Below are 102,889 nucleotides of genomic sequence, written 5' to 3' on the forward strand. Positions count from 1 at the left end.
GAAGTGGTGTGATATGGAAAAATAATAATTTGCAAAAACGCAAATATACTTGAGCGTTTGGTTAATTTTTTGCAGTGTAGTATTGGTCTGAAGAGCATGGCCATGGAAGTTTAGGGATAGATTTGTAATTCAGAGAGAGAAAAAAAACACCACATTATGTGCCGTGCATGCATTATTAGAGGATTTAACCAAACCGATCATTCTAAAAGTGATCCAATGAGACTGATGGCAACTTTACTCAAAATGTCAACACATTTCAGGTGTTCAAAGAATACGAACTGGAACACAGACTATTTGACTTTGAGAATGCTTTAAGGGCCCACAAAGTCATAGGTTAAGAGGATTGTTATTGCTCTAAGCATGCAATCGGGAGGAGCAGTGGACGGCCCAGGAGTAGGCGAGTTGGAATTCCAGCCGTGGCAAATACCAGTGACATGGTTCTGCGCCCCACCACCCTCACCAACATGAACCCTCACTCGCGTGGTGAAGTATAGTCAAATAAACCCCACAAGTGGCGATGGTGTGGGGAGGGTTTCCATTCAGAAGTGGATTGACAAAAGGGCTGTAAGTTAATGTCACCGTTATTTGAATGGTCGAATCGAGTGAAATGCTGCACTGCCGTGCTGCAAATGTCAAGACCGGGATATGAGGACACTTGAGAATGTTTGAGCCGCTGACGTTTGCGAGCGCTAAAACTCACGAGAGACACGAGCTGCTGGTACAATCTATTTATTTGTTAAAAACATTTAAAACACACCATTTCTTGAACAAACTACTGTGGACCTGTACAATAAGCCTTCAAAATCAGGCTAAAAAATCCGTCTGGTGGAGTCCGCCAGACACGAACTGACAGCTACGTTACACAGTGCCACCGAGCACCATTCGAGGCTTGCGTTTGTAAATCAATCGGCATATTCACAGAAAGATGCAATCGTGAAACGTATAATTTCAACGTACACAATCGACGTAGGTGTATGTACACACACAGTAAAAAGACATGTTTTTTTTTCTTCTTCAAAATTAAAGTAACTGCATTGTTTAGACAATGCGTTGTGGTCGAAGGTTTCAAACTGGCTCGAGCCAGTGTGACCTTGGTGATTTCGTTGAGTTTCTTTTTGCTTATTTCACCTTTTTTTTTCAAAAGGCCCTCTCGGTACAAACATGCACGGGCACGTGGGTGCGAACACAATCCAATGCAGAAAAAAACAAAAAGCACCCTCACCGATGTGTGGAGGTGCACCCAGACTGGCACGATATCCTTATCGGTGTTGATAGTGTCATAGTATAAAGCGTTCCGTTTATTTAGTTCTACGTTAATCCATGTGAGTGCGATGTCTGGCCCCACGACACAACAACCTTCATTAGATATGTTCGTGTGGTGTATTCTGTGCCACAGACTTATTTCTATAACATGCGAAGCGACTACAATCGGCAAATCAAGTGCACCATATTGGAATATAAAACAAAAATAACGAACCAAAACTTAGCAAGCAATGTTTTTGTTTTAAGTAAAGTGTAATGACTTACTGTGTTGCGTTTCTAAGCCGACTGTCCCATTGTAAGTACCAGTCAATGAGCACCTTTAAAATTGGTTAATTTCAGCTTTAAGACCATTTCCTAGGAACAGTGGGCAAGCACCCATTTCGTGGAGTCTAAATACAAAAAAACGTACAGCTTGTAATCTTTTTTCGATTTAAAGCTTTCGTGACTGCAGGAATTCATCTTATTGGTTCCTTCTTTTATTTTATTATTTCCCTTCTACGTGACTTTACCGAAAGAACCAAGAAGCTTGTAATCTGTTCACCTTCTGCAGGTCTACCTCTAATTTACTTTTTCAAAGCTACTGTGAAAAAAATCATCTTGGTTCATTTGGACGTAATTAACATTTGCATCGTCGAGTAACATTTCATCTTTTACCATGTTCCGAGATGGATTTTACGTTATGGGCACATAATAATGAATTATAACTTGTGATTAGTCACTTATATTAATGGTAAATTCATGGTAAATTAGTGGACACTCAGAGTCAGTTTTCCTTTGGGATTTTTCTTTCATTAATCTTTTGCTGTTCGTATTTTTTTTTACCCTTTCAGTACTATGTAAAAATCGGATTCTTTATTCATACTGGAGGAATCCAATGAGCTTTAAAGCTCTTCTTCACAGATGTGTAACAAATTAAAACCCTGACTGCCTAACTCACAGTCGCACTTTAAAAGAATCAAGGTTTTGTTATCAAGTATATTTCATATCATTAATACATTATTAAAATTGAATTTCTGTGAGAAATGTAAATTGTATTGATTTTCAGAGGAGTCAATATATCTTTTATTCCAAATATTGCAGTCTGTATTTTGTAGAAACTATAACCAAGGACCAACCTCTTGAAATACAAATTTAACAAAAAAACGAAAACATGAAATATTTTTTTTATACATTTTCAAAATAAAACAATGGAATTAAAAAAATCCAGTGCAATCGTTAAAACTAAATAGTCTAAACGCCCTTAAAACGTACACACATATGTAACAAATAAAAACAAGGCACAGTAACAAATGATGAAACGTTTAGGGAAAAAAAAACCCCATGTTTTGCGTATCACGTTACTTAAGTAAATTGCACCTTTTAAAATAAGATGGTTCAAGTTTTTTTCTGTCTCTTTTACAACTTGTATTTTAAAAGTCAACAAAAAAAAGATGACACGAACTAAAGCTGTTAATTATGCTTATTTGATTTGTGCAAAAAGCCACTTGTTAGCAAGTCACCTTTTTTATGGACAGATTACTTCTCATCTTTTTGTTGTTGTTGATTTGACGCCTTCAAAATAATAAGTTATTTCTTCATGATACCATATATGCAGTATCCCCATAGCCAATAATTTGTCTACATTCTCTCACACCTGGCGGGAGAGAAGAAGAAGATAAAACACCCAATTCCAACAAATCCCTTCCCATGCCGTTCCGGCAATGATGTCGACGATTCCCTCACGTTCATTTTTTTGCCGTAAAATGAAAAGCGGCCCGCTGTTACACTGTATAGTTGTGCAATCTCAATGGCGACAATCCTGCCGCATGATGATGATATAGCGAACGAAGTCGGCCGACGTTTCTCCTCGGAGATGTCGTTTGCTTGCAGGTGCGCGTTGTGCAGTGTTCTCTGTGCCTCTGTGTTTTTGCTTTAGAGCATTGCGAAACAGAAGCAGCATTTCAGTGCATTTCTACACATAATATTTTTTTTTCCTGTTTAAAAACAAAAAAAACCAGCTGTACTTCTTCAGCACTGGGTGATGTTGACAAAACAGAAGCACAGTCATGTGAATATTACAGTCTTACGTGCAACTTGTGGTCTTGAGTGATTACGCAAAGCGCAGGTTTTAACACCTGAAAAAAAAGCAGTGAGGTAGAACTTAAAAACCTCTGTAATGGCCACTCACGATGCAGCTGAGGAGACTATTATTGTAATCCCGTGGTCGACAACTTGGCAGATGTTACATATACACAGATAGGCAGCGCTTGAAGTCCTCAGTTAAACAAGATGGAGACGGGCAAGTGGTTATTACGTTGACAGTGTGAGGACAACAATAATCGATTCTCCAAGAACGAATGCCACTCGCGCATTTTGGTTGGGCCATTTTTCTTTTTTAAATCTCAGCATCTCCTCGGGGTGTGCGCACCAGCCACCTCAGCTGATGAGCTTTGGTAGGCAGGTCCTCTGTGGGTACATGAGGCCCTCCACGTCCTCCGAGTGGATGATCTTGATGCGGGGCCGGTTTGGTGAGAGCGTCTCGGGGAAGAGCTTGGTCACGATCTCAGTCTGCACGTACGAGGCCACGGGCAGGTACTTGACGGTGACCGTCTTCTCTGTGAGGGCCGGCGCCGGCATTGGCGTGGCAGCCGCCGTGGGGTTCACGGGTCGCCGGCGCAGCCAGGGGTGCTTGAGGGCCTGGCTGGGCGTCAGGCGCGTGGCTGGGTCCCAGTCCAGACACTTCTTGAGGAAGTCTATGAAGAGGTGGTCATCGCAGCCTGCAGGGGCAATGGGAAACAAAGCGGTGTTAGATTTGTTGACGGAATCGTCGACAGTGATGTACGTCAACGAAGCGTTATTTTATCTTCAAGCGTGACGGCAGGTTATGGCTAACGGCTAACTCACTAACAAGTCTGAATGAAGACGCGGACTATAATAATTTAGCATTGTTATTCGAGACTGCAATGCACTGATGAGGAAGACAAAAACAAGTGATTGGCTGTATGTGTATATAAAATATTTACTGAGTTTCACTGATTATCTTCCATGATAATATTGTGGGGAAGGGGAGAGAATTAGTCAGATTTGATTAGGGAGAGAGGATATATATATGACTGCTTTGGTCGGCAGGACTAACAGTAATACTCGATTAAACATTGCGCAGGCAGTCGTCGACTAGACGCAACGCTCTGGCTAAAATAAAAACTGCTGACTGAATGAACACGAGGGACGAGCAAGGGCGCAGGGAAGGGCAGAGAGGCGCGCTGGTCTCATTGATTGGTCGTGCTTCTCACATGGCAGTGTTTACGTGCGTGCGGCCCTGACAGCACACGCGCCCGAGCCCCCGTTTAATAGCGCACCGATCGTCATGCCATAACATTTTCATGGATTTGTAATGAGATACATTTGTAAACAAGTGGCAGATTGTACAACTTAATAGATTTTTTTTAAATAAAACACGTTCCTGGCAGACATTCAACAAACAGTGCATATAAACGCGTACAATTTACAAGCATAAGTGTATATGCTTGTACATTTTACGAGTGAGATTTGTTTACGATCATTACCATTCTATTTGACATGTTTTATCTTTTCACAAAAACAATACGTGCTGGATTTCATGACTATATTCACTTGCTTGGAAAATTCAACTTGGGTTTCAACAAAACGTATTTCACTACTGTTCAGCAAATTATGTGTAAAATAATTTGTATGCATTTCAAGCTTTACACCTGAAAAATACATTGTACACGAAGTTATTGTAGTACCGTGTACATAGTCATGTAAATATGTATGGGGAGGCCTTTATCCAGCAATAAAATGACAAAGGGATATTTAAAAAAATTATACATTAAGTGTAACGATTGCAGGGTTTGGGTGAATTGCAATACATGCGGCAAACGTGTACTTGAATAACCATTCTCAAAGGACCTTACTCATATGTTAGACAGTTGCACATGTCCGGCAGTTGAAACAGACATGAATATATAAAAACGTGGAAACCTCAGAAAATGTCATTGGTGATACAATTACGACTTTCTTTATAATTGGAGAACACTGTAATTGCGCTAATAATAGTGACGTGCGACAATAATAATAGCTGAGACGCATCTGGCTATTATTTCCACACAGCCATGCCTCCTCACGACTCTCAATGGGCTCCAAGATGAGGCTAATTAAACAATTATTGGTCTCCAGCATTTCAAAACTGTACACATCCCTCCTTGACGCCATTGAAGCGTCTGCACATTTTAGAGGAGTCTGCTGAATTCTGTGAGCGGAGCACATTCTGTTCCGAAAAGTCTACCTCTTCTGAATACCAATCATTTCAAATGGCAGATGCGTGTCCAAGGCTGGCATTTAATGAGCAATTCAAAACATTCGTGTCGTGAATTTCAATCGCCCCGGCAGGTGTAGTGACAAACAGCGCTTATGCTTCTTCTTGGTTCTTTCGGTAAAGTCACGTAGGATGGAAATAATAAAATAATAAAAATAAAACACAATAAAATACAATTCTCACGACGTTTCGGCCACAACGCAAGCAGCCGTCCTCAGGTGAAGAACAGGGCTGTCGGAAAGACAGCGTCTGAATGAAACACCACCAAGCTTGGCAGCGTATATTTAAGCTGGGTTAGAGGAGGAGGGCACCTTGACAAAGGAATTTGCATATCATATGATATCATTCAGACGCTGTCTTTCCGACAGACCTGTTCTTCACCTGAGGACGGCTGCTTGCATTGTGGCCGAAACGTCGTGAGAATTGTATTTTATAATGTTTTATTTTAATTATTTTATTATTTCCCTTCTACGTGACTTTACTGAAAGAACCAAGAAGATTAATCCCTGCAGTCACGAAAGCTTTAAATCGAAGCGCTTATGCTTATTAAGCCCATGCTGCCAAGTTGCCAGCTGAAATCAATCTACGTATACGCACTTCGTAAAATCAGAGGCATCTGTGCGTCATTCCTGAAAACACATTATCTCAAAATGAGTTAAAGGGCGACCTTTTTAGTTTTTTGTAGTTATTATCAGAGAACACACTGTTCGGTATGGAGTCAGGGGCAATGCATGGTTCGAATTTGTGATATCCATCTCGGGGCGATGTATCTATCGCTTCGGCTCACATCAAAGAGAAACACCTCATTGCAAGATATCGCAACAACTGCAAGAGGGCAGTTATCTTGAGATAAACACTGCGAGATTAACGTCGGCCTTGTCAGCCTCACATGTGTGAGTTTGTTTCATGGGAGCCTAAAATTGAGCGCAACTGCATTGCAGGGCTGAACGAATCACTTACACCCAAATATTCTGGTCTGCGTGGCTTCAGTTACCGACTTCATAACACATTATGATGTATAACTGGAAGTCAGTCATGTCGAAATGGGCACGTTTTCCTTCGCGAATTTACAAAAGGTAATTTCTTTATACGGAGCCGTGGAGAGAATCCGTTCATTCGCGAGAATTGGGCCTGCGTCAATCACATTTGCGATGCATTTTAAAGATACTCTGCAGCTTACACCACACCGCAGAATCGTGTTAGTGGTGGCTTCATGCGTATTCATTCAGAATGTGAAGTGAACTCGCTTTGATCCTGTTTTTTTACTGTAAAATAACTTTGCCAGGGGGGGAGCAGATGACTGAAATCCACAGAGACAGGGGCGTTGGCAATTCCTACATGGAGACCTCGCTGTCAGAAATGCTCTGTGCTCAGCACACAGAAAAAAATAGGACACGGGGTGATGTCATGTACAGAGAGAACTAGGAATATTTAATTGTTTATTGTAGAGATAGTGATACTACTAATTTACAACCATCTGTTATAATACACTACTGGGCTAAGGCTTCTTCATGCCTGGTTAGTTCGGTTGTTTGACCATACTTCACCACGCTGGTCAGTGCGTATTGGTGAAGGATTGGACGTGTACATGCTTCTGATATCACCTCGCCACTGACGCTAACAGTGGTGAAAGATTAAAACGCAGGTCTCTGGATTGACAGCGCAATGTGCTAACCATTATGCCACTGCTCCACACTATGCCCCTTGTTTATCAATGAAAGCCTCATTGGGTCTTAAAACTCTTTTTTTATTCCATTCACGAGTTAGTTGGACTATTGGTGAAAATTAGAATACCTAGAAACCCATGCATTCAAGGAAACAACCCTCAAAAAGTCACACAGATGGATTAAATCAATTGCTGTGTTTAAATGTCCTGGCCACCTCACAGGCCAATTTTTTTTATATTTCATGTTATGGAATAAAAATTCTCCAAATCAAAAACCTGGCAATAAATCGCAAGATCAAACCTCCGCTAAAGCAGAGGGCATGTTACGTATTTTTGGAGACACAGTCTTCGTATGTGTGCGTTACTTCGACGTTACTCGACGTTTAATCACGTGTATTCGTGTGTGTGTGTACGTATCGATATCTATGGAACCTTTTTGCCAGTATCAAAATGATGGGGAAAAAAATGAGAATAGGCTTTCACCTTTCTGGAAATAAAACAGGCGTTTCGATGTTCAAACGCCCAATAGATACCTATTGCGAGGTATCAGGTATGCATTAACCACACAAACTTGTGGCAAAACATACAAACAAGTGTGCTCTGATTATACTATATGCATTGGTTTTGAAACCGATTGGCCTACACCAGCGACAGTGTGTATCAAGTTTGTCAACGTCAGCATTAGGAAGACAGGCAACTTGGGTGTTGCATGGCGGTGGTCCCACCAGCATCTCATCCGTCACACCAGTCATAATACACGCTGACGACCAACACCTGCCCCACCAGACTACACGGCCAGACAGGACATCTTCTTGGTTCTTTCGGTAAAGTCACGTAGAAGGGAAGTAATAAAATAATAAAAACATAAAAAATAATTGTTATTTTTATTATTTTATCATTTCCCTTCTACGTGACTTTACCGAAAAAACCAAGAAGATGAATCCCTGCAGTCACGAAAGCTTTAAATCGAAATCAGACAGGACATCTTTAATATGCATGTATATGCTGCCCACACATTATTGTGGGACTGCCCGTATACTGAAACACTACAGATCTTTAACGCGCTGTAAATAAAATATCATATAAAAGAAATGTGAGTGCGTCCTGAACTATAATGTTTGCTGTGGAATCTTGGCCAAAACGACATGAAGCATTGATCGAAATCTGCTCACAACACAAATGTAATTCCTCAAGAGAATAAAACATCGCCTCACATATCACAAGTGACATGACGATTAAAGACACGACGATAGGAGGTAGATTAAGAGAAGCATCTGAGTGCTAACTGACACGTAAGAAGCCAAACTAAGTTGATACGGGCATTGGGTGAGAAAGGGTTCAGATCAGATTTTTCATGAAGTATTTTGAAAAAGATTAAGAGGGGCAAGGGAATTGAGGGCAACCAAAATTAATGTGGCTGGACTGTCAGGCAGAACCTTAAGAAAATTGCGGTGAGATTGGACCAAAGAAGGAAGCACTGCAAGAGACTGGAACAAGATGGACGAAGCTGACAAAGAGCCCGACCCCAGCTAATGGCAATTCAGGGAAGTAGGAGATTAGCGCGTTGTATGCCTGCGTGCCCATACAATGCAATATGATTCTCGCACTGCACGCGAAGAAAACGCACAGATACATTCTGCTTGCATTCTGCATGTTGGGAATATTGGGTAGAAGACGATTAAAATAAAATAACTTTATCGGTACCGAGGCTCCCACAAGGCCATGCGGCAGGTGCGCGCTGCACAGTTTGGCGCCAGCTATCTTACAGCGTGGTCGTGTCGCTAGCCCTGCAACTTGCGGACGTCTCGGAACAGTAAAGGGTTAACATCATTTCACCGCGCTTCGCACGCTAAGAGATGCGCGCGACCTCACCCTTGAGGGCCGTGGTCCAGTCGCGGCTGGAGGGGGGGCCGCGCATCTTCCCGCGCCGCGTGCGCCCCCCGTTGAGCACGACGGAGCCGCCGGGCAGCGTGGTGATGGTGCAGTAGCGCGGGTGGCCCAGCGAGCTGAAGAACTGGCGTGCGCGCTTGCTCTGCTCGAGGAGGCGCGCCGGCGGGGAGCCGGCCAGCTCCATGGCGCAGGCCAGCTGGTCGCCCTCGTCCTCGCCGGGCAGCAGCGGGCTGCCCGTCAGCAGCTCGGCCAGGATGCAGCCCAGGCTCCACATGTCGATGGGCAGGCCGTAGCGGCCGCCCAGCACCACCTCGGGTGCACGGTAGAAGCGCGACTGGATGTAGGTGTACACCCGCTGGTGCTCGTAGCAGCTGGAGCCGAAGTCGATCACCTGCGGGGCAGGGGGGGGGGGGGGGGTTCCGTCGCACGCACGCACGCACGCACACGAAAATCCGATTAGCTCGTTTATCAAATTCATATTTATTAAAAAATTGTGCTCGTCTTGCAAAACACTCGCAGACCAAGTTATTTGCAATCCATGGTTTTACTGTTATAGAAATGTTTTCAGATCCTATAGGTATCGTGGATCATGCGGGTAATAGGGTCACGGGTAATAGGGTCGTGGATAACCGAAGTTCTCCTGCCATAGCAATGGGCGGGCAAAGGTTTGACCTGATTTTGTCATTGTGAATGTCAAATACAAGCGTTGTGTCTGGCAGCTGTGTGTGTGTGTACACAAGCTTCACTTGCTGTGGGAATTAGCGTTTGTTAACTTTCCCACCATGCCTCCGCGGTTGGCTACGTACGGTGCAAAAGAAGTTCAACGTACATATACGCATGCATGGGCTGCGGTGGTTAATAACGAGCAAAGCTCGGATGTCTCAACGTTTAAGTGATCGATTATCCGTCCGCTGATTTGTCGGTCAGATGGCTCGAGAGTAGTCGTGGAGGGAAAAATCTTCGCCTCTGTTCCCGTGTGTGCCACTGGATGGGAGGCAATGGGTGTGGCTTGATGATGTCATCACGATAATCAGCTGATGATGTCATCACGATAATCAGCTGATGATGTCATCACGATAATCAGCTGTGCCAAGGTGTGTGTGCCTTGTAGGGGGTTTCCCACATTTGGCGGGCAGTATGTGGTCCTGAGTACAAGCAAAGAATTCTGCACCACTTCTGAAAAAGAAACTGCGTGATAAACCTCACGAAAGGCCTCATGCAGTTCTGAGCCCTTGCTTTTGGCTCGCACGTTGTTTTGTCGGTGTTGTTAAATTTCTAGAAGCTCCCACAGGACCCAGCTGTTGAGAGCAGCAAAAACTTTTAAATAAAGAATACGGCGGAGTGGGATTAAGTCACCTGCACAGGCTTGCAGGTGACTCAATGTTGGCTGAAGGAGGGTTTGAAACACACCCCCACGAGACAACTTGGCACAGAAGAGATTGGCAGCGTCATAAAAAAATGGGAAACACGGTTAACAACTGATGAATCACGAGAAGCTGACGTACATCGTCTGCATTTCTAACCACCGCAAAAAAAACACTCTTTCAACACACCTGCATTAATAACAGCTGGATGTGCACGGTGAATACGGAAATGTGAGGATGTCAAGAACTCTCAAAGATTGCGTATTCCTCGGTTTGTCCAGCTGTACAATTGAAATACTAAAATCACACCTAATGCACCTAACAATATAAAAAAAATTCGATTTAAAGCTTTCGTGACTGCAGGGATTCATCTTCTTGGTTCTTTCGGTAAAGTGACGTAGAATGGAAATAATAAAATAATTAAAATAAAACAATAAAATAATTCTCACGACGTTTCGGCCACAACGCAAGCAGCCGTCCTCAGGTGAAGAACAGATCTGTCGAGAAGACAGGTGAAGAACAGGTCTGTCGAGAAGACAGACTCTGTCTTCTCGACAGACCTGTTTTTCACCTGAGGACGGCTGCTTGCGTTGTGGCCGAAACGTCGTGAGAATTATTTTATTATGTTTTATTTTTATTATTTTATTATTTCCATTCTACGTGACTTTACTGAAAGAACCAAGAAAATATTAAAAATATGCATGTCCATGTAAATTTCGGTTAGATAGTTCAGTGCTTGCTAATGCTGATAGAAGATTTCTAAGGTGTACAGCAGCATTAAGCACTTAATGTCTTGTATTACAAAAACAGCCATTACATGTTTTGTTAGAAGATTTTGATGAATAATTCATTTCATTACAGCCCTTTGCCAATCCACTTCTGGATGTAGGCCTCTCTGTGCCATGTCGGTCACAGGGGTTATTTTCACCATATTTCACCGCTGTGTCGGTGTGGGTGGGTGAAGTGGTTGGGGCAGCCAAAGACTCGTTCAGTTATCAATGTTGGCTGTGGCAGGTCACGAGGTTCATAGCTGAGTGCGATAACTAGTGCTCAACACTCCAGCCCTTGATCTGATTAAGCAGAGATTTATTCCTCAATGCATGTGACACATACTACAGGTGATTCAATAACCCAATGAGCAACATGATTTTCCGTTTCTGTTGCTAAAGCCGCTTGGCAATAATCTCAACATCCATGCTTTCAAAAGCCGTAATTTGTGGTCAGTGGTGTTCTTGTTTGTACGGTTAGAGAATAAAGCTAGTTGAAAAATGTGTTGTAGTATCGTCAAATGACCTTGAAAATGCTATTTGGAGACACACCATGTTTATCCGAGATGACCAGAAAAGACCCCAGTAACGTAGGACTTGTATGAATTATAAGAGAATCTATTGAAGTGCACAGTTTCCACTGACGGTACATTATTATTTCGGCAGTAAAGGTGTAAACGTACTAATGAATCATGAGCATCGTTGCAATCTCCCAAGATGGAAAACACATGAATGACTCCTGGGTCCCAAGACACTTATTTCATCCGCGGCTCATACAGATGACGTAAGAGGGTTAAGGAAAATTTGCAATTATTCTGTAATGTGACCTGGGCTCGCGTGACACCCGACTAATTTTCGGCATTCAACCCCGCAGGCAACGCTGACGTAGCTCACGATTAGTCATTTCACCTGGGATGTCAATACGACGGAATAAGAGGCAAGGAAATTTTTTTCAGATGGCCAAAGGTAATTTGAATATTACACCATCCCATGATATTTTCTTCGGAATTGGCCCAGTCATCGGTTGTGGTGTCTGTAAAGTTTCATCTATGATGCACACTAATATAAATACACTTAAATATATGATCCGGTGAAATGTACTTGATTCTATATAATCAAAATTGTATTGAATTGAATTAATTTTTCACATCTCATAAAAACTGCTTTTTGATCTAGAATTGAATAACAATACTCATTTCTTGACTTAAAGCTTTCGTGACTCATATTCTTTGGGTTTTTCGGTAAAGTCACGTACGACGTTTCGATCCCAACACAAGCGGTCGTCATCATTTTCCTGATGACGATCACTTGTGTTGCGATTATTTTTGTTATTTCTTTGAACCTATCTACGTGACTTTACCGAAAGACCCAAAGAATAATAATCATTTCCACGTCAATGTCTTTCCAAAGCCTCAGGACTCCTTTTAAGGAGAATTCTGTTTTGGATACTTGGTCACGTTCCTACTAGTTTTGCATGGCACCATCATAGACCACCCTAATGCATTTGTGTGAGATTAATGCTTTTGCCAAGAACATCTGGTAGCCCAGCAGCATTTGTATAACAAGCCTGACTTGGCTGATGAGCTCCAGAGTGTTTAAACCAGTCGAGTTTGCTTGCTTGAACAAATGCTGTTGAATAATATTGGTCTAAAAAGCCAAGAGGTCGATGGACGAAAAAGTTTTTTTTTGTTTAATTATAGGCATTGATTTGAAAAAATTCCAACACGTGGTGTTGGTACTGGTGGCTTAGACAGCACCGCTGAGATTTTGGCTATCAGGCCCTGCGTCTCCGTACGTGTGCGTGTGTCTCACGTGGGGAGCGGTAGTGCAGCGGTTAGCATGCTGCAGTATGAAACTGGCGACCGGCGATCGATTCCCGCTCACGTTCAACACCAGTGACGATTATCTGTACCTGTCCTGGGCCTCCCCTAGGTCGACTCAGCCTCAAATAAGTACCCGGTTGCGGTGTGCAGTAAATATCGCGACTGGGGACACAAAGGCGGTCGGGCGTGGTGCTAGCCACCCACCCCCCGTTGTGTGCCGTACCGGCCTTCACAGATGCCACTCGCTAACAGTGCTTGCCCCTACAGTCTGTTAAGGCTATATGGCTGACGTTTGTCTTTTGTACGTCTCACTCTCCATCTCAGGGAGCTTCGTAATGCCCGAGCACCGCACGCGCCGCACCTTGATGCCACTGCGTCCCTGCTGGCGGAGCAGGATGTTCTCGGGCTTGAGGTCGCAGTGGATGATGCGATTCTTGTGCAACGCGTTGAGGCAGAGCAGGATGGAGTGCGCAAACTTGCGCACCACCTGCAGGCTGAAGCCTTGGAACTTGTTCTTCTTGATGAGCTCGTAGAGGTTCATGCTGAGCAGCTCGAAGGTCATGCAGATGTGGTTGCGGAAGTTGAAACTCTCGAGCATGTGGATGACGTTCATGGTGTTCTCCTTGTCCTGCTTCTTGAGGTGCTCCAGGATGCGGATCTCCTCGGCCGCCTGCCGGTGGAAGCGCTTCTCGTTGCGCACCATCTTGAGCGCCACGTACTGGTGCGTCCGGTGGTCGTAGGCCTTCACCACCTGGCCGAAGCTGCCCTTGCCGATGACGCGCAGCACCTCGTAGCGGTAGGCCACGTGGTCGTGCGGCACGTGGATGTACGAGCCCTGCTCGTCGTCGAAGCCGTTGTTGTTGACGCCGCTCAGCGTCGCCTGCCGCTTCTTGGCGCTGGGCCCCACGAAGTACACCTCGTGGTAGTTGAAGATTTCGTGGTGCTCGAACATGCTCAGCCTGTGCATGTACTTGCGCATCGCCTGCTCGGGCGACATGGCCGTCGAGTGGGGCTTCGGGGAGCCGTCGTCCGGACGCGGGGACCCGGGCACCGCGTCGTGCTGCGTGGCGGCCGCCGCCGCCGCCGCGCGCAGGCAGCTGCCGAGCGCGGGCCGCTCCATCTGGAGGCTCTTGAGGCCATTGGCGAGGCTGCCGAGGTCGGAGGCGAGCAGGCCGCGCTTGGCATGCGCGTCCTCGTACAGCGGCTGGATGTGCACCGGCCGCGGCATGCCGGAGAACATGTGATCCGTGAGCCTCGCGTTGTTGTTGTTGCGGCCAACCTGCGGGGAGGTCGAGAGAGGGATTGGGAGAGGAAAGGACGATTTAAATCGAGCCCTGTAGCTGTCCATTTAGACGGTTTAATTTATTTAAAACTAAACTACAAGATGCCCCAGATGTCTTGTGACCCCCATTTAATTCTCTAAAACTTTAGATTTTTTTAAAGTAAGATGTATTTAACGCAGAAATGAACATGCAATGGGAAAATATGTTACGGGTCACATCTTTGCCCGTTCTTTCATCATCATCATCATCAGCCATGGTCAATCCACTGCTGGATGAAGGCTTCCAAGCCACCACACCTCTTGATCAAGCGATGCAGTAGCCAACTTGGCACCCGTGCGTGAGCTGATTTCATTGGTCCATCTCCTCGGCGGATTTACATTGGATGTATTCTATTAATTCTGGATGGCACTGTAACGATATTAAACATCGGCCTCTATCCCGTTTTATCTTGCCTAGGGTGCCACTCAAAATGTAAGTTTCCTATTATGAAGGTCACTGCTTCCTCGATGTATTCATTTGCCTTTGAAACTGAACCACTGCAAGTTCAGTGACAATCCCTCAATTTTTACTGGCTGTTCGATCGAGTTGAAAAGTGCATTACAGTCATTATATACATACGTATAGTGTACGCATGGATGCAGAGAGGAATAGAGGATTCCTGAGCAACCCGCATATATTAACATATTATATTGACATTTTTGCTCCAAGGAAACTGACACTTCCATTTCCCATACGCACATTGAGTGGTACCATAATCTTGCCTAAAAACATAGTTTCTCCACTGAGACTTGCCCATCTTTAGGAACATGAAAAATCTATCTGTGCATCATCCGACAAAGCCATGTCCATGTTGTCGGATGACAATAGGGCGGCTACCGGGCCCTCTGGTTTCGTAAACACGTACACCTCCTGAAGGTGTGTTGAGTAAACAATAATATGCGCACGCACACACACACACAATATCAGCTGAGCCCTAAGAGAGAAACCTGAGCACGTGTTATTTTGTTTAATATTGTGTCACGTACAGTTTGTACTTTGCCTCGTAGGCAAAGCACAAAGAGTGACAGGAGAGTCGTGCTCTTCAAGCTTCACTGCCTGTTACGTGTTGCAACGGAGGATGGGGGGGGGCAGTGGTGGAGCAGTCAACGCACTGCACTATGAATCCGGCCACCCGAGTTTGATTCCCAGCCATGGTTAACATCAGTGGTTGGTGGTCTTGGGAAGCCCTCTCAGCAACCCCCACCCCTTCACCAATCCTACTGATGTATGGTCAGAACAACCCCATAATCAATACGGTGTGGACAGGCCTCAAACAGCGGTGGGATGACAGCGCTGTAAATTATCATATATCGTAAATACATCGAAAATCCAGGGACTTTGCCGATACAGTAACATCTATTTTAAATAACGACATTTTAAAAACTAAATAATGAGCAAAACCTCGGACAGGGCAAACCGGCTTGGGTATGACCTGAGTCATGAGACCGGTTTGTGGCTGAAGAAATATAAAATAACCAAGCAAGAAGATGCCTGCCTATTGTCTGAAACTTGAAAATGAAAACGACCCGCAGACATGACCGATGGGCAGACGTGACAGCCATGAGCAAGCCTGCGTCATCCTGAATCTGAAAACATTCGAGGTGTACACTCTTACAAGTGAGTTAGGCGTCACGAGGTGGTGCCGTCTTATTTCTGTGTTGGCGCAGTACGGATAATTACATACATTGTGGCAGGCAGGGCATCAACTGGTTGTATGTTGTCTCAGCTCAACGTACTACATGTTGGACTTCTTTCGCACCATACGTGGCCAACCGTGCTAATCGGAGCTCAAAGGTCTGACATTGACATTGGAGTTATATTAAATACGCAAACAAAACAATCCACATTGATATTTCACAACTACAGTATATGAACTACGAGTTAAGTCAGAGGCGAATACTTTGATACTATTTTACAAGGCCCATATGTTATGGGACTGCACATAAAATGTTACGTACATTTTGTTTTTCATTTTCCTTCTACAGGCATACTATCCTATATAATGAGCAGTAAAATAATATCATACATTCGTCATTACCTGTCACATTTTCACAACTGGGATATCGGTTTAAATTAAACTCTTAAGACCTACTCTTCGATATGAGCAGTAAAATAATATCAACCACCTATCATTACCTGTCACATTTTAAAAACTGTGGAATAATTATTGAATAATAATGTATTAAGAGCATAACATTCATGTACGCAGTCATAATATAACATAAAAAATTGAGGTTAGATCGGGTAAATAGAAATGTGTCGTTTACGCGATCTGACCCAAAAAACGTTATTATGGATAATATCGTACGTTTAAATATAATATGGCAGATAGTCGACAAAAAAAACTGTAAGTGGGACTTACCCTCATTCTTTGGTTAGCCATGGGTACGCTCCAATTCCGAACTTGTGTTTTGAGCTAAAGAGCATCTCTCGTCAATATATAAGGCGCGTGGCATACTCCCTGAGCATTTTACGCCCCTTGTGATGAACTTCCTTTTCGAAATAGCATGTAATTGGTAAGCCGGGTCACACAATAGCTCATTGGTCACAATGAGTAGCCAATCGTGTCTTGTTGCCGGCAGTGGTATGCAAGTCTGCAAATTACGCAACGCATAGAAGACATACGTGCTGTGGACCGCTCTAACTGGTCTTTCTTCTTAAAGTTTCCACTTAGTGTGCAACAGAGAGAAGTGGCGTCTGCCCTGTCAATAAACGCATCACGATTGCCAAAGGTTCATCACAGAATTAGAAGCATTAAATGTGAAACGTTGATGAGGCTGCGCCACATTTTCATTCAATGTGCTTAAGTATAACTGACTGAAGTATGCAACGGATCAAGTTGACATTCGGACACTGTTGTCTCGTAAGGGTCTTCCTTTTACCATCGGCTGAAAATTGCATCTAAAATCAGCCAGTGGGCACGACACTTTGATGCGTCTTGCTGGGGTGTCCAGTCTTGGGTATAATTATTTATCGTTGCGTGAATGAAACTTTTAAAATACCATCGCAATACTTGCCGAGTGCCTTTTTTTTGCACATCAAAGCAGCACGATGCCCCTTTTTGAAACAACAGTGGCCATGGCTCACGGAGACGAGAGACAGAGGAGCGGCGTTATTGTGTTCACACTCTGCAGCTGTCAACGGGGGCCTCCTGTATGGCAGGCAAGCTTCAGTTTTCGCTCGAGAATGACTTACGGCAGAATGAGCCTCGCCAGTGAGCATATGCCCAATTGAGTTTATGTTCGTGAGTTGTGGCAATACTGAGCAGATCTGTCTTAAATTCATCGATGCCCAGGTCTTGACTTACAGGAGCGATGGATACACATATTTAGAAAGTATACGAGGACCAAGGTAATTTGACCTAGGTCACATGTCTCAATGACCTGGATTTGGATTAACTGGAACACAAGGATTAGCCTCCTGCTGTTCATCAATGAGTGCCAAGGGATCTGTCGTGTTCGCGTTGCAGTCAGGTCCCGGCTTAAAGGTGAATGACATTGCCCCTTGCAGAGAAGTGTTCCCAAGTGCGTAACTGCTCTCATTCTGGCCGAAAGGGGCGAGTGTTCTGGAAGGGGTAAGAGTAATCCTCATGTGCCACGGAGGTTCTTCATATTAAGTATTCGCTTCTAACAGCCAATATGGTCAGGTTCAACACACGGGCAAAAGCACATACGAGGTTGCAATCGTGCCATTGCAGCATGCCATGCCTAGGTGAACTAATTATGGGTTGTTGGCGAGGCTTACGGGTAAAGCATATATAAGCATGACTGCATTATGTCGTCACGTATAAAGTTCTGCTTATATATTTACTTTTCCCCATAATGATATATTCCCCATAATGATATACAACAATGCAGAATGGGTTTGTATAGAATATTGCTTTGTGTGTCGATTATAAAAAAAAAACTCAACACATTCGTCAACACGTTCGCGTTTAATAGGGAAGCACATGAAGTGCTCTCTCCAATCAAATATGGTAACCAAGGAGCTTTTGTTTAACAAGCTAGACTCTTGAACAAAACCCATAGGCCCAAAGTGGTCCCGAGTTTGCTAGCTTAATTAAATGCTGCTGGATGATATTAGTCTCGAAAGGCAGTAGGCCAATCGACTAAAACATATTATTGCATCTATGTGTGGGGAGAGAAGGTGTTGTCTGTGCTTTTACCCATAATGCTCCACAAAAACACAAAGATTATCTCACACATGGCATGCTACAATGACATCATTGCAACCTCTACTTTCAAAGAGCATCATTATTGCCCTATAAATAATGCATAGCTTAAAAGGCAACCTTTTGTCTGTTGTTAGATTTTAATAAACATTCATGATTTATTCATCCCATTTATTATTAATTTTATCTTAAGGTGCCATTGTTGGGTTAGGGTCAGTGATGGTGAAACCGGATCTGTAGGCTTCAGCTCACAGATGTCCACAAGTGATAAAAGGTCTGGGAGGGGTGATCGCCGATTGCAAATATGGGGAGAGAGCTTTGGGCATTAACAGCTGCTAAGGTGAAAAACCAGATTGTCCGTGACCCACTTTTGCTGAGTACATAAGGCACAGCGTTGCCATTGTCCATATTGTTATGTGCACAGTGCGCTTGACAAACACAGAGTGGGTGGCATTGAATAAAAGAAAGTGGGTGCGGTGTTTGTGCCTGTGAATGGACAGAATATTAAATATGACTCCTCCTGAAGAAATATTGTCAACTCAGGGCCAAGACAAGAGCGGCCACCTGGTCTCTTGTGCACGACTGACAATAAGCAAATTGGCACACGATGGCACGGGGCTCAGTCAAATTGTGTGTGCTGCTGAACGAACGTGCGTGCGTGTGTGTATCTTTCCAGTGCTAGAAAGCCCGTATCAACCGTACACATGAGAGAGAGAGAGTGTGTGTGTCTTTCCCATGCAGCAAAGCTAGGGTTGCCGCTTTTTTTTGTTCCACAAACACGCCTTAAGATTATATTTTTCAGTCAGCCTAGGTCTACTGGAATAAGGTTCAACACAATACAAATGTCTGCACCGGCCTGTATGGGTTTCAGCGAGTGTGGCCGGGAACTGGAATCTGTGTCAAAACCCAGACAGGGGTGGCAACCATATATATGCAAATCCAATATCTCCTGTATATCTTGCTTCACTAGAAATTACGATAATTGCAGTAATTTTTTTTTCTGGGAACCCTCATGGCATTGGCCCATAAATGAAATTAATATAAACATCTTGAACATACGCCCTTGCTTATTTTGCGAACGATCACATTGACTCTACCAAAAACAAATAAATAACCAATCTTCAAAGGCGATTTCAGGAGCCGGATAACCGCATTCTTCCCGGTAGCTTGCCGTGTGCGAGCGTCAAGGGACCGATAAGCGAGGCTTTCCGTATTAGCCGACTCGCACGTTACGTGGGGTGAAGTGGTGAAGTGGAGGAGTGGCGGGCTCCGGTCGTTGGGGCTGTAATTTGCATGAACCCGCCATTATCGGCCCATCAGCAGTCACATCCTCTCACGGCCAGTTGGGCCCAGCACGTGACCTGAGTGACACTTCTCTGGCCAGTAGCTGCTGCTGCGGCGTCTCTTGATACCAACTCTCGCGGAAATACCCCATCCGCCTCTTTATGGCAGGAGAGAGAGATGGTTCTTGGCATGGACTGTTTCCATTTGGTTTTTTTTTTTGCAAAAAGAATGTGTGCGAAAAATGTAGAGGCCCTTTTTTTCGTTTATGTATTGACTCCAACAGATGGTTGTCATTTTAGTTTCAAATCGCAGTTGCTGAGCGCAGGCCCAAAATTATCCTAAACGCCAAGCAGCCGGCAACGAACAGCACTATTGAAGGTCTAACCGCATCTCAGATTAGCACGGTTGGATATGTACGGTGCGAAAGAAGTTCAACATACGTACATAGGTAATATATGAGAGGAAAAGAAAGCATGCATACGTACACAATTCCTGCATTTTATTATACTGTAATTAATTTAAAAAAATTGTCATGATAATAAAGGCGATGAAGCATTGAGATCAGCCGATATGCAATTAGCTTTTATTACTTTGCAGAATTGTGAGATATGGTGGCCGCTGGGGGAGAAGCCTTCATCTAGCAGTGGACTAGCCAAGGCTCAAGATGGTGATTACGCATAATAGAGTGGTTAAAATTAGTACAACTATTTAAAACTATTTTTTTATATTACCAGGTAAGGCCCACTGAGCTTTATAGCTCTCTGTCAGAAGCGACATGGCCACAAATGAGAGCCCAACAAAGTGGCTTATCATACGGAAATGTATCGCAGCCAAATACTCTAAACGCATGTTGGTTCTAAATATGGAGGGAACATCTGGAGAAGTCGGGGGGAAAATCCACGCGACCACGGGGAGAGAGACATGCAAACTCCAAATAAACAGGCGTCAGGGTCAGGATCGAACCCGTAACCTTCTGCATACCAGGCGAGGTATTTAACTTCTCGCCACCAATAGCCTCCCAACTAATTGAAACATTTAACTTTGGAATGCATTTATTGAATTTTTTTATCTGTCGAAAAAAAGCCAATTATGGTAAAGCTGTGATAATTGTTTTTTTTACCCTTCTATCTGGCAACAAAACTGACACCTTTTTTTACAAGGAGTCATGTTTGCATAGACCACAATACCTGCAGCCATAATGCAAACAAAAAACAACTCCTTGTAAAAAAGGTGTCAGTTTTGTTACCAGATAGAAGGGTAAAAAAACAATTATCATATTTTCTTTACTGGCAAATGAGGTTCCAATGGTATGGTAAAGCTAGTAAACAATTTGAAGCAAAAAATATATCTCGGGCACGTGACAACAACGGTGGTGAATCTGTAATTATTGAGTCTGCCCCTGCAACGTGGCTGGGCCACTAGGGGGCTGACGGGGCTTTGTTGTTAAGGGATGTGGCAGTGCTGCAGTTTGGCTGCCGCTTGTGGCTGCGTTTTTTACTCTCCCATCAACGACCACAGGTCCAAGTACAGTGAAGTATCTAGCGCAGGGAACTTGCCGATCAGTAAGTTTAGTAGAACCCTTATTGCCCACAACTATTATATTAAACATGCCCCCTATTCTTATTATCCGCGGTTATCCGAATTTTCTTTGTTCGCCCCCCCCCACCCCCCCACATACATAAGTGAAGTAAATTTGTGGAGAGACCGGTGGGATTCGAGGATTGGCGATGTTTGTCCACCAAATCGCAATGAATAAGGGGAGTTGTGCTGTGAACACACGTACTATTCTTATACCACACAGATGCTCCCACCAAGTCTGCTGCTATATTTATGCCTTGCAAGCTTTACGAGAATTAGGGCAAGCGGACTGTGTTCAGTAGATTAAGACACGGCTGGAACATATGGACACTTCCCTGGCAGAGCCTTCTATAGGAACAACACTGCTGGTTACTTTTTAAACTGTGATATAGAATAGTTCTGTATGTATAGTCTGGGGAGACAACATCAATTTATTTTACACACTTGGGACTTTATCTGGCCTTGCGCTTGCAAGGATAGTGTTGCCCTCGGCTAATATGTTGCGAGTTAGCAGAGGTGGGACAAAGTCATTGTTATGCAAGTCCAAGTCGAGTCGCAAGTCATCAAATTCATGACTCGAGTCTGACTCGAGTCCAAGTCACATGACTCGAGTCCACACCTCTGCGAGTTAGTAGCTGGCACATTGCATATATACACAATGTTGTGATCAAATAGTGTGTGGGAATTGGGACGGTGCTTTGTAAGAAACACAGGGAAATCCTGTTTGTAGTGTTTCATCGGGTGTTTTAGTAAATATATATTGTGCAGCTAATGAAACGTTTGCGTGCTTTGCAGCTGATGGTTATCTTGTTTTATGCAATTTTGGAAATCGTTGCGTAAATATTTTTTTTCCCGTGGGACGTCGGAGGACCAACCCCCGATAGTGACACAATTCAATGCATTCGTCGTCCCACAGTGCCAACTGGCCGGCACTGTCAACCCACGGACCACAGCAAGTTTCAAGTTGCATTCATTTGGTATAGCCCTGTGAACCATGCGGCTCTTAAGTCGGGTGCAACCGCAACAAACAAAATATGAACGGAGAACGTCTGAAAGCGACGACGCGCAACAGAAACATCCTGGATAATTCTAGATTTGAAGCTTTCGTGACTGCAAGGATTCATATTCTTAGGTTTTTTTCGGTAAAGTCACGTAGGTAAAAAATTAAAATTAATAAACGTAAAATAAAAATCACGACGTTTCGGAGGCAACACAAGCCTCCGTCTTCAGGTGGAACCGTCACAGCACGATAGCTGTATCAAGTGAGAGAAATTCCAAGAAAACAGTCCTTGTATATATACTGGTTGAGGGTGGGAGGGGCCAAGGTAGGCCCTGAATATTATTTCTTGATAAACCAGCAAATTTTCCCAAAAAAACTCAACAGCAACTGAAGCGAAACGACCGAAGCCAATGTGGTAGCCTGACCGAAGCCAGGCGACCACTCCTGAAGCCACTCGCCGTGCTCACGAAGCCGCACCATGAACATGTAAACGTTCAAAATCAACTAAACCACCATACGAAAAAAAACAATGCATAATTAAAATAGTACTTGAGGATTGCTTGCTTACGATGTGCCGTTTCACAGTCATCCCTTGCCAAAAAAGCCTGCATGAGTTGACGCCGCCTTCTTAAATGTGAAATATTGTTTTATAGACCGCATGGGATGACCGTAGGATATAAATACCCATCAGCGGGGCACGTCCTGGATACAGTCATGCGGATGAGTCCGTGCTTTTATAATTGCGCGCAACGCGTGGATCTGCAACAGGACATCCTGCCGTCCATTCCTTCCGAATAGCTCAGTGAATAAACGGCCCTGACCTGCTTTTTGAGGGCCGATGAAAACGCGCGCACACACACACAATGCCACTGCCACTGCATTGACGGTGACTAAGGGCGACACAAGGACGAGACAATGGAGGGCAAGAGGGCAGGGCAGGGTATGTGTAGTCGTAGTAGCAGCACGATGCGTCGCCTCTTGTTAATGCAACCAAAGCTGAGCATATTGCAACCACGTTGCTCAAGGGATTTGCTTTTTTTTTGTATCAAGTGCCGTAAATTCCACACGCGCTTTGCTTTAAAGACTTGCGGTGGGGGGGGGTGTTTTGGCTTTGACGGACACGTGGGGTGGGGGGCTCGTTGAGGAACGGGGGGCTCCAGGAATGTCTGGGTTTGTCGCTACGCTCACCCCTTTGTCCTTATGGGCAGGATACTGGGATACGGAACTGAGGATCTGACACGCGCACACACACGATTGCACATTACTACTAGGACATGTTGGAAAAATAAATAACCACCCCCCACTGGGAGGAACTGCTTCCGGGGATGGGCGCACGATAATAGCGGCATTTATTAGATTTCGCTTCCTCTCCAAAGTGAGATGAGTGAGATAGCAGTGCCAGGCTGCTGCAAATAATACACACTGCCAAATAAGTAGCAAGCGTATTCGCGCTTGCTCACCACAGTGTCGTGGTGTGCAGTACCTGGACCATATTATCATAGCAACATACTGCTTTGAGGGTTGCCATATGGGCACCCCAAGGGTACTGACTTCTATTACACGGGTTTGGTTCGAGACGTTTGGGGTTTTGGTTCTCCCCCTCCCAGCTCGAGCCGGGAAATATTTTCGTGCTGGCAAGCATCGAGGAAGCACAACGCCGAACTGACCCAAAAAAAAGAACACCTAACAACACCCATTCGCCTGCAAATGCTTGCCATTCCATTTCGGTTGCAGAGAATGCCGCAGTCTTACACAACCAAACTAAGGCATGGTGAAAGACGCTTAACAAAGGAGCATTTACAAATTCGACCGAGAAGAAACAAATCAATATAATGCGACAATTGTCCAGAACCCTCTAAATTAAACACACCTTGTACGGCGTTCACGTTGCCGTATGCGTGTGCGATCCTGACAGGGACACACTTATCACGCTCAGATTCACATTCTTGCGAGATTACAACGGTGACGATGAATGGATGGATGGTGCTGGTGTTGTCAACGCAGGCGGAGGCACACATACTACACACAAGCGTGGACTTGTATGTAGATCTTGGCCATTATCAGTATTCCATAATGTGGTGACCCATGCTGCTGCATGGTGGCACAGTGGTATAACACAGTGGTATAACATAGTGGTATAACACAGTGGTATAACACAGTGGTATAACACCGCCTGGGTTTGATGCCCGACTCGGAAGCCCTTTGCGTGGAGTTTGTTCAGTTCTGCCACCAACTCTGCATGGGTTCCCTCCGGTTTATCGGGCTTCCTCCCATATAAAAAAACAAAGCCCCCAATGTAACTGGCATTGGTCAAACATCCCAACGACTCAATTAGGATTACACACATAGCAGCATCGCCCCCCGACTGTGAATAGCCCGCATCTCCGATGAGCATGGTTGGCTACGTACGGTGCGAAAGAAGTTCAACATACAGTGCAGCACATCCAATACTTGGCAGGACCCTCCTGAAAAATATAGTCTTGAGACTCGGTGGGACTTTGCTGGGTGACAAAAAGCAGAAGCTGTTGCTGGTGGCAGTGGTAGTGGTGGTGTGCGATGGTCTTCTCGACCTCAAATGAGTAACCCGGTGCACATTGCCACTGGGGAGACAAAGGCGGCCGGGCGTGGCGCTGGCCACCCACCCCCAACAGCCCTTGCCCCACCAGTCCTGTCAAAAGGTTATCCGGTGACATCGTTGTCTTGTGTGTGTGTGTTGACCCGCCAATATTTGATGTCTGTTCAGAACCCCCCTCTCCCCCCAAATAAAAGAGCTTCACAGCTCATCGGATTCCAAGATTCCGATGCCGGTGTGACGAATCTCCCCGGTGTGCCCCTTCCTTGCTTACCATGTAGCTGGAGAGCGGGGGCAGGTGTGCAGGCGATGGGTCTCCGTAGCGTCGGACAGGGCTGTCAGTGTCGACCCCGCTGTACATGCCGGTCCCCAGCGGGATGGACACGGGCAGGTCGAACAGCAGGCAGCTTTGCATTTGCAGATCTCGATTAGCTGGGAAGCTTCCACAATGCCGCCCGTCCCGACGCCCTCCCCCCCCTAGCAAGGAAATAATAATAACAACAACAACAATCAATGTTGCGGGTAGTTGAGAGTAGTGTGAGTTTGATATATCGCAAACCAAATAGCTCACGGGTGGGGCGGGCAAAATATAATGGGAAAACTTGATTGAAATGATTTTTTTTTTAAATAAGAAGAAGAAAGCAACTACTAACGGTGGTTGGAAGAGACGTGCCAACGTCTAAGCGCGAGACGCTAATGGCACTGGGCGCATGCCACTGCCGCTGATGCCGCTTTGCTGCGCAATCTGCCTCCGGCCGTCTCAATCGCAGCGCACGAGCTCAGTGATGAACGCAGCCGATGTCCTTCCTCTGCAAGCCCTCCTTCCCCAAGCTCGCGCAGGCTATGATGGGGGGGTGGGAGGGGGTGACGCGTCCCCAAGCAGGGAAGCACAGTGTTTGGTTGGCAGGGCACATGGGCAGGGTTAACTCCGAGGATGGATGTTGGAGGTGGTTTGGCGGTTAGGGGGGGGGGGTGTGTACGTGGGTTTTTGGGGCTGGGAGTCACGCACGCGTGATAAGGAGGAGGTGGAGTCTTAGCTCGGAGCACTGCAGAGAGCGAGAGGGAGGGATGGGGATGGCTGTGATGGTGTGCTGTGTGTGTGTGCGTGCGTGAGCTGGAGCATGTATGCACGGCGCTGGTTTTTTTGCCGTGGTAGTTGGATCATTGTAGGTGATTACACTGGTAACACGTGGTCACAGTGGAATGGACGGGTTCAGGCGAGGTTTTTTTGTTGCGTGTATCTTTTTTTCTCTGGTTGCAAAAGAATGCGTTTTAAGTTTGGTGCGCCTGTGACGAAAGGTCAGGGCGCAGACATCCTGCTTGGCATCGCTGAGTGTGGCTGAGGATGTCCATTTGTTAAGCCAAGAAGGAATGGATGAGAGGGTAGGGATGGGTGCAGGGAGCTGTTCCCCCAAGAGATGTCAGAACAGATGGTCAGAAGGTCAAGCAATGCAGCTTTCAATGGAATCAAGGTCACCACTTTGAATCTATTCCAAAGCAGACGTTGACGGTGATGTGGACGTCTGAATAGACACGATGTTACATAATGCAAGTGTATGTGTCTAAATACATTTATATAAGAGGGGGTGTCAGCATTATAAAGTGTGCAGGCGAACTCACTCTATGTTATTGAACAAAAATAACTCGCTGCCCTCCTTGATCAGCCAGCACTGGCCAGCATGGTGAAGTATGGTCAAACCGAGATGGCATGTGGAGTCCTTCACCCTGCAGTGGATTTGGCAGAGGGCTGAAAATGAATAGAAACTGTTCAAGAGGCCCCATAATATAAAATATTGGCCAGCTTAAAAAGCAGCAATGCTCAGACATCAAGCCTGAAAACAAATACCATAAAATGTTTCCATGTACACGTATAGGCATACGGTGAGCATTACACATCAGCATCGTGAATGTGGCAGTGACTTGTGAAGGCCTTCGTCCAGCAGGAGATTGACCATGGCTGACGATGAGAAAGATAAAGAGAATCAATCCGTGCATGTTGTGTTTCATCTTGTCCCTATGAAGGAGCAGTTCGGTAACGGGAGTGGATTGAATCAGCGCAAGCCCCATCAGGGGATTGCAGTGAGGGTTGGCAGGACTCCGAACGCTGTGCTCAGCACAATCTTCCCTTTCGGTGCACAGCATCACACTGTGCCGGCCGGGGAAAATGGATTGTCCATTCTGCAGCGTGCCGTACTGTATGTGTTAACCCTCTACTCGGCGAGCTCACGGTTCTATTATTTAAGTCTCCAGGCACAGAATCAAGGGGCTCTTGCCACGGCGTTCAAATTGTGCCGCCTCTACACAATGTCGACCAAAACAAGAACTGTACAGCGACCTTGGTGTCTTGTTTATGTTTTTATTTTGTATATCAGTGGCATGTATTTATATACATTTCAAATGAGGCCTGAAAACTATGGGTACATTAACACTGGTTATTAATCATAATTGTATTGTGATTTATAGATGTAGCTATAGTCTAAATTGGATTTGTGCTATCACATGTCTTTGTGACCTGCACTGAACGTGTTTATTTGGAGTATTTTTTTTTATTTTACTGGTCACATCCAACACTACATTGCACATATAATATCAGAATATCTATTTAAACTGGAGGAATCCGATGAGATGTGAAGCTCTTTTTTCACATGCCCAGTATGGGCGGGTCAGCAAATATCATCAGCCAGGTCATTCCACTGCTGGATGAAGGCCTCCACAAGCTGCCACCACCTGGACACGTTCCTGCAACGAAATCATCCACCTAGCATCTGCACGTAGAGCGATTTCATTGCTCCATCGGACGTGTTCCATTTCTTGGCACTTTTATTGATGAAAAATCTTGGCTAATGAACCTCATGTCGCACCCAACCTATTTTACAGTTCTTATGTCAGGATTAATTGAGTAAGCACAATGTGATTTGAGATGACAACGTTGACATTCGTTCAAGTTGGAAATGGGAATACAAAAACAAACACAATCAAATGTTATATTTACCTTGAGGCTTTACAGTCGTTGTTATTTGTCATTCATTTTAAAGGTTGGAAACACACGTACGTCCATTGATTTACACAGAATATACTGTGTGCGATAGAGTCGTAAATACACAGTGCCTATAAATGTATGAAGACAACGGATGTGCCGTGCACTTAGCCTGCAATATATAATGCATGGTGTGTGCATACATTACTCATCTCATGTCCTTCATGTTCTTTTATTGCAGAAATAACAGATGAATCTCAACGTGCTAGTCGGCATTAGTCGGGGGACCCTTTAGAATGCAAAATTAAAGCTGAGCGACACTAATTTCTCATTCCCCCAAATAGAATATAAACAGTTACGTAGTACCATAGGGTTATTAGAAAATTAACTATATTAATTAATATTGCACGTTTACACCGAGTTCTTACTTTGGGCATTTTTTTAACATGATAATAAATTTGAAGAGTGGTCAAACTTACAAGTTTTTTAGATTGTTTTTACAGCTGCAGAAAATCATCTTTAATTTCATCTTCTGCCCAAATATGCCACTGTGTACTTGTACAAGTTAAAGAGAAAACACAGCCGGGTTCACAAAGCAGGGGTGCTGTGCTGCATACCACATTACGTTTGTGGTGTCATCCCTAGCTGCATTATACAATTGAATCTAAAAGTAACATTGGATAGACTCATATATGCGCTTACCATTGACTGTAGGGTGAATAATGGAACATTTGCTTAGATTTGGCAGGAAAATAAAATTTCCCACATTTACCAGAATCGGCATAAACAAAATATATATTTTTAGATCTGGCTTGTTTGCAGCGTTATTTATAGAGCGAAAAAGTGTTTCGCCAACTGACAACGACATCCATTTTTTAATATTTCTACCAAGAGGGACTGAAGGCTACGTTACTTGAGGCGTCTGATGAGTGAACTCTCCTTCTCAAATGCTGTCGAAGGCCCGTTGGAGAATGACGTGGAGATTCATGTGAAAGTGTCATGTGCGACGTCTCATTTCAATGGCACTGTACATCCACCTCCACATCATGTGTGCTGGCACAGCAAGTAGCGCAGGAGGCTCAAAAGAAGCATGCGCTAACAAAATATGAACACTCATGGTTTGCAAAATCATCAACTGACACTTGGCCATATATGCTATCAGTGACCTACATGAAACAAACTACATTGGTATGAAAAGCCAAGCGGACAATGTTTACTATAATATATATCTTATGTATATATATTCACACACGGAATTTGAGTTTGGAATTTTTAGCCAAAAATTAGCCACAACACAAAGAGTTTGTGTACAATACTGCCTCGTGCCTTGAACAGGACCCCGTTGTGGAGATAAAGTGTCCTTGCCAATGATAAATCGTAACCCAGCAGTATATGTTGAACAAGAGGGACTTTTAACAAGCTGGACTCTGGCTGATTAGATTCAAAACTGTTGAACCCGGTTCATGCGTTTCGGTTGCTTATACAAAGCTGCTGGATAATATTGGGCTGGAAATCCAATAGGCGGATGGACGAAACAATACAAGTTTCAGCTTTCAAAGTTCTTATTGTTTAACCAGGTGATATTGCAAGATACCAGGATAGTCTTATTTACAAGAGCGACCTGGGTCACGAAAATGACACCGACCAATGTTTTATTTCTATATCAGGAGAAACGAGAGTTCTGCTGATACTGTGACGGTATATGTTTTTACACGGATAAAGATTAGTAATTATATCTGCGTTGTGGTGTGTGTGTTTTTAACACGTGGGAATCACACAAGGTGGGTGTTGGGAGGTGTTCAATGGAATTAAATTAAGGACAAAACGTGTGATTTTTGTCATGGATCCAAATGCTGCAGGGTATAATTTTATGAGCTTGGTAATGTGGGAAGGGTGCTGAGTTTACAGGCAGTGCGCGCTTGTAAAATGTTACCCTGTAGCACGTGCACCAGTTGAGTGATCCTTTTTGGCAAGTGTGTGCCATAAACGCAAGGAGCGAAGGGACTATCCTGTGTAAGTGTAGAGACCCTTGCGTGCTGAAGGTCATAACCACATAGCCAAAACACAGCGGCCCTTCAGTAACAATGCATCGATTCACGTAAAACAATCTTTTTCTGCTCACAATACATGCATCGTGTGTTGTTGTTGTTATTATTATTGTGCTTGCTTACCAAGGTACACCCTCACTGAGTCTCCTGACTCTTTTTTTATCTGCAAACAGCAGCAAACGCCTCCTTGCTCGGCCATTTAGTAAGTTAGTTTTGTAATTTAATGATAAAAACAACCTATAAACAACGTTCCTAAACAGCCCACGTACAGTTAACGCCACGTGCATGAGTTTTAGCTAAGCATGATGTAAACATTTTCCCAATTTTCAACGATACAAGTTAGTGAATTGACGGTGCATTTTTATAGTCAACTTTCAGCGAATGTACAACAAACACATGCCATGATTACTGTAGTATTTGGCTGAGCAGCACGTTTTTTTAAATTGAAAATAGAATGTTATAATCATCCTATTGAAGTATATCTTGTAAAGGTCTGTAATGTCCTGCCTACAATGCCGTTGGGTGGGAAGGGCCTTAACGTGAGGGAGATCCGAGGGTTTTTTTTATTTTTCCTACTTTTCCACCTTCACCAGACATCTTGTGGGAGTGCTCACACTTTAGTCCACCACACGTGACCTGCCGATGAATGCACGAGTGGTGTGTACCTATTGATCCTGCTGAGTGGATATGAATTGCGGGATTCAACTGCCACAACGCCGCAAGATCGAATCGGCAACCTCTGAATTGCAAGTCCAGTTTGCAGATCATTTACACCATGGGACGGTATTTAAGAGCGAACTTTCATTAATGCTACCACTTCCTCTTGTTTCATGATGTGACATCATTAAGTCACTCTACATCATGGTGGGAATGGGCGAAGATGTACCGACGGTAAAATGTAGACTGGTAATTGCGAATTGCATGAGCCAAGTGAATAAATTAGCAGTGTTTGTCAGCCTATTTCCACCTCTACTTTCTCTCAGAGCCTGGTTATGGAGAAGAAAAATGTGTTACAAGTGAATTTTGAAAGCAGGTACACGCAGTACCTTATTAAACCTCGCACAATTAACTTCCAATACTGCGAAGGAATAGCATGTGCCTGTAAAGGGAGATGGAATGATGATCCAGTTCGTGTTCAGATGCTTGGTGATTGCATCGCAGGATCGTGAGTGTTGGCAGCGACTTGGGGAGGCGTTCATCCAGCAGTGGATCGACTGGTTACTTATCATAATGCGTTCCATACACACCAGTATCATATACGCCTATATGTTCAAGTGTAATAGTTTTCATTGCTTCTACATACTATTAACATTCCCTCCCTTTGTTAATGCTACCCCCTGCCCCCTCCCTTGAAACCCCCCCGCCCACCTCCTACGCATTTTCCATGAATATGCTAAATTCCTCTTGATATGCACATTCTTTTGTTAAGGCGCTCTTCTTACACCCCCAACTCAGCTTATATATAAGCTCCTAGCTTGGCAGTGTCTCATTCTTCACATGAAGACGGCTGCTTGCGTTGTAGCCGAAACGTCGTGAGAATTATTTTATTATGTTTTTATTTTTATCATTTTATTACTTCCCTTCTACGTGACTTTACCGAAAAAACCAAGAAGACAAGTGTAATAGCTTTTGCAATTTTGTAATGTAGAGCTGCGAGTTACTAATGGGACAGTAAACAGGTTACAATTCGCCCCTACAGCGATTCGAATCGTCACGATTCAGGGTCTTTGAAAGTTGTCATCTCCACTGAAGACGAAGCATGGACATTTCTCAGACATTTTACTCCTAACATATAATTTCTTGCTCGTTTTTGTTTCTCCATTCGCAGAAATTAAAACATGTGTGCATATGCGTGTCCATATGCACAGATAATAAATAACATATCCTCAAATCCACAATTTTATGCATGTAATGTGAATGTAATCATTTATTTTAATCAACGAAACCAATCTTGAGAATGTCCCCGATGTGATGGTATTAGATTGGACGACGGTGTGGTGAGTCTAGATAGGTAGATACTGCCCTCTAGTGGTAGGGTACCGGCAAAACCACCAAATTGAGAATTTCACAAATTCTCAAATATGAACCTGTTCTGGGACCCGATGTCAGGAACCCACTATGACCAGCTTGGTGAAGTATGGTCAAACCCCAAGGACAAACACCCTTGTGATAAGCAGATTGTCAGAAATCCGCTGTTGGATGCCCAGCATAAGTGCTGTAAACTATTGTTAAATTAAACGTATTAATCGTTTGCTCCACTTGCTCTCAAGAGTAATCTACATTTTCAGCAAACCAGCATGGCGCACACAATTTTTGGCACTCCCATCTCATTTTCAAGGTGCAGATGTGCATCTGGTGCTCCAAGTCTCTAATAAGTTGCCTCCAGTTTTTGTAAGGCAATAGAGATGTTGCTGAATATATGTGCCAAATAAACATCCATCCACTAGTCAGTTGTAAGCCTCTTGAGATAGATGCTTGTGAAAATGTGGACTGCCAGTGATGCAGCTCATGGGGATGTAAATAAGAGTAATTGCCAGCAAGTGTGAGAAAAGAGGTTCAAGCTGCGTGTGTTGAACTTCTTTATAACGGTGTGGGAGGACACAAAAATAAGCACAAACAGTTAAAAAGAAATGAGTTTTCAATCTACGTTTAAAAGTGCACAGCTCCGGTGGTTTCTTAATTATTGAAAGAGCGCAATATAGGAAGAGCGTGCCAGACGTGCACAGAAGCGCATCTGAAAGCGCACGATGCAGTGACTGTCTGTTAGATGGTTAGCCAAAAGCCGCTGCGAGGATGAGGGAAATGGATAAAATAATCCATGTCATTCAATATGAATTTGGACAAATGCCAGTTCTATCAATTGAGGTGTATGATGGAAACAAATTAGAGGGCTTTTTCTAGGAATGCCCCCATTAGGTCTCAAAGCTATTACAGGAGGGCCCTGAATTGGAATGTTTAGCTAATTTCATATTATGAGGGTCTGAAACCTCAAGTTATCCAAAGTTAACACTCAAAAAGGTTCCCAGAGATGGGCTGGAGAAAGAATGCATTCGCTGTACCGCCATCTCCTGGCCATCTGGCAGTACAGTGAGTTAATGATGACGTCACCCTGCTGCTGCTCTATATAAGAACGGGAGACACAGCAGAGCCTCACCATTCTGGCGAATTGCCCGATGATGCTGGATGCAATTACCAGCGAAACGTCGTACTCAAATTGTAAATGTTGTGGTTTCACGCTTCAACACACCCGTGGGCTAAAGCAGTGAACTATTTGTCTTTTGTCAACGTGACACTTTTTTACTGATTGGCCGTGTCGGGTGGTGGAGGGTTACGACACATTTATAAATAACGCGATCTAAACCCAAAAAACGTTATGAATAATATTGGTCGCGAAAGCCTACGTGTTAAACTGAGTGGGTTTATCCGTTTTGCAAATCTGTGTAATTCTCTTGACTCTCGCCTCCAAAGCACTAGATTGTATGTGCCAACAAGCTTGCCCTAGAATACGAAGAAAGTGAAGTATTCCCAAGTATGTTGGTATTAAAAGGTTGAGTATTACATGGTACGTATTGCATAACTGAAACACAAAAACTCAAACACATCGTTGGTTTAAATAAGCCTTTAATTTACTGAAATTAGCATATTAATGTTACATGTCCATCAAAAATAAGTTAACAAATACCTACAAATGAACTTTTAATGCAAAACATCATTAACCTTTATAAAAAATCAAGTGTTAGCCAAATTAGTCTAAATTAAATGTGAATCGTTAATCAAATGTTACGTTTAAATCAATACATAATTCCCTAACCACAACATGTGTATATATACAATCAATCAGTAGATTAATTTGACCAGATTAAATGAATATTTTAAACAATCCAAAAGCTATTATAGCACTCCAAATATATATTTTTTTATCACTTCTAATGCAATTTTAAACACAATTATGAAAATGTTGCCATCTGCTCTGTTTAAAAGTGCTCCATATTAGCTTTGGAAATTGTAATACTATTTCAAGATCCATACTCAATTGCTTTAAGTAAAATGTACACACCAATACTGTATTGTTCGATATAAAATCCAGTGGGAATTGATCGATTTCAGCATCACCATATTATAAATCATTCTGAATCAAATTTATAACTGTAAACTATCCTGCTTATATTGTGGCTGTATTCAAATTGACCATTTAAAATTAGGATCAATAATGCTGCATCGCATAAAGGTGGCGTGTTTCAAACTTGATGTTGGAAAACCAAACCAGGTCGACGATAAGCCTCCCTGGGTCTGTAAGACCTCGAAAGTTACACAATAAATGTGAGCGTATTGTTAAAGAGTTTGAATGGCATATTATAACAGTTTAAACGCCTTGGTAATTGCTCTTTAAAACACATTCCAGTATCGCATTCTATTTCACAGGTAAAACTTGTTTAGATGTACATGTATGTGCTTACAACCTGTGTTTGGACATCACATCGGCAGCTTTGCTCAACTCATCGCACAGAGGACACACAATTAAATTACGTGAATGCTCGATTTCCTTTTCGGCTAAATCTGTATTCAACAATCATAAAGTAATGTCCTCTCAGCTACTAATAAGCTGAGTGGATAATAAAACAGCTAATGTGTTGTGTGGAGCTATGTTAACCAGACCCACGTGTAGCACACATTTGCGCAGACTGCATTCAGCGCTCCAAACTCACTGCATTAACGGCACATACACATCGATGTGCCCGTACCCTCAAACGGAGCTCGGTTGAATGTCCCACCTGCAGTGGAACACTGAGAGATCAACCGGCCTCAACTCGGGATACGTTGCCTTCCAAGGTGACATCTCCTTCAGCTTGAAAGCGACTCCCATAAACTGCCGTCATGAATACCAGCTTTAAGTCAGTCGAAAGCAACAACGTAATGTGTTCGGCTCAAATTTGTATACCACATGAAAGTAAAGTTCTTTTCAATTATGAATTAACCATTGTCAAGTTTAAACAGTATAGAAGCAGATCTTGGCCGTGTTTCCACATACGTTTTTTGTTTTATTCCACGAGTCTACTGGCTTTCAAAATGAACATTATCCAACGGAATTTGGTCGGATAATAAACCTCTTGACTTGGTTTGGATGTTCTAGGTCTCATCAGCAGTCCAGCGTGTTAAACAAATTCTGCTGGGTTACTAAATTTTATTGTAAAGAGAACTCCAGCTAAACGATGGGGCCCTGTACAACAATAAATACCAATATTGATTACAAATGCATGCGTGGTTATGGAGCATTATGGTTAGAAGCATATATCAGCAGATCTCCGTTATGTCTACACATTCAGCATATTTCTTTAGTCCAAATAAGATGGAATCGTGACTTTTTGTAATGTACGAGACACGGCAAATACTGTGGTCTTAATCCAATATACAATACAGTATTAGGAAAAAAATACTTGTGTCGCTGATGCATTTCCATGAAGTGTGTTTTAATATTGACAGTTACCTCTGATCACGATACTATGGACTGACCCATGTATTCGACAAATGCAATGTGCACTCAAAATCATGTCCCTTGTTTTTTTTTAACAGAACGTGGCTCAATAGCTCCGAGTCAAACAACTGATATAAAAAAAAACGCCAACAATACATTCTAAACAAAAGTTACCAATGCAGTCATAACTCCATCTGTATTTAACTGTCAACCCTAGTGCAAACATCAGCTGTATACAGAGTTAGGGTCAGACCTCCAAGTCATTATTCCACAGGCTATTCAGCACAGTATATATTCAAAACCGTACTGCTTTCTTTTTAACAAAGCAATCGACACAAACCCACAGGAGCAGTCATTTATCCAACACCTTTTTGATATGGTTTTTTTTACTACTATATGAATGAAAAATATTTTTTTCAAATTTTCCCGACTTCTGAATAACTTTACACGCCATAAGAAACCAACTTTTACAAGTCACAGACTTGTAATATCAGTATGGATAAGTTAAATGCCTTATCCATATTTCTGACGACTACAATGCAATCTGGTCTCTTTATGTAAACTTCCGCACACCATGATGGTCATGCAGTTTGCTTGACCCTACTTCACACTGGTCAGTGAGGCTTGTTGAAGGGGGCTGCCTAGGTCTGGTTGAGATATCGCTTGCCCACTGATGTTAGCCATGGACGGGAATCGAACTAGGGTCGAGAGGCTGATAGTGCAGTGCGCTGATGACTGTGCCCCCCTCGTTCCACCCCAATTACTTTAATTATACATAATTAAAATATGCTGGCCTTGGGTTTTGATGGATCATTATAGTAATGCATGGACAGCCACGCATTACATAATACAAGCAAAAGCTAATGGTGTGAAACGAAATACTAACACACCCAACTAACTTGATAGCCTTCTGAAATCTCGCAAGTCTAAAGTGATCGCTGTAATACTACATCCATTCAAATATGATTTGCACTGCTTGTTAGGCACAATGTTGTATTTGTGGTATAGGTTAATAAAAAAAATCCTATGTACGTGGAGTTAACAAAAAGGTTTGCTTAACCCCCCCCCCTCCCCCAGAAATATAAATTACACAAACAATGACAGTTAATTTTTACCTCCAGTGTGCAAGTTGGCTCAAAATGTTTTTCAGTTGCCAATAAACGAAATGTGCTTATCAATCACTGATAAAACCTTGTTACTTTCCTTCGGACATGCTGTAAAATAAAACTAAACAATGCTGCTGCTCACAATGTGTCATTTGTTTGGCTGTCGGGGCAATGGAGGGTCTTAACGACACAAACCTAGCCAGATAATCACGTGGCTCATCTAAAAAAAATCAACGATGATTCAGAATATTAGCCATAAAAGCCATGTGTTCAATTAACATCGAGATTGCTGATATTCAATGTCAGAGTTAATCGTTTGGGCAGATTATTTGGCAGCAGCCCGAGTAACACTTAACTATAGTTACTTTTAAAGATGCATGCAATCGCCAGCTTTACACATGTAAACATCCCCCCACCCACTCCTTCTTTTGTAAAGGCATCAAGGGATGATGCTGCTGCTGCGACACACTCGCAACAAATTGTATCGGTGATTTGTAACAATACTGCGTTCAATATTATACAGCAGTGGCAGGATTAAATGTTAGTAACGGCAGTTGCAAAAAATGTCTCCAAAGTAAAAATAAGAGTTCTGAAGTTAACAAAAAATATTATAGCCTATTGCACAGATCGGTTTCCATAGCAGTATACAAGTATGACCACACTGTTCCAGTATTGTATAGAACGAGTATTATTAAATGACTACATTGATAAGCCTACAATCGGGAGCTGCACTCTGCATATACGGTGGCTGAAGATTCAACGGAACTGTTAAATAGCTTGACGACTTGTGCATCTACACACGTGCACCATCACAATGATCATTTTCATACAACTAAAAGGCTGGCCACATGTACATAACCGTAGCCTTTTTTAACTTAGCAGTAGTTAAACATTGTCATATTTTACATGTTTTGTTTTCATTACAATTGTTATCAATAGGTAAGTAACAATACACTGTTATTTATTTAAGAAAACTATATGCCCATGTTAGAATAAGTTAACAGAGCAAATATTTTACACAACTGCACAGAAGACATGAGAAACAATTAAACAGCCTAACATACAAACACAATCAACACTTGAATTGCACGGTGTAACATCGAATCGCTGGCGAGCTGAGCGTTACATGTCTAATATTGATAATTAGACATGAGGCAATTCTCCCCGGGGAAAGTATTTCAAAAGTCAAGATGCAGGGGCATAATTTTAATTCAAGAGTCAATATCGTTTATGACCGCCTCATTGGCAATTTCATATCTTAAATGCAGTTGTGCCTACTCCATTAGCCTAAATGGACAATCTGTCTATAATTTGCATATGACTTGCATACATTATCAATCAATTTTCATGCGCATGATTTAGCATATATCGTAACTGCAAGAATCGATTTTAGCGATTAATCGTGGCACGTCAAAAAAAATAAACGTCACTAACAACTTCACCCAGCGGAGGGCGCCACACTAAAGATGATAAAGACTTGCATCCGTTGCGTATGGTTCACGAAATAAATGTACAACCCAAATAAACGGGAGGGGGTCTAGCCCACCTTACCTCAAACATTTGTGAAAACCTGTTTCACTTCAGCCGACTGCATTGAAAACCTCCTACGGACAATCGATTAAGCAAGAATTATTTACTACTACGAACACAGATTACCGTACATGGGTTACACTCCAAGCCAGCACACAAATGGATATGGGATTGTATATGTAAATCAGACGGGGGGGGGGGGGGTGAAAAATGTCGTCTTTGCCCCAGAGAAGAAACCATTACCACCATGACGTGGTAAATCTTTGGTGGTACCGAGAACTTTATATGGTCAATAAAGGTGAAACATTTTTATAACCCATTTAAATTACTAAGTTAACACATACATCAACTTTATTGGCCATATACAACAATAAACTGTACCCGTGATGTTTGCCTCCTCTGGCGGTAGGTATTACCCATGTAGATGATGGTGGTATGGACTTGTGATATGGACTTTGCCTATTCAATAATAAGAGGGTGTTGTCATTGCAGTATCATGTTATATAATTTACCACCGTTCAATGTGCATTCATGACTGAAGCAGCGCAACGACTCAAAAGTCAATTCCATCTACGCATGTTTGTAAGAATCCTCAAGTTAGACGGACACTCCAACACGCTTGCTTCTGAGATGTTGAAGAAAACCGAGCTGATCTTTCGACACCACTTCGTCCGATGTGCTGGGAAGCGGGAGCTCATAGCTAACAGATTAAGCGTGTGAGATCACGATTCTTCCTGTCTATGCGAATGCGAGCGTGGGAACATCGTCATGCGTTGAAAGCAATGTGAGCACGCGTGGTCCCTCTCTCTCAAAGTGCGGGTAGTGCCAAGACAAGGAATGTGGCGATCACTCCAAGCAAAGCACACGGCATTGCGGTCAGTCTGGGCGAGCTGGAGTACGATCCCTTCTCGTCGCAGTACCGCCCTTTCCAGCCGGTGTAGCACTGACACATGAAGCCTGCCTGCAGCTTCAGCACGTCGGCACGCGACATCCTTCCCGAGACGGTGAACCCTGTTCATTGGCGCACAGTCGCACAGCAACACGTTTCAGAGGTTAACATGATAAAGCACAATGTCACAATTACCGAATGTGAAATTGTACATGTTGCTTTGCATCTATTATTTATTTACATATCTAGCATGCTTGAAATACAACGAGGTACCTCTCAAAAGGTTAAATAGAAAGGAGCTGCACTTTGTAACTGGAAAACGCAGCTGCAAAACTGTCCTGCGCTTGTACGGTGACAGATTTGTTACATGCTTCACCACACTCAACGTAAATGTTATGAAAGTAGTGATACGTAGTGTTGTGGAATGCCTTAGAAGTGACACCACAAGCATTTCACTCAATGTCTCGATATGATCTAACTCAACCGGTGACTGCACTCCCATCGGCAATGCAGAGACGTGAGAGGTTCACTCTGTGCCTCGCCAACAACATAAACCTTCGTGACCAGACTGATCAAATTTCAGCTCGAAGGGATATTCTTAGACATGACTCTGCTCGGGCTTGGGTCTGGCTCACGTATAAGCCAAGCTCATGCTTAACTTGAACCATGATTGAGCCACCACTAACTTATGCCACTTTGGAAGCAACAGAGCGGCTCAAGCCTGAGCTAGGCCACATTCGATTAGCACAGTCAGCTACGTACAGTGTGAAAGAAGTTCAACACTCGTACATACATTAAGAGGCCAAGCCAGGTGCGAGCCGAGACTAAGAAGTATTTGACTTCTAGATTTGAAGCTTTCGTGACTGCAAGGATTCATCGGTAAAAACTTTACCGAAAAAACTAAGAGTAAGTATTTGACTGCTATAAATGTCCACGTTATAAGCCACTTCGTTGAGCTATAATTTGTGGTCGTCAGGTCGCTTCTGAAAAAAAGCGATGAAGCTCACTGGATTCAACCTGGTAAAATAAAAAAAGCTTCTCGTTTTATAAGAATGTACGGCCTTAAATGATAATGTCGGAGGCCGGCTGGCGAGCGTACCTTTTTGAGGCGGGCGGTTGCGCTGGATGCTGAAGCTGTTGGGGTTGAGGTGTAGGTAGGCGTCTGACTCGTTGGAGATGCGCTTGCATCGGCCCTGCGAGCCGCACAGTGCTCGGCTGCACCACGTGGCAGCTGCCGTCACGTTCACCGTGTACAGCCCCACCGTGGACGTGATGTACTCCTGCAGCTGCGTGCAGCGTGTCTGAAAGGAACACAGCAAAACTAAAACGTTAGCCGCGTGGTTCAGTTGCCGCACCATCAGCTGGGATTGTTACTCAAGGCTCTCCCCCTTCATAGTTTGCAGGTATCTGAAGAAAAACTTGGAGAAAGGTAGAGCTTCGAAGTCAAACAATTGATAAGCACATCTTGGTTCTCCAAACTCTTCTTTGCATGTTTTAGGATAACACTGGTGTCTTTCAATAAAGCAGTTACTTAGGAAATGTAATAACATAAAAAGCCCAAACAAGATTTTATACTTTCGATTTAAAGCTTTCGTGACTGCAGGGATTCATCTTCTTGGTTCTTTCGGTAAAGTCACGTAGAAGGGAAATCTAACTTAAAATCTAACTTATTTTTTACAATTCCTTTACGTATTCCAGTTTTGCTCTCAATTGAAATAGTATTTCAAAGTACAGCTGGCACCCACCTTTGACTGCGAGTACCTCTTGTCACCCCACAACACAACTCCTGCAGCCCCCATAGCTGCACTCTCCCCAATGCTCTGGATTAGATCCACCTGCACATGGAAACATGAACACAATGGAACGTACATCGTCAGCATGGAATTTAATTAATGCTGCCCATGTAATGTTATTTATTATTGGGGTTTTTTTTTTACTCAGGAAAGCATCACCAAGTGTCAGGACTCTTTTTCAGGAGGGTCCTGCAAGTTTTTCACAGCAGGGGGGCGATGTTGCATTGTGTAATCCAAATTGAGTATTTTGTGGGAAATTCTTCAGCATTGGGATTAGCACAGTTGGCTATGTACATTTTAACATACATACAATACAAGTTACAATGTATCGTGCGAGAGGGAAACTGAAAAACCCAGAAGAAACCCAAGCCAAAGAGGGGAATCGTATACAAACTCCACACAGAACGTCGCCCGAGTCAGGAATTGGAAGTAGTAGCTTCTGGCTGTGAGGCAGAAGTGTAACTACTATGCCACCCTGCCAGTAAGTATGGCATTGACTTCATGCTGCCAATTCAGTGCTTTAGCCAGATTGTTCAACTGGTGACACGCAGGCCAGCGACACCAGAATCATAAACTTTATTTAGAGTGGAAGAACCCGATGGGCTACGAAGCTCTTTTTCACAGATGCCCAATAGACGCATCGGGATATCGATGAGAGATACATTTCAGTAAGATGTGAGAGGGATTAACTAGGGACATGAGAGACCTGAGGTTGAGAAGTATAGATTAGTGGTCATATGTACAAACACCATGATGTCATGTGATGGCTTAACGTCTGAATATGTGCCTCATGATGTTACAAGGTCTACCAGCACACTCATTATTGTGGCCTGTCAGAAAATATAGTTGACGGACTCTGCTTTAGGCAGTGCAACAGTTTGAATAAAGTCTGTTGTAAGAGTTTATTCATGATCAGATTAAAAGTTGATTAATCTTAAGTAATGTCAAATTAGGTCAATATTATAATGCAAGTAAACCATAAAAACTTTGTCTTACACTGCAATGAAGCAGAATTTTTTTCTAAACAATGTGTTTATTCTAGATTTGAAGCTTTCGTGACTGCAAGGATTCATATTCTTAGGTTTTATCGGTAAAGTCACGTAGGTAAAAAATTAAAATTAATAAAAGTAAAATAAAATAAAAATCACGTTTCGGAGGCAACACAAGCTTCCGTCTTCAGGTGGAACCGTCACAACCCGACAGCTGTATCAAGTAAATGAGAGATTACAGGAGATACCACTCCGTATACACTGAAAACATAAATTATAATTAATTGTAATAAGGCAGTAAGACTATGATATGTACTTAACAAAGGTAAAACAATGTGCTAGACTATAACATTTCCAATACATCCGTCAACACATATTTCTGACTGTCAAATTACCTCCGACTTATAGTCCACCATCGAGTTGTTATCGGAGTTGATGTAAACCAACTGCGAGTACACGTAGATGGGAAGGGAGTTGTACGGATCCGGCCTGGTGGAGACCCGCATGGCCTCCATCACGCGGTAGCGCACAAACTTGCGCCCGTTGGCGGTGGACTCGAGCGCTTTGGGCATGTAGATGGAGGGGAAGAGCGCCGTGCTGGCATTCCACAGCCAGTCCAGCTCGTTGTTGCGCGACAGCTCCACGTCGGGACACACGCCCGTGTACTTGTCCTCGCTGTCCTTGTAGTCGTGGTTGTAGCAGTCCGGGAAGAGGTAGAAACCCCACAGCACTTCGGGCCGCAGGTTCTTGCCCAGCTGTAGGGTCTCCACCATGAACTGCTGGGCCGCCGTCTCGAACTCCCACTGCGCCTGCTGGGTAATCATGACGTCCGTCCAATTGGGGTGCTTGAGGCGCACGAGGTCACGTGACCTCTGCCGGTACACGTCCTTCTTGTCCCAGTTGCGCAGCCACTGAGGCCGCCACATCTCCCAGTCGATGATGGCCAAGCGGCCCGTCTGGTCCATGGGGATGTACTTCTCGATGTCGACGAGGGCCTTGTCCAGGTGCTGCGTGATGCTGGTGTTCTGCGGGAGCCCGCCAAAGATGGTTTCCCCGTCGTCCGTGATGTAGGGGTAGATGCCGAGCCGGTCGGGGTAGAAGATGGTGACGTTTTGTCCGTAGAATCCCTCGTTTGGGGTCGAGTACATGTCGAACATGCTGAGGTCGAGGTCTACGCTGAAGCGCGACTTGCACTGCTCCGAGGGGATATTCCAGATGACCAGGAAGGGTCTGTCGTAGAGCAGGGGAGGGCTCGTGTGCACTCTCTCTTGAGCCATCACCTAGAGTTGCCACAAGTCAAAGCCGGTTTAGAGCACAACGCACAAATAAAAAAACTCCTTTACCGCAATATTACGTAAGGAGCCCACAGCTTGTAAGCCATTTAAGGTTCTGACTGTAAAGGCAAAGAATATGTGCAAGTGGACACATCTTAATATGGGGAATGAAGCAGTGATTTTCCTATGCCTTTTAATACTTCAACACTTGTTGAGCACATACATCAAAATCTAATTAAGTATTACTTAATGAGCACGTGCAGCGGATTAGTTAACTACAAGTGGAATATTCTATTGGAATCATGGAATTTATAACATCCTAATTAAAAACGAATGCACATATCACAATACCACCGAGCGAGAAAGGAATTCAATATTAATTATAATACAGTTCCTCGCTTCCTCACCGTAACTGCCAACAAAAGGCAGAGGGTGGCCAGCAGAGTCATGTGACCCCGACAAGGACGCAGAGCTTCCATGGCCATGCAGATGGGCACGCGGCGTTTCAATCGCGGAGTCCTGAGCATCCTGCCGACACCTTTCCCATCACTGGCTGCAGCGAACAAGTCCAGGAGCAAAGTGGCATGTGAGTAGCGAAGTCAAGGGCATGTAGCCGATATGTTATTGGCACGTTTCCAAGACTGTGTGTGCGCATGTGCGTGTGTGCGCGTGTGCGTGTGTAGGCTTGTGTGTGTATGCATGGGTGGTGGTGCCATTGCGCAGTGCTAAGGCGTAATGCCCGACAAACACCGTGACCTACAGTTCGATTCCCAGCGATGGCTAACATCAGTAGTGTAATCCAAACCGGTCCTGGGCCTCCCTAAGCTTGACTCAATCTTAATTGTATACCCAGTGCAGGACTGGGCAGAAAGAGGCAGCCAGGCTTCATGTTCACCACACCACCATCTCGTGCACCACGCTACCCTTCATAGATGCTCACAAACAGCACTTTGTTCAGTATATACGGCGGATAGTCTGTTCAGTATATACGGCGGATCTTTATCTTTGTTTAGTCTGCATATGTTTTTGAAAGCAAGATAAACATAAGCTCTATGTAACTTAGTAGGCTGAGAATCACCCATCTGTATTACACAAATAAGAATATCACATTTTATTTACACTTGAAAATGGGGGAGGGGGGTGACTTAATCTAGCAGTGAATTGGCAAAGGGCAGTAAATTATCATAATTAATAAAGAGGACGTCATTTATATATATATGGTATAGATAGTGTATTTTAAAAGCATCCCAATGTATTATATACATGTCCTATGTATTAAAATGTTGCTACTTAAAATATCAGCACTGAAAATTTAAGGCAGCATGCAGGGCTGTATCTTCTGGTTACAAGTGAAAAACTAATTAGATCTGTCAATCTCGCGTATTATAAACAGTGTGCACATTATTTTTTATTCTGCTGAATCACCGTACCACAATGATCAGAAACCTTACCGATGTCGGCCTTTTTCCACCGACAGGAAACCTAGGCACGCATTAATATTTTAAAGTGAAGCATTTTTTTTTAGGAATTGAAAGTACTTGTTCTTTATTTGTGGTTTAAAACATTGCTTAGCTAACAAACGTGTGTTAAGAGTGCCCATATGTTTGATATTCACTCACAAATCTTGACAATAGAAGCAGTTACTCAAAAGATGTAAATACCCGTGGCACTCAATAGCTTTGAACGCCAAGTGTGGTGCGTTGAAACAACACTTAACCCAATGAACTACGAATACAGAAAATGCACATTTCTAATGTTTCAAGACGATTCACCATCGCTGCGTTGATGTTTTACGTTGCATCGTGTCCTCTATTGCACATCACCAGGAAAAGAAAAAACCTTCCCCCACTGATAGAAAACACAATTGAAAACGGAACACAGTCTATAAATCATGAAAGACACAACGTATCAGTTATCTAAAAATGACACTATCTATTGGAACAATCTGCTACAATATAGGAAACATCTTTTATAGCTGGCAATGGAGAAAAATTAACAAGACGTTGTCAACAGGAAAACCTACGGGTTTGCAGACTGCTAACATCCCTGACAGCCACCCTTCCCATTTCCTGGCGCCTTCAAACCAACACGACTGGGCCTGGGTGGCTGTAACATATCTGCACCGTGTATCACAGCCGTATGACCACCGCTTACTGATCACAGTCGTTCATAATGCTGCATTGTATGATAACAGCCACAAATAAAAAGCAACGGATCTGGCATTTGTGTTAAACAACCCGCAATGCTAGCGATCTCGTAAATAACCCAAATATAAGTAGGCTAGAGCCTGGACAGAGCTTGGATGGGTGATAAGTAAGCAGGTGTAATAGACACTGAGCATTAGGGGGCAGTGCAGTAACATCCATTGCTGTTCTGCACTCCAACAATTTTCACTGACCACTGTGGTAAGGAATGAACAAATATCCCAAGGTATGGCGAGGCCTTCATCCAATCCGGGCTGAACATATACATGTCATGTTAAAATCCCCTTGTGATAAGTATGCTTATGTATCCATGACCGCTAGAAATCCATGCCGGGTTGGTTTTTGAAGCAGGCTTTCTGCCCTATGATAGTGCTACTGGGCCAACTGACACAAAGTATGCTTGGGTAAGCAGGTCCACCAGGAGAGAACCTTCACAAGATACCGAACACGTTCACTTGCACTTACCTCGAAGCCAATCATGAGTATACAGAGCCAACATGGACGCAGGATACACATATCAATGGTGTCCCACGCTTAGACTAACCTTTGGGTAAAAATACGGCTAAAATAAAACAATGCGTGTTATCTTGGGATATCCGAATATAACCGAGGCAGATAGTGAAAATGGTTAAGATCGCTTCCTGAGCATCAGCAAAGGGTGCAGGGGGGTCAATCAAACGGACCTGCGCCGTGTTGCCAATCCGGACATAACAGGACTGTTCCTGGGCCGCCAAGTCTCATTCATGGTGGTAGTGGAAACGTATCGTGAAAGTAAAACCAGTACTTAATTCTAGATTTGAAGCTTTCGTGACTGCAATGATTCATATTCTTAGGTTTTTTCGGTAAAGTCACGTAGGTAAAAACATTAAAAAGTAAAATAAAATAAAAATAAAAATAAAAATCACGACGGTACCACCTGAAGACGGAAGCTTGTGTTGCCTCCGAAACGTCGTGATTTTTATTTTTATTTTATTTTACTTTTTAATGTTTTTACCTACGTGACTTTACCGAAAAAACCTAAGAATATAAAACCAGCACGTTTCCCCGCACGAGAGTAGCATGCAGCCAAGGTTGGATCCGAACATACGATTCCTGAAGCCAGTAGCAAACCATTAATCTAACCTCCAACATTTTCTATACGGTATATATAAAACTTGCAGCTCGTTTGTCAATCCACTGCTGGATGGCACCCCGCACACCGTGGTCAGTGGTGGGGGTTGTTAAGTTACACTTCACCGCACTAGTCAGTGCAGTGTTGGTGAAGGAGGGGGAATCAAGACTGGGTCATGTATCACTCGCTACCAACATCAACCGTGGCTGGAAATCGAACTCATGTGGCCGAGTTCATAACTCAATGTAGTAACCAGTTTGTATAGCATGACCTTTTCATTTGATTGAGCTCAAGATATTTCAGTAATAACCAAATATCTTGGAAATAATCCAAATACACTGTATAGTATTCATACTGGCAAAATCCCCTAAAGTAATGCACTCATTCATACTTAAGCAGTGAAAAGGAACATTTTTTTGCGTATTAACGCTAAGAATTATTTCACTCGAAGGAACAGTCAGGTTTTTCATGCACAATAAAGAGGTGCACTGTGCAAAAATTCTTGAGGCATGTGCTTTGTCTTAGTTATATTGTAGAGCCAAGTAAAAAAAAAGTTACATGAAAAACGATTACATTGCACGGAGAAGTCTGCTCACCACGCTACTTTAAATGTATAAAAGCCACCGAGGTGCAGTTTAATGCCATCGACTCCTACAACTTAGCAGACATTAAATACGCTTTCTGCTGATTGTAAACAGGTGGAAAGTGTTCAAGTTGGAGCCACCTGCAATCCAGCCATTTAAAAAACAAAAATCCAAAACCTTGAACACGATCGCCATCCTTCCAAGTGTAGTGTAATCACTCGCACACCCTAGCCAGATGTTATGGTTGGGAACCAGATGTTATGGTTGGGAATCAGATGTTATGGTTGGGAACGTGCACTCTTTGCTAAAACATCTACCAACCTCACCACAATTGTTTAACAGATCCGACTGTTAATAAGGCTCTGTATGTCAAAACCAATTCAGATTTTTTTTTGTCAAGACAAATACTGCATTCAAATACTATATTGAAATTAATACAAATACTATATTGAAATCTCTATGTATTTACACGAGGAATTACAACATTCTGTTTAAACATATACTTTTTTATACGCTTGTATTTAACTCACTGTTGTTGTTGTCGTTGTATCCTCAAATCTTGTAACTCAATTTTAACCCAATTCCCAATGTGGTATCGACTGCAAACTTGGTATACTTATGTCATACTGATGACAATACTATATTCTATCATGAAACATAAAAAAATGTACATTTTTAAACATTATTTTTTGTATGTTATGTTTAGGCTTGGGTCTAATTGCCCACGGCCCCTTACGTTATGGCAAGTTTTGGGGCCACTTCCTGGAATCGTGGAGTTCTTCCATTACTAGCACATTTCATAAAAGCGTGTTTAAAAAAAAGTAGTTTTAAATATTACTTATTAAGCGAGTGAGCACATGTTATGAACAACAAACTTGGACTTTGAAAAACCGGTAGGTACAGTTCAGTTGCTACACATACACTTACATGCATGCCTGGGGACAGAAATTAAGCATCCACTGAAACACAAGCTGGCAATAATAATGTGACAATGGAATACGATTTAACCAGCTTTGCATAATGTGTGCCAATGACCAAATCACCACAATGCCGCCCAGACTCTTCACATCTCAGAAGCTAAAGCAGGGTACACGAGCCTGGATAGTGCTTCTATGGGCAACCACATTAAGTCAGAGGTTGCTGGAGGTTGCTGCGGGGCTATGTTGTCAGCAGAGGGCAGTAGAGGAACATTCATTGTTGAGTTGTACCAATCTTCAACATCTACGTTCCCACCGCTGACCAGAGCGATGGTGTGCGGTCAAATAAACCCCACCACCCTTATGATGATTTCGGGAAGGGGCCCTCGACCAGCAAGATACATTGACAAAAATTACTGCACACATGCACGTGAAGAATATGCATTCTTTACGTTATAAATGAGACCAGAGAATAGGTTTTCCCCTCTTTTCTGGCAACAAAACAGGTGTTAAGATGTCACAACACCAAACTGAAATCTTTACAAGGAATCATGTCTGCATTAACCACAATACTTTTGGTCAGAATGCAAACAAAAAACACACTGATAAAATATGCATTGTCCTTGAAACGGATTGGTCCACACCAGAGACAGCTTTCTTTTGAGCCGAGTCTCAAGTGGTGTTAGACCAGAGGACGCCATGCGGAACTGCACAGTGTAAAAGAGTGGAAATGGAGAATACAGTAACTAAAATATTTAGAATAACACATTTTTAGCCAGATTAACATGCATTTTGTTCAAGCAAATGTGTGAACTGGGGTTAAGCGAAGCGATAACCCATGGGCTTGAGCGCCCACTGAGATAAATCGGCATTTTTCACATTCCGTTCTATGAGGGTGCAACCTGCGATATTGAAAAAAATACCTATAATTCCCAAACACATTTTTCGATGCATGTATTGTCAGCATAATAATACAGTTACATTTTTCCGAATGACTACCTGTCAAAAAGAACATTAAATGAAGCGTACAACTAAAATTGTGTTTTCCAGTTAATTAAATAAACAACGATTCAAGCTGCCTAGACTTGTACATCACCACAAACATAACTACCATGAATGGGGTGCATTGCAGTTTGCATTTAATACCAGAAAAATGATGAGTCAAAGGTCGGCGTTAGAAATACTGCAAAAATGTGAACAGTCCCTTTAAGATGAGCACACAAGCACACCGTGCATCTCATTATATAAGATGTATACATTGGGGGCGAGGGGAAGCTGGGTGTTGGTGGCTATGCACGCCGGTAATCATGCACTGTGGAGATGAGTGTTGTTGGATTACACAAGTGTTGTGAAACTCCCTTCCCGTGTACGTCAAGGTGTCGTAACCATGGCTTAACATAAGGCGGTACAGCATAATACAGACAAATCTCCATCTGGTTCACCTGTGTGGGATAGAGTTTTGTTCACCCTAAGTGACTTTACCAAATAAACCTAAGAGTATGAATCCTTGCAGTCACGAAAGCTTCAAATCTATAATTAATGTATGGTTATCAATTGTATTTAAATGTAATTTTGTTCGACTATGTTTTCTTAAAAATGAAATGATCCACAGCAAGTTCGCTAAACAACTTTGAGATACCTGTAGGAGGGACACCTGGAAAACACAGGAGCGGTACATCCGGGGCAGTCATTGAAGTCAGATCAGGACTCAAGATGAAAGAAAGAGGTGGGTGAGAGCAGATTGAAGTACTTTGGGAAGACTGAACTTAATAATAAAAGGCAACATTCCAAAGTGCCAAAACAAGAACGTTTTGTTGAACAGTGTATGTTACCAGCGAGGATGTATAGATTATAAACATGGTCACGAATGAACGATAGCTGAAAAGTAGACAAAGAAGCACGAAGGTCCATGTTTTACTTTTTGGAAAGTGAACGTTATCATCGCTTTTTTTTTAAAAGTGGGAAGTGTTCTACAATATAGCAATTCTCTATTGAAACAGAACATCATATACACGGATAATAATTTTCAAACATGTGTATTTTATCATATCAGAAGTAACGCAAACCACACGATTGGTATTGTACTTTGAAACTAAAGACTGCCAAGTCATTTGGGCCTAAACTGATATGCACTGTAAGTGATTTGGTAATGTTTCCTTTAATCAATGAATTCCAGATTTTCAGGTCAAATGGAGTAAACAACATAAAGTCATTTATTTGTATTCATCAGCTGACCACTTTGACGTCTAATTTGTCACTTGTGCATCGAGTACTTAATTCCAAGAAGCAAAACCCTCGACTACTGCTGCTCTGTTCAAGCGACTTTGTGAACAGGGGTTCAGCAGAGAGCACCAATAGTACCAGTCCCTGCTTAGATAGCTTAGTATTTTGCACATCTGCAATGTGCGCCAGTACTTTTAGCAATACCCAGGAATACCCTGTTCTAGATTTGAAGTTTTCGTGACTGCAAGGATCCATACTTTTTGTTTTTTTCGGTAAGGTCATGTAGGTAAAAAATAAAATAAATTAAAATGAAAACAACTAAATTAAATCACGACGTTTCGGAAGCAACACAAGCCTCCGTCTTCAGGTGGAACCACCACAGCAAAATTACTATTTATTCACTACAGTAATTTTGCTGTGGCGGTTCCACCTGAAGACGGAGGCTTGTGTTGCTTCTGCAACGTCGTGATTTAATTTAGTTGTTTTCATTTTAATTAATTTTATTTTTTACCACGTGACTTTACCGAAAAAAACAAAAATACCCTGTTCTTTAGCAATACCCACTGCTGTGTGGGCTTTTAGCAGGACTAGGTAATGCGAAGGACACACATGCTACTCAACAGGCACAGCAAAAGCTGAGATACGCAACAGATGCTGGCCGTTTTAACGCATCTTAAACCGCAGCTCATGCTTACGTCAACCCCATCCTGCCAAACACCTAAAGTGTAAGCAGCTGAGGATTAATTGAAGTTACTGTCAGGGCTAACCCTACAATGACTCCACATGAACTCACAACACTATTCACTGCCTGACATAGTGGTGTGGGAAATGTTTCACACGCCAGAAGCACATTGCTTGTTCATTCACCATTTGGATATGGCTCTTTTGCTTGAATTAAAAAAACCTCGCTCGCATTTGGCTGCAGTCACCCGCAGTGTTTTGGAGTAATACGTGAATGTGTATTGATGAGCATGAAAATTTATAATAATTTTAGTATGTCTGGTATTCGCGCCATGCCAAAAGTCCAAGGCTATCATGAAGGTGATGTTTCACATTCTGCTGTAGTTCCACGGGAAGAGTGATGTTGCTATGTGTAATGTCAATTTTGTCATGTGGGCAATTTTTGAAAAATGGTAAATTTAGACCATGACCTTGGCACACAATGGCCTACTCATTTCGAATGACATCGGCGGATCTTTAACATCCACTGAGAAGCAAACAGCGCATTTTTTACGGTTAATACATCCGCAGTAATAACTGATAACCGCAGTATTGTATCGTCTCTTTAGAGGGATCTTCATACATGTACAATTTATGGGGTTTTTTTTACTAATTTCTTTATAACTGCTTTTTGTGTTTAGTTTGTTGCCCTTTCCCCCATACCTCCCCACTGAGCACGGTTGGCTACGTACGGTGCAAAAGAAGTTCCACATACATACAAACATGCAAATGTTAAAGCTTGCCATACCATTGCATTCTTGAACATATTTTGACAAATTGAATTTCCCCACTATATTTTGAGTGTTGGTTTATGAAAGCATGGCAATGCATGGGAAAAAAAGTTAGGTATAAGTACCCATAGACTAGTTCAGAGGTAGCCAACCTGTAACAGACCAAGAGACACAAATTACCCATGAGTTCTGCAAAGAGCAAAATGTACGATATATATAATATATAAGTGTATATATTGATTTGAAGCTTTCGTGACTGCAGAAATTCATACTCTTTGGTTCATTCGGTAAAATCACGTACATAACTTTACCGAAAGAACCAAAGAGTATAAGTGTATACATATATTGATTTAAAGCTTTCGTGACTGCAGGGATTAATATTCTTGGTTCTTTCGGTAAAGTCACATGGTTATTGTGGAGGGGTGCAGCATGTGGAGTTCACGACCTTGTGCGTTCGTATAAATTTCCACGCAGGTATGGATATTAATGAAGGGGGGGGGGGGACTCTTTTGCAGTGACGTCACGCACGGATGTAGCGATGTGCTGCTTACATTTATTTTTCACCGTCACTTTCTGTAAAGAAACGTCATATTTGAAGCGACTTTGCCTAATAAATTATTTAATTCAGCTCGACCTTCCTCTGCGCTAGTGTAAAAATCCACCCACTCATAAATATTAATGAGGCGGGGGTGGGTCTCATGTGGAGTGACGTCACGTGGGGGGTAGGCCTCATGAGTGACGTCACGTGTGGGACACACACGTTCTTGGCTTATTATAGTATATTATTCAGTGCCAACACTGTTACAGCAATTGCACTCCATTGACAAATGACACATCATTAATCCCCATCTCAGCAGATGATTGCACTGGAGTTTATGTAACCGAGGATTGATTTTTAAATCAATATGGTAAAATGTCAGCACCGTCAGACAAATTGTAAGGTTCAAAACCACGTAATTCCACTATGAATAAGACTTCTGTTAAGTTATGCAACATTTAATTAGTTTTTTTACTGCCAAGAAACTCTGATAACAAAGCTTAATGAGGCACAATCATCTCTATATGTTGGCGCACTGATAGCCCAATTGAAATAATTTCATTGATCTCAAGTATGCAGCTCGGACTGCGCTTGAATGGCTATGTATTACATTTGGCGAACTTAACCATCACACAGCAGGCCGTCTTAGAATTACGTAGACAATGGAGTTGTCTTTGGTACAATTCCTAAATGAGCCATTGAAAAATCATGAAACTATCACAAAAATATAAACCAAAACTAGGGCAAATGAACTAATTGGAAGCATATGCTACTGATAATTATTTAACAGTGGCACCCCACTATGCAGTGGCATGCTAACTGAACTGCGTAGAAAAGGTTTACATTGGTTCCCATTCAATGTGTCTTTACTCTTTACAATATAAGTTGATTTATGTCTTTTTTTATATTTGTATACAAGCCACCATTAGATGTAGGCCTCTCCATTCCTTTTGGACATCGGGTTTGTTTGACCATACCTCACTATGCTGGTCAGTACAGGTTGGTGATGGTGGTGAACCCAGCACTCATTCAGATATCACTCACTGTGTGGCTGGGAATTCAAAGCAGGCGACTGGGTTCTTAGTACCGCACATAAATAGAATGCAGCATGTACAATTTACTTGCCATGGTTTCATAACCTTGATGTATAAATTACATTTTGAATCAATTCCCGTTTACAACAAAAGCTGTTCACTTTTAAAACTCTGCCGAAAAAAAACATAGCCATTTCATAAAACACTGCTATATGCAAGCACAAGTTAACACCTTGGATTCACACAGTTGCTCCAAACATGTATTTATCAAAATATGCAACTACGAAGTACAACAATTCATGCAGAAATGGTGACAACCCCAACTATGACTCAACTGACACTAGATCCCATATTTTCTATAATTCCAGACATCTAAATTAATAGAAACATTTTATACATTGCCCCTATGCAGGAATCCTGCAATGGCGTAATAGTTAGCACACTGAACTTGGAATTAAGAGGTCACCGGTACAATCTCCTGAAATGGCAGTTGAATTAACGAGCAAGTTTCTAGAGTCAGCCCAACTCTGTCCATCCAATATTATAAATGCGAACACCACAATGAGTCAATTGGCAAGTCGTCTTGTGGTGGGATACATTGTGGGTACGCCCACCTCTTCCAAGACATCTGGCCAGTACAGAAAAGTAGGCCAAATATCCTCTCGAGGGGTTTTTTAGAGGCCCTTCCACCACCAGTGGCATGAGCAAGTCGTTGCGAGGCTGCTCTTTACTATTTATGCAACAACACGTAATTTAGTTTTCCTCTTAATTGTATGCAGATAAGCCTTTGAAATCCTATCAGTGGCTGCTCATATTTCTCCAAGTAATTTTGTAAATGATGAGAAACATAAAAAAAAAATATTTATTGTGCATATAATGGCACATTTATTCTTTAAAAAGCTGACATTCATTTCCTTGCATCTCTAGGTATTTTGTTGAAATCCCATCATCCTATGGTGGTCCTTGCAACATTAAAATAACATGTGGTCTTGTTTATTAAAACAACAATAATTAAAACCATATGCCTCCAGAGCAGGGTGCTCTCATTTTTATTTCTATTTTGATCAAATAGAAGTGTATTTTGTTTACATGAGTCTTGGCATAGCGTCTAACTGTATCAAACAGCATGCACACCATTTACTTATAAAAACTATTTGACCGTAATTAAAATGCACATGGGATTAACGGTTTGGATTAAAATAAATGACGACAAAATTCTGCAATAATCAACGATTTTTGGGTTTAGATCGCGTTATTTATAAATGTGTCGTAACCCTCCACCACCCGACACGGCCAATCAGTAAAAAAGTGTCACGTTGACAAAAGACAAATAGTTCACTGCTTTAGCCCACCGGTGTGTTCAAGCGTGAAACCACAACATTTACAATTTGAGTACGACGTTTCGCTGGTAATTGCATCCAGCATCATCGGGCAATTCGCCAGAATGGTGAGGCTCTGCTGTGTCTCCCGTTCTTATATAGAGCAGCAGCAGGGTGACGTCATCATTAACTCATTAACTCATCAGGTGCAAAGATTTGAGGGGGGGTTATTGTAATTATATACTTGATTAGTAATAAGGCTATTGTTACGATGCGAGTTGTAGATTAGTAATCATTTGGAATGTGTTCTATTGTGATTATGCTACATTAATAATCAGTTAGTGCTTGTTTCCCTTATAAGGAATTGTAATGCATCTTATTTAATAATACGCTTCCAGGCCGCACTAAGCCTGTAGCTGTCTGAGCGATTAAAGTTATTTCTGTTTCTCTCAATCTCAATGGATTCTCTAATTAGTCTTTGCCAGTAGTAACTAGTTTTACACAACACTTCAACGTTGTCAAAATCAATTGAGTGTCCCTGTTGGCAAGCATGTTCTGCCACTGCCGACAGTTGTGTTTGCGATAGTTTAATATTTCTCTGGTGTTCTTTTAGTCTTACACTAACGTTACGCCCTGTCTAAATTATCAACAGAAGGTGTATATATTGGATTAATTGTGTATGTGGCAGATGCTATATTGGACAGACAGGGCGTAACGTTAGTGTAAGACTAAAAGAACACCAGAGAAATATTAAACTATCGCAAACACAACTGTCGGCAGTGGCAGAACATGCTTTCCAACAGGGACACTCAATTGATTTTGACAACGTTGAAGTGTTGTGTAAAACTAGTTACTACTGGCAAAGACTAATTAGAGAATCCATTGAGATTGAGAGAAACAGAAATAACTTTAATCGCTCAGACAGCTACAGGCTTAGTGCGGCCTGGAAGCGTATTATTAAATAAGATGCATTACAATTCCTTATAAGGGAAACAAGCACTAACTGATTATTAATGTAGCATAATCACAATAGAACACATTCCAAATGATTACTAATCTACAACTCGCATCGTAACAATAGCCTTATTACTAATCAAGTATATAATTACAATAACCCCCCCCTCAAATCTTTGCACCTGATGAGTTAATGAGTTAATGATGACGTCACCCTGCTGCTGCTCTATATAAGAACGGGAGACACAGCAGAGCCTCACCATTCTGGCGAATTGCCCGATGATGCTGGATGCAATTACCAGCGAAACGTCGTACTCAAATTGTAAATGTTGTGGTTTCACGCTTCAACACACCGGTGGGCTAAAGCAGTGAACTATTTGTCTTTTGTCAACGTGACACGTTTTTTACTGATTGGCCGTGTCGGGTGGTGGAGGGTTACGACACATTTATAAATAACGCGATCTAAACCCAAAAATCGTTGATTATGAACAATATTGGTCGCGAAAGCCTACGTGTTAAAATTCTGCAATTCATAGTCAAGCATTTTAAATAGTAAAAAAAAAATTACTTCTCAAACAATACACTTCGCTTTGCATTGCACAGATTCAAAGTAAAAATGTAAAGCACCCTTTGAACCAGTGACCAACAAAAGGGCATTTTTTGTTAAAAAAAGATAAAGGATCCACTGTATGAAACGGACGACAATTTGAAGTGTCCCCCATCTCACATGGCTTCCTAGGTTAACGGACCCCTCATTTCCTCCACCCATTAGGAAGCGGCATGAGGTCAGATGCGTGTGATCTAACCATGCAAAAACCCTGAGAAGGCTACTGGTCCCCAGGGCTCAGCCAAGGGGTACAGTTTACCCACACATGTGAGTGACTCACCGTGGGGAGATTCAAACCACCAGTGACTCGGTGGAAGGAAATCAGCTGTTGTAATGACAAGGGGCATTTGGTGGGGATACTAATGAAATTATGTAGAATACCGAGTGCAGGCACTGATATTAAATACGACACAATAATTTTTGTCGAAGCGTGACAACTGGGACTCGAAAGCCCTTCATTTTTGGACTCGCACAGTCTATGCAAAGGTTCTATATTAATCATTTAAATGTTCCCTTTATAAAGGCAGTAATACATTAATATTGAAATTTACTAGCCTTACCATTACATATAGTCAATGTAGTTTATATTGCCCAGAGTTGTGTTGCTTTAGGGAATATATTTAACGATTGTAACGCGAATTATACAACGTAAAGAGACGTGAATATACGCGTAATAAAAAAATGCTAGCGTGTATTAATGCAAATTAAACAAAGTGTGTGATACATTGAAATGCATGTTAAATGTGTGATATTGGAAAAACGATTTGAAACACTGTACTCACGGTAACATTATTCTGTTGCACTGTTTTAATGAGGCACAGATGGAGACTGCGAGATTCACGCCCTTTTCCTTTCCAGTCGACTGCTGAGAATTCTGTTCGGTATAAAGGAAGAGGAGGGACATACGGATGTGCTTGAGGAACAACGCACGCAAGAATGGCACTGCTCATGGACAGGGGGAAGTATAACAAGGGTCTATCGGTAGCCTGCAGGCAGTTTCTATTGGTGGACACACCCAAATAAGTGGCGGGTATTTATGTTAATTCTTTAGCACACAGTGGTTGAAAACAAACACTTCCGTGTCTGATTTGACGATTATATTAATTTAAAACGAATTTTTTTTGGAAAGTTACACAAACATATGGCAAATAAATAATTGACCTTTGTCCATCTACTTTTTAGTTCCACATAACATGCATTTCAAAATGTATTCATAGGCATGTAATGATTCATGGATTGCATTCTATTAATAATCTCAACATACGTGCATCCAATAGTAAGTCAGAATAAATTATTAAATATGATTTAGAATTATAATCATTTACATCTGTGTGTTAATCCACTGCTGGATAAGTCAGCATAAATTATTAAATATGATTTTGAATTCTAGATTTGAAGCTTTCGTGACTGCAAGGATTCATACTCTTAGGTTTTTTCCGGTAAAGTCACGTAGGTAAAAAATAAATTATAAAAATAATAGAAATAATAATAGAAATAAAATAAAAAATCACGACGTTTCGGAGGCAACACACGTCTCCGTCACCTACGTGACTTTACCGAAAAAACCTAAGAGTATGATTTTGAATTATAATAATTTACATATGTGTGTTAATCCACTGCTGGATGATAACCATCTCACACATTTTTGGCCATGAGTCTTGTTTAACTGTATACTTCACGCTGGTTCAGATGTCACTCGGACATCAAGTGGCCATGGCTGGGAATCAAACTCGGTTTGCCAGGCTTATAGCGCAGTACACAAACACAATGATTGCATCATGATAAGGCTAGAAAAGGTATTTTAAAAACATTAATATATTGGTGACAGCTATATTGGTAAGCATATGGTGCTGATAAACATTGTTAAGTACACACAATGCTCTAATCATAAATAAACATAAATAAACTATTTCTAGAATGGGAAAGCAAATTAATAGCACACATTGTATGGCGTTCAAATCGTTTTGAACGGCCTCAAATGCAATCTCACAACAATATACGGTAACTCGATAACACACATCACATTCCAACATAATACAATAATTTGATGAATTTACATTGCGTATATGTGCGCACTACACCCTGGTCACATTTGTACAAATGCCGTGAAATAGCAACACCTAATCAATCCGCAAGTCATTACATTCGCCATTATTTTTATGAAGCACATTTGCAGTCATAAACGTTTAGCTCTGATAAGAGCATAAAATACAGAAGTAACACGCACATCCGTTTACTTTACTTCTTGTACCAATGTCCGCTGCTTGCATCTTTGTGAACATGACACATCCATGTGACGAAAAGCAATTCCTATAGGCTCACTGATCGTTACACATACGTTTACAGTGTGGGGACACACGAAGAAAAAATGACGTTTCATTGGTGTGCTAAACCTTTTATTGGCCTGGAGTAAAAGGGCGTAAACGTGGAATAATGGGATTTCTATAGCAACGTTCCATTGCTCTGTATAACTGCTGGAATATGAAACCTGGAAAATTTGGCTGGAAAGTAACTATGTCAACCTGGTTGGTTTATTTCGTGACAAAACACACTTCTTGGGCGCGTTTTCTTCGCATATTGTAATAGCAAGCAGCACTGGTTCATGCAATATTGAATGCAGATATGTATTCCCTTCCCAACACGACTTGGTATATATGGTATTTGTGAATGAACACACTAACAAGTATACGCTTACATAAACGTGAAACAGAGAACCCATCTGTTTTGAAGTACGATAGGCCTATGATAACATGTAGCAAATGGTCACTGATATATAAATTCAATTATACGGCCCTTTCAATTCATTCAAATAAACTTATGTCGTGTCCTTTCTCTCTCGCTCCACTGACTATTCAACGCACGTACACCTTGCCAAGCAGAAACACTTACAATAACATGGCGCCATTCCCCATGGCAAACAGCGTCTTTTGGAATTTAAGAAATAAAATGTATATGCCCGAGGCTTGGTAAAACAATAACACAGGTGGCTAGCAGGTGAATACACAAGGGCCTACTCTTCGTGGATTTAATGCACAAAGCCTCATTTGCATGACGTAACAAACGAATGCACAGATAACCAACTCTTACAATGCGTGAACTATATACATGCTGCACATATTATAAAAATGTTGTTTATTCAAACTACGTTATATGACGCAAGAGTACATTTTGTGTATCAAAAAAACCACCCAAGACATACATGAGTCACTCTGGTTAGATGGCACCGATTAGGAACAGTTTATTTAAAGAGGCTGTTTTACTCACAAAACAATTATGAACAAGCAGTATTTTAGTTTATCTACGTAATTGCCCAATTAAGGTCTATAATGAGACTTTAAGCCAATTAAATTCAGGACCACTTTCTTACTCAAAAGATCAGCAAAGTGTTACTTATTTACCAACACCGCCCTTGGTAATATGGACTGCTGCTCATAAAAAATCGCCACCTCAGAAAATCTGATGGCTTTTTGAAGTCCAATGACAGCTCAGTGACCCCAGATTTATGTTGATACCACCAACACCATCTCCTGATGTTGTACCCAAAGACGTATATATACTGGATGTGTACAGATGTATCACTCCATTTCACACAGATAACTTTGGCAAAGCACACTCCAATGAACGCAATAAGTGGGAACTATTGAAATTGTTATAAACTTCATAAAATGTTGTAAAATGAATATTACTAGTTTGGTTTAGAATAGCGTTTCTTGCCATACTATTCGTGAACTCCGTTTGGCTCCATGAGCCATATGTAGTTGTTTATGTTGAAACCTAAGCGTGTTCTTGGCCCCCAAATGAAGGTGTCTTGCCCCAGTGTTCTTCCTTGTGTTTTTATTAAGACATCTAAAACATTGTAAACCCCCTGCAAGGGCCTGAATATACATAATAGGCTATGTTTCCAGTGTCCCCGAGGTTATTTTCCGATAGAATCAGAAAATCCTGCATAACTGAGAGGGTTGAGTCTTTTTTTATGAAACAGATCAGTTAAACCGAAAATAGATGACTTGGTGTTGGCCAACATGCAAGACCAAGCAGTTGCCTTCGCGAAGACAGGTAACATTACATGTGTACGTAGCTTCCATTTTTCGCACTGCGATAACATAGCATACTGCTAGAGATACATTTAGTGGGTCTAAGAGAAGCAAATAGATTCAGAGTTTGTTTACTTTATTGCCCGTGTAGAAAATGGTTTGTAGCAGCGACTTCTGTTCCGCTACTTACAAAGCAAGTGCTTTGTTGAGGCACGTGAACCATCTGCCCAAACAAAAAAACCTTAACAAATAATTCACCCAGTTCCAACCAAAGGAAAATTAACTATGAAGGTGGCATCATATCTCCCAATCGTACATTCCACGTGTCATTTATCATGTTCGTAAGAGGTGTAAATATTTGGCCATTAAGCCAAAGACCATTCTACTGCAAATGCCACAAATCGTGACTACGTACATCACAGCAACTGTCTTAAGCAATAAATAAACCCCTTGAGCATGGCATGTCACAGCAGCCCACACGTTAGCAGCACATGTGCTCAAAGCCAATTGCCTGATGGCTAAATGGTGCTAAAAGAGTTATCGGCGTGCCAAGGTCAGAGTTGCTCCATGTAAGGCACTTGCAGGACACCAAAGCCCAAGAGCTCGGACCACAAGAACGGCAAGAGTGGATTCCATGGCTGACCGAGCAGTAGCGTCAAGGGAGGGAAGCGGTATTTTTATCCTCTGCCTGCATGTGACCGTCGTGACATTTTTAGGTTTGTGTTTGCACTTCAATTTAGTTGCACTCAGTAGCCAATGGCTTGACCGATACTGGGATACAATGCTAATTGCAAGCATCAGTATACCATACATGTCACAGTAAGGCAATGTGAAACACAGAGATTATGACTTCTCGACCTGACCACATTCATAGAAAATAGAGCCGATAAGTGGCATGAGGAAGGAGGCATGATAAATTTGTCCGATTGCACTGCTTTTGTATATAAAATAACTATGTTAACGATATTTATACTCTTTGGGTTCTTTCCGTAAAGTCACGTAGGTAGAAAAATAATAATAGATCACGACGTTTCGATCACAACACAAACAACCGTCTTCACTCCCACCTGAAGACATCTTCACTCCCACCTGAAGACATCTTCACTCCCACCTGAAGACGGTTGCTTGTGTGGCGATCGAAACGTCGTGATCTATTGTTATTAAATCCTTTATATTAAGTTCACTTGCTTGCTTGCGCGCTTACGACCGTGCAAATCTTTCGGTCGTTTTTAAACCCACTTCCCGTGATCCAATCGAGCTGACATTTTGCACACAGACTCGTTGTGCGTGACAATTTCTTTTCGTGAAAAAAAATTCCAAAATTTTACACTTTTTAGGTAAAATTTTTTTATATTTAATTACCAATTGCTTGATGGTGGCAGGCAATCATCTGACCCATAGGTGGCAGCCATCTCAAGCCAGAGGACGAGAGGACTCTAGCCGCCCGTTTCAAAGACCAATGTGGGCTGGGTTGTGGCCCATTGAACACGCATATAAAGGATTTATAGTGAAAAACTTTGTTTTTACGGGTTAATTTTTTTTTCTACCGACGTGACTTTACCGAAAAAACCAAAGAGTATGGATTCCTGCAGTCACGAAAGTTTCAAATCAAGGTTAACGATATTGTTTACACGTGTATTCTATACTTGACCACTTTAGGGTATACGTGTTATCATTGACCAATGAGCAATACTACCTTTATCATAAGTTTGACCCTTTGGTATGCATAGTTTTTATGTTTTCATACTGTTAACCTTTGGAGGTATAATGATTATTGATGGGTTCGCCTATTACTCAAAATATCCATAACTTAACATGCTTGAGGTCCACAAATTTCTGCATATAGACGTTAATTCAGCACAGGGTGAATTAGCATCTTTTGATTGAGAATGAAAAATCAAGGAATTACTGAAATGGATAAAAAATGTTAACTCGATATTCAAAAAAACTGACATTGTACAAATGTGATGATTTTACACCAATGTAACAATGGGAAAAGGCCATTGCAGTACCAATGTTTAAACCAATGACCAAAAGATCATGGCCCAAGGCCATGTGTTTGAATGTCGATTCCATTGGGCCACCCATCTAGTCTGCACAGCCTGGACGCCCCCCCACCCCAAATCAGAGGTCGCAAACGGGTTTTGATTCCTTACACGTACCTGTACCCGGCCGCACCAGGGTCGCAAATGGGTACCCGTACCCGTACCCGTTCCCTACCCGTACCCATACCCTACCCGAAATGAGTGACAAACGGTTACTCACCAGTGACTCACGGCCTACCTGTGCCCATACCCGGCCGCACCAGGGTCGCAAACGGCTACCCGTACCCGGCCGGGTACGGGTAGCCGGGTATCGGGTAGGGTATGGGTATCGGGTACCCGGTTGCGACCTCTGCCCTAAATCCTCTGACAATGCCACATCGATTCCAGGAATGGAATCATGAAAATTGCCAAACTCTTGTGGAAGGTAAAGCCCTCATTATTAAATTATTTAGCCCCCAGTGTGCCAACGAAATGCAGTTATTGCTCACATTGGCATTTGGGGAGATTGTTTATAAAGGTTTCTATTACATGTAAAAGTCCCCTTTTCAAAACTACAATTTCAGCAAAAAACTATTCTCAGGATATCTTTAATGAATAATTAAGATATTCTCAGGAGTTATTTTGGAGGATGCAGGTGAGAGTAGCCAAAAAATATAACATCCGCATTGTATGCCCACAAAAGCATTGTATTCTTTAAGACACCAGCTGGTTGGTATATTTTTAATGACCGAGAAAAACAATCCATATACCATACAAGGCCAACAAATACATATGCACTCGGTTTAATGACTCAGATTACATGGCAACTGCTTATTACTTAGTCTCTTCACAGGGAAGCTTATTTTCCATCAGGATCAGTTCAATAATTATGCCTATGAGAATGAAAGAGATCACCTCTGGGGACACAGTGGTCTTGTTCAGTGTCATATTTCTTGATCAAAGCATTTTGACCAAAATGTCAAACTCGTTTCCTTCCTGGTGTTATTCCAGCATCCCCATATTGTTCACAAAACTGCTGATCATGACCAGTACCGACGTGTTAACTCACGCACCATGCTATGTATCGCAAATGGGCACAAACTATTGCATACGTGATAAATGGCTTGTATTAAATCTGTTTTATTTAGAAACGTGAGTAAATGTATTACACATTGTAAAATTTCTAACTTCACAATTAACAAATACCAGGCCTTTTTACTGAACCGCATTGTTATCTTTCTAGCTTTCGATGTTCGGCAATCAACAATTACAATGCACATTATTTAATGAAGATTGTTAACATTTAAAAAGTTTACCTTTAATACAGTATAAAAGCAATCCCTTAAATATTAGCAAAATGCCCATTCTGCGTTGATTACACATTTCATGTGTTTACAATGTTATCGCATTTAAATGTATATACAACACCGTATTCCAAGTAAACTATGTTCCTGTATAGCTTTGAACACAACATTGAATCAGCACTTTGAAGTGCACAACATACACTTTAATTTATACAATAACAGGATGTTAAAAGCCTCTTTTTTTACATCTTGGTAAAATAATAAAAGGCAAATTACACAGGAAAGCAGGAACTATAGTTCTAACAATCCTGAGAATGTTGTAGTTTTTTGTTTTATTCAAACTATTTTTAAAGATATGTTTTGGTAGTTTCAAGTTGTTTTTTATTCCAACCACCCACATTGACCAAAAACACCACAAATCACTTCAATGTGTACCATCAATGTTGCTCTTGGGACTATCTGAACAAATACAATACACTATTAAAATGAATCTTAATATTATAATAATAAAACGACTCTTATTATGGTCACCACTTCATATTAATACTCACTTATGTAAGTGTAATATCCATTTTAGCTTGCAACATGCCAAAAATGTATCAGCACATCACATGTAAAGAGGCATTCAGTGGCCCACGCTTGAATTAATCATAAGGTCAGGAGTGATTCGGACCACTCTTGGATTAAGAGAACATAATAATGGTTCATATATCCATGTAATAAGCTAAGTGGATACTGCCCTCGGGCAAATGAAGGGCAATTGCCTCAATGAAGGGTTGTTGCTCAGAAAAAATGGACAAGAATGCCAAGCCATTACAAGTCTTGCAATGATTTTTGTTATGAAATCTGCAAGTGAAAATTGTATATTTTTTTATATATATAGATATTGTATGCAGTCTTGTATTGACCCGATATACTCTAGATTCCAACACGGTGTTAATCATAGAAGTAAAAAAATATGAAACACTTCCATTTGTAAATTGTGGATAATATAATTATTGAAATTTGGCACTAACAGTGTCACAATGGGCATTTGTTGTGAACAAAGTCACGGATACTCTCCCTCCAAAATTGCACAAGTAATGCTGATACACCCAAATTGCATTACAGTATTTTATCAGGGTGGAGTTTTTAGTCAAAGCCAAAAAACAAACAATGGTGCAATTATCACAAAAACAGATTAGCAACGTGACTAAAGTATACCTACGCGACTTTACCGAAAGAACCAAAGAGTATGGATTCCTGCAGTTACGAAAGCTTCAAATCTAGCAATGTGCATGTTTTTTTACCCCCCCCACCCCCCCGTTGTGCAATGAATAAAGGAAATCCAGTCACACTGCAGCAAGCCGGATTTGTTCTTTAGCTGCACAAGGCCAGCCAACAAATAAATGAATAAAGATTTGTAAATAAATAATCTCTGCCTAGTTTTTTCAGTGAAAAGGATATAGTAAACATAATCAGGTAAACCATACTCTTTGGTTCTTTCGGTAAAGTCACGAAGGTAGAAAATAATAGATCACGACGTTTCGATCGCAACACAAGCAACCGTCATCAGGTGAGACCAACACAACAGGGGAAATTTTGACGAAGGAGAAAGTGCTGCTGCGACAAGAGGTTATACAGTAATCCCTCGCCACTTCGCGGTTCAAGTTTCGCGGCCTCAGTGCATCGCGGATTTTTCGAACTGATTTAAAGGCCTCATTATACCTGTGCAGTAACACCATCATCATCATCACATTCATCGAACTGCACAGGTCTGTCATCGTCGTCATTGTCATCGTATTGTCATCGTCGTCGTCGTCATTACTGGAGTCAAGTCTCAAGATACTACTGTCATTGGTGAGTGTAGAACACCATAATACGTATCGTGTGAGAGAGAGTGAATGTATAATATTAAGGTTTTATAATTAAATAGATTTAAGTAAAATATATATATAAAGTATAAATATACATATTTTAAACATTCTCGTACCCACACACACATACTGTATACGGAAATCCCTAGGGGGCCAATCCTATTTCGCGGATTTTCACCTATCGCGAGGGGTTCCGGTTCCCATTAACCGCGATAAACGAGGGATCACTGTATAATTATTATTTAATTTAATTTCTTTCTACGTCCAGCCCCTTTCTGATCTATGCCCCACCCCCTCTCTATCCTCCTGCCTCCGATCTCCCTCTTGTCTGATGCGCAGCAGTCGTTTATGACTCTTGGGGTACGCCCATTTCTACCCTTTAGAACAGAGGTCGCAAACGGGTTTTGATTCCTTACCCATACCCGGCCGCACCAGGGTCGCAAACGGGTACCCGTACCCGGCCGGGTATGGGTAGCCAGGTATCGGGTATCGGGTACCCGGTTGCGACCTCTGCTTTAGAAGTAGCCTGCATCAGCAGCTTTCCTCCTACCTTATATAACCTCTTGTCGCAGCAGCTCTTTCTCCTTCGTCAGCATTTCCCCTGCTGTGGTTGTCTCACCTGATGACGGTTGCTTGTGTTGCGATCGAAACGTCGTCATCTATTTATTTTCTACCTACGCGACTTTACCGAAAGAACCAAAGAGTATGAATTCCTGCAGTCACGAAAGCTTCAAATTAAGATAATGAGGTAAATGTACTTCATAGTTGACTAGCTTTACTACCCGGCTTCGCTCAGGACTTGGATTCTTGTCTTGGATTAATACACGGCCGACGCGGAGGGTTGGGGAGGGGGTGCGTGACGTCAGCAGGCACACTGCGTAACGCTGCCGCATGCGGGTGACATCACAGATGTGACGTCACCGCTCACTTGTGCAATATATTATATCCATTACTTCGCCCCCCCCCCCCTCCCAATTAAAAAAGTATATTTTTATACTTTTAACATTGTGTACAGTATGGAAGCTACCCACATGCTAAATTTCAAGTTTGTTGCATGTCGGGAAGTATGCTAAACATTTCAATCAGACACACATTCACAAATTTCCCTTTTATATAGATTATATAATATTACTTGCATAAGAAAACACACTAGGCGTTAAATTGTGTATAATGTAACACATATATAGTGAAAGTGCATGAGATGTTATGTACTTAAAGTAAAACGTTAGTGGTGGGTTGGAGTTGGTTCCTTTACGGTGGTTTCTATTGAATCCCAGCCAGCTGGACTTTTCAACTAGCCAGACCAGGGCTGTTACCTTTTTAGTCTGGCTAGCTGTGGTTTTAGCATATTAATTACATAGTATTATACATTACGCTCATTTGTTCTTTGTTAAAAAGACTTCATATATTTTTTCAAATACAGTCCTGTTGAAGAGGCACATACTTTTACCACATTAGATTTCTCTAAGTAGCTTTCCTGTCATGCATGTTATTTTTTAAAAATTCAGTCTACATTTCAGCCATCTCAGCACCTGCTTGTACAGTACTCCTAACGGGCCCTGTTGCACAACGTACGTGTCTTGGTGTCTTACTCAGCACCACCTCCACCGCTTACAGTGCTGTGGATTCTTGCAAAGACCAGATTAAGGGTCACTCATCTTCTTATCCCACCATGCCCTTGAGGTAGGCATCTAGATGGGATATGGCAGGATTACCAATTATGTCTGGACTTAACAGCACAGGTTGACAGTCGTAATGGACCACCAGACTACACTGAAAATACTTGACTTATGACCGATGCCCAGTTATTTTGGCGTGCTCAATCGCTTTATAAATAATTTAAGGAACATCACACGATGACAGGAGTATACTTCTATGCCAGTATAATTCATATGGGCAGCAGGGTGGCACGCTGCTAACACTTGTGCCTCAGCAAGAAGGCCCTGGGTTCAATACAAATTTCTGGCACATTTCTGTGTGGAGTTTGTACGTTCTCTCACTGTTCTGCATGAGTTTCCTTCGGGTTTTCCGGTTTCTGAAAATGTATCTGAAAAATGACTCAATTGGGATTACATGCAGCAACATTGCAATCCTACTGACAAATACATAGACAGAACCCTCCTGAAAAAGAATTGAGGCTTTCATGGGTATACACATATATAATAGTTTAACACGTAGGCTTTCGCGACCAATATTGTTCATAATCAACGATTTTTGGGTTTAGATCGCGTTATTTATAAATGTGTCGTAACCCTCCACCACCCGACACGGCCAATCAGTAAAAAAAGTGTCACGTTGACAAAAGACAAATAGTTCACTGCTTTAGCCCACCGGTGTGTTGAAGCGTGAAACCACAACATTTACAATTTGAGTACGACGTTTCGCTGGTAATTGCATCCAGCATCATCGGGCAATTCACCATTCTGGCGAATTGCCCGATGATGCTGGATGCAATTACCAGCGAAACGTCGTACTCAAATTGTAAATGTTGTGGTTTCACGCTTCAACACACCGGTGGGCTAAAGCAGTGAACTATTTGTCTTTTGTCAACGTGACACTTTTTTTACTGATTGGCCGTGTCGGGTGGTGGAGGGTTACGACACATTTATAAATAACGCGATCTAAACCCAAAAATCGTTGATTATGAACATATATAATAGCCCAGATCTGTCCTTCTGTGACTGTGATTAACGCCCCCGGATTGGTTGAAGTGCGTCACGTGACCGCGAGCTAGCAGCCAACTAGAAGTGCGCCCCTCCCAAACATGTACGCTCCCGGATTGGTTGAAGTGTGTCACGTGACCGCGAGCTGGCCACTTCCTGTTGTCGTGCGCCCCGCACCTCGGAGGCCCGAGAAGCAGCAACATGACGACCACAGCGCCGGAGACGCAGCCAAGGAAAGCTGACGGTCGATCCACTCACACACGGCTCACTCATAGACACAGCTCACTCACACTCACTCACACACAATCGCATGCAGCTCAGAGGAGACGGGTGAGTCAGAGTGAGGCAGAGCCGTGCTCCGTCCACTGCTGCCCTGAGGGACCCCCGTGCTCTCCACCCTGGCTGAGGGAGAGCAGCGCTGTCTCCACTGCTGCCCTGGGCAGAGCCGCGCTCTCTCCACTGCTGTCCTGAGGCAGAGCGTGCTCGCTCTACTGCTGCCCTGAGTTTTTTTGGTGCTTAAATCCACTTCTGGATGAAGGCCCACCGCACGCTGTGCGAGTGGATCGTAAGGATTTACTTGACCAGTCTGTTGGGGGCCGCCACACGCTGTGGTTGTTGGGGGGTGCCGCAGGCTGTGGTTGTTCAGGGGCGCCGCAGGCTGTGGTTGTTCGGGGCCGCCGCAGGCTGTGGTTACTACTATAAGCCAAGAATGTGCGTGTGTCCCGCACGTGACGTCACTCCACATGAGGCCCACCCTCCCACGTGACGTCACTCCATGAGGCCCACCCCCCCTCATTAATATTCATGAGTGGGTGGATTTTTACATGAACGCAGAGGATGGTCGTGCTGAATTAAATAATTTATTATGCAAAGTCGCTACAAATATGACGTTTCTTTACAGAAAGTGACGGTAAAAAATAAATCTAAGCAACAGTGCTACATCCGTGCGTGACGTCACTGCAAAAGAGCCCCCCCCTTCATTAATATTCATGCCCCCGTAGAAATCTACACTGACGCACAAGGTCGCACACTCCACATGCCCCCCCCCCCTCATTAATAATCATGAGCTGATACATTTTTCTATGGAATATTTCCAATTTACTGCAATATACACCCGTCCTTGGACGGGCAAAAAAGCTAGTACAGTACAGGCATAATAATAACATGTTACACTCAAGCCGATATGCCAACCAAATTTGCTATGCAAATATATGGCATTTCCTCATCACATTATTGTCCAAATTTTGTACTATTTTATTACCCAAATTATAATTTTCCTTTAAATTTCTGTTTTCCCATACTCTATGTACCTCGTAGTGTCTTGGCTGTAACGTAAGACTTTTGCAACATTCATATTATTGGCCGAGTTTTAAATAACTGCACTATCACTCAGAACATGCAAAAAATATCATATAACATTCTAAATATACCACCAGTTGCACTGTGCTTCCAAAATATAATAAGTTTTTTCAATTACGAAATAATATTTAAGAGCTTAGAGTTTCACAGCCAAATCTTCAATAAATTTGCTACTTAAAACTTTCGTGACTGCAGGATTTCATATTCTTTGGTTCTTCCGGTAAAGTCACGTACATAGAAAATAATAAATAATAATACAATATTAATTAAATTACTAAACCCCAAAACTCACGACGTTTCGATCGCAACACAAGCGGTCATCCGCCTGATGACGACCACTTGTGTTTATTATTTTTATTATTTTTAAACTAGATTCGAAGCTTATTATTTTTATTTTATTCTTTTTTATCTACGTGACTTTACCGAATGAACCAAAGAATATAAATCTTAAATTAATTGGATTTGCCATGCTTCTGTAATCGACTTTAATGCTAAACTGTGCATTATATTTCAAGGGTTATACAAAGCCTAAAACTCTTAAGCCATTCAAATTAGAATATGCGGAAATATACTGTACCACAAACTCAACTATTCATTTTAGAAAACCTGAAACCTCGCATGAATCTATTAAAAATATGTTCATGCCTGTGATGCCCACATACTTCCATAACCTTGTATGAAGTTACAAGAGGTTATAAACCCTCGACAGCTGCAGCCAGTATTATTGGAACGCATCTTGACTCCACTTGTGTTAGTATTGCTCTGAATTTCTAAAATATGTCTCTTTGGTTGACATTAAACCTTTTAAATGGGTAGGCTTGTTCTACTGGTTTCACCCTACATAATGAGTATTGGTGTGACTTTAATAAGTAATTAAAGTACTCCCATCAAGACATGGGCGTAGCAATACACTACATTTGCAAATGCGTCCATGTAACAAAAAATACACATTTCAATTGGTTACTGTTCGAGGCAATGGACGTTCTATCGAAACCAATTAACTGAAATGTTACCTTAATTTGTATATACAGTACTTGGTAAACATTTTAGGTTGTTTGTGCTAAAATGTCACTTACAGTATTTCCTTAAATCGAATTTTTAAAATGTGCATACACTCTATACAACGTTGTATTAAATTCCGCACTGTTCGAAGTTATTTGGTGCATTCTTGTTCATGTCAACATTTTTTGTTGAACGTTCCTAAGACGGTATACACTGTAAGGCCACTTTATTTATGTAACTACCTATATTATTTACACAATCCTACAGCATGGCCAGCAACGTTGTATACACCTCTGTCTATGCAATTCAAAAGGACAGTTGCCTACATTTGAAATAAAGTAAAGTGATTTATTAATCGATTAGAGAACTACACTTGGCAATGTAATCAATCTTTCGTGAAAGCACTTTTAAACGTAGAGTCTTAAATATGCGAAAAGAAAATGCGCTAAGCAACAGCTGTTGCAACAAAAGTACATTGTGCATTCTAAGGGTTTCAGGTATAAATGCAGTTGAATGCCCAGCTGTGTTTGTGTGTGTGAATGTGGTCACAATGTGCTGGCCAGACTTGTAAGCGTACCTACCAACAAAGTTCCTTATATATTGTTACGTGTTAAGCAGATAACATCTTACTGGAAACAATTTTGTTCCACTTCCATACATTAACAATTCACCAAAAACCTTGGTCCCCCTTGCAAGAATCAGTGTTTCATGTGTCCCAATGGGTCTATTTCAGCTGCTGGTTAATTAAAAGGATACAAAATAAAACCACCAAATTCATGTATGGAAATTTAAAAGTCGTACACAATGCCCTGGCTACAGTAATTCATCGATAAAGTTTACAAGTCAGTTGATCAACGTCAAAGCTGACATACTTCAGTGTGGATATTGGCAATGTTTCAAACCAATTGTGGATTGGCAACAATTTAATTTAAAATAACAAACCAGCAACAAAACACTCCGCTAATTAAAAATTCCCTCCACGCGGAAATTCCGTGTTCCTATGGCTCGGGACATGTCCTTCCATGGACAAGATAAACAATAAACAGTGCAAGTCGTGCAGTATATTATTATTCCACCTACTCAAGACAATTCGTGCCACACGTAAGTGCAAAGTGGAATGCGAATCCTGCATTCTAATAAACAACAGATGTACAACATTACAGTCCAGGACTCGTCGTAATACTGTAACGAGTTCGTGACAGTAATATCATAGCAATGCTGTACTAATCGCTGTACGGGCACACAATACAAAATAAATGCACACATTGTACACTTATGCAGGAGTGTTGCTTTCGAGAGAAAGGAAAACAAGACCGCCGTATCGTCATTATTGCTATAACTAGAGTACTGTTGACAGCATAGTTAGAGCACAGAGTAAACATACAATGATTAAGTAGCAGACATTATCAGACAGCCACACTATATTACTCGTGCCTGTAGTATGGTGCACAGTACGTATTAGGCAGCTACAACACATCACGTGCGCTGCATTACATTAAGTACTGTACTAATAAACATATAATAGGCATTAAAGTGATGATGTTAACATGTTAAGTACATTGTTCACGTTGAACGTACACTACTAGTAATACATTAAAGTACACAATAAGAAAAATGTTGACGAGTTAAACTCCTGTTAGATCCAGTCATGGTGCACTACAGTACTAATAGTTACACACACGACATCACTATTGCTACATTACAGCACGTACACAAGTTGCAAAGCTAAAGACACATCCCCGTCACCAGAAATGTATTACAAAAGGCAACATGCTGTATTGTGACTAGTTAGGAACGAAACATCGTCACCGCTAGCTGGTGCAAGAGTTGACAGCACCCGAAGCAATCACTGCAAATCACTGCAAGTACCGGTTGCAACATTTCCAAACAAACAAAACAACCTCAAGTTTTTTTTATGTTTCGTCGTGTAAACGAGTACAAATGTAAACTTCATTGGAGCACAACCTTAAGTTGTACAGAAGCGCTTCAGTGACAAACATCATACACACATTTGGTGTCAACAAAGCAAGCGAGTCAGTCCGGCGTGCGCGTCCAACGCAACAAACTCACCATCGATAATAGTTTTTTTAACCTTTTATCTGGCAACAAAACTGACACTTTTTTTACAAGGAGTCATGTTTGCATTCACCACAATACAAAAAAAACACAACTCTGATAATGCATGCACTGTCATTGAAATCAATTGGTCCACCCCCGAGACAGCTTTTCTTAGAGCCCAGTCTCACATGGTGTTGGACCGGATGACGCCTTTTGGCGCACAACTCAAAGACACCATCAGAGTATGAGAGCTCGGGGTGAAGCATTTACACCATTGGAACCTCCTTTGCCAGTAACAAAATATGATAATTATTTTTTACCATTTTATCTGGCAACAAAACTCACCATTCAAACGCTCACCGCCATCACCACCGCCACCAGTCAACTACCCCGTGAGTCTCCCTCCCCACGAGAGGTCGAGGAGGAACGAAGCAAGGCCGGGAGACGAAGCTGAAGCCGCAGCCGTCGCCGCCGCCACTGCCTCTTGCCCATGGGGGCCTCGCCGTCACCTGCAGCCCCCAGGTGTCGCCTATGGGGGGGGTGGAGACGGCGCGGCTCGTTGTGCGTTCGCAAATCGTCCCCAGGGCGCGATGCATACGCGGCAAATGCCCGGGCACCGCTTTCGCCGCAGTGTGAGGAGCGCCCCCAGGGCGAGTTGTTTACTTGACTCGGAGTCCGGCTGAGAGGGGGAGGGGGGCGGTCTATAACGTCACGGTGACGTACGTTGTAAACCCCAGTGCTGTGATTGAAGGCGCGGATCGATTTGTCGATTCGTAAAGTAATCGATGCGTTCGCGGTTCTCTGATATGGAATCGATTACTGTAAATCGATTATGTGTCAACGAATCTAGAATAAGTGTCAACGAATGCTTACTAAAAATACATCCATTGCCGGTAAGAATCGATTATTTTTCGATTCGATTACTTGTAGTGGCGGCTCACAGACACCGTCGTCAGCTGTGATCGATCCACTGCTGGATGAAGGCCTCCTTCTCGCCACGTCACTCTCTCTCAGGATCAATGTGAATCTTTGTATAGACTTGAGGATAAATCCGATAAGCTACTAAGCTCTTCCCCCCTCTCCCCACCCCACAGATGTCCAGTATGGGCTGGCCAGCAAGTTGCAATAGCAAACGATACAAACAAATGTAGCGTAGATTCACGATCCTGCCATGGAATAATCCATCCAGCAGCTGCACCGACGAGACGTTTCCATCCATTGGGCTGCCCACCGTCATCATTCTTGACCCTCTGCCCATCGTCCCGTTCATGATGCAGGGTCCTTCACTTAATAGGAACTCAATGGGCTCTTTAATCGTGGTAACTGATGGGTTAGAACAGGGGTCGGCAACCAAAATAACAAGAAGAGCCATTTCTTTCCAATTCGGTACAAAATTCAGTATTTCAAGAGCCGCAATGCATCTGAGTACATACTGTACATACGTACATATCGTCAAGAAGCAGTCCGTAAAGAGCCGCATGCGGCTCCGGAGCCGTAGGTTGCCGACCCCTGGGTTAGAATTACGGAGTGACTCATTGCAGGTGGTGCCAATGAGTAATGATTGACGAGACGACAGGATGAGGCTCTTCAGGTGCACTGCTGCGTCATTGCCATGCCCTCCCTAGCCAAAGAGTAATCAAGTGTCCCCATACCTTAGCATTGGGAGTGGCCCATTACGCAAAGCAGCCCCGAGTGAGTGAGTGTGCATGGTGGTGGATTTGTAGTTATAGAGTCGCATCACAAGGATCGTGATGAATGGGAATAGCTCGTGGAGGTCTTCGTCCAGCAGTAGGTTGATGATCGTGGCTGATGATGAATGATCTACTCTGTGGACTGTGGAGATGTGCCCGGACAGGAATGAGTGGAGGATGAGGAGCAGGAAGGCAGACCCCACACGAGTGGGGAAATGCCAGGAACAAAAAATGGCATCCTGTCCTCTCATAGGGGAAAGCCCGTGTTTATCTAAAGGGGCCGTCCATAAATGACGTAACGCGATTTTTGACCCCCCCCCACACCACCTCGTCACACGGCGTCACAAAAAGTCAGACCCCCCCCCCCCTCAAATATGACGTCACAAAGCTCTGCCCCCCCCTCCCCCAAAACCATATTTCCATTTTGAAAATAAAAAAACTGCTTCAAATCGCTTTAAACTATTGTCATTGTAGTGCGTATTTAATGTGGCGCTGCACTCTGATGTTGAAAACATTTATTAGAAAGTCTATTTAATTAAGTAGAACGTGTTGTCTATATTTATTTAAAGTTGCGCATTTTGATGTGACGTCACATTTTCACCCCCCCCCCCCCCTCGTCACACATCGTCACAAATGTCTGACCCCCCCCCAGGTGCGTGACGTCATTTATGGACGGCCCCAAAAGCCTTGTTCGCAAATCTTTAAATTATCTTCTTCAACTTTATTGAAATTGTGCTCTTGGCGTTGAGAAGAACCCATACGGAAATCGCAGAGAAGCAAACCACACTCTTTCTAAGAATGAAAGCAGACATCATAGAACTGCTTCTGATATACCATCAAGTGACCGTTTATTATCATTATATGGAGCACTTTTCCAAACGCCCTGCTGCAAATAAGTCTGGTTGCATCAAAGTTGACCGATAATTGAAATTCACAATTGGAAATAACCGAATTAATTTGAAACCGCAGAATTAATTTGAATCGGTGCTTTAATAGCCATTGGTAATTAAGGTTACCGTGATATTTTTTTTGTATTAAATGTTACGATCGCGAAATTCATATCTTACGATAGTTAACCAAGGTTGAGAATCGCTAATATTTTAAATGACCACATGGCGGCAGCATACGCATTACAGTGGTGTAAATATGGTAGCTGCAGAGTTTGCTATGGCAAGTACATTGGCTCTTGGCAGTCTCCCACTTTGTGTAATCTGGTTATCCCCGATACATTTAATAGCATACGCTAGGAAACACGTTTCCACACAACGTTTCGTATTACTGTGTAGGTTTACGTGAGTGTGCCGTGTAGGTTTCCAGTATTTTTGTACCACATGTTTTTAGGCAAAGTGTTCAACATGTTGCTCTATGTGCCTGGGAGCTTCTAAAAAGACAGACATCATGCCGAAAAAAACTGAATTCAGTTCCTGAAGAAGGTCCTAACTGCGTGGATAGAAACATCAGACGTCATGCCGGTACAATCCAAAGGACATCGGAGAGAAAACGTTTGCTAAAGTTGTCAGGAAAATGTTCAATCTGCCACATGACGACTGACAAAGGCTCGCAGAATGACCAAAGAAAATATATTTCTCACACTTAAACATAAAGCAAATTCTTTACAAATTCCATCTCTAACCCCGCCCACTTACCCTTGGGTTGTACCCATCTCAAATCTATTTAACATTTGACTGCAGTAGGTCTCTCGCTGTATTTCTTCCTGCCTCAGCAATCCGCCTGCTGTATGTTTTCACCTGAATACGATTGCTTGTGTTGCGATCGAAACGTCGTGATTTTTTTCTTATTTTATTATTTTTATATCTACGTGACTTTACCGAAAGACCCAAAGAGTATGCATTGCAGCAGTCACGAAAGCTTTTTTAAGTCAAGATTTCAACTTCAAATGTCAAATTAGCGACATCTAGCGACTGTTCGGGGTTTAATCTGTTTGGGGCTATGAATGAGCGGCAGAGCCAGCCAGGCTCGCTAATTAAGAGGATGAAGAGAAGATCCTGAGCGATGGCTTGGGCAGAGAGCTTACTCGAGGCGCAAGGATAAATTTCACCTCGTGTTTTGAACTCTTAGGGATTGCCGCATGTCATCGTTTTTAGAACGCGAATTACTTGAATTAAAGTTCTGCCCATTTTGGCCCAATGGAAGAGAGCCTATTTTTTGGTTCTTTAAGGTAAAGTCACATATAAAGATAAAATAATAAATTAAATTAAATACTAGCATACGACGTTTCGATTGCAACACAAGCAATCATCATCAGGTATCGAAACGTCGCATGCTAGTATTTAATTTGATTTATTATTTTATCTTTATACGTGACTTTACCGAAAGAACCAAAGAATCATTCCTGCAGTTACGAAAGCTCCAAATTAAGTTAGAAGAGAGCCTGTGTGGCAGTTGTTCCATCCCTGGCCCAATATTATACTTAGTGGCCTGAGTGGGCCACTTAACATGCAAAAACCCTCATTGCCTCTTGCCACTCTGAGGCCAATAACACTGGTCAACACACTTTTTCTGGCATAAGGTATTCCAAAGGTTTGAATGTAATTTTGGGGTGCTGATTCCAAATCTGGCATCAGTTTTTGTCTATCACATCAGGTTTTTGAGATATCAAATATTGCATTTTCAATAAAAACTGCAGAAGAAAAATATTAAATAAATGTGGATATCTAAATAAAATTATATTATAAACACACTATCCTAAAAATACAGCACCATATTTTAACACTAAAGCAGTCACTGACTCGCAACAACTTGCAATCATAAGTGACAGAGTTAATTTCGGGTAAAATCAATGAAAATGGGGTATGCCGATAGCATAAAATGAGATGTGATAAAGCAAATCTGAGATCAGATTTGGAATCAGCACCCTGAAATTAGTCTAAAACAGCTGCAAAAGTCCAGGCCAGAAAAACATGTTTTTTTTTGTTGACCAGTGTTGTAATAGCTTCAAAGTTGATCGTTGCTACGTAAGTTTTTTTATATTATTTGTTGCTTATGTCGTACAAAATGCACTAGCTCCGAAACTAATCAGGGTTAAACTTCGTGCTTCAGAATTACTGTTACTTGGGTTGTGACGACCAGAGGGCATTGTAACGCCGTCATATGCATGGGATTCAATAGGTACTCTGGGTTCTTACGATTCATTATTTAGTGAAGCCTAATACTCATACTCTTTGGTTTTATTCGGTAAAGTCACGTAGGTAAAAAATAATATATAAAAAATAAAAATGAAAAACAATTAAATTTTATTTAATTTTTTTACCTACGTGACTTTACCTAACAAAACCAAAGAGTATGGATTCTTGCAGTCACGAAAACTTCAAATCTAGAAAGCCTAATACATGATAATGGGATTTGTCCGAATGTTACAATGTTATGACCCCCATAAAAAAACTGTTGATACTTGGCCAAGCCTTCCAATTTAAATAAGTGATCAAATGTGCGTGGCATTACCATGTCAGAGGGTGGGGACTATTATAATGGAGCTTGCTCAGAGCTGGTCTGACCACATTTGCTTCCACAATAGAAGTGTCCCATAAAAGAACGGTTACACAGCACCGTCAAACCACACGGGCTGACCAAGCCCCGGGAAACACTGGTAACTACACCCTTGTTATTCTAAACGTGCTGTGTGTTGAAATTGTTTTGTACAATCATGTCCTTTCTGAACTTGAGGCTAAAATAATTAGCTTTGTCTGTATGGCTAATTTTCCATGTCTTAAATGTTCATAAACTATTTAGCCTCATGCATTATACAGTATATGTGAGTACATTGCTTTTATACTACAGTTGTGTATTTTCTGTATAGGACAAGATTGTATGTGCCAGAATTTCTAAAACTAATCCTTGCGCTCCAGGCATTTTACTGGATTAAATGTTACCAACATTCTTCATGCTAAGGTAGATCCAGTACAGACAGCACTGCAGACATTTTGTTCATTCAAAAAGAAAAAAAACACGTCATGTTTAAAGAATGTATCACAATAAGGTAAACACATAAATCTCAGGATATATATACGTATACATCCTATGTTACAGTAGTGCTTAATGTCAAGTATTGTACATGTGCCCTTGCTTTGTTTTCAATATTTAATGGTCTGCAAAAATACTGTAAGAAATCTGATCACACTGCTTTCATGCATCCTTTGTTTTGTAGATAACGCCAGTTTGGTTATGCATCCACATGTAGTATTTTCAGAACATTTGTTTAGAGGTGGCGTGTCCAACATACTTCCTTTCTAAACACATCACATCAGCACAACTAGTTTGTGCTCATGCAAAAAAAATTGCTCAAAAACAAATCTTAGCTTCACGTTACCTGCATGCATTATCCGCGTTCCTTTTCGTTTAGCGGACAGGAATGGGTTTTCAATCGACTGCATTTCACCTCTGCACCTCCGCGATTCAAACACCTCACAGTGTTCACATTATGCAAATATATATATTTCCCAGTTCACATTGGAAAGAGGCCACCAGCATCTTTACAAATGTCAAATCTGTAATCGCGGAGCTGCTGAGAGAGATAACTGAATGTGAATAGCGGTGGAATTAAAACGAATCGCAGCCCGCAAACCACAATGCGTGGAAGTGGGTGGCCCAAACGCGGCGCTGCAGGTATCACAGAGGATATACATTTATTTTTGTTTATTTTGCGACTTTTCTAGCAGACAATTATTTTTGTGTTTCTTAGACTTGGGTATCAAGTCTGAAAAAATGCAACTCTATTTTTTACATAGACCCACGTGGCAGACATGCACCAATTTAGCCGCTAGTCACATGCCCACACTGCCCCTATAATCCGCAATATTTTCGCGGATTAATGGTTTCGTGTCGGTACGCAAACTCATTTCTGCGGCACGGAATGTAGGTATCCACAAAATGGTCCCCCCATATCACCAGACAGTATTGGAGTCCTGCTATACCTACTATAATCACACAGGAATGTCTGTCCTTAACGCTCGTGACGTCACTCCACATCGACCAGCCCCCCTCATTAATTTTCATGAGCAGGTGACATCCTCCAAATGGACACTCTCCTCCATTCATAATAATTAGCGGGCTGACGTCACTCCACATGGGGAGCCGAGGCGCCTCCTCCCCCCTCCTCGACGTCAACTCAGAACCCTCACTACAAAGGCAGAACCCTCACGTCACGTGATCTCCGTGACGCTGCTGAGACATCGAAGTAAAAAATTAACCCGTAAAAACAAAGTTTTTCACTATAAATCCTTTATATGCGTGGCATCGGTTTTATTTTATTATTCATTTCTGTTTTTCTTGAGTAAGAGTTTCATTTTTATCACATTGGTATTTTAAATTAAATATGAAAAAAAAAATTCCTAAGAAGTGGAAAATTTTGGAAAAAAATTTTCACGAAAATAAATTGTCACGCACAACGAGTCTGTGTGCAAAATGTCAGCTCGATTGGATCACGGGAAGTGGGTTAAAAAACGACCGAAAGATTTGCACGATCGTAAGCGCGCAAGCAAGCAAGTGAACTTAATGTAAAGGATTAAAAAAGGACGTCATGATGAACAAGGAATTATAACACTTAAATGAAATGGGTCTGTGTCACCGCGCCCTTACAAAATGCACACGCATTAATGCAGTGGATATCACGCCGCGGTCTGCTTTTCGCTTGCAAGTTTCAGATTTACTGCAATACACCCATCCTTGGACGGGCAAAAGACGAGTATTAATATAGTAGTTGTTATTGGCAGATCATTTTACAGATTGTACTTTATTTGTACATATTGGAGGAAATCGCTCGTCATATTCGTTTGTTTATCCATAGAAAAATGCAGATAACACCATTGATTTAATCCCACTTTCTGGTTACTCATCCGAAATGTATGCATACTGCGAGACTGCGTCTGGGTGACTTCTCTGTGGAGGAATATAAATACAGTACTTTAATATTGTCAACTTCAAACCTCTTCCACGTGACTCCATTTGTCCGTGAAAAACACAGATACTGAATTATGATGAATGTAACACTTGTGGAATGTTTTCAGGTGACATTCGCAGAGATAATAGGATGATTTTTCTAGGGCCATGGTTAACAAGAGTAATATGGCTGTAGATACGAGAAGTGTCACTCGAATAAAATCCACACGTACACAATATATGCTTCAATTGGATAATAAAAAAAATATACCAATGTGCTTATAGATGAAAGTTTTCAATCAGTGCCTACTGTCAGCTATGCATTATGGATAAAAAGCAACAAAAGCCGACAATTGTGCAAAGCATTCTTGGAATTGCACCCAGAAAAACGAAAGAATACATATAAATAATATCTCATTCACACTTAAGTGCAGGAAATCGGCTTGGCCAGGACACGTGGCTCGAAGGGATGATAGCTGATTACTACACTTGCTGATGAAATAACAGTCAAATGAGAGAACATTACTAAAAAATTAACCCGTAAAAACAAAGTTTTTCAATATAAATCCTTTATATGCGTGGCGGCTAGAGTCCTCTCGTCCTCTGGCTTGAGATGGCTGCCACCTATGGGTCAGATGATTGCCTGCCACCATTAAGAAATTGTTAATTAAATATTTAAAAAAAATTCCTAAAAAGTGTAAAATTTTGGGAAAAAAATTTCACGAAAATTAATTGTCACGCACAACGAGTCTGTGTGGAAAATGTCAGCTCGATTGGATCACGGGAAGTGGGTTAAAAAACGACCGAAAGATTTGCACGGTCGTAAGCAAGCAAGCGCGCAAGTGAACTTAATATAAAGGATTTAAAAAGAGATGGAGCAATGAGATCGTCTAATGAAAAAAAAAAGAGAGACGGATGTTGGCATTGGAAGACCGAGACGGACGGTGACAGCACGGGTAGGACTTCATCGAGCAGTGGATAAGCAATGGCTGATGATAAAGAGAGGCATCTTGAGTTCATCAAGATGCCTCTCTGCTGCTGGGTGAAGGCCCCCCAAGCAATCACCATCTAACAGACCTGCAGAGCAACCATTCATCTCGCACCTTCACACGAGCCGATTTCATCACTTCATGTCCTTTCTCGTGATGTGTCCTGGCCAAGCCCACTCCCACTTTACTGTTTTCAACAATTTGAACGACTGCGTGTTGTTAACCTGAATGTGTGTTCTAATCGATGCGTTCTTCTTCCCTGAATATAATTCAAGCGTTCATCTGCCCACGCTTGTTTACGCACACTTAATTTTTTGCGACTATTTTCCGTTCATGATCTGCATGGTTCTAAACCACGTGGCATCGGCACATTGCGACGTTACTTTTTTTATAATAACGTTCAGCAATACAAAAGTACTCCAACCTGTTCTCGTCCATTTACAGTAATTACTTTTGATGGCAGTCGACCTTCAGTAGCTGTCATAGGTACACATTCTGCAGTTTTTTACGTGTCCAACGTACGGATATATCTTATTAGTGAACTTGTAATACGGTAGATTACCTTTGTTTTCTGTTCGTATTTATCCTGTACCCAACTTCGCAGTTTTTCTAACATTACCCAACGTTGTTCAACATTGAGTTACACCCGTGGCTTACAACACCAAAGATAGTACCGTCTTTAAATACCACGGTGTTGCCAAGTCTTCTTTATGTTTACTGAAGAAGAACAATGGCTGTCAATATTTAACCTTTCGGGAAGTTTGTCCAATACAGTGAACCACGCTTGCGATGAGACAGACAAGCAGTGGATTTTGCACCCTGTTGCTAAGCTAGGGCAAGGGTGGGGCAAGCTGTTAGCTCACAGCCACATGCTGGCCGAGACATTATAGCGTCTGATGATGCTGTGCGCGCGCACAGGTTTCAACAAGTTATTGCTCCCCTTTCCTTGTGACGAACACAGAGAGAGACTTGCGACATGCATCAAGGGACCCTCGAGAAGAACTGATTCCTTGACGAGACGCCAAGACGACGGTGCCGAGAAGAATGGTCGACAGGCGGAGCAAGGTGCCCGAACAGAATGTCCCAACCAAGCTGCTTCAGCTGTCAGAAAATGAGCATCTGTTCAGTCTTATTGGCCACAGGCGCACGGTGAGTTTGTGTGTTGTATGTGAGGGTGGCGTGGTGGAATGTGAGCACACATGCTGTTACACTTGAGTTGCTTCTTACTCTGAAAACGTAAACCGAATAGCCTTGGCACGAGGGCTCTTGTGTTAAGTATTGCATGTACGGTTACTGTCATGTTACAGAATGTGCTCTGTTTTTGGGGGGGGAAATGTTTCGATTGTGCTCTGACACTTATATTTGTAGAAGTGAAAAGGATACAATGATGGTTATACTTTTATAGCAGTTGTTGTGGTGCGGTCGGAGAAACATTTGCCAATACTCTGCTGGAACAAGGCCTTTATAATCCAACAGATGTTTATATATTTTTTAGGTACTAAAGTGGGTCCAGATTTTTCAGGTGGTGTTGGTCTTTGACCAGAGGCTTGATTGATCCAAATTGCTTTCATTGGAACTGTTTACATGTAGTGCTGCAGTACTGCACTAGTTAGCATGTTGTAGCAGGAGTAACACATGTTTGAGACGGTGTTTATTGTTAAAGCACATTTCTAGTACGATAGTATTTATACATCACAGCAAGTATAGTGTTACCGTATGTATATGCTTTGTACAATAGGTAGTGTCATATGCGGACTGTGTAAGCAAGGGATACGTTGGGCTACGTGAAAAAGCCCTTAAGCAAAGTTTCCGGGAATGGCTCTCAATAACGCATGCACATATTTAGATCTACAGTAAATCACAGTGCAACTATTGTTTTGAAGACATTTGAATTCGGATGTAGCAGAAGAAAATAAAACATAGATACAGTACAGTAAAACTTCTCTTATCCGCGATGATGTGTGGGGATGCTGTTTGCGGATTCTCTCATCCACAATACACAGCGATAACGACTCCAGTCGTTCGTGAACAAAAAAACATTGCTCAGCTGTGCCGGTCCAAACATTTCGTACACAGAAATAGTTGTGAAAATGAGAAAATGTAGATGTAAAGTGGAGCCATATCGAAATCGGTAACGGCCGAACCCTGCGATTTCTCACGAACCTGCTGGGCGGAAAGGGCCACTGCCAAAGCGAACTCTAGAGGGCATTTGGTCGACTCTTCCACGTTGACCAGACGTCTTGGAAACAGAGGGACATTGGCCACACTTTACATCACCACACAACATGCTGATCGGCTAACCGTGGCAATTCCCTCCTCGGTGTGCCATTAACAGCACTAGCTGGGTTGATTCAACATTGTCTTGCCAGGCATACTGAGAGTCTTTCGAAGCCGGGTGTTCCTGCACGTATGTAATATTCTGTCTGCTACAGCAGAGGTACAAGGAGTTGCAATTAGATCTACATCTTTGCTTTACTGACCTGGTCAAGGCCTATGATACCATCAATATGCGAGGGCTTTGGGTTCTTCATGTTTTCGGGGTCCCTGACCCTCTGTTTACAATCACTAAGAACCTTCATAATAGTGAAGAGGCCCAGGTAAAGCTGCGTGGCCAGGAGTTGGAGCCATTTCCTGTTCACGTTCGGGTGCGAACCGGGGATGTCCTTTAGCTCCTGCACTATTGAACATATTTTTGGCTATACCAGAGGAATTTCTATCTGGTATGGATACAATGGCTGATTCATTCCCAGTGCAGTCAAGGGATGCCTCCTTATTGATCAAACATGTCATGTATTCTGATGATCTGGTTGTGTGTTGCTCACTGATAAGGAGTTGGAGACACTGCTGCCGAACCTGGAGCGTGCCATGCATAGGTGGGGCCTTGCTATCAGCCCCACCAAAATAAAGCACCTGCCTGGGTATTTTATGTTTTCAAATATTCTACCCGAACTCCCCATGAGTGATGGAACAGTCGTGGAAAGAGTCGAAGGGTTCCGGTTTGGGAGTTCCGGTTTGGCAACACATGCCTCATTGTGATTCAGTTAAATGGCATTGTCTTTTCATGAACTATGTAACGCTGTGTGGAAGCTATATTGCCTATCGCTCCATACGAAGCTTCGGGTTTTCTTGGCCACAGTTATGCCCTCCCTTCTTTATACTTGTGAAACGCGCGGACCCTTTTAAGGGAACATCTGCACCGGTTTGAAATATTCAGGCTGGCCAACCTACGATCCATCCTGGGATTAACTAGGCTGGATTGTGTGAGATCACAGATCTTTTGAAAGACCTGAACACAGTCCCATCCGTGACCTCTGGCAGGCGAGGCTGCATTTGCTGGGTCATGTAGCCCACGTGTCCAGCCACAGCATGGCCAAGTAGCTTCTGTTTGGCCAGGCTACAGAATATATGGGCTGATGCAGTACAGGAAGATATGAAGCTGATTGGGCTTGCTGATGATTGGTACTGACGGTGTCGGTATGGTCCTCTGTGGAGGAGGCATGTGAAGGATGCTTTTAGGTAGTTGGAGGCAATCGCCCTCAAACAACAACAGAGTGCAGCGGAGCGATGCTCACAATGGGAAGATTGCCAGGTGGCTAAAAAGCAACGAGTTGGCAAAGTGAGGAGAATAGGTGGTGTATCTGTGAAACATTTCGGTTAACCCATAAACACATGGGTCTGTCTCCTGTCAGCGAGCCTTCGACACTTCACGTGGCCTCAAAGTTCATTTTGGTTGGCACACGCGATGTGGTAAATGACGACTGTTGTTGTTGCTGCTTGCGTTTGTTAGAGCGTGGGTCTGTGGTATTTGGGAGTGTGGTATTTACCACACACACGCGGTGGTGTAGCGGTGAGCACGCTGCGATATATGCACTCTGTAACCCGAGTTCGATTCCCTGTGACAATTATCTGAACCGGTTCTGAGCCTCAACTAGGTCGACTCGGCCTCAAATGAGTACCTGGTGTGGTGTGTAAGCATTGCCGCTAGGGAGACAAAGGCAGCCGGGCGTGGTGCTGGTCACCCATCCCCCTCATGTGCCATGTCAGCCTTCTTTCGGTGCTCGCTAACGGCACTTGCCCCAAAAAGTATGTTCAGGCTATATGGGGGAACTTTGTGTGTGGGACGTACCACCCGTAAGTCCGCCAACATCGTCATCAAAATCCACATGGGTGGAAAAAAACCCGATTTTTCCAGCGGCAGGCATCGGTTTTTTTCTTTAAAACAATTAAACCCGATTTCGGGGAATTAAAACCTGGTTTAATGAATACGAAACTCTGATCCAAGGCTTAGGCTGCTTCCTCGTCGGTGCTGCTATCGTACTCGGGGGGGCCGTCGGGCACGGGGTTGTCGTAGAATGCGGCGGGCAGGTTGGTCTTGATGAACACGAGGAGCTTCTCCTCCACAATCGTGGGTGCCAGTGAGTTCCTTCGCTTGGAATGGATGAAGCCCATCGTTGAGAAGTTGGCGAAGTGCGGTTCTGCAATTAGAACCAATTAAACCGGATTTCTCCCAATCTCAGCGGGTTTAATATAAAAAGACAATTAAACCCGATTGTAAAAAACCCGACTGTGCCACCCTTGAAAATCCATCGTTGTAAAGGTTCGCTCCAACCACCCAGCCACCAAGACCATGTCAGCACAAGAACGTTTGGGTGCGACATATACGTAGAACTTTATTTTTAAACAACACGTCGCAAGAGCATGTAGTCATCATCAAAAACCATTGTCAATTTAAAGCTTCCCTCCAACCAGCCAGTAACCGAGACCACGTCAGCACAGTACGTGTGTGGGTGCGGTGTGACTTTTAATTTGTCAACTGGCAAAACAAGAAAAAAAAATACCTGAATCTTTCGATCAAAATGGACACGGCTATGCACGGCGACTGCACAAGAGTATTTGAATGAATCAAGATGTATTTTAACAAATCACGCTCACAATAAAAACGTTGAATGACAGCTAAATAAATGTTAAACTAACGACAAAAACCTCCTAAACAATACCGGTGCTATGGACCGAGAGCCACCTAAGCCGCTTTCAACAGACCACGGTTGCCAAACCGGCGCCCAGGGAGATCTCGTGTGGCTCTTTCGAGAAACAGACGACGTATAATAAATAACCTTTTAAATGTAACTTTACTCGAAACAGGAGCAATGTGAAATTTCGATTTAAAGCTTTCGTGACTGCAGGGATTCATCTTCTTGGTTCTTTCGGTAAAGTCACGTAGAAGGGAAATAATAAAATAATAAAATAAACCAATTAAATAATTCTCACGACGTTTCGGCCACAACGCAAGCAGCCGTCCTTAGCTGAAGAACAGGTCTGTCGGAAAGACAGCGTCTGAATGAATTTCACGGCTGCTTGCGTTGTGGCCGAAACGTCGTGAGAATTATTTTATTATGTTTTATTTTTATTATTTTATTATTTCCCTTCTACGTGACTTTACCGAAAGAACCAAGAAGAGGAGCAATGTGCTGCACCGTGATCAAGTGCAGTGGGAGCTAGCCAGGTGGCTTGCATGACCACTCCACATTATACCCTGAAGTGACCAGGGCAGTGTTTAGTGGCTCTTGGCTATGCGAAGATGTTGGCATGCGGCTCCAAGGGTAAGGAAGTTTGGCCACCCATGGTATAAATCGGATTAACACTTTACATTGATGAAAAGCACAGGTGGCTTAGAAGACTGAAGATGTAGTCCAGATTCAAGGGGATTAAAGGACCCGTGGTATAAAATGGTTTTTTTAAATGGCACGTGTTTTTATGCTTCATACATGACAGATTCCTACACAAGTTTTAAGTTACTCACCACAGGGAGTATATGTGTTGTGCAACCATTGACTGATAATACATTCCAAAGCACATGTTGAAAGTGACTGAAGTCTGTACTGTAATCTCACTTTAAATTTAAAAATACCTGTAAATTAAAATGATTTGTAATGTATGACAAATGAAAACAGGGCTAAGCTATAGAATTAGCAGGCCTCCAACAGAAATGAAGGTTGACTGTTGCCCTTTGTTCAGACTGTGTTTACACACATTATTTGCTTTTCTGGGTAAAAAAAAAAATTAAGCGCTTACATAAACGTTCACTTGTAAAGATAGTGGTTGGGGACGTTCAAACATTATCTGTAGACGCCTTTCGTATGGCATTTGGAAAAAAGCAACAGGCTACAATTGAATGCTTACTTTGTAAGCATCCAGGGTAGCTGAGTGGAGTCCGCGTGTTGTATTGGGCAGTCATCAGGGATATGTCTAATGGTTTGCACCTCCAACGCATTTGCAGTTCGGTGACTCCTTGATCTTCCACTTATGGGATAAATATCCACACTTTCTTCCATGTGTTGTGTGGACCATGGTTGAGGGGGGTCCACTATCATCGGGGCAGAGATAGACCAGGGTTGTGCCTCCACGGGTCTTCAGTGAGGTTCTTATTTGGGACACCGTAAAATAATTCAGGGGTGGGGAACGTCCAGCCCGCGGGCCGTACGAGGCCCGCGAAATCATTTGATCTGGTCCTGCCAAGGCAACCGCAGGCGGGACTCGAAATTCAATAAATCTAGGAGCAAACCTGGAAAAGCAGTTGCGAGTAGCAGCAACATCATCAATACCAGCTAACATCACACGCCTCGCCAAAGAGAAGCAGTTCCAGCCATCACATTAGGGGCGAGTTAATTAAATGTTTGACCAAATATGACAGGCTAATGTTTTAGTTGATAATTTTGTATGTATCGCGAATGATGTTATAAATATCCGAATGACACTTGGCAGAAAAAACGTTACCCACCCCTGCTGTAAATCGTGCACCATTTACACTTAAGTACTGGTACACAGTACTGTACTTAAAATTACCGGACATGTTTGTAAACGCTACACATTTGTTTTTAACACGCTAAAACAGTTACCATATTGTTAATGCGCAATATTGTTTCCTGAAACTATGATGGGTTAAATGTATATATGTATTTACCAGTGAGTTGGCTTGGGGGTGGGGCGTGGGGGGGGTGAGGCCTTCATCCAGCAGTGGGTTGACCATGGCTGATCTATTGCTTTACCAGTGAGGACTGCAGAGCTTGGGGAATTGTTGGTGCAGGATAGCCGCCTGGTTGCCTCCCGGCTTGTCTGCATTTTCTCGGCGATTACGAGATGCAATTTGCATAAAAGACGAAGCTATATATATAAAACGAAACATGAGGATAATTATTAACTAAAGAATGCTACACACTGTGCACATTCGTCATTGCGTTTTAGGTACAGTAATAGCCTCAAGATAAATTGTGCACACACCCTGTAACAGACTCTGCACACACAAAAAAGTCTGGTGGCTTGAGCCTCAACTTTGTGGATGCTTTTGAATGTACCCACAATACAATACGGGAACTCTTACATATACATTACAAACTCATGGGCCTCTTGAGTGTCTTTAAACTCGAACATGTGCCCCTAAGGTGTGTGCTTTTATGATCTTTTATGTCATGACACATTCGTTATGTCAGTGTTGTTTGGTTTTGGCGCAAGAGTTCTCTTCTAAAAATCAAAGCATTCTTTAAGCGTTTGAGTCGGTGTGACTGCATTCAATCGACATGGGGTTTTTATTATAGCACATTTTTGTTTACGACGTTCAACTAAAGTACTGTTGAACCCGTTAAAGCATTCGCCTTGTCGGTCTAAAAAATATTTCATATAATGACTAATTTTGTAGAGCGTCGTTCATGCAAATTACATCTCATAATCGCTGAGGATCCACAGACGAGTTGGAAGGCCTGCCAGGTGATGAGCCGGCGTCAACAATTGTTCTACATTTCTCCATGTATAAAGATGTTTTCAACCAATTATTGAGTGTTTTATACACGTGGGGAGGAAACCGGGGGACCGGGAAAAAAAGCCCACGCATGCAAGGGGACAACACTCAATCCCACACAGAAAGGAGAGTTTATATCAATCCACGCTTTATCTGTCTCTTGTTAGTAACATGGCGCAATTATAACTTTTGGAAAGATAAATATAAGTGAAAATTTTGATTTAAAGCTTTCGTGACTGCAGGGATTCATATTCTTGGTTCTTTCGGTAAAGTCACGTAGAAGGGAAAAAATAAAATAATAAAAATATAAAACAATAACATTTTCACGACGTTTCGATTGCAACACAAGCAATCATCATCAGGTGTGAAAACCACAACAAGAAACGTTAAGAAAAAAAAACGCCACTATTTTCATATTTTTTTGCTGTGGTTTTCACACCTGATGATGATTGCTTGTGTTGCAATCGAAACATCGTGATAATTTTATTGTTTAATACTTTTATTATTTTATTGTTTCCCTTCTACGTGACTTCACCGAAAGAACCAAGAATATAAGTGAAAATGTTGTATAAAGTCGTGTGCCTATTAGGGAATTCCTCCAGGACAACTGGATAATATTTTTCAAAGGATTGCCAAAACGTGCCTATAAAAACGGCGCTAAAACGGATAAGGTGATTACATCACACGCCATGCAATGCTTTGCCTCCTCATGACACCATAACATGTGACATCGTCTCGCACCCTTGTAACGTCAACTCGTGCGGATTGTAACGTAATATTACGAATGCATGTTGGAGTGCATTAGTCAATCCATGGAAATGCATGATTTCAATACCTTGTCATTCAAATAAACCATATACAATACTGTGCTGTACCTGAAAAATGCCGTCAGGAGAGTGTACCAAATATATAATTGTAGTACTCTTAGGTTTTTTCGGTAAAGTCACGTAGTTTAAAATAAATAATAAATAATAATCAATAATATAAATAATAATATAAATAAATTACAATTATTTTATTTCTATTATTATTTATATTATTTTCTTTCTATCATTATTTCTATTATTTTTATTACTTATTTTTAACTACGTGACTTTACCGAAAAAACCTAAGAGTATGAATCCTTGCAGTCACAAAAGCTTCAAATCTAGAATATAATTGTAGTGACACATGACATCACTAGTGTGTCGGGACTGTACGAGCGTAGGGACACATGACGTCACGACTGTGTTGGCTCGGTATGGGTGCTGTAGACGGGTGTCACGGAAGTCATGTCAGGCCGTGACACTCCGCGTGAACCCAACAGGACACGTGACCGGACAAAGGGGGGGCTAGGGGCCCCAGGGAAGAGCTTGGGGGTCACGTGGTTGGAGGCCCGTATCTTCCCGAAGGATCGAGAAGGGGGGCGTGGCCTGGGTCGGAGCCGGCCACGCCACGGGAGTTATGAGCAGAGAGTTGCGCTGTTCACCCCGGGGATGAAGATGCCATCAACGGTCTTGGAAGTCTCAGACCTTCGTCCGTGACCAGGCAGCCCGTCACCTGCCCTGGTCACGCTGTGTAGTATTCCCCGAGTGTGAGTGAGATTAGGAACGGAGGTCACCACCCTGTGTATAATGTTCCAGTTGGTTCTTGGTTCTTTCGGTAAAGTCATGTGACTTTACCGAAAGAACCAAGAAGATGAATCCCTGCAGTCACGAAAGCTTTAAATCGAAAAATTACAGTTGGTTGTTATGCGTTTTAATAAAGAGTGTTGCCTCCAAGTTGAGTGTGCGCCTCAATCGAACCCACTACATAATGATTAGCATGAACATTTTTCGTATAACATGAAAGATAAATACAGATTTCAAAATAGGCATTTGCAATCATTGTAAGATAGGTTATACACGCTTTAACATTACTTATACAGCACTTCATTTTAATAATCTTTCCGAGTCCTCAATGAAACCATTCATTGATTTTATGGACGTTTTACGAAGCTCCATATAAACTATTTCCTGACCTGCTAAAGACCCTGAATCATTGACATTCACGACGCGTTCTCATCAGGGGGCATATGTGTGCGAGGCAACTTGCGGATTGTTTCCTTTATTCTTGTGACTTCTGGTTGCGAGACGCGAATGTAAAGAAAAAAACACAATCGCCTATAAAAATACCTTGCCAGGTGCAGCTCTTTTTGTAAAATTTGCATCAAAGACCTGGGATGGCAACTGAACTACAGCCAGCACATGTATTTCAGCACATCACAATACTCAGCACAGTGGGTCGTGTGTTTTTTAAGAAAGCAAAGTTTTGGCAGGATACTGTGCATCTCAATAAGTCCCAGGCTTTCATTCCCAGCGAGGTTCACATACGCACAGCGCATAGAATGTTAAACTCTTTTCATTGTTGTAAAATTAATTCCCAATGTGTTTATTTTTTTTACGCGTGCAATTCCTGATTTCACAGCTCGTCAATTTGGAATTAACCCAGAACGACTTTGGAGTACTGTGCAGTCGTTTGTTTGAAATAACACAAACCCCTTTGATGTGTTTAGGTTTTTTTTGGGGGGGGGGGAGTTAATCAATGCTTTAAAGGGTGCACGTGCTACATTGTCAAGTAAGTGCGGAGGTCTTGTCTATTATGAGCCATCAAAAATATGCTTATTTAACATACACGCGTTTTCGAACTTGGATCCTTTTACATAAGTTTGGGCTCGTTCCTTTCAAATGTCATAACCATGTGAGCCATAGTAGGACTTGAGAATGAAGAAGTGAAGCAGTGGTTAGCATCCTGGACTATGCACCCAATTACCTGATTTATATTTCCGGCCAGGGCGAACATCCGTGACAAGTAATAGCTACACTGGACCTAGACACTTGCCTTCACCAACACGCACTGGCCAACATGCTGAAGTATCGTCAAACATACTAATAGGGCTTTTCCCCTTTTTTCTGGCAACAAAACTGACACCTTTTGCAAGGAATCATGCTTACATTAACCACAATACTTGCAGTCAAATGCAAACAAAAAACAATACTCTGATAATTTATGCATTGTCTTTGAAACTGATTGGTACACACCAGAGACAGCTTTCTTTAGAGCCTCGTCTCATATGGTGTTCGACCAGATGACGCCAAAAAAAGGGGAAAAACCCTATTAGTATATTTTGGTACTGGCAAAGGAGGTCCCATGATGATGAGATATCGTCAAACAACTCACATTACTGATATTGCATGGCAAGGCCTTAATGCGGCGGTAGATTGAAGGGTTCATTTTACGTCTCCCCCTTTGACGCCGTTTCACAAATACGTCGTCACTTTATTGTATTTATACCGCGACCTAATTTGCATCAGTTCAACCCACACGTCGCTGACAGCATCATCCGTCCTTCGTCGTATCCGTCGCCTCAGCCTTCGCCTCCACTTACCCTGTACGCGAACTACTTTGTGTCACGCGTAAAGAAATGTACCGTAGAGTACAATATGTTACGTGTGTACAGTATTCTGGTGATTTGGGGAAACAAAATGCTTTGATTTACGTCGTTTCGATATTTGTCACACCTTCAGGAACACATCCCCGACGTAAATTGGGGTATTACTCATAATAAAGGTTTTTGGGTTATTATAAATGTGTCGCAACCATCCACCACCCGACACGGCCGATCAGCAAAAAAAAGTGTCACGTTCACAAAACACCAACTAAACTGGCAAATCGCCCGAAGATGCTGGATGTAATTACCAGCGAAACGTCTACTCAAATTTAAAATGTTGTGGATTCACTCTTCAAACACACCTGGGCTGAAGAAGTAAGTAATTGTAGTTTTGTTAACGTGACACATTTTTCTACTGATTGGCTGTGTCAGGCGGTGGAGGGTTGCGACACATTTATAATAACGCGATCTAACCCAAAAACCTTTATTATAAATAATACTGGTCGCGAAAGCCTACGTGTTAAACTGGGGTATTACTCTTTTTGTTTTTTTTCGGTAAAGTCACGTAGAATGGAAATAATAAAATAATAAAATATAACATAATAAAATTATTCTCACGACGTTTCAGCCACAACGCAAGCAGCCGTCCTCGGGTGAAGACCAGGTCTGTCGGGGAGACAGAGTCTGAAAATGGGGTATTACTGTTTTTCACGAATGTACAGAATTTCATTCAGTCTGTTCTGACGTGGGTTAACTCTGTGTTACTGCCCATTCAGTAATGTGTTGTGAGTAACCCTGACCCCGTGACTGTGACCCTGTGGATTAATGCTCATGTTGGCTTGCAGACCCTCGCCAGTACCGTGGTGCAGCTCCTCTATGGCGTGAATGGAAGGTGGGACAAGCAATGCTGCGGCGTGGTCTGTTTTGTGAAGGACAACAGCAAGCGCAGCTTTTTCATCACCATTTACGACATCTGTATGGTACGTCAAAAACCTAGCCTTGTCGACGATGATATCCAGCAGTAATACCAGCCTGCTGGACAACGAGCACAGTAATGATGTACCACGTTGTAAACTTGCTATTATAACAATTACGGTGGCTGCTTTCAGTCTAGCAATCCCAATCGGACAAGTACATATTTCAAGCCACGTTGTTGTTAATTAGCCTGTCCCATAGTTTTGTTTGTATTTTAATACCAAGTCATGGATTCTAGAAGTGGCAGTCTTTATTATGTTATCCCAGGCGGTGAATATGGGCTGAGAAACATTCCGCATGTCTTGTGCATTCAAGCAAAAGGTTAAGTTGTTCTAAGAAAGGAGATTCGTGTACAAAGGGAGTCAAGGTTTTGCATACATCATCCCTCTGATGTTAACTTGTTCTGGTTTTGTTTATGCAGCTTTGCCTTTTAATTTGAGCCACACATAAAATGTAGAAAATGAATGCTGTGATACTGTACTCCATATATATACTATTTACTACGACGATTGTTTTTTTTGTTTTTACCAGGTAAGCCCCACTGAACTATATAGCTCATTCAAAAGCAGACCCGGCGACAAATGAAAGCTCAACGAAGTGGCTTATCGAGTGGTAATTTAAAGCAGCCAAATATTCTAAACGAATGTTGATTCTAAATGTGGAGGGAAAAACTGGAGGACCCGGAGAAAATGACACCCGACCACGGAAGAACATGCAATCTCCAAATATACAGCAGGCACAAGGGTCGGGGATCGAACCCACGACCTCCTGTATACCAGGCGAAGTAGTTAACATCTTGCCACCGTGGCGCCCAGAACACTTAGTGTTGTATGCGATAGAGGAATGGCCAGGTAACCACTGTGATGACACTGTAAGGTGGACATGTGTGGGGCTGGTCATGTCACAATGCACACCCCTGAACAGTTTGCACAAGATAAAAAAAAAGTAGTGTGAGTGCATTGACAGTGGTGCACAAGCACAAATAAAAAAGGGTCAGTGTCCTAAATTTCACCGATGCTATTATATATTTTTCCTCTCCAGGGCAATGTTGTTGACGAATGTGCTTTCAGTGTTAAGAAGGACTTCTTTGTGTTGTTATTTTGTTTTGCAGGAAAACTGCAAGCTGTGGGAACAAGAACTATACACAGAGTTTGCATATTACGCACCAAAGGCAGACTTTCACACATTCATTGGAGATGTAAGTGTTTATTGTTGCACACTGTACTGGAGATGTAAATGTTCATTGTTTCACACTGTGTATATGCATTGTAAAAAAAAAAAATCGTGAGTTAATTTCATGAAACTCTGTACTGGGAATAAAATATGCCTTTTGGTGTTTTTTCCTTGTCAGAAATGCCAAGTTGGACTTAACTTCGCTGACATAGAGGAAGCACGTTTCTTTTACAACTCTGTGCAGGCGAAACTTGACAAGCAGAAAAAACGACAAAGTAAGGTTTCTTAGTGTGGCTCTCCCACCAGCCAAATTTCAAATAGGGAAGCATGTGACCAAGGAAATCAAATGTTCTAAGGAAATGCCGGCTGTCTTGGGGAAATTGTTGCAGATGTATATCGGGATAAGAATAAAAAAGGGATTCTGCTGAGAATTATGTTTTTGATATTGATAAGGGTCTGAAAAACTAACATACAGAGTATCCGTGACTGTTTTGCGACAAGCACGAAAGGATAATGCTTTATTTTAACTGTAACTCAATGTGGTGCAATAAATCCTAAGTTATTGATGAGCATTTACACATGATAATACAATGAAAATGTGTTATTTCAAATACCACCGTTTTCAATGGGAAGTGGACTGCTGACCATCAGTACTTTTTCACTGTATATTAAATTTCTAGATTTCACAATACAGTATTTCAAAGTTGGCGATTCTTGGCCAAGATGGTGGTTAATTCACAGAGTTATTGAGTCAGCATTTCGTTTTTTTCTCATGTCAGTCTAATTCACAACAACCTTTGCAAATTTAGTCCAGTATTGAGTGTGGATTTAATGTAGTCCTAATTTTAGTCTAGTCGACAATGCAGTGACACGTTTAATCCCCTCTTCGTCATTAAATGTCAGTGTGAGGGGCACACCGTTCTCACCCCAAATACTATCAGGTCAGCCAATTGGTGAACTCGAAATCACTTTTTATCTTCACACTTAGTCAATTACCATTGTTGGTCTTCATCAGTGGACTGCAGTCCTCAATTACATTCCTAAATGATCTGTGTATATTCATTCAGACTACCGTAATTAATGTTATCATAATCATTGGGGGGTAAGACATAGTCATCGTCATGCTTGATTATATTCGTCCACTCATTCACTGCAATCATTTTTTTTTTAAATCCGCTTCATTGACACAGATATGTCACCTAATTTCGCTTGCAAGATGTAACAAAGGGGCAACTTCAGACCCTGTCGCATCGCCAACATGTTTCCCTGAGTTTGAAGTGTGGTTATTAAATCACCATGTTTCTTGGTGGCCATTCGTTCCTTGCTCGCCGTAGACAAGTCGGCGGCAGAGTTGACCGTGCAGCCATCGATGCACGAGGTGCATCCGGTTCCCCTCCCAATCATGAAGGTGCCCAATGTTCCGGCTCTTGCCAAGACTCGCAATCAGAAGACTAAGAGCAAGACACCACTCACCAAAGATCAGATTGGAGAACCATCCCATTTCAAGTGAGTGCTTTCATTGGCAATACAGCAATACATTAAATAACTTTAAGAATCACCTTCATTGTTGCCTACTTCAGGTTTTGCAGTGTCATGGACAGAAAAGTGTCTCCATAGCCATATGGTTATGTTTAAAACCTCTGTAACTTGCTTTAACCTGGTGTGGCATTTGGACAAGTGAACATGAAAACGTACTTAATTTGATATGTCACATGTCATAGCAGAGCATGGGGAGTCCATCCAACAATGGATGATAATTGTGTAAGTCATAACATTCACATGATGCCTTATAAAGGTGTTAGTAAGCATGCAAAAGGAATTTGATATTCTTTTAATCATTTTTAAACTACTGACCTCTTCATTCGTGCATTCTGTGACATGTTGATATGCTCACATTTTATATTGGGTCATTTATACATCAATATTATTTGTGTAAGAATCCTCTGCTCACTTCGTAATAGTGTGTCTGTTTGGTGTGTGGATATTCTGTGATTAACAGGCACATTGGACACGTTGGTTGGGATCCTAATTGTGGCTTCACAGTAAGTCCTGATTTACTCCCAATAATGCTTATATTCATAATCGGCAGTACAATTGTAGCCATTTAATTGTGATGTTATTGTGCTTCCCTGTTTCTCAATTAGGCTGAGAATGTGGACCCAAACCTTAAACAGCTGTTTTACATGGCTGGCATAGATGATTCACATCTTCAGGACAAGCGACTCACAAGAAAAATATCACAAATTATTAAAGACTATGGAGGAATGGAGGGCATAAAACAGGAAATACAACAAGGTAATCTGCTTAACTCGATAAAAGTATCACAGTGAGCTATCATAATATCTACAACGCTTCAATAACAATGTCTAGCTATAGTACTATAAATGCACTTCTTTGAAATGATTCTGTACATTAAGGTAGTGATTAACATGTCCATACGATTATAGTTAATTACTTTGTTAAATGTGGTTAAAATGGAAATCCACTTTGCAAAGTGTTGTACATTTTTTAAAGTTTGGGATACTGTAGTTGGCAAAGGTGTAATAATCTCTAATAATGATAGTGTGTTGTATAGTTCATCATTAGCGTTTAAAATCAATGAAGTATGTTCTTTTACAGACGAATCATCATCATTATGAAATGCTTAGTAAAGTGTCATAGTGCAAGATTGTATTTACACAAGATTGCTTAGTGAAAAGTAATTGTGCATTATGCCTAAATTGAGTGACATCAGGGGAGTTTACCATTTTTAAGTTCTAAAAGGTTCGCTAGGTTGGACGCTTCGGATAGGTTACGTGAACCTGGCTTGGGGTGACAGGTGGTGGAACCAAGGGCATTAAATAATTTCAAACAGCCGCCGTTATTGAAATGCCACTACGGTATAGCGACGAGTCATGAATAAAGGAGAATACATTTGTCAATAACACTACCTTAAAAATATACAAATAGGGATATATGTGCTATGAAGGGTTATTGCCCTAAAACGTCACCTATTATATATTTTTTATATGTATTAAGTCCACGGCATAATTAATTGTGCTTGTGCAACACTGCCAATGCAGCATCACCAAATAATTTGTTCAATATAAGCGGTGAGGGTGTTTTCATGGCTGTACGACTATGCATTACTTGAGTTCAAGGACGCAACAACAAGAAGGTAATACCAGAGATAATATTGATGTCAAACTCTGAGTTCACTGATATGCTTTTTTGTGGGGGGTGTAGGAGGTGTTTGAATGATAATTAGACGTCATTTGTTGGGCCTGTATATAATTTAGCTTTGGAATAAACTAGTTTCAAAGTACGGAAATACCATGTCACACACCACGTGGCTCTGTCATTAAAAATTTCCACTGGGTCATATCTGTTAAGGACGGTAACAACCTAAGGTAATAATAAAATCAGTACAGGCCAGAAAACCACATTTTAAACAAACCACAGAAACGTGTACTCAACTGTTGTGCATTATGCAAAAAACCAACAGTTTCTGAAAAAACTTCATGATTACACATTTGAGTTCCGTTTCAATCTAGCTTGAATATAAAATCCTGTACGCACCTAGACTAATATGTATTGTCATTTTACATTTCCAGTTCCAAAGCAACCAGCCCAGAAAGTACCTGGTCCAGGGAAACCACCTGAGAAGCACCTCGCTCCCTCTATGGCACCCAAAGACCATAGAGAACGTTCACCTGGCAGAGGTCCTCCACCCCCACCACCTCTAAGGTCTCATAACCATGGCAGGCTGGCACCTGCACCACCACCACCAACATCTACCCAGAGATCTGGAGGCCCTCCACCACCGCCGCCACCACCACCACCACCGCCACCACCGCCGCCGCCGCCACCACCACCATCTGCCCAGAAAGTCGGGGGCTCACGGCCACCACCGGCGCTTGCAGACCACCAGGACGGCTCTGGCCGGGGTGCTCTTTTATCCCAGATCCATTCTGGAGTCAAGCTGAGGGAGGTGACGCCTGGCAGTCACCCAGCATCTGAGCGGAATTCCCTTCTGGAGGAGATCCGCCAGGGCACGGCACTCAAGCCAGTGAGTTTATTCAAGTTTGGCTATTCCATTGCTTTTGAAATGTTGTCTACCAGGATTGCCGCAATGTAGTTTTTCAAGATACCATAAAATATTAAATTTCAGGATATGACGTATACCCTTCGTTTTGTAGTTGTATGTTCCACTTATTTTTTTGCTGTTGTCTTTTTGTGTACTTATCGCACAAATAAAGATGACTTAAATGCTATTCAACTGCGGTTCACTTGACATAAGCCTGCCAAAGTATTTTTATCATTATAACTTTACATTGTATAATACTTCTCATGCATTTGCTGACAGCTGCTTAAGATGCCATATAACCACCATGCCATCAGTTATTCAAATAAAACATTATACAAAGTTTCAATTTATTTGATAGCAACTATTTATTTGTAGCTTTAATGATTAAGAATTTATTTTTGAAATAGTTTGTCACGAAATTATATTTTGGAAAATATACCTAATTTTTTTAGCAATGATAATCATTACATCGAGATATTTTGGAAAAACGGACAATAAAATATTTTGGATCGGATATCGTAATACATTGTAGTATCGCCACATATAGTTGAAGTCCTACTATGCACCTTACATATACAACATGTTTATACCTATACACACTTACGAATTAAAACATCAATACGTTTCAGGTGTCCGACTCACAAGGCCCTCCTATGGGCTCTTCTGCTCCATTGGGTCTTGTTGATGCCTTGATGAATGCGGTGAAGAAAAGGGGCAAGTCTCTTTACACTTCAGGTAAGATACAATGTTCCACGCGGCAAGCACGATTCCAATGGTCTCTGAGCTATTCTTCTCTAAAGTAATGCTGCATCACCGCCGATAGGTGGTACTATAAGCTACAGTTATGCAAGGCCGTTAGCTGACAGGCTCATCTTATACAATAAAACCTTGGATTGCGAGCATAATTCGTTCCGGAAACGTGTTTGTAATCCAAAGCACTCGTATATCAAAGCACTCGTATATCAGTTGTGATCACGTGACGCTCGGCAGACAAAGCGTGATCATGTACTACTCGTATTGCAAGACCTCGCTTGTTTATCAAATTAATATTTATTTCAACAATTTGCTCGTCTCGCAAAACACTCGCAGACCAAGTTACTCGCAATCTAAGGTTTTACTGTATTTAAAGACGTACCCATCGAAACCGCTCAATTTAAAGATTCCGTTCATTTTTTTATTAGAATGAGCAACAATTTATGAACATCATACTCTATAAGATTAATTTAACACGGAGGCTTGAACACCATACAATGCGTATTGTTTTTATTTAAAACCGCTTTAATCTGAAATGTCTGAAAAACAATAACGGATATAACAAATGTTTCTCGCTTTAATTTTATTTGCTGTTTAACGCGCTATCAAACGAAAAAACCCCGCAATCTTGTATTTTGAATGGTTTCTGAATGACATGGCACTTCAAATCGAGATTTGGGAGACTTAAAATGAAAAATATCCGATGTTCATATTTTTCGTGTTTGTGTCCTAAAAACTACTTATGTACCATATATCAGCTTTCTACCTTGTTGAGAAGTACCCTAGAGGTTTTTGAGACATACAGATTAAGGTCTTTATTTATATAGATATTTATGAGTAACACTAGAATCTAAACTGGCCCCATTATTTTCAAGGGAGTTGTAATAAATGTGCAACACTGACATCATTTCCAATCCACAGTAATTATGTTGATATGCTCACATTTGGCCAACTGATTTTAGAATTAGTGGTGAGAAAACATCATGGATTTGTAATTGAAAAAAATAATAAATTGACTTCAAAACAATGTCCAATATTATCAATGGCACTTTTGTGGTACCCTAATTAAATATCGATGTCTGGTTACATTGTTGGTTGACTGTGCGTTTGTAGATGAAGATGATGATGAAGATGACGACGACGATGACGATGATGAAGAATGGAATTAGTGGCCTTGCAAGCTTGCCGACAATGAATTGGCACACAGCTGTGCAGTAGTTTTATTTTCACAGGTTCATTCACACTTTTTAAAAAATAGATATGGAATTCACTGCGCATGGAGTCGTGTATGAACTGACCCGCTATTTTTGACATTTCTATCGATATTAAAGTTATTGTGTACTTGTGAAATATGTTTATGGTATGCAATGCTTTACTGTACTCTAAACTATGGTTTACAGAAGCACAATAAAGTGACTCTTGTGACTTGTTAACGTCGTTTCATGATACTCTGAGATGCAGGGGCGGTTTCTTCATTAGGGCGATTGGGCGACGCACCACCAATGTCATTCAACCACAGAGTCACGCTAGCCGTCACTGTCAGCCTCTGGATATAGTCCAATCGGCGTCATGTCACGTTCTGTGGAGTACCGCCTCTTTTTGGGCGATTTCACTACGGCTGAGAATCGCCCCGAGTGGCCCCATAGACTTACATTCAAAGATGTTTTTTTTTCGAACGGGGGCGCTGCAATGCATTCTCTATGGCTTCCGGGAGGGCATGCACTAACGTGCTTACGTCATCATACGTGCTAACGTCATCATACGTAAGCACGTTTCATCCAACAATATAATTTATCGCCACCTAGTGGAATCTTTAATAAATAAACTTGAGTGGTTTGTTTTAATAGTGAGTATATATACAAACAAGATGTATTGTAAGAGTCACTTTATTTTTCATTAATATTAAAGAAGTGAAGTTGCCTTTACATGTTAATTTAGGAGCTTTCGTGACTGCAGGAATTATTCTTTGGTTCTTTTCGGTTAAGTCACGTCTAAAAATAAAATAATAAATTAAAATAACATATTACGACGTTTCGATTGCAACACAAGCAATCATCATCAGGTATAAAAGAAATAGCAACAACAATCTAACTAGAAAACTATAGACAGACATACAAGCAGACAGACATCACAACGGCACACAGAGAGAGGACACACTTTGTGCCGATGTGTGTCCTCTCTCTGTGTGCCGTTGTGATGTCTGTCTGCTTGTATGTCTGTCTATAGTTTTCTAGTTAGATTGTTGTTGCTATTTCTTTTATACCTGATGATGATTGCTTGTGTTGCAATCGAAACGTCGTAATATGTTATTTTAATTTATTATTTTATTTTTAGACGTGACTTAACCGAAAAGAACCAAAGAATAATTGCCTTTACATGCTTAAGCTGTTCATTTATTCATTGCATGGGTGGGCCTTATCAATCATCCAGACATTTGCCCCCCCTGAGAGATTTTGCAGGAGCCGCCACTGCTGAGATGCCAATTATATTTTAAAGGTATTAAGGAGAGTTATGTTTGGGACTCCCTGCAGGAAAGTAGTATATGGCTGAATGTACATTAGCAGAAGGGTGTTCCAAATATGAGCACATGCAACATAAATTGCATCAATAATCTTAAATCTCACTCGGCTCCCCTTCAAGTCAATTTGAATAAATTTATTTTAACTGGGAAAACGTGTGCACAACTTTATGTTTTGCTTCTTTATCTCGAGTCCAACAGCTATTTTTTCGAGACATTCTTCAATTATTCACTGTAAAATCCATTGATAAACAACATAGAATTGAAAAAAGTCACAACAAATGTGTGGCCCCACTCAAAAACAAGTATGGATCATTTTAATAGCTGCAAACCCCTACATTTTAAGTTAAAATTAAAGATTTATTTCAGAGGGATATGCCTGCAAAGCAGCAGAATTGTTTTGTTACCTTGGGCAATTATTGGAAGCTGGTCAGGATCAATATTTCTTCTTTCGTATGACTTATGTAGTTGTTGTTGCTCTGCATCTACGTCAGCCATACGAGAGAAGAAGGATGAATAATAATGATAATTTTGACACAGCGTCCGTGCAAATTGTATATCGTGTCTATGGGACCCTTTTTATAATCCACATATTGTAACAGGTGCATAAGTATTCAGATATTTTAAAGCAATTGATCAGCGTTCATACGTGGGGGGGGGGGGGTTAGGAGAAACAAGAGAAACGCACAAATACGTGCAAGAGGGAAACACTATCCCATAAAAGATGGGCCGTACGATATTAGTCCATATACTTCGATGTACTGCCGTCTCCTGGCAAACCAGGGTATATGGCACCTCGACGCCTACGACAAGGTTTAATTTTCGATTTAAAGCTTTCGTGACTGCAGGGTTTACGCAAGATGTTTGCAATCCACCAACCCTTGCCTTTACTTATTGCCGGATTACAGGTGTGCGCCATCAGCGGCTGGATAAAATGATGAAAGAGGCAAACGTAGAGAAGGATCGAGTGCATTTGGAAAACTGATTTTGGTCATGAAAAGCAGTACTGTATATCAATGTGCCTGAAAAAAAAGTTTCAATGAGTGCATTTTGCCGGTTATCACGAGTAATAATTTATCCATTGCTGGATGAAGCATTCAATCCGTTACCTTTTCTCACCGTCTTGCAATGAAACTACAGGAAATATAAAATCATGAACCAAAGTATGTGGGCAAGATACGTCGCTGTAAGAGATCGTGACCAGTGATGGAATTGCACCCAATATAATCCAATGTGTCATTGAATAGAGCGTTGTTCATGCAAATTGCATCCCAAAACGCCGTACAAATTTG

The 102,889-nt window shown here is 41.9% G+C and overlaps 3 protein-coding genes across 7 annotated transcripts; 1 reads left to right on the top strand and 2 right to left on the bottom strand.

The window, feature by feature from the left end:
• Positions 1-713: 713 nt before the first annotated feature.
• On the bottom strand, positions 714-25,853 carry LOC144721267 (dual specificity tyrosine-phosphorylation-regulated kinase 2-like). 3 transcript variants are annotated; one of them, XM_078598761.1, is made up of 5 exons: positions 25,669-25,853; positions 25,290-25,492; positions 13,450-14,367; positions 9,117-9,525; positions 714-4,019 (listed from the first exon to the last, which is right to left on the bottom strand). In XM_078598761.1, the coding sequence occupies exons 2-5, from the start codon at positions 25,428-25,430 to the stop codon at positions 3,679-3,681; spliced, it is 1,809 nt and encodes a 602-aa protein (XP_078454887.1). In that variant the 5' UTR covers positions 25,431-25,492; positions 25,669-25,853; the 3' UTR covers positions 714-3,678. The 3 variants fall into 3 exon arrangements, with proteins under 3 accessions (XP_078454887.1, XP_078454886.1, XP_078454888.1); XM_078598760.1 differs by having other exon boundaries at positions 25,290-25,853; XM_078598762.1 differs by lacking the exons at positions 25,290-25,492; positions 25,669-25,853 and adding an exon at positions 16,773-21,038.
• A 12,971-nt stretch (positions 25,854-38,824) lies between these two features.
• On the bottom strand, positions 38,825-72,850 carry LOC144721268 (hyaluronidase-2-like). Of its 3 annotated transcripts, XM_078598764.1 has the most exons (7): positions 72,682-72,850; positions 56,819-56,910; positions 43,502-43,643; positions 42,216-43,100; positions 40,784-40,873; positions 40,138-40,339; positions 38,825-39,160 (listed from the first exon to the last, which is right to left on the bottom strand). In XM_078598764.1, exons 1-7 carry the CDS (start codon positions 72,682-72,684, stop codon positions 38,958-38,960), a joined length of 1,617 nt encoding a protein of 538 aa, XP_078454890.1. In that variant the 5' UTR covers positions 72,685-72,850; the 3' UTR covers positions 38,825-38,957. The 3 variants fall into 3 exon arrangements, with proteins under 3 accessions (XP_078454890.1, XP_078454889.1, XP_078454891.1); XM_078598763.1 differs by lacking the exon at positions 72,682-72,850 and having other exon boundaries at positions 56,819-57,023; XM_078598765.1 differs by lacking the exon at positions 72,682-72,850 and having other exon boundaries at positions 43,502-43,647; positions 56,819-56,974.
• A 4,669-nt stretch (positions 72,851-77,519) lies between these two features.
• Positions 77,520-100,512, top strand: LOC144721269 (actin nucleation-promoting factor WASL-like). Its single transcript, XM_078598766.1, has 11 exons — positions 77,520-77,634; positions 81,873-82,060; positions 92,958-93,092; positions 94,199-94,285; positions 94,439-94,535; positions 95,595-95,766; positions 96,260-96,302; positions 96,405-96,555; positions 97,854-98,308; positions 98,956-99,061; positions 100,193-100,512. The coding sequence occupies exons 2-11, from the start codon at positions 81,956-81,958 to the stop codon at positions 100,246-100,248; spliced, it is 1,407 nt and encodes a 468-aa protein (XP_078454892.1). The 5' UTR covers positions 77,520-77,634; positions 81,873-81,955; the 3' UTR covers positions 100,249-100,512.
• The last annotated feature ends 2,377 nt before the right edge of the window (positions 100,513-102,889 follow it).

Source organism: Lampetra planeri, chromosome 11, assembly GCF_965212315.1.
Source record: "Lampetra planeri chromosome 11, kcLamPlan1.2.h2, whole genome shotgun sequence".
Taxonomy (NCBI): domain Eukaryota; kingdom Metazoa; phylum Chordata; class Hyperoartia; order Petromyzontiformes; family Petromyzontidae; genus Lampetra; species Lampetra planeri.

What these genes read in the sequence shown, in the direction of transcription:
- LOC144721267 (XM_078598761.1), bottom strand. Translation starts at nt 25,430, where the DNA reads ATGCAAAGCTGCCTGCTGTTCGACCTGCCCGTGTCCATCCCGCTGGGG. An exon ending in CCCCGCTCTCCAGCTACATG is followed by an intron (nt 14,368 to 25,289) that starts GTAAGCAAGGAA and finishes ACCTCCCCGCAG; the next exon opens with GTTGGCCGCAACAACAACAA. An exon ending in AGGGACGCAGTGGCATCAAG is followed by an intron (nt 9,526 to 13,449) that starts GTGCGGCGCGTG and finishes CCTGCCCCGCAG; the next exon opens with GTGATCGACTTCGGCTCCAG.
- LOC144721268 (XM_078598763.1), bottom strand. Translation starts at nt 56,940, where the DNA reads ATGTCCCTCCTCTTCCTTTATACCGAACAGAATTCTCAGCAGTCGACT. An exon ending in TGCAACAGAATAATGTTACC is followed by an intron (nt 43,644 to 56,818) that starts GTGAGTACAGTG and finishes CGCTGCAGCCAG; the next exon opens with TGATGGGAAAGGTGTCGGCA. An exon ending in TGGTGGACTATAAGTCGGAG is followed by an intron (nt 40,874 to 42,215) that starts GTAATTTGACAG and finishes TTCCATGTGCAG; the next exon opens with GTGGATCTAATCCAGAGCAT.
- LOC144721269 (XM_078598766.1), top strand. Translation starts at nt 81,956, where the DNA reads ATGGTCGACAGGCGGAGCAAGGTGCCCGAACAGAATGTCCCAACCAAG. An exon ending in CCATTTACGACATCTGTATG is followed by an intron (nt 93,093 to 94,198) that starts GTACGTCAAAAA and finishes TTTGTTTTGCAG; the next exon opens with GAAAACTGCAAGCTGTGGGA. An exon ending in CAAGTCTCTTTACACTTCAG is followed by an intron (nt 99,062 to 100,192) that starts GTAAGATACAAT and finishes GTGCGTTTGTAG; the next exon opens with ATGAAGATGATGATGAAGAT.